This window comes from Heteronotia binoei, chromosome 4 (assembly GCF_032191835.1).
Source record: "Heteronotia binoei isolate CCM8104 ecotype False Entrance Well chromosome 4, APGP_CSIRO_Hbin_v1, whole genome shotgun sequence".
Classification (NCBI taxonomy): Eukaryota; Metazoa; Chordata; class Lepidosauria; order Squamata; family Gekkonidae; genus Heteronotia; species Heteronotia binoei.
This window is the reverse complement of record NC_083226.1, coordinates 40545414-40689592: the sequence shown is the minus strand read 5'-3', so window position 1 is coordinate 40689592 and position 144179 is coordinate 40545414. Positions and strand designations below refer to the sequence as shown.

Here is a 144179-nt window from a genome sequence, read left to right as displayed (position 1 = left end):
CTGGACCTGGGATCATTATTCTTATCTCATACCACCTTGCCACTAAAACCGCAATATTCTGAGAGTGTTACCTCAATTTCAGCAATTTTGCCAAATCTGAAAGAAAGGGGTAGCTGTAAATAAAGGTACTTAACTGACTTCTTGGAACCTCAGACACACATTCCATTTGCCCAATGCATGCTTTTCTCTAATATCTTTAGCAAATTTGTCTGATGAAGTCTGTTTAAGAGCATATGAAAGCTTACATTTTGAATAAAACTTAGTAGGTCTTAAAGGTGCACTTGTCTACAGCTTTGTTCCCCTGAAATAAAGGTTAAGGTTGTCCAGTCAATAGACAGTTAATCCCTTATCTGTGTTACTCTAGCACAAACCTTTAGAATTATTTCGGGATTAAAAGATGTCTCATCATCCTCTTCACTTCTTCCTAAAGCTGAGTTGGAACCCAAAGTTAATAGCAATATTCCTTGGTTGCAATGCCTTCAGCTTTCTCATCTATGTTCACCACTTAATCTTTCGACAATTCTAAAATAACCCTTAACAGAATTTGAAATGGTCATCAGGAACACTAGCATTTCCAATAAACATATTATTCTGAAATTTACAAAGCAATATCCTCATCTAAAGAAGACAAACGATTGCCATAGCAAACTAAATGGTCTAATCTTTACAGTCAATCCTTAACACAGGATTTCTGGGAGCAATTACTGTCATCTTCTCCATTCAGTTCCAAGGTTATGGAAATCAAATTGTAGACATTTAAAACTCTTTCTTTCTGGTATGCTACACCAATGACATTATCCCTCATAGGCTCCTCAATTTCAAAGCTCTGTTGGGAGAGATCTGGTGAGAGAGGAGACTACATTCATTGTTGGATGAGCTGCCCCAAACTTTGGGGTTTTTTTGGGAAAACATTACAATGCATTAAACTGATTGCAAATATAGACATCTTCTTAACAATTGAAAACATTTTCCTAAACAAATGCAATAGCAACCAACTGGAGAGCTGATACTGTACTGTCTCTATCTTTGTGGCACAAAAGAATTACAGAATTATTACATAATGGCCGGAATAACTGATAACTTGCACGGTCTGGAACATCCTACCTCACAATCCAACTTTGCAGCCATATGGTTTCCTATTCTTGAGTACTTAATTGAACAAAATGAGATTCCTAGACAGATAATTTGAATTTATGGCAAAAGTTATTTTCTTAACATTCAGAGTTTCTAAATTTTACTAATAGAACTGTTCATTCTGATGAGTTACTACATAGTTATAAGGATATAAATAGTTTTTGTATCTAATTGTATAAGAAATTATTTATGTAAATCAGCCTTTGTTTTTATACTTTCTTACTTTGTTCTCTGTAAAATAATCTGATTTCCCCTCCTTCTATTTGCAATAAAATAAAAAATATAGTTTGAAAATAAATTATTTAGAGATGCCAGCCTCCAGGATTACAGCTCATCTCTAGATCACAGAGATCAGTCCCCTGGAGAAAATGGATGCTTTGGATGGTAGACTCGATGGGATTGTACCCCACTCAGGTCCCTGTCCTCTGCAGACGCCACCTCCAAATCTCTAGAAGTTTCCCAACCTGGATTTAGCAACTCCAACCTGCCCCCATCCCCCACTGGTGGCCAGGGAGGACATGGCAACCCTATCTCACATTCCATTGCTGGAAAAGGGGCTAGAGGGTGCAGCTAGTAGTGAAAAAACCCTTTTGCAAAATTGTAAAGCAGCTGAGAGCCACATAAGCAGCAAACCAGACTACTGCACAGAACTAGCAACATGAAGGTACAATCTTCTGCAACCGAACAACCAACATGGCTGATATGTGTAAATAGCTCCTGATGTTCAGGTCAACCCAGCCCCAAAGCTCATTAAACAAGGCCATGTCTTGTTCATTTTTTGCATGTTTGTTTGTTTTGGGAGGAATAATGTATTTTCCATCTGCATTTGATGATGTCAAAACCAGCTACTTTGATCCTCTGTTCACCTTTCAAAGTTGAGGAGAGATTGGGAAAGGGCTCTTTTACAGGGAATTTTTAAAGAAATCCTCATTCAGCCATATATTAATATGAAAGAGATGTTTATCAGTCTTGGTGTAGTCATTCTCCTTACATATGCATACTCTGAGGATTTGAGTATAGGCAAAAAGGAGTTCTAAGAAGACAGAGGCTATGTGTGTTTGGAAAGTGCAATGACTGAAATATTAAATGTAATGTTCACATGTGTCTGCTTCCTTTAAGACAAGTCACCTTAAGCCAGTAATATACCAATGGGACATTGCAAGAAAATTGGTACTGAGTCTGAGGGATAAATTAATGAAATGATTAAACATATCTCTAAACCTATGAATCACTTGGTTGCCAATAGCCACCAGGGCTTCCCTAAAGATTTCCCTTGGGAGCTCTCTAACATCACCCAGCCCCAGCCCAACCATCACATGACTTGCTTCTAGTATGATTCATAGGCTAATAGTTGGTTATATACATTGCATCTTTTCCTGTTCACATTTCTATCCCACCCTTCCTCTAGAAAATTCAGGGCACAGTTCATGGTTCCTCCATTTTATTCTCACAACAACCCAGTGAGTTAGGATAGGCAGGGTGATAGTAGCTGTCCCATGGACTTGCATTTATCCTTTCCCACCTCCTTCAATAAACAGATCACTGAATTTATTGCTGTGCACCAAGGGAACTTTATCCCCTAGCTGTTTCCAGGTCATAGTCCCAATTCACTTCTTTCCAACCAACATCTACCACACACAGGTAATTTTGCACCAAGTGTGGCCCATTAACATTCCTGAGACAGAGATGTACCAGATTGGCCCATCCTCTGAGGATCATCTGCACAGAACTAGCAACATGAAGGTACAGGGTTTTCGTTTTTTTTTTGAGCAGGGACACAGTTCCTGCTGGCTTGGCATCAAGGGGTGTGGTCTAATATGCAAATAAGTCCAGCTGGACTTTTTCTACCAAAAAAGCCCGGGTTGCAACTCTGTGAGAGTCACTTCTTCCATGCAGGGAAATTGCATTAAGGGAAGGCATCCTGCGCACTTAAGAATAATTTGGATGCAAATATATTTCCAGTTTTAATTTTTTAAAAGTATGCTTTTACCTGTTAGAAATCTGGATAACAAGAGCTTAATGCTTGATTGTCATCATAGATTGATGGTTTCATTTAATTGATTTTTCCCTTGGGCTGTAATCTAATCCTCTCTGAGCTGTAAATAACCTCAGCTAAACACAGTAGAACTGTTGAACTGACCTCTGAGGAAACATTCTTGGATTGGACTGCATTAAACTTTCTTACATTGTGTTAAGAGCTTCATCTTGTTTTCATGGCAGGTGAAGGAACTGTGTAATATCTGAATATGATTGTAGGACATTCTTTTAAAGTGGCTTTGTCAAACAAAAGTTTCCAAGTAGAAGAAACACTCAATATCCAGCTGTGCTGCTGCTTTAATTTTGATACATATGGATCATTCTTAGATGGAGTTCTCCCAAAATATTCAAGAGGTTATTTTCTAAAAATGACTGTCAATAAACCATTTTCAGTCCGTAGATAGTAGGTTTTGCATCAGCTATACATACTTGAGCTTTTGTACATTAATTAATTTGTAGAATCATAAAATTGCAGAGGGGCCATACAGGCTGTCTAATCCAACCGCCAGCTCAATGCAGGATCAGCCTAGAACACTATAAGATTGTTAGTGCCTGCCCTATTTAACATCAGTTAGGGTATGTCTGGAGAAGGAAGAGGATGCATTTATGACCAGTTTTCTTTTGAAATCCATTTGCTGATCTCATGCTTGTAAATACTTTCTTTTCAATAAATCTTTTTTTATATATATATTGGAGACGGGTTTTCATTCTCTGAACCATCAAGATTCCCCTAGCATCATGGACATGTTGGTGCAGGAGGGGCTCCAGGTTAGGAAGAAAGCAATCATTGTGCACATGGGTATTTCTTCAAGGGAGCCCCAAAGTTATATTTGGTACCCATGGTAACCAGCTGCTGGATAGCGAGAGAGACCATAGCCAAGCCTCAGAACTAGGAAAAGGAATCCTTTTTGGGAGGACCTAGTGGCTCTCAGAAGCCTGGACCCGAAATGTTCATAGGTAATAGTCCAAGTTCTGAGGCAACCATATAAATGATCTCTATTTGGTTGCAGCACTTCATGCTGAAATATTTGCAGTGCAGCAAAACTGACAGCATTGGATGAATTCCCATTCTCCCCTCCCCATGTTGACAAAACATGAACCTTCTTTATATCGAGCTAGACTATCGGTCCATGTACCTCAGGGTTGTCTAGACTGTCTGGCAGCAGCTGTCTGACAGAGAAAGGCCATACCTCAGGCCTGGTCTGTACACGGAGCAGAATTCTCATGCGGCAGAACTGGCTGTACTGTTTCTGACTGCAGGTGAGGTAGGGGGGTCACTTTTAATGGTCCCCCATGGAAACGCTTGCAGCAGAATAAAACATTAGCACATGGGAGGGAAAGGTTGTAGCTTAGACCTTCACATGCTATGCTAGTTTTTCATCTATAGCACATTGCTAATGTAGGGGAACTTTTTTTTAAAAAGTAATCCCTTGCCTGTGGTCCATATAGTCCATTTCAATACCTGAGACATCTACCACCTTATTACCACTTTATTCTGCAATGTATCTTGACCACACCTGTAATTCTTTAGCTGGAGAAAACAGAATGAACATTAAGTCTTCTGCAAGCAAACCATGTGTTGTGCTCTGCCACTAAACCAGAGCCCCTCATGGATTTAGTTTGCTTTTACTGAAGCTATCTATTACATGGTGTTGTAATATCATTATGTTCACAACATGATCCTCAGCTAGCTATCCCCCAAATTCTTACAGGTTTTTTTCCCCAATAGTCCAAAAGAACAACAGAGAGGGGTGAATACAAATTATTGTAGGTGAAATTCAGTAAGTTTCTTTCAAGTAGCAAATAGCAAGCCTTTATGGGCATAAAACAGATTTAGCAGTAAAATAGCAATATAAATAATATAAAATCCTAGATTATAAAGTACATAGGGAGCTAAAATACATAAAATAAGTAAAATATATATGAGTCGAGTTTAGCCAAATTAAATAATTAAAAGATAAAATGTGGTCATTCCAGAACCATTCTCTGTCGTATTTCCATGGCCTGTTGGAGAAATCTAGCCACCTTTTTGTCAGATACTGACCATCATAGTCCAAAACTTGGTGCCAGACATGTTCCCTTACTGTTATTTGCAGACGATACAGTCTTACTATCTTGCTCTACTCCTCTCCTCTGACCTACAGGTCTTGAGTAGTATTAATCCCAACTAGGGGAAAAAGTAAGACAGGAATAAATCAAGGCAGAGACTATACTATAGAAGATGTCTTGTCACAGGCTGACCAAACTCTTATGGCCTGAACCAGAAATGTGGCTAACAAAAGAATATTCGTTGGCCTAGAATCCACTAAAATGAGCAAAATCTCTAATTTAGTTAAATGGTACTATGGGATAACTAATCTAGGGAAAGTGATTAAAGGTATGCAGACCATTTTAAGTAACAGACATTATTTTTATACATTTATGCATATTTAAACAAACACCAAAACATTAATAGATAGAAGATAGATAGATAGATAGATAGATAGATAGATAGATAGATAGATAGATAGATAGACAGACAGACAGACAGACAGACAGACAGACAGACAGACTGATATCCCTGAAATTAATTATCTTATTTCTGTCCATTAAGATAAATTTATTTATTTATTTATTTATTACATTTGATTTATATCCCGCCCTCTCCGCAAGCGGACTCAGTATCTACACAATTAAACCAGTACAATATATAAAACCATAATTTAACATTTTCAGTTTAAAAAACATATTACAATTAAAATTATTAAAACCATTTTAAAGTGCTGAATCCCTACATTATAGCGGCATTAGAATTCCAAACAGTGATCACCGGCGTTCTGTGTGATGTCCGGTGGCAGCCATCTTCGTCAAGCATCGAAGGCCTGCTTGAACAACTCGGTCTTACAGGCCCTGTGGAACGCAGACAGATCCCGCAGGGCCCGTATGGCTTCTGGAAGTGCATTCCAGAGCTCTGGTGCTGCCACCGAAAATGCCCTAGATTTTGTCATGCATAGCCTGGCTTCTTTTGGTCCGGGGACCGAGAGTAGGTTTTTTGCCCCTGAACGCAGTGTTCTCTGGGGGATATGCGGAGAAAGGCGGTCCCGTAGATATGCAGGTCCCTGACCATAAAGGGCTTTAAAGGTCAATACCAACACCTTGAAGCGAACTCGGAACACAACAGGTAGCCAGTGCAGCTCTTTCAGCACTGGCTGAATGTGCTCCCATCGTGGCAGCCTCATCAGCAGCCGTGCCGCAGCATTCTGCACTAGCTGTAGTCTCCGGGTTTGCGTCAAGGGTAGTCCCATGTAGAGAGCATTACAGTAATCTATTCTTGAGGTGACCATAGCATGGATTACCATCGCTAAATCGTTGTGCTCCGGAAAAGGAGCCAGCTGCCGTGCCTGCCGAAGATGAAAAAAGGCAGATCTAACAGTGGCTGCTACCTGGGCCTCCATTGTAAGGGAGGACTCAAGGAGCACGCCTAAACTCCTGGCCTTAGGGACCGGTGTTAATGGCACCCCGTCAAGAGTCGGCAGATGGATCTCTCCCCTTGGACCACCCCGACTCAGGTAGAGAACCTCCGTCTTTGTCAGATTCAATTTCAGTCGACTCAGCCTGAGCCAAGATGCCACGGCTTGTAGAGCCAGGTCTAGATTTTCCGGGGTACAGTCGGACTGGCCACCCATCAATAGATAAAGCTGGGTGTCATCCCTATATTGATGACAACCCAGTCCATACCTCCTGACAATCTGGGCAAAGGGGCGCATATAGATATTAAATAGCATCGGGGATAGAACCGCTCCCTGTGGCACCCCACAACTAAGAGAGTGCCTCTGGGATACTTCCTCCCCGATCACCACCCTTTGTCCCCGATCTTGGAGAAAAGAGGCCAGCCACTGTAAGGCAGATCCCTGAATCCCCGCATCGGCAAGGCGGCTAGTCAGTAGCTGATGGTCAACCATATCGAACGTGGCTGACAGATCTAATAACAACAGCACCGCTGAGCCGCCCTGATCCAGATGTCGCATGAGGTCATCTATGAGGGCGACCAGAACCGTCTCCGTCCCGTGTTACATGCAACTGCTTTTGTTTTTTTTCTTTTCTTTTCTTTTTCTCTTCTAATTAAATATTTTTACTGTTTTGAATGCTGGCAGTCAAACTTTGTATCACATAGATCCCCAACCGCTTTAGACCACGCTGCTTTATGAAGGGGGCCCCGGGGAAAGGGGAAAGGCATGTAGTTGGATAAGGTGCCAATCCTCCATAAGTTCCCCGAAGAAGTGCTGTGGTCTCTGTGATACCCAAGTACAGGGTGGCAGAGGACCTTGAGGCCTGGCCTCAGAGCTGGAGAGGGGGATTGGGAGTCCTGTTCCTCTCAGACCGAACCCCTAGACTGAGCACGTGGTGGCAGCGAGCCAGAGGAGAAATAGCTCCCTCCAAAAAAGGGGAACAGGGTCTGGTAGGCAAACCAGGGCCGTTCCGTCACAGGACCTGTCCTTTTACTCCATGACTCTCGAGCTTTCTAAGGAGCCTTTGATGAGGAACTTTATCAAAAGCTTTCTGGAAGTCAAGGTAAACAACATCTATCGGGTCTCCTTTGTCCACATGTTTGTTCACCCCCTCAAAGAAATGTAACAGGTTAGTGAGGCAAGATCTTACTAGGTAATGAGGTGGGATAGAGATCCAAATAGGCAGCCGTGTTGGTCTGAAGTAGTAGAACAAAATAGGAGTCAATTGCACCTTTAAGACCAACTTAATTTTATTCCAAACGTAAGCTTTCGTGTGCATGCACACTTCTTAAGACGAGGAATGAAGTACAGTAAGCAGAGCCACATATAGCTGGTGGGGTTTGGAGAGTAGGTATGGGGGAGCATCACTAATCAAAAGCAGATGCTTCACCTTTTGCGTAGCCTCTGATTCTGCTCAGAAAGCTCACCTCTGGTTGCTTCCTCTGCTCACTGATTCCCAGTCTCAGAGCCAGCTGAGGCAAAGAGGGCAGGGCATTTGTGGGGAAGAGTCAGTAGGAGTAGGAAAGGGTTAATAATCTGCCAGTTCTCCCCAGAAAACACCCCTTCCAATCAAGGCTTTTTTTGAGCAGGAATGCAGAGGAACACAGTTCCGGCTGGATTGGCATCAGGGGGTGTGGCCTAATATGCGAATAAGTTCCTTCTGGGCTTTTTCTACAAAAAGCCATGGGTGAAACAATTGTGATGCCAGGGGGTGTAGCCTAATATGCAAATGAGGCCCTGCTGGGCTCCTTCTACAAAATAAGCCCTGCTTCCAATTTATAGTTACACCATTAAATAAACTGCAATTGCAGCATAGATATCTTGGAGAAATATGCATATAAACCTTAGCTGCTCTGAGCCTAAAGGAACTTGTGCCTTGGAAAATTAATATATAAGTCACCTGGGTTCAATTTCCTATAGCAAACATTAAGCACTTACACTGGCACTAAACCCATCGGCTTTAGTGAGTGCCCGTAAATGGCTGGCAATGTGCCCTTAAAGTTACATTATTGAAGTTAGGCAAGAAACAGACCTGATCCCCGCCCCGCCCCCCCACTTTAGAAATTATTCTTCCCCTGGGGAATTACATTTCACCTAGAAAGAAATGCTAAAGCATTCACCGTTCAGCTAGTTGAACAGTGGCCTCAGCACTGAAGGGAGACTTTATGGATTACAGCTGTGCTTATTTTATGGTTTCCTGGCCTTTTACAGTTCTGCAGAATGCAGTTTCTGAAACTCCAGTCTGCTTTTGTAGAGAAGAGGGGTGGAGTTTCAGTCAAAAATGTTTCCAAGCTGAGCCATGAAGTTTCAACCCAGGAGACACTTAGAAAACTAATTCAGATTTGATTATATAGCCGTATTTTCCAAAACTTCTCATTTACTATTATATAAGCAGCGCTGATCTCACAGTTTGAGAAATGGAGGCATTTTCAGTGAGTCCTGACAAAAACTTCGTGCAACACTGCACCCTCCAGTTCAGTCTTCTTTGAGTTTTATTGGAGGGGAAAGGTGCAAAGCAGGGACTTCCCTGAGGAAGCTAACACTGTACAAGGGCTGCCCAGTAACAATGGGTGCTTGTCTTGAATAAATGCTGACTCATGTTCTCTCAATTAATGACAAAACTGTTTTGCAATGGATTGAATAGATACTGGCAGAGCTTTTTTTGGTAGAAAAAGCCCAGCAGGAACTCATTTGCATATTAGGCCACACACCCGTGACATCACCATTGCTTCATGCAGGGCTTTTTGGTAGAAAAAGCCCAGCAGGGACTCATTTGCATATTAGGTCACACCCCTGATGCCAAGCCAGCTGGAACTGAATTCCTGTGGCCCTGCTTCTTCCTAGATTCCACTAAGAAGCCCAATGGAAACTCAAGCATTAACTCTTTATTAATGGCATACTCTTTTTGTATTCTCTTTACTACAATATATTCCTTCATGTTCCTCTGCCTTCTTCCTCTCATCACAGACGTAAATGAATAAATTAACTGCAGTCATCGCAATCTGTCTGAAAATGGACTGTCCTTTTTATTCACACATTCCCCATGGTGAAGACAGAGAGCAAGTGATCTTGAAGTCCACTAGAGATGTCTCCATGGACCACGTATCACCTCATGTCCTTTATTGTGAAGATAGGGTCTGAGAGCAATTGACTAGTTTATATATGCATTTCCCTTATTCTGTCCCAGTCTGTGACACTCTTCCCGCCAAGTTCCTGTAAAAAACACTCATCCTTCCTGAAAGACAGGAAATGTTTGTAGGAACAGGGATTTACAGTCCCTTGGTAATGGGACTCATTGCCCAGATGGAATGATCCTCATTTCCTTTCAACAACAAAATGATGGGGCAAGGTTGACTGGCTACATTTAATGGGAAATGCTTTCTTATTTAAATTCTACACATAGTTCAGCTATTTAGTATTGTTTTCCTGACGAGTGGGTGCCTTGTTCTTTCTCACATGCAAGAACATATATGCCTCGTAGAAACAGTGTGTGAAACAATGCTTATTTATTAAATAGAATTGTTGTATCTGGAGTTTAGGCATTTGAAGAGATACTTGTAATGCAACATGTCTCTAGGCATTTGAGATTGTTTCAAAGCATAAGACTCAGAGACAAGCCAAGTATCTAATTTATTCCTAGTGTAAAAGAGATAAACGAAGCTGGATTTCGCTAGTGGAATTTCTGCCAAAGCCACTTGCTACAGCTTGTTGGTTGCAGACCCTGAAGTCTGAGGAACTATTAACACTTCATTGAGCATTTGTCAAGAGAGAAATAGGTAGGAAAAGGTAGTATTCATATCTTCCAAGTCAGCAAGTATCCCCCCATGCCAATCACCCCCACATTCGATATAGTTGATTATGAAATATTAAATTAGAAAGAAAAACTTTCAGCTAGAGAATTTTTCTATAAAAGGTTTCAATATTGTGTTAAATGTCTCTGGTTTTCTTATCCTGAAAACCTTTTATTTTGCTGTTGTTTTATGTGAACCAAAGGGAACCATTTTCAAAGACTCACTGTAGTAAAATGGATAGTAAATAATTAATTGGGATAGTAAAGAGTTAACTGGGACCTGGACTGTTCTCTTTACTTGCTTTCAGTTTCTGTGTTAGTCTGAAATTGGTTGCAATAAAGCAATGGTGTTACAGTCAGTAACTCATGTGAGTACCAAGATGTATTTAATTACCACAATGAGATCACAAAATTGGCAATGAAGGTACAAAGCATGGCCTTGTATGGAAAGACTGAAGAATTTAATCAGGAAGAGGAGGATTGGCAACAGTATATTGAAAGAGTGGGCTAATGATGCAGCTAAACTGTGGCAGCAAAACCTATTATGAGGTCTATTGCATCCTGAGAAGCCTGGAGATAGGTTTGCCAGGTCTGCGTTGGAAAATAACAAACCTTTATACGTGGAAATACATACAGGAGCTTTAGTGACTGTTAAGGAAAAGCCTTATCAACAGAGCTCAAAACCCTGGAAAATGTGAAAGTGAAATTACAGACATACCAGGGTTGCCAAATCCTACCTTGGTCTTGGCAGGGGATTCTGTTCGTGTATGCAAAGCAGGCACCAGCCTCCTGGGTGATTTGAAGGCCCCACCAACCAGTTGATCAGCAGGACCTTTCCCTGGCACAGGAAGGGCAATGGCTGCTCTTGGGTGCCCTCCATGCTTTAAATCACTCAGGAGGGACAGGCAGACCCCACCCTCCCAGTAGGGTTGCCAAGTCCAATTCAAGAAATATCTGGGGACTTTGGGGGTAGAGCCAGGAGACTTTGGGGTGGAGCCAGGAGGCATTGGGGGCGGAGCCAGGAACAAGGGTGTGACAAGCATAATTGAACTCCAAGGGAGTTCTGGCCATCACATTTAAAGGGACAGCACACCTTTTTAAATGTGTTCCTTCCATAGTTCCTTCCAAATAATGAAGGATAGAGGCACCTTCTTTTGTGGCTCATAGAATTGGACCCCCTGGTCCAATCGTTTTGAAACTTGGGGGGTACTTTGGGGAGAGGCACTAGATACTATACTGAAAATCTGGTGCCTCTACCTCAAAAAAACAGCTCCCCCAGAGCCCCCGAAACCTCCAGATTAATTCCCCATTATACCCTATGAGAATCGATCTCCACATAGGGAATAATGAAGTGCTAAGCAGACGTTTCCCTCCCTCTCCCCCCCTTCCCCCGTTTCTGGCGACTGAAGCAAGGGATTGGCCTCTCTACTCACAAGCTGCTGCCAACTTCTTCAAAGCAACACAGACACCCCATCCCAAGAGGAAGCCTTTCAATCGGAGACTGAAGCCTCCGGAGCTGGAAACGCACATGGCCCTCTGGGGGCGGAGCTTCCCCCCTCCCACTGCCAGCTGATTGGGGGTGGGAAGTAGCCTGGGAAAGCGGAAGAACCCCCGCTGGGACCTGGGGATTGGCAAGCCTACCTCTCAGCCTAGGGTAGCTGCAAGCCTGGCACCAGCCCTGATCTTGACAAGATAGAGATCACAGTCTCCATTTGTGTTTGAAAGTCAAAGTCATACATGGTCCCAATTTGTAGTATAAGGAGGGGAAATGGAACTTAATCCTTCTATCCCCCACAATTTACTAATAAAAAACAACATCAAACTGTTACTATGTCATTAATGGGGAAAATGGGGTATTTTTCTCATCTTTTTCTATAAAAAGCTATAACAGTGAAGGGGACACAGTTTTTATTTTTAAAACCACACATAACTGAAGGAGCGAAACCTTTCCTAAATCTACACAGCCCCAATCTGGATAGGGGGAATGCACACAGTCACAATTCAAAGATGCTGAGAAGTTTATTTTGAGCCTCAGTTCACTGAACAATATATGTCTTATTTGTGTTTTTGATCTTAACATTCCAAGAAGTAATCTACAAAGATGCCATGGTTGATAAATTAAAGCCTAGGTTCCATTTAAAAGATATATAAGAGGGGTGCATGGAGTAAATAAGAGCAATGGCCATGAAGGTGAAAGAGCCTTGGTTTAGTGGCTAAGAGTGTGGACTCCAATCTGGAGAACTGGGTTTGATTCCCCACTCCTCCACATGCACCTGCTGGGTGATCTTGGGTCAGCCACACTTCTCTCAGAACTGTTCTCTCAAGAGCAGTTCTCTGAGAGCTTTCTCAGCCTTACCTACCTCACAGGGTGTCTGGTGGGGAGAGGAAGGGAGGGAAATCTGAGGCTGTGAGTGAAAGGCAGAGTATAAATCCAATCTCCTCCTCCTCCTCCTTGGGTTGCCAGGTCCAACTCAGGAAATATCTGGGGACTTTGGGGGTGGAGCCAGGAGCAAGGTTGTGACAAACACAATTAAACTCTGAAGGGAGTTCTGGCAATCATATTTAAAGGGAATTTGGAAATAATGAAGGCACCTTCTTTGGGGTTCATAGAACTGAACCCTCTGGTCCAATATTTTTGAAACTTGGGGCAGGTGTATTGAATTTTCATGTATTGCCATTAATTATTTTCTGACTTTTTGCCATAAAAGCATTTAGGCCAGTCCTGCCAAATGTAAAGTTCCTGAAATGTCAGGTCCCCTTGTATAAAAACTAACCATGCGAAGTTGCTTCATTCTCCATTAATTACAATCAGGACAAATATATTTAGGTGTTAATTTTCCACATTTGTTACCAATCGTGCAGGAGGAATTAAAAATGCAAAGTGCCAGACTGTCAATTTGTCCATTCAGGTTTTTTAAAAAGAAAGATTGGTTAGTTCTTCAAAAAGTGTTAATTCATTTCTGTAATGCATTACATCAAATAAAACTGTATGTGTATATGATGGAGCAGAAGAACCACAAGCTATCACATCCTGGAACTTAAATTATTAAATTTCTTCTTCTGATAGTTTAGAAACTGGCTTTCCGCAATCTCCAAACTTTGATGCCATATGCCCTGCTAAAGTGCCAAGTCATGTTTTGATCTAAATTATAAATGCTTAATTGAGAAGTGGGTGGATCTGCCAAGGAAAACTCCTGAGTTTCAGTGTTTCTCTTTGTTATTTTCATTATGGTAGATCCAGGTGGGCAGCGGTGTTAGTCTGAAAGCAATAGAACAAAGTCAGGAGTCCAGTGGCACCTTTACGACCAACAAAGTTTTATTCAGAATGTAAGCTTTTATGCACATGCACACTTCATCAGACAATGAAATGGGGTACGGTGAGCAATGCTACATATAGCTGGTGGGCAGTGGTTAAGCATGCAAAGTAGTACAAATTTAGAATCCAATGGCAAAATAGCGAAATTAGCAAAGGCAGTAAACATGTCCGAATTGGAGAATGATGAGAGTGTCGCAAGGCAATAAATGCAGGGTCTGTTAATTGCTCTATTGCTCCTCAAGCCTGGGTTAAACTGAGAACATGTTTTTCTCAGAGGTGTTCCTTTCTACCTAATTTACTTTTTACATGTAGCATCATTCCAGTTTGCCAATACAAAAAAGAATGCATAAGAATATAGTGGAAGATGGGTTTAGCATATGTAATGAGATAGACAACCAATATCCCTTATTTAAGTTTATCAGTTCAAAAAATACATTATTCTGATACACTATTCTAAAAGAAATACATAGGAACACTGTGGCTGTATAGTTCTACTTGGTGAGAAGTAGCTGTTTTCCTGCAGAGGAACTTCAAGAACAGAATGGAGAGGGAAATCTAACATGGGGGGCAAATACTTTAGCTCTAGAGAAAAAGGCCCAGCAACGACTATACTACTTAAGACTCTTAAGATCACTACAACTGTCAGGGAGTCTGCTGGTTGCCTTTTATCGTAGTTCCATTGAGAGCATTTTATCTTACTGCCTCTGCGCGTGGTTTGGGAGCTGCACGGAAGCAGAGAGAAGGGTGCTCCAAAGAGTGACGAGAAGAGCACAAAAGATTTGTGGATGTTCTCTCCCCTTATTGGTGGATCTGTATAATATGGCATGTAAAAGGAAGATACAAATGATCCTAAGGGACCATACACATCTGGGCCATTTGCTTTTTGAGATCTTACCGTCAGGTAGACGATATAGAGTGTTGAAGGCTAGGACAAACAGATTTAAGGACAGTTTCTATCCAAGTGCTGTGGTTAGGTTAAATGCAGGGTTATGAAGGATTATCTGTTTTAGATGTATTTAATGGTTTAAATGGTTTTAATGGTTTTATGAATGTTTATTTAATGGTTTTAATGGTTTTAATGGTTTTATGAATGTTTATCCGTTTTAGATGTATTTAAATGGTTTTAATGGTTTAAATGGTTTAATGGTTTCAGATGTATTTAAATGGTTTATGAATATGTGTGTTTGATGTGTTGGTATGTTTGTGGAAGAGCACCTCATTTCGTTGCTCTCTTTTTGTTGAGAACAATGACAATAAATTCATCTATCTATCTATCTATCTAAATTGCTGAATTACAAGTTATTATGAAACTTGGAACAAATACCTCCCTGGAACTGAACAGGGATATTGGCTTCTTATCTCATTACATATGCTAAAACCATTCTCACCAAGTAGAGCATTTCATTGGGTGTAGAGCATTTCACTACAGAAACCATGTGGAAATCAGAGACCACTTGTGGGATCAAGTGTAAGAGCTGCTATCACCAAACCTTGCATAGTTGCACTGATTCTGGGCCAAAATGTAGTCCCTTTTGAGCGATAAGAGACATCTTAGAAAGGATAGCATTAGCATTCTTCTTCTAAACTTAAAGCAACCACAAAGACTATCTGTGCTGAAATGCTGGTATATGAAAAACTCTACAGTCAAGCTTAAAATTCTCTAGTTGGAAGGAATGGTGTCTGCATATTTTGAACAGGGATGTGTGTGTGGGAAGTAAATAAATGGATTCTGAATAACCCTGCACTGAATTCCACACACCCCCTCCCCCCCAAAAAAATGGTTTGGTCTTCTGGTCTTTTTAGCTGTTTGCACTGCAGCACTATTTTAAAAAATGTTTGCTAAGCATGTTGGAAACTTTTGCCTTTGCAGAGCTTACTACCATGGCCTTTCATTCCATCTCATCAATGACTTTCATAAGTGTAGCCATGTGGGGCATTCAGCACATAAGAAATAGTGTGTCACTGGGAGCTGATGCAGAAAGTGCTTAGGTCAGAACAGGAAAACATGGAGTGTGCTGCCCTTGTCATTACATCATAATGTGGTTATGTGATGATGGCAATAGGTTCTAGTGATGATCCAAAGCATTCGAATCATTAATGAAAATGGACAAATATTTCAAAAAGAGAATCAAGAACGTGCTTTTAAAATAGGGTTGCCAAGTCCTCTTCAACCCCCACCGGGGGACGGTCATATGCATGCTGCAAACCTCGCAATGAAATGACGTCACCCGGAAGTGACATCATCAAAATGGCTGTGCCCGTGCGGGGCTGCTCTAGGCATTTCTGGGGAAACTCTATAGTTTTCCTGGATGCTCTAATCATTTGGAAAGTTAAAACTCTATGGCACCTATTGTACCATAGAGTTTTACCTCCCAAATGGCTAGAGCATCCAGGAAAACCATAGAGTTTTCCTGGAAACACCTAGATCAGCCCTGCACAGGCACCGCCATTTTAATGACATCACTTCCAGGTGATGTCATCGCGCCAGCGACGTGGGGGGAGGTTCCCCCCGCCGGCCCAATGTGGGCCAGTGGGTTGAGAACCTCGCGGGCAGGAGATTCCCTGCCTGGATCGGGGGATTGGCAGCCCTATTTTAAAATGTAAACCCAAATTTCACAAAAGTGAAAATGAAAAATAGTAGTTTCAGTTTTAACTCTAATTACATCTCACCCCACCCAACCAAGATATTAATGTGTAAGTATTTTAAAAATTCAGCATACAAACATCTAACATATTTTTTAATCAGGGTTTTCTGTGCTGCTGGGCGATGCCTCCCTTTATAGATAAACTGTTTGGACTGCCTGTTTCTATTCCCCATCTCCAGCCCACATACCTCAGATTGCATCCTACCCAAATGTATTCCAGACCCACTCCCAGCTCTTAGGTCAACCTTCCAGCATTAGCCGATGCACAGCTAACAATCCGATTTAATTATATAAGGATGTCAATGTTTGAAATATTTCTTGCTTTCACATTTGTACAGCAAAGGAAGGAAGATCAGGACAAAATCGCCCTTTATATTCCAGCTAATGGCACTTACAGAATCAGGGTCTCATTACATGATATGTGAAATGCAAATTGGGTTGGGGGAATCCCCAAGCCAATTCACATTTCATATATCATGTAATGAGACCACTCACATTTCACAAATTATGTAAGGAGACCCTCAGAAGTAAGAACAAAAGAATTGGCTTGCTGCAGACCCATGGAAATGGCAAACAGTCCTCTCCCTGACTGCGATCACACATGCTAAATAATGCACTTTCAATCTAATGTCAATGCACTTTCCAACTGGATTTTACTATGTGAACTTACAAAATCTAGTTGGAAAGTGCACTGAAGTTAGATTGAAAGTGCATTATTTAGTGTGTGTGATCACAGTCCTTATGTCCATGTTTTTAATGTCAAAAACAGTACAGGGTAGAAGGAGAGGAAGGATGAAGCCCTCCTGCTGGAGCACCGTGCTTCAGTGCTGATCGCTCCTCCCTATTTGTAATGTAAATACCAGGACAGATGCAAAATGTAAGCAGGGCTGGGCAAATCCCACAACTGGCATTTCACATATTGTGTATGGAGACCCTCAGAAGTAAGAACAGAACAATTGCTTTCCTGAGTCTGACTAAATTCCATCTACAGGATTTAGTCTATGAGACAAGCCAGGCAGATGCCTCTGTGCAGAGAATTGGGGAGGGAGGGGGAATGGTTACCCCATCTTCTTTATCCTAACAATTCACTGGTAGGGTTGCCAACCTCCAGGTGTTGGCTGGAGATCTCCACTATTACAGCTGATTTCCAGGTGACTGAAATCAGTTCACTTGGAGAAAATGCCCACTGTGGAAGGTGGACTCTATGGCATTATAACCCAATGAAGCCCCTCCCCTCCCAAACCTTGCCCTCTCAGGCTCCACCCCCAAACTCTCCAGGTATTTCCCAACCCAGAGTTGGCAACCCTAGGTGTACTACCTCTGTCTTTGGATAATCCAGTTAACTACCCAGCTCTACTGTGCAAGACTAGAGATATTTTCCTGGAAGTAAGCCCCACTCAGTTGAATTAGAAGAAGAAGAAGACGATATTGGATTTATATCCCGCCCTCCACTCCGAAGAGTCTCAGAGCGGCTCACAATCTCCTTTACCTTCCTCCCCCACAACAGACACCCTGTGAGGTGGGTGGGGCTGGAGAGGGCTCTCACAGCAGCTGCCCTTTCAAGGACAACCTCTGCCAGAGCTATGGCTGACCCAAGGCCATGCTAGCAGGTGCAAGTGGAGGAGTGGGGAATCAAACCCGGTTCTCCCAGATAAGAGTCCGCACACTTAACCACTACACCAAACCGGCTCTCCAGAATTAGGATTCTGAGTACCCTTGCATAGGATTGCATTACTGTTCTCCATTAATTCTTTCTAAGAGCAAACTATGTACATAATTGCATGTTGTTATGAAGAAGTTTTTCCTTTTGTGAGTCCTAGACGCACTCCTAATAAGCTTCCATGTTATAAGTGGATGAGATAGAAAGGAAACTTTTCTCTACCTCCCCCCTTCATTCATCCTCTCCCAATGGTTCAGTTATCATTCTTCAGTTAAAATGGCAAGACTATCTCATTTAGTTTTCATATATTTGGAAGCCTGCCCATGTAATAGATATCAAACTCCTGCTTAAGTACATTATGTCATACTTCCCAAGTCACACAAAATGGCATAAAGGACAAAATTAGTTAAGCTTATTTATTGCTGATAGCCAAAGGCTGTTAGAATCTTAATATAATACAGGATAAAATTAAAACATAAACTATAAAATTGTTTGCCCAGGGTCACACAGTAGTCAGTGACGAGACCATTAACAGGCCCCAAGGAGTTCAAATCCCCAGCCTGAAATACTGAAAATCCTTAAATACATGTATACATTGCCATGACTTTTTAAAGTGTGGGTTCATTGCAAATCTCATACACATCTGTAAAACCAATAGAAAACAGGATTGTAGGATAAAGGGGAAATTATTAAAGGGTTTCAAAGTTGCAACTGAATCATTATAAGGGAATAAAAATCCCTCCTCTACAAAATCAAATGCAAAACAATGAAAATATCACTTTGTTAATGGAACAGTTCCAGCCATCTGGCATTCATATGTTCCTTGTCAGAGTTGTTATTGTGCAGGCATAAATGACCCACTCATATCTTCAAGCAAGGGTTTTCACTAACGAAATATATCAAAACACTTTGTAGTTGGCTAATATTACAATCCTCCACACGCTACCCCCTTGCTCTGTTTTTATCTATATAAGGCTGAAGACAACCCTTCTCCCTTCTATACATTTTGATGCCACTGCAATCAGTGGAAAACATTAAGCATTGCATTAAAAGATACCCTGTACTTTCAAATCCAGGAAGGAAGGAAGGAAGGAAGGAAGGAAGGAAGGAAGGAAGGAAGGAAGGAAGGAAGGAAGGAAGAAAGAAAGAAAGAAAGAAAGAAAGAAAGAAAGAAAGAAAGAAAGAAAGAAAGAAAGAAAGAAAGAAAGAAAGAAAGAAAGAAAGAAAGAAAGAAAGAAAGAAAGAAAGAAAGTTAGTTTAGAGCCAGGCAAGATCCTGTTTTCCAAATTCCAAGACAGCAAATCCTGCTCTTAACACATGAAATTTTTATGTGGAAAACAAATATTATCACATGTCCAATGTAAGCCTAGCTTCTCATTCCAGGTCTGTCATTCATTAAAGTTAGAATGAAGCAAAGAATATAAGGAATATAAGTGCATGTGTCTGTATATATGTGCATGACTTACATACATGTGTATATATGGGAGGATTCTCTGATTTCATAGTGCCCCCCTCCAAGATTTACGTGGGCATAAATCATTTACACCCAGACATGGCATCAGTTTTTTGTTTTCTTATCTTTAGTTATATTGTATTTAAATTATCAGTCACCCAGAGGTCCTTGGAGAAAGGATAGGATAAGATTTGATTGAGGATGTTATTTGATAATAAAATGCCAAATGAAATGCAAATATATAAAGAGTTGGTTTTTATATTCCACTTTTCTCTACTAATCTCAAAAGTGATTGACAATTCCCTTTTCTTCATCTCCATACAACAGTCACCTTGTGAGACAGGTGGGGCTGAGGAACTGAGAGACCTGTGACTGGCCCAAGGTTACCCAGCAGGCTTCATGTGGGGGAATGGGGAATCAAACTTGGTTTGTCAGATTAGAGGCCGCCACTATGGATGGGCACGGAACAGGAAAATGGTGGTTTGGGTTGCTTCATGGTTTGTTTGATCACCCAAACCAGAGGTTCATTTTGTTTCATGATTCAGGAGGTATAAAAGTCACCAGAACTTTTCAGCAGGCTCTCCTCCACCCACCCTCCATGTTTGATGAAGACTGGATTTGGAATGTCCAAGTTATGCTCCTCCCCAAGCAGGCACCCTCCAGGACAGCTCAGTTTCAGCTCTCAGAACTAACACCTCTCTCTTCTTCATGCTGCAAAGTGGAAGCAGCAGAGTCAGGGTGTCTGCTTCCATAGAGCAGAATGGGAGCTCTGTGATTGGCTCCCAGAGCTGCCAATCAAGCTAGGGACAACTGCTATGGGTGTTTCTAGGGCTCCCGGAAGTCCACCCCCAGCGTTGCCTAGGAATTTACTGAATCAGTGCCAGGCTGTCTGGGAAAATGAACCGCAAAACTGAACCAAATGAACCACCAAGGGGGAAAGTGCAGTTTAGGGGTCAGAGTACTGGATGGGGCAGGGGGAGAGCATAGATTGAAATTGCAAGCTGCTTTGGAGCTTTCTGGATGACCAGTTTGGTGTAGTGGTTAAGTGTGTGGACTCTTATCTGGGAGAACCGGGTTTGATTCCCCACTCCTCCACTTGCACTTGCTGGAATGGCCTTGGGTCAGCCATAACCCTGGCAGAGGTTGTCCTTGAAAGGGCAGCTGCTGTAAGAGCTCTCTTAGTCCCACCCACCTCACAGGGTGTCTGTTGTGGGGGAGGAAGGTAAAGGAGATTGTGAGCCGCTCTAAGACTCTTCGGAGTGGAGGGCGGGATATAAATCCAATATCTTCTTCTTCTTCTTCTTTGGGGCAGTCACGTTCCCTTGGCCTAATCTACCACTCAGGGTTGCTATGAGGATAAAAATGAGGAAACGAGAACATCAAATGCTGCCTTGTGATTCCAGGGGAGAAGCACAAGAAAACAAAATATTTGGCAGATACATCAGCTAAAGCTGTAATGGCATCCACAGGTATAGATCAGAAGAAAAAACCCACAGCCTACTGTTTTTGTAATTGGCCGCATGTTCCTTAAACTCCCTTCTAGCTCTATCTGCCCAGTAAACAAAGGAAGCTACTCCTACCATAACTGGCAAATTCTGACCATTAGACAGGTTATCTGTTTTTAACTTGATCCAGCCGGAAACAATCTTGTCTAGGATCAGAGAGACAACAGTGTATAGAAATCAAAATAAAGAATTGTGTGGCAGATCTCTAAAACAACCCACATGACATATGCATAGTCGTTCTTCATAAGGAATCTTGGCATAGCATCCTTCAATAACCATAATTTGTAATGTCTGCTCTCAAAGCATAGTAAAGGCATGTCTCACTTTTACAGGAAACAGGACCAGTAGCTGTCTTTCCAGATCCAAGAACAGAATGGGGAAGCACAGATTCTACATACAGTACTTTGTAACATTGATTCTTTATTTGCATTTTAGCATGCTGTAAATTTCTTATGACATCCACTCCATCAGTTGCCCATTAGCTTCTGGTGCTGGCCATTACATACAATGCCCTTCATTGTCTTGGACCTTCATATCTGCAGGACTGCCTCTGCTGCTAGGCTCCACCATGACAACTTTGCTTACAGGTGTGTGGCCTTCTGGAGAAGTTACCCTGTAAATGGGCAAGATCAACAATTGCCCATCCATACGTATGTATTCTCTGTAGCACCCCACCCCCCATGGAATGGCCTGCCAGAAGAGTGAGGAAAGCTCCCATACTTTTGGCTTTCTGCAAACTATATAAAACAGAAGTTTTCAGGAGAGCCAGTTTGGTGTAGTGGTTAAGTATGCGGACTCTTATCTGGGAGATGCACCTGCTGGAATGTCCTTGGGTCAGTCATAGCTCTGGCAGCTGCTGTGAGAGTCCTCTCAGCCCCACCTACCTCACATGGTGTCTGTTGTGGGGGAGGAAGATAAAGGAGATTGTGAGCCGCTCTGAGACTCTGAAATTCGGAGTGGAGAGTGGGATATAAATCCAATATCTTCTTCTTCTTCTGAAGGAATAGGTCTGCATTATAATAGAATCATTGGAGGGCGGATTCAGTGGATAGAGTGGAACTGTGGACTATACTACTACTAAGTATTATCTGTTGCTGTATTTTTTTAATCTTATTCTAAGTGCATTATATTTCTACTTATGTAATACCATTTTTTGCATTTGTTTAACATTTTATGTTTAATACCTATGCATTGTTTCAGATTTCTGCTAGTCCTATGGCATTATTTATTAGATACCTTCTCATACTATTGATTGTATTGACATCTTATGTAAGCCGCATTCAGTCTCAGTCTGCTTTCATTAAGAAATAATATTCAAAGAATGAACATTCCTGAAAGAGGAGGCAGACTAATTAAATGTGATGCAGGAAATGACAAACAGCCCCTCCCATTGCTTGCCAAAATTCTCAAAGGGGAAAAAAGTTGACGTTACTGCTGGGCTTCCTTGCTGAAGGGGATGCCAAGAGCTTATGATGACTCAACACCTTTTTATCCAATTGGGCCACTTTACAAAATTCTCAGCCAATAGTATTCATTGTTCATACAATTCTAGACCTTTCTGGCTTATCCTTCCAGTGTGGGAGAGAACTATTGCCCACATTTTCATTAGATGCAAGATGTGTAATAGATTGGTGTAGGTCTACAACTTGAGTGAAATACTTGTGGTCTGTTGCAATACCTTTATGCTATTTTTATAAGTCACATTACCATACGTGTACACAGAATTTCCTAGTACTGGGCCCACTTGTGTGTATTTTAAAGAGGAGCTAGGCTAAAGAACATGCAGGTGACTTTCAAATTTGACATACAGTCCCATAAAGCCTTGAGAGATTACAGATAGCCTAAGGCCATTTGGGTGAATTTATGGCTATATAGGATTTGAAGGCAGGTTTCCTCCTTTTGAGCTTTCCACATTAGCCTACTATGTGTTATTCCAGAATTGCCTCTAAGTACATTAAAATCCAATTCCAAATGAATATTGTGCTTTTATAGGAAGTCCTGTTTTGTTATCAGATAATTTGTGTGGTAAACTCTGCTGGTTAAGAAAATGAGCAGGGAAATCCTTGGCACAATCCCACCTCTACTGTAAACTCAAAGAGAAACTCCTATTTTTCTGACTCAGTCCTTTCCACCCCAATATGACTACTCCATCTTACAGGGTTTGTTAAAGACTTATGAGATAGTATACATGAAATGCTTTCAGCAGTCAAGGTAAAGTAGGGTAAATATGAGACAGAGTATATACTGGGCATCTCTAGAGGAATATTAAACCCCCTCCCCCTCAAGGCAGCGATAATACAGTATACTCAAACATAGGCAAGAGAGATATCCCCCTATTGGAAGTAAAATCCCCTTATTGGAAGAACACTTACATACATTCCTTTCAAGGAAGGATAATAACCTTGTTTTCTACTACTGCAATTCTTGTTAATTAGGAAATAAACATAAAGCATTCAGCAATTTTTTCTAGGTAGAGACTTTACTTTTTTTTTTGTGAGGGGAAGAAAATAAGTACATTAGATGTGTACAGTTGTGCCTCACATTTATATTAAATAGGATAATGGGAGTGAGTAAATAATTGCGATTGAGTGATAGTTGGGTAGTTATATTAATAAGCTTTAAAGATGCAATTGTAATATTGTATTGATGGTTCATTTTTAAACCAGACCATGATATATTCACAGGGTGCAGCACACCAATCAGAACAGTTGGTTTTGGAAATCAGACCATGACTAGTACTTCTAACACAATGTAAAGAACATCAAGCCTGCCAGTTAAGTGATGTAGAGCGCTTATTTTGTAATCAGATTCAATATTTTGACTCAGTGTATTAGGCAGTGGTAAAAAAGCCAACTCCAGGAGTACAGCAAAAAATATGTCAACTTTGGAACTACAAAGAAGCTGCACTACACACCTTACACATGCCTTGTTATGATGATATGATATATGTTATGATGATAATGTATGAGGCTATATTTAACTTGATGATGTAATATGATGACATCATACGAGGCCATATTTAGCTTGGTGTCCAGGATCCTGCCCCCCCCCCCCCCCCCAATATGAAGAAGCTGAAATCGACAGTTTCTGTTACCATCTATGATGTTCAATACAATATGGAGATTATTCCATACAGGGGTTTTCCATCATCCCATCAGAGATCTGCCAGCAGTTTTTCTGTACAAGGGCTCAAAGATTACTCTTTTCCACTACAAATTTACAGACTACCAGGGCAGTCAGGTGCAAGCATGAGTTATCTGGGAAGCTGACATATGTACCAAGCATTCCATGGAACTTTGCAGCTCTTGGTTGTTCAAGGCTGCCTTCTAGGTCTTCTGCCAGGTCTTATTGGTCTGGATTTTTTTTTTTTTTAGTTACTGGGTATCACACTCACGGGCATCCGCCAAATCAATTACTTTATTTTACAACATTCTGATTAAGTTTAAGGTTGTATTTGCTGAGGGGCTCAGGGAATACAAGGATCCTCCTGTTTCATTGATCCTGGATCCTATTGTGGTTTCTGTGTGGATGAAACCCCATCATGTTGCATTTGCAGTTAAAGCAAAGGCTGCTCCTTCATGGGAAATGCCAGCTATCACTCTAAAGCACATGAACTGCAAAATTTGTATCTACAGTAACTAAAAGTTCCATAAGTAAGGCCCTGAAACAGCACCCTAATCCAGTTCTTATCAAGAGGCACTAACTCAGGCAGGCCTATCAGAAGCCGTTCATGGATAATTTTGCTGCTAATGGCTAAACTATTACCATTCACTGTGGAGCATTCAGAGTAAATTGTCTCCAATTTGGGATTTGTGTGACCCTTGTCATTTTCGATAATGTCTTAGAAGATATCCTTAAGGAAGTTTATGGCATTGTACTGTATTTTAATAGTGCTCTTCTTTTTGGTGGATCGCTCTAAGCAGATTGTGACACAAGTACATTAAGTCCTGGACCAATTTTCTGATGGCAGTCTCAGTGTGAAGCATTTGAATTGCATGTTTTGTTATTCCCTGGACTGAATCCCCAGGTTATCTTGCTAATGTGAATGGTACCACCCTATTCTGGTGAAGGGAAAAGCAATCCATGGTGTACCTGGGCCATAGACCAAGCAGGAATTCCAAATTTATCTGGGGTTCCTAAATGCGCATTATATATGATATTTACTCCAATGCAAGACTAGGTTCCACTCCCACTCCCCCGGTATGCTGTAAAAAAGGGGGGATCATCTTACCTTTGCATACAAGGTAAAGTTGAATCCAATAAACATGGAGGGAGATGTATAGGTGTCATCTTACATTCCAGGTTGCCTTCCTTTTGAGTAAATACGATCCTCTTTCAGCATGGCCTTGGTAATGGAAAATCTGCCTTACTTGCTGGATAAGCAGACCAACATGATAAAGCTTTTGGTGCTGTAAAGGACCTCTTGTCAACTGAGAATATATCAGTCCATTATGATGAGTAAAGCTTCCTAATTCTCATGTCTGATGCATCCCCATATGGTACTAGTGCTGTCCTAGTCACCAAGAGGACTCTCATGAAACCCCATATCACATTCAACACAAGGGAAGGGGAAGTAAGGGGGTGCCCAGCAGTGCCCCCTGGCAGGGTGGCACCCTAGGAGGTCACCTACCCACCTACTCCCATACACTGGCCCTGCAGAAGACACTCTGACTCGTCTTACACTGCTCTCAAGCTCCTCTTCTCAGTAGGGCTTCCCACCAGCCCTAGGGCTGCAGCTAGCTTCGGCTTTTTCGTGCTGCAAATAGAAACCTCTAAAACCCAGTTTCTGTTTGTGGTGCGAATAAGCAGACATTAGCTGCAGCCCCGGGACAGATAGTGTGAAATTGGAGGGAAGCCCTGCTGAGAAGAGGAACTTGAGAGTGCTGTAAGGTGAGTGGGAAATCGGTTGCTGTGTCTGGGGCATTGTGTTTGGCTGAAATTAACAGAAGCAACCACCTGGTAACCAGAGGACTGTAAGAAGCTTGATGCTCTGAAGAAAATCTTGTGAGGAGCAAGCAACAAGTTGAAACTCTTTAGAGAAGTTTCTGTAATTGCTTCAGTGCTTCCACTGTCCTGACTTGAACTGTATTGCTTAGAGAGAAAAGGCAAGCAACCTTGAGAAGCTGCTAGCTATAGCAAGTATTAGCTAGGATAGACTAGTAAGTTTTTTTTGTTTCTGTCTTTTTTCTTTGTCTGTACACCTCTATTTTTTTATTCTTTCTTCTAAATAAACTGCATTCTTCTTATATTTTAATTGGAAGGAGTTCCGGTTCTCATTACTAATCTAATTTGGTGAATTCGCACTAAATAGGAGACAAAAAGGAACCCTCTGTTTTTGTTAATTGGAATTTTCCTCAAAATTAGAAATTCTGGACCCCCCCCCCCCGAAATGTGATGTTTTGACACTTCTCACCCTCTCTTCTCCTTTTCTTCCTTTATGCTACCACCACCCCCTTTTTTTTATTCACCACCACCCCCAATTGTACCCAAGGCTATTACTGCCCCCCCTGGATCATTCCAGCACCCTCCCAGAAGGGCAATATCGCCCACTTTGGGAAACACTGCTCTAGAAGAAGGGCTTCCAAGTCAAGAGACTGTGATTGCCAATTCCACTTGAGCCCTAGGGTGAATATCTCTCATTTGAGCATTGTACTTGAGCTGGAGTGGTAGCATGAATTACACCAGCCAAGAATAAGGTATGGTCTCTATCTCTCTTTCACTCTCTCTCATGTTTTTTTTTTGGGGGGGGGGAATTGCTCCCCTGCTAGCAATTACTTGCTCAGATCTCCATACACATAAGTATTTCTTTCAGTACTTTGAAGTAATTGCTGATAATAAATATTATAGAGCCAGTTTCATCTAGAGAAAAACATTTACAGAAATATACTGCGAATCATCATTACCAATCACTGACATTTTCTGTAATGTGTAGTAATAACAGTAAACAGAAATCATTAAAATATGTTCAGAGTGGTTTCTTCTTCAGAACCATTTATATGACTCAAGTAAACAGTGTCTACTTAATAAATAATACATGTTTTTTTTAACATATTGGAAAGGAATTATGCCTAGATCAGATGTATTTGGGGGGTCTGGATTTTAGTTTTCTGATCATGCACAAAAAAGATTGAACCTAGTTAAAAGCTGAAACCTTTCCCTTAATTAAATTTCTTGTGCCTAAAGGTAGTCTCAAATCATAACTAAAAATCACAGTTAAAAGAACCCTGTAATATTATACAGACATCAACCAAGTGGGCAGAAAGCAGACTTTTCATCTTAATTTTGAACTTCCTGGCTTTTGTAAGCGTAATTCAGACATCCAAACAGAGTATTTTTAAAAAAGGTAATATGGGACAGAGTTAAGTAACAAACCTTAACAGGAAAGGCATGACTTTAACAAGTTTCCACATTAATAGGAAATATGTTTTCTTTTAAGTACGGTTATTTCATAAAGTGAATTTTAATCATAGTAAAAAAATGCCAGTTTGCAATCTTGACTCACCCTGTTTCTAAGACACGGAGCTGTAAAAAGAAGCTTCCATAATTAATCACATAGTATGCATCTGTATACAATTACCTAAATGTAATTCATTTCTTAGAGTTGTATATACTTGACATAAACAGATCTACTCAGAATCCTATTCAGTGGGATCATGCCCTCAAAAATATTCTTAGGATTGTATTGTGTCTTAAAACTGTATAGTTTTTTTCATTCTCAAAATGATACACAAATATTTCAGATTTACAGCCATATGAAACTGCTCTCTCTCTACTCCAAACTCAACTGATCTAACGCCACATCAGAAAAGGTGCTGGATTTCATGGAGTTAATATTTCTTTTTCAATGCAAAAGTCTGAGATTCACAGCTTCTTCCATAACCAGGAAAAAGTTGTTTTATCACACCCTCTTGGGATTCCTCTGGTTATTCAGGCTACTGCAGGCTACTAATTCCTCTGATTATTCAGGCTACATTCAGTCCTTGTTTTCATAACTTATTCTGATGATTGTAGCCTTTTTTTTTAAAAAAAAAATCAGACTTGCAACAGTTGATCATATTTAGTTCACTTCACATGGGATTTCCCTTGGAGTATGTTCATATGCAGCAAAACACAGCAGTAGGATTGGGATGGCAAAACTGATCTGGTAAATATGATCAGTTGAATGCCTATTGTTTGTTCATGGTCAAAAATTGTCACATATGTTGTCATGAAGCTGAGAATGCCCTTTTATAGGTGTTCTAGCTTTTTAATTGTGTCACCTGAGAACAAAGTTATAAAAGTGGATACTTGGCAATATTTGACAATTCTGTCTTCCAACTATGTCTGATATCAAATGCTAACACAAGGAAGTAGGAGTATGTGATGTCAGCAGGGGATATAAGCAGGCTATCGCAATGTTTTCTCTAAGCTGAGTTAGTGTGAGCTAGCTCACAATTTTTTAGCCTCCAACTCACACATTTTTGTCTCATCTCAGGAAAAATGGCCCTAGAGCAAACCAATTTATGCAGTAGCTCACAACTTTAATGCCCATAGCTCACAAAGTAGAATCTTTGCTCACAAGACTCCACAGCTTAGAGGGAACATTGGCTATCAGCCCATCTATTGTGAGTTTTCACGTCCAAACACAACTAAACCATTGTTGTAAGACACCATTGCCACATGTTTTAAGGTACTGGCCTTTTCTGGAAATTTGTCTGAGGCTACACAAAATCATGTGGCTTGAGAAGGTGGCTTAGAAGCCCTGTTTGTAAAAACAGAGGCATTTTGTTGCCCTCTCCCCCATTAGGGGCTTTAACTGTAACTAGAAAAGTGCCTGCTGTTAAATCAGTGTTACCTCTCAATGTAAGTAAAGGGCAAACTTTTTTATTTTACTAACAGCTACCCAGTACTGTTTCATATATTGAGTTATTTTGAGGGCAAACCCAGTCTTGCAAATACTTAAGAACTTAATTACCTTACTGAAATTTGAGGCATTTCACTGTCACAAGGCTTTTTGAGTGTTTATACAGGACAATTAATGTACTCTAAGCATAGCAAACATGCTACTCACATCAAAGGTTTGCTCAATTTGTTAATTTTACTATTCTGTCATTGTACCATTTTACATTCTAAACCACTGCCTACCAGATAATTTTACTTCACTGTCATTGGTTCTTAAATCTATACCAAGTTGCATTCTGGGCCACTGCCTACCAGCTATGTATGGCTCTGCTCAGCTATGTATAGGCTTCCCAACCCTCCTGCCCTGGCGGGGGACCCCAGGATTTCCACCCTCTTCCCCCGCTCCCCAAAAAATGGAAGCGGGGGGAATGGCACCGGGAAGCATGGCGAGCCGCCCGATCCTGGAGCGGGCGAGGCCGCCGCGCCGCTGCCGCCCCCTCCCTGCCCACCGCAGCTGCTCCTCCGAGATGGGCCCAGGCTGAGCCCATCTCGGAGGAGCAGCCAAGAGCAGCGCAGGCAAAACCAGAGAAGGGGAGGGCGAGGCAGGCCAGGAGCATGGCGAGCCACGAATCCGGGCCCTTCTAGGACCCGGACTTGCGGCTCGCCATGCCCCCGGCCCGCCTCCACCCCCCCTCTGCTTCCACCCCAGAGGCGGAGCGGGCGAGGCCGCCGTGCCGCTGCTGCCTCTTCTCCGCTCGCCGTGGCTGCTCCTCTGAGATGGGCTCAGGAGCAGCCACGGCGAGGAGGAGCAGCCACGGCGAGCGGAGAAGAGGCGGCAGCTGCGGGGCGGCTCGCCACGCTCCCTGGCGCCGTTTCCCCCCTCCCCCTAGCTCCACCCCAGTGTCTCCTGGCTCCACCCCCAAAGTCTCCTGGCTCCACCCCCAAAGTCCCCAGATATTTCTGGGGGTGGACTTGGCAACCCTAGCTATGTATGTCTTTGCTCACTGTGCTGGATTCCTCATCTGATGAAGTGTGCTTAAGAGAACACGAAAGCTTACATTCTAAATAAAAATTGGTTGGTCTTAAAGGTGCACCTTGACTCCTGCTTTGTTCAATAGCAGGCAGGAGATCACGAGGACTAGGCCCAGATTTATTTTTATGGGAAAGTGCAGGAAAAAATGGACTGAAAAAGCTATATAATAAAACTTGAGCAGATAAAATATATGGTTCACTATTGTATTATTGTAATGTATACTGTAATACTATTACATATACATTCCCTCAAGTATAGACAACCTCCTGACAACTGCTGTCGTTTGAAACCACCTTTTCCATCTGATTAAGCATTCAAGGAGTTCTTTTGGAGATCATTCACAAACAATATGTATTGAACCTTGTGCTAAATCTGGCTTCCTTTTAATTTTTTTTAAAAAACGAGTTATAGTTTAACGCTTGAATAAGAAATAGAAATACACTAACAATGAAAGAGGATGTAATGAATTGTTCAACCAAATGCACATGCATGCCTCGTTTTCTGAGAGGCTGTGGTTATTTTGGGACAATAATGTACAGCACTTTTTCAGTGTCAGACTAGAGATAACTGAGAAATCCATCAATAAATTTCCACCTTGTCTTAAAGTTATAAATAGCAAGTACAAGGAGTGGCTACCGCACTGCACAGGAGAAGGAAGGTTTAACCCTTTCCCTGTGTTGTTTTCTCAGTTCAAATTGCCCCACTGCCCTTGAAGCTGCTCTTTGCACTGTGGAATTTGATTTTGGAAAACAGCATCTGAAACCACCTCTCCTCAAACTATTTACACTTCTTTTTAAAACCCTGGAGATATTCACATGGATCTCTTGCTGTGACATATAGTTTGACCCTTAGAAAGCAGAATACAGTTTTCATAGGGATAGTTCAATCAAAGTATTTGGAATCTAGCTGATGAACAGCAAAAGTAAACAGTAAGCTTATACACTATACCAACAGCCACCACTGTCCCCGCACATGTAACAGAGCAAAAAAATGAGCTTATACTACAAGTAACTGCCAATGCCATAGGGTTGCCAGGTCTGGGATGGAAAATGTGTGAAGGATCTGGGAGAGGGCAGGGTTTGAGGAAGGGAGGGGCCTCAGCATGGTAGTCCACCCTTCAAAGCAGCCAGGGGAGTTGATCTCTGCCAGCTGGAAATCAGTTGTAAAAGTGGGAGATCTCCAGGCCCCACCTGGAGACTGGCAACTTTACAATGACACTACAGTAATTTTGGCACTGACATTGTTGCCTCATTTTTAGAATATTGTAGCAGGCTTGGGATCCTTATCATTGGGGCCAGGGCTTTTTTTTGTAGAAAAAGACCAGCAGGAGCCATTTTCTTATTAGGCCACATCCCCTGATGCCAAGTCATCCAGAACTGCAATCCTGTGTTCCTGCTCAAAAAAAAGCCCTGACTGAGGCTCAGTCTATCCTACCTCACAAAAGAAATGGTGGTGTTTCTTAATGACTGCAGGGTCTTAAGCAAGCAAGCCCATCAGGGATTTGTGACCTCCCCTCAGATGAAGGGAGTGGGCAGGTGTGTATCTGCATGAAAGGGAAAAGTGGTTCTGATGCTGGAAGAGGCAAAGGCAGGAAAGCAGACAGGTTCTGTTTGAAATGGCTGGAGCACCCTCCGGATGCAGGGTCTTGCTGTCACTGGGAGTCCTATAGAATTTTCTTTGGCAACCTGCGCTGTATGTGTGTTTTAATAAATAAAGCACATTTTACAAAGACACTGTAAGCCTCCAATGCTCTCTCCTCCAAAGGGAACCAATCTGAATATGTGCTAGACCCTGGAACATCTCACAGCTTGGAGAAGCACATCACAGGTAGCAGTGTTTTTAACGTTTGTGTTGCAATTGAAGTAAATTTTTAATGTCTTGGTTGCAATGTATTGTGATATATCTATTATCACTCCAGTGTCAGATTTCTGCTTGTTTTGCATTGTTTATTGGAAGCCCCAGCCAATGATTGTATTGACATACACTGTCTAATCAACCTGCTAGAAAAGCAGATTATAAATAATGTAAATAAACAAACCCATGGACTTGTTGCATAATATGTAAAGAAAACCAGACATTAGCATCAAAAGAGCTACTTAGGTGTGCCCAAAAGCTTGCATTTGTCCAGCAGATTACTTCTCTCCCCCCCACTTTGAATCCAGGGTACATCACTATCTGCCATCTGTCATTGGGAGTGGGAGACAGGATTAATATTAGAACTAAAAATCCAAAATCCAGTTCTTTAGATTCTTTAGATTCTTTAGATCTGAAGAAACATTCCAGGATGTGGCTCTTAAAACTCTCTTGAAGAAGAAACTAATTGCAAAGCAATTGTCCAGGGAAGGTGTCACAAGCAGGGGGGCCAGGGAGGGCATTTTACTGGCTACTATCACTCTGGTAGGGTCTGTCTGGGAGGGCCCAGATTACCCACACAACCCCTGTCTTCCTTCTCAGCAAGCGCCTTTTATCTGTGACTGAAGAGGAGTGCAGACCTAAGTAATATAAGAACAATAAATTTATCCTAAGTGCTCAAGAACAAACAAGTGAGTTGTAACTTTTAGTGCAATAGTGAACATGGAAATGGTAAAGGTGGTACAATGCAAAATAAAAAGCACTAACATAACTAACTATACATTCCCTTCCTCTAATTCTTACTGACTCACCACTCTTTGGATGAGGGAGCTCTCATGATTGCAGCCTTTCTCCTAGGGAATGGGGTTGTGACTTTTGATATAATAATAATGTTAAGAGGAACAACTGAGTCTTTGACAGACAACAATCTGAAAAGGGGAAAGTGTTTTGATATTTGAATTAGAACAAAAGTGAGATGTGGATGAAGAGAAGACCTGTTCTCCTTAATTCCTCCCTCTGCTCTGTCTACATGTGTGTCGGAAGAAAAGAGATAAGGATAGAAGAGGCACCATTTCTGGAGGAAAGGCAGAAAGATTTCAGAGGAGGTAACAAAAGCAACATCAGTTTCCAAACAGTCTGTGTGGACAATAAACCCAGGACTAAGAACATGTGATGGGTCATCATGGGGCACCAAAGTCTGCACGCATGTTACACCGGTTTACAGTCAGTATATGCAGAGAGGGGAGTGGAACTGTACCTCCTGGATCCAATCCTCTCCGTGCTTGGATCTGGTACAACTTCTAAAAGAGCCTCTGAGCATACAAGGGACATATATAGGTTTTGTATGTGCAACTGGGTACCTGCTTTTTACATACACAAGCTCTGCTATTATGCAGCTGATAAAAGGCGCATTGACATTGTATGCATACAGAAGGAAGTGGGATTGCACTTTCCCACCCTGAACACACTCATGTGTTCAACTTAATGTCTGCAGTCATCTCCATACACATATGTGTATGCTCATAAACTTTCCCATGGGACAAGGAAAGCTGCAATAAGCTGTACTGATTGCACCTAGGCCTAAACACAAACCCAGAGGACTTGCTCCAAATATTCAGCTGGATATACAGACATTAGAAGAAAGGCCAGTGAACAAAAGGATGCATCCCTCTATCAACATACTTTTTAACATATATGCAGAATGACAGCTTACATGCATACATGCATACATGCACATATGTGTGCTCTTTAGCATGCCAGATTGAACACCAACATGGTATGTCTACTGTCTGGGGTCACCAGGTTCCCAGCATGCCAAACTCTGAGATCCATGGAGCAAAGCTTAATGATGTCATTGGGTGAGCTCTTTTGATGTCATGGGGCAGAGTCCAGTTATGTCACACTGAACAGCAATTGTAGCATTCTACACACTACAAGGAATTGTACCAAATTATATCTGCGAATGTTTATAAAGTATAAACTCACCATTAAATCCATCTGCAATGCGCCTCTATTATAATCCGCACAACCAATTTCCCGATCAGACAACAGCCAGGCTCCCATTCTATCCCGCGTGGGTCCTGTTGCTGGTCGATCAGAGCGCTCTACCAGACCTCGTTTCATGAGATGTCAATCCATATTAGTGCAGGTGCAGTGATGCCCGCTATCGTGCTTTGCTTTTTAAAAAAGAATTAATCAGCATTTCAGTGCATGCACGTTTGCACTGGTGCGTTCAATGTGCATTTCAAATTTACTTGATCGCTCTGTTTTTGCTAGTCCGTTGGCACTACTTTTCCAGCATGAGCATTATGCCTGCAGAAAAAAAACCAGGAATTCAAATCAGTTCACATCTAGTTTCAAAAGTGAGTTTTGTTTCTGGACATAGAGGCAGGTAAACGATTTATTGAGCCAACATTCGCTCGCTCATTCACTGGCGCAGTGATATCACTTGCAGGGGGTTTTGGGCGGGAAGCGGTGGTGCGCTTCTGAAGAGTCGCCAACAATGGAGCGTTCAAACAGAGAAATTCCACTCAGGAACCGTCAGAAGAATTTTGTTCCGGATTTAAAGCAGTATCAAATTAGTCCGCACTCCAGTCGTCTCAACGCGGGACTCGAACGAGCTAACCACCATTCGCAGATGCTGACGTTTGGACCTTTTAAAATCCAACATGCTTCCGGACTCCACTCATGCCCGTAGCGGGATTTTCTGAACATCTGACCTCACCCCCTGTTGTGTATGTGGACTTTATGCTTCATGTGCGTGGGTAGTTCCTGCCTGGCTCATTGATGCCTTAAGGACTGAGCTTGGGGACTGAGAACAATGGGAAGCAGGATCCAAATCTCTGCTTCCCAGGACCAATCACCAGCCCCCTGCTGGTTCAAATGACCCAATGATGTCCTAGCGCTGAAACTTTGGTGTGTATATAGTTGGCCCCGTTGGCCTAGTACTCCAGTCTTAGTCTGCTTATTACCATGCTGTAATCACAACAAAAGAGCTTTGATTCACCGCTACCAGTCTCCTCATGCATCGAACCCACTATTTAACAATTCCCAATAGTTTTTTTTTAAGAGATGGACTATTTAATTATTTTTTTAAAGCAGAAACTGTGCCAAATACAAAATATCATTAATTAGAGTCATATTACTGCCTCACATCTCCAATGTACATATGCAGTAGTTACCAGAAACAAGCACAAATTTAAATCTTAGCAGTGTAGCGTAGTGCTTGATGTGCTGTACTAGAATGCAGAAGACTCATTTTCAAAACCCCATGAAACTTGCTGGGTGATTTGCACCCTCAGCCTAACCCTCACGGGATTGTTGTGATGATAAAATGAGAGCAGGGGGAATGATGTAGGCTACTGGAGCTCCTCAAAAGATGGGCAGGATAAAAAAAAAATGTACTAGATAGATCACAGAAGCCAACAAGTGTGTGGGCTAGCTTATGGCCCTGAGATTTCAAAATGGCTCTTAAAACAAGCTCCAGTGCCTAAGCCTTTGAACAAAAAATGAACACCAGCAGAGGTGAGAATAACTTGGATTTCTTACCAGTACATTCTCTGTGAGAAGGGCTTGAAGCAGAAGATGGGAGTTACCACTTTGGCTGCTTTCTTACTGGTACCCTATATCAGCTTACTTTCACCCCAAGAAAGTCAGATAAACGCACAAAAATTAGAGGCAGAGCTGGAAATCTCAGTCCCATACCTCACCTTCCATGTCTTAATTCTTTCCAATTTCATCCTAATGGGGCTCATACACAAGATGAGTTTGCAAAATGTATGTATTTTAAAAGCACTGGATCACACAAAGACATGCCTCTTTATGACTAATAATAATAATCACACACACACACATCTGACAGCAGTGCTGATTCTGTGAACTTAGGCAGAACATGAGAGGAAGGGTTGCATCAGAGGTTAGTTCTTATGGTCCTTTCTTATATGCCCAGGGAATTGCCAATTGCCACTTTGGGGTCAAGAAGCAATTTTCTCCAGGCCAGTTTGGCCAGGGTTCCTGGAGTTTTACCATCTTCAGGGCATAAAGCAGGGGTCACTGAAGGTGTGGGGAGTAGTTGTGAATTTCCTGCATTGTGCAGGGAGTTGGACTAGATGACCCTGAAGGTGCCTTCCAAACCTACGATTCTACCTCACATAATTACTGAGTAATAATGGCAAACGGTCTGTAATAGTGAGAACAGAGCTCTCCTTAAGTGTGATATGTATGATCATCTGAGGTGGCTCAGACAGACAGATGTGGGGGGGGGGGGTCGGGGGGGGGAGAATGACAGTATCTCAGATAGTCAACCACCATGACAGAGGTTACTGTCAGACTAGGATCTGGGAAACCCCAATTCAAATCCCCACTTGCCTTACAAGGTTTTTGTGAGAAGGGTGAAGGATGTTGTAAGTCACTTTGGGTCATCATTGGAGATAGATATTGGGTTTAAACACACAAAATATCTGAGAGAGAGAGAGTGTAACATATGAGTCCAGTGGCACCTATAAGCAGGGGTCGTTTTGTAGAAAAGTAGGTGGTGGAACTCATTAGCATATATCAAAACCCCCCCACCAGCCAAAAGCAACCCAATGCAAGAAAGGAGAGCCCCGGGTGAGAGAGGCCTGCCTGGGCTAGCTATAGATCCAGCCAGCCCAAACAGACCTTGCTTACCTAGAGCTCTCCTTGGCCACCCCCCTGCCCCAGTTAAAAGGCCAACAAGCCACCTACCACCAAAAATCACATAAGAAGTGGCAAAAGGGTGGGGTGGGCTTCTCCAGAGGTTAATGAGGGCTGTTGGGGGGCATGTCAAAGCCCCTGGTGGCTGGCTGGCTTCCCACTCTCCTAATCCAGAGATTGTTATGCAGCTGCACTTACTATTCAATGGACAAGGTAGGTGGTGAGGAGGAGGGGGAACCCTCAGAAAGGTTCAGGAGTTGTGCTCCTGTGGGTTCCTGCTGAATTCAAGGCCTGCCTATAAGACCAACAAAGTTTTATTCAAGCTATCGACTTGCATGTTGCAGGCACACTTTTTCAGAGAGAGGGGGAAAGAGAACATAAGATCGATAATGCACTGCGAGGAAACTTGAGGCCATTGTGAGGAAAGGCGGGAAAGGCAGCGGTGCGCGGGGGGGGGGGGGGGCGGGGGGCAGGAGCAGGCAGGTGAGAAAAAGCGCCAACCTAACGGGAGAAGCAGAGCCTGGCTGCTGGTGGGGCAGCCTGGAAGCGGGAAGCAAGGCGCGTGGAAGCAGCGGTGGCCAGAGGCCAGGGGGAGCGGAGGAGGGAGCTCGAAGCAGGCACCCCACCCACCGACCCACACGCAGCCGGCCCAGCGGCGGCGGCAGCAGCAGCAGCAGCAGCGCCCCCAGCACCTTCCCTCCCTTTCTCCCCCTGCCCATGAGCGCGCTTGCCGCCGAGGAGGCTGCTGCAGCCTCATCTCTTCCCCTCAGAGACGCGGCGCTGCCTCCCCCCTTTCTCGCCCTCCCCAAAGCGCCGCCGGGGCAGAGGATGGGGCTTACGCCACCCCCCCGTTGCGGCTGCCCGGCAGCAAAGTGAAGAACCCGCTGGAGAGTCCTTCGGCTCGGGAAGAGAGGCACCACACCAGCCGGCGGCTGGCTGGCTGGCTGGGAGGGAAGGCGCGGCGGCGGGAAGCCCCCTGTGGGTCAAGGCTCGCTGGCTGCTGGACGAGAAGCTCCGTGGGGGCGGCAGGAGGAGCAGCGGCAGCCGCCTAGGGGGACTTCTCCTGGGCCAGGTAATTGGGAAGGGGCTTGGGAAGGAGGCATTGGTAGGAGAGGGGCCATCGCCTCGTCTTTCTGGCCGCTCTGCATTCTCCTTCAGCCCCCCTTTTGGGACGCCTCCCTTCCTTAAGCAAGCAGGGCGAGATTGCTTTTGCAGACATCCGTCCCTTCCCGAACATTTTGTTAAAAATCCAACTCTGCTGAATGCCCAACTCTTATCCTCCTCCCCCCCCCCTCCCCTTCAAGTTTCTTGCACGGTACTGTTTGCCGTGCCGTTTTCTATTAAGTTTTGAACGTGAGAGATGTTTCTCTCTTTAGTTACTTTAAAAAAAAAAAACCTTGCCGGTTGAGCATTTCGTTTTAAGGATGAAACGATTGCAGAGAAGGCAGCTTTTTGGGGGGGGGGGGTGGTTTCCCTCCAAGTCTGAAGTTGCAGACACGTCTCTGGCTTTTAAATCTGCACGACGTTACTGGGAATTTAAAGGCAGACAGGCGGCTTCTGGGTGGCGGCGACTCTGAGGTGCAGCTTTTCGCGATCAGCTAGCTGCAATCTGAGACCCGCGTTTACTTGGGAGTAAGCCCCGTCGAGCCCGATGGGGCTACTAACAAAGCCTGCGTAGGACCTGGGCTTTTATGCCGTTTGCTCTTATCGTCTTGTTTGAATTGCAAGTTAAGATTTGTTGCAAAGTAAACAAGATTCCTGCTAGGTCATTGTGGGAGCTTCTAACCACTGAGAAAAGTAAATGTGAGAGTTCGGAGTTTTGGCTTGAAGTTCCTGCCTTGAATTCTTAGGTATTTCTTCTTCTTCAGGATGTTTCCTTAAAACGTCTGTGTCCTTTATGAAGCCATATGGTCTTTTGATGTTTCAAGAGTGAAGACACGCTGGACTTGCTACTTCCATTCTAAACTGAAGTGTTGGATATGTGAAAGTCTCCAGCTCAGAGCTTAACCCTTTAACTGTCACCTCACTGAAACATTTGTGACTATATCTGCCATTGCCGAATGGGGGATTGACTAGCTTTAGAACAAATTTAAGAGTCCAGTAGCACCTTTAAGACCAACAAAGTTTTATCCAGATTACAATGTACGCTTTCGTATGCATGCATACTTCATCATACAATGAAATGGGGTACCATGAACAGTGCTACATATAGCTGGTGGGCAATGGTTAAGCATGCAAAGTGGTACAAAGTTAGAATCTAATGGCAAAACAGGGAAATTAACAAATTGAAAGAACATTTGGTCTGGATAGCATTTGTATGGGAAAACAACATTATTTCTACTTGCAATTAGGGTAGCTAAAGAGTTGCAAAATGGTTGATGCTCCCTCCTCCCCACTTACTTTCCAATGCATGCCAGATACTGTGAATTCTGTTCTGCATTAGTCACTGTGTGGTAACTATTCTTCAACGCAAAATGTAAAGATATTCTCATATGTGGTATATGGTAAATTTTTAATTTTTACCAGCTTTTTGGTTTATTATACAGTAGACTCTTAAATAATGACTACATCCATTGTTTGTGTGTTGACTTCTGGTTTGCTGAATTCAGTGGAGTGAGTGGGAAGCATTGTCTGCATATCCATAGGCTGCTATTATAGCAACACTTTTGTTTAGTGGACAAAGCATTATAACTGATATTGCTGTCAAAGTAACAAGGTCTATGTGAGCTAAATGGGGCAAGTTTGACTATTTACAATGAATTCTAGCTTGACTAAAGACCTTTTATATAGCTTTACTTTGTTTTCTGTTTGGCCCTTTCTCCCACCCCCTCTATTAATTTTATGAGTTTTTTCCAAGTGGAAGGAACCATACTAGCGTCATTTAGTGAAAGAAAATGGAAGCAAAAATACAAAAAATGTGAAGAATCTAGAACAGCAGTGCATTCTTGTGCTCAGTTTTTCATGTGCTTGTTGACTTGAGGATGCTGAGGTAGCACAACCAGGTATGGGAGGTCAGAAAATAAAAATAAGGGGAAAAAAGAAAAAAGATATGGTAGAACCAGAGTGGACCGGAGGGTACATAATTTTGTATCTCCTCCAAACTGCATCAAATTTGGAATCTAAGTTTAAGCAACATCTCAGGGTGAGGTTGTATTCTCTGATAGTTTTCTGTCTGTAGCATCTTGCTATATTTGTGCACCTGATCACATGTTGATAGGATCTTTTCTCTTTTTCCACAAATCATGGTACCCATGTTTTTAAATGTGACACTCAATAATCATAGGGCCATCCATAATGTCATTTATGATTACCTTGATGGGGGGAACGGATGTGAACTTGTTTTATGTCAACATATGCAAACCTAAAGCATCCACAAAAGCTCACATCCTGAATAAAATTTTGTTGGTTTTAAAGGTGCCATTGGACTCTAACTTTGTTCTTTTGCTTCAGACCAACACAGCTGCTCATCTGGATCTATATGATACCCAGGAATTGATCATACCAGATCTTTTTATAACTTTTGACACCACGCAGGTTGTTTACCTGCTGTTGCTATTTTCTGCAAATCAGCCAATGCTATTCCAGCATTAGTTGCATATGGAATTACAAAAGAGAAGAAGAAGATGATGATATTGGATTTATATCCTGCCCTTCACTCTGAATCTCAGAGCAGTCACAATCTCCTTTACCTTCCCCTCCCTCACAACAAACACCCTGTGAGGTAGGTAAGGCTCAGAGAGCTCTCACAGAAGCTGCCCTTTGAAGGACAACTCCTGTGGACAGTACTTTTTTTGTAGAAAAAGCCCAGAAAGAACTTATTTGCATATTAAGCCACACTCCCTCACACCAAGGCAGCTGGAACTGTGTTCTTGCTCGAAAAAAGCCGTGGCTGCGAGAGCTATGGCTGACCCAAGGCCATTCCAGCAGCTGCAAGTGGAGGAGTGGGGAATCAAATCTGGTTCTCCCAGATAAGAGTTCACACACTAAACCACTACACCAAACTGGCTCACTTCTTGGCACAGAGCACCTCTGTATGTCACTATTTGTGTTGTTGAGGAATTTCCACACTGATTCACATGCCAGTGGATATTGAGCCATGCAAATAATTAACTTCTGTCTGCAAAAGAGGTGTTTCTGTTCTCATCCCCCCCATTGTTCACAAATGTCAGTGGAGACATATTTTTAATTTTTTAGGTGAGCTGGTTTGCACTATTATATATGGAAGCATATCAACACTTCCACCTTCCACACTGCTATTAAGCATCAAATACACTAACTGTGCATCCAGTTCCTACGGAGCAACATATGAATCCACCCAATATATTTATCTAGATACTTATACCCAGAGGGTTTTTTTGTAGAAAAAAACCAGCAGGAACTCATTGTATATTAGGCCACACCCCCTGATGGCAAGCCAGCCAGAACTGCATTCCTGTGCGTTCCTGCTAAAAAAAAAAGTCCTGTTTATAACATATCCACTTCCTGTGGGGACTCAGGGTGGCTTACAATACTATTTTCCCTTCTTCCGCTTTATCTCCACAATAACTTTGTGAGATAGGTTGGGCTGAGAGATAATGACTGACCCAAAGTCACCCTGTGAACTTCATAGCAGAATGAGGATTCAAACCTAGGTCTCCCAGATCCTAGCCTAGCACCTCGGTCACCTCGAGACTGGATTACTGTAATGCCCTCTACATGGGGCTACCTCTGTGCCGAATCCGGAGGCTGCAGCTGGTGCAGAACGCAGCGGCTAGGCTGTTATTGAGGCTCCCCAAATGGGAGCACATACAGCCAGGGCTGCGCGGACTGCACTGGCTGCCAGTTATACACCGGATTCGTTACAAAGTGCTGGTTATTACCTTTAAAGCCCTATATGGCCGAGGACCTGCCTACCTGAGGGACCGTCTTTCCCCATACGAACCCCAGAGAGCACTGAGGTCAGCAGGGAAAGACCTGTTGACTATCCCAGGGCCGAATAGGGTTGCCAAGTCCAATTTAAGAAATATCTGGGGTCTTTGGGGGTGGAGCCAGGAGACTTTGGGGGGTGGAGCCAGGAGACATTAGGGATGGAGCCAAGATCAAGCATAATTGAATTCCAAAGGGAGTTCTGGCCATCACATTTAAAGGGACAGCACACCTTTTCAATTCCTTCCTTCCATAGGAAATAATGAAGGATGGGGCGCCTTCTTTTGGGGCTCATAGAATTGGACCCCCTGGTCCAATCTTTTTGAAACTTGGGAGGTATTTTGGGGAGAGGAACTAGATGCTATACTGAAAATTTGGTGCCTCTACCCCAAAAGACAGCCCCCCCCTCGAGCCCCAGATATCCACAGATCAATTCTCCATGATTTTCTATGGGAATAATAAGAGTTCCCAGCAGACATTTCCCTCCCCTCCCCCCGCTTTCTGACAACCCTGAAGTGGGGGGAGGGTCTCCAGACCGGGGGATCCCCTGCCCCCACCTGGGGATTGGCAACCCTAGGGCCGAAGGATGCAAGACTGCAGAGTACCCGCACTCGGGCCTTCTCTGTTGTGGCCCCACACCTGTGGAACCAGCTCCCAGAGGAAGTACGGGCCCTGCGGGACTTTGACCGTTTCCGCAGGGCCTGCAAGACCTTCCTCTTTAGTGAAGCCTTCACCGACTAAACACTGAGAGACTGCTTAAATGATTTTGTTATCGGTCAGAATAGCACCAAGGTGTTAATTGTATTGTTTTACTACTTTTAGAATTTTAATTAACTTTTATCTACTGTTAAGGTATTGTATCATTTGTTATATTGATTAATGTTGTTAGCTGCCCTGAGCCTGCCTCGGCGGGGAGGGCGGGATATAAATAAAAGGTATTATTATTATTATTAGCACTGCACACACCCACTGAGGCTACATCCCAGTTTAAGCTGGTAAAGATTGTAGGTAGGATGAGAAATACTACTCTTCCTTAATGTTGTTATAATGCCAGTGAATAATTTTTGCAGCTATTGGTGCATTGATCAGAGATAAGTGATAAAAGGGCAATGAACATGAAGGATCAACTGGAATGTGGGAGCATGTATTCATTTAACGTCAAGGTACATCAGAGGAGACATCACTTTAAGTGTGTGGTGAAATAGAAGCACAAAGGCTATCCACACTACAGAAATAGCAGTTCTGTTGAACAGCAGTTGGAAGAAATATTCTGAATTCTGGGGAAATGAAGAGTGTGATAGGGAAAGATTGGGAAAACTTGTAAATTGTTACTGATGATGACTTCTGGAATCAGCTTTATAACTATGACAGTATGGCTGATGGCAGCTGCACAAGACATGACTGGTGTGGAATTACGTACCTCCTATCAAATGCAGCTGTTCTGGTATGGTTCAGGAAGGGACAGAATGCAATGATGGCCAAATCCATACATGCAAACACCTTTCCTGTGTATATTCCTGTAAAGCCAGTGTGGTGTGGTGGTTTGAGCATCAGTCTAGGATCTGGAAGACCTGAATTTGAATCGTTACTCTGCTGTGGATGCTCACTTAGGTCAGTGACTTCCTAACCTACCTCAGTGTTGTTAGGGTAAAACTGAGAAGGGGAGAATGTTGTAAGTCACTCTTGGTCCCCACTGGGGAGAAAATTGCAGCAAATAAATCCAGTTTTGTCCACCCTCTTTTTGATGTGTTCATGAAACCTTACATGGAGGTCTGGAGTCATTTGTATGTTGATGAGACCCACCTCTTGTTCTTTTAAATGTCTGATTATTATGGTTTATATGTAATCTAGCTGAAGTTGAATTTACATAAGACTGAAGTAATTATGGGTGATTACCAGAAGCTCAGGTTATAGTGGAATCCAGATGTACCTTCCACATGCCGGGCAAAATTGATGCAGAGCCATAGTCAGGCCCTTGCCCCAATTCTTCCTAGTTTGAAATAGCAGCAGTTGAAGCTTCTGCTGTATGTGCCACCTTGCGCAGGTTACTCATGTATATTCTGACCTAGAAGTTAATAAAAATCTATTTCTAAACACATTCTAGAATGCTGCAGAACTTTACCTGTTTGGCTAGTATTAAATGGTAGAAGAAGAAGACGACATTGGATTTATATCCCGCCTTCCACTCAAGAGTCTCAGAGTGGCTCACAATCTCCTTTATCTCCCTCCCCCACAACAGACACTCTGTGAGGTGGGTGGGGCTGAGAGGACTCTCACAGCAGCTGCCCATTCAAGGACAACCTCTGCTAGAGCTATGGCTGACCCAAGGCCATGCCAGCAGCTGCAAGTGGAGGAGTGGGGAATCAAACCTGGTTCTCCCAGATAAGAGCCCGCACACTTAACCACTACACCAAACTGGCTCTCAAACTGGTAGCTTGAAACAGGCACAAAATAATTTTTATTTCCTTACAGCATATTTTTAAAACTGGTGTTCTGTTTCTATTTATCTGTCTGGAGCATTTTTATCTCAGTGTTTCTCCAAGGAAACCAGGGTGGTGTGCGAGATTCTTCTTCCACTATTTTATGCTCACAGCCCTGAGGGGTAGGTTGCACTGAGAGGGTGTTCTTGCTGGCCCTGGGCACCCTGTAAGCTTCATGCAGTATATGAATTAGAATTTGCATTTCCTAAGTCCTAGTCCAACTGTCTAACAAACATAATACTCTGGCTTACATATTTGTTTTTAAAAAAATAGAATAGGAGCTATTAGACTTACGTGCATAGTTCTCCAGTCTTACCTGTATTATATTGTGCTTTTAGTGGAATTTATTTATTTATTTATATTTTGACTTATATCCCGCCCTTCCCACCAAAGTGGCTCAGGAATGTTCTCTAAGTTTATTTATAATCACTACAAAATAATTGTTCGTTGTATGGATCATACTGTTAGAATCTCAGTGAAAAGCCATACTATATATGAAGTATATATATATATATATATATATATATATATATATATATATATATATATATATATATATATATATATATATATATATATATATATATATATATATATATAACCCATGATAAGCATTTGTGGAAAGGGCAGAATAGTTAGAAACTGATTAAAATTAATACTTTAACTCTATTCCCTTAGATGTCAGAAATCATCTTGGCAGAGTTAGCTGCTATATAACAAGATGGTCCTTTCTTTAAAATCAAGTTCTAGGAGAAAAGGTAGTTTCACATGGTTTTTAGTATTTCAGATCTTGAGTGCTCCTGAACTGGACTGGTTCCTTAAAAGTTACTGTAAAATGTCAAGAAATCACATCTTTAGAAAGAATCATTAATTGGTGCCAAGATACTTTTGCTGCATTGTGCCTTTTGGTTTGAAATGAATCATTTTTTTTCCAGGTTGGGGACTCTAATTTTAGCTTGGCAGTGAAAATTGTGGGCTCTGTAGTCTGCTGGTATTGTTTTAAGCCCAAATTCTTATATTGCTATCGCAGAGAAATATATACATATAACTGTTTTTAGAATATGATTTTTGGCCCATAGAAACAATGCCATGATTGCTTTTTTTACAACTATCATCTAGGTATCATTTTAGCTGAGCTTCCATTTGTACCTCCATAGGCTTGCCCGTATCTTGATGGTGCCTTAAATTTTGGAAAGAGACAAAACACTCACAGTTCAGGCTTTTGGATGCAGGGTTCATATCAGAAGTATCAAAAGTCAATTGGAATTGTCTTGAAATGAGTGTTTGGATTCTCTGTTAATCAAAATCCAAAAGTCTCCTCATCCTTAGTCATTGTATCTGATAGTAAGAAGACTGTTCCCTGTGCCAATCATTACAACAGCAAAACCTGGCCACCTACATACAAGGAATGGTTCTATAACTACTTCAGGGACTCTTCAGATATGTAGAACAATATAATATAAATTGACAACAGCATCAAAAGTCCCCCCCCCCCCGCCAAGAAAAGAAACCACCCTGATATGAACTGAAATGTTAAGAGCACTGGTGAGTTATTTAAAAGGGGGGAAGGGCTGAAGAAAAATTAGACTGAGAGCTTGAAGAATCATGATAGGAGAAAGTTTGGAATCGTCCCCATGACTTTGTTAAGCTCCAAAACCAGACAGTCCCTTTGAGAAGCCTCTCTAGTAAGCGCAGGAACAGGATAGCAAATCACAAAGCCTCACAGAGAGGGATAGGGTTTCTTCTCCAAAAGGGCTTCAGTGATAGCAGTCTGGGCTTTTTTTGTAGAGAAAGCCCAGCAGGAGCTCATTTGCATATTAGGCCACACCCCTGACACCAAGCCAACCAGAACTGCCTTCCTGCTCAAAAAAAAGCTCTGGGCTTAGTACCAGCCAGAGCTGGAAAAAAATGTTATCCATGCACATGGGCTGATAAAACTGAGGGGAGAGCTATGACTGCCTTTTCCAGGAACAAGCAATGAAAGAGGAGTTCCTTGCAGGATAAAACCATGTCAGGTTGGCAAAATGGCTCAGAATCTGTGAACTGAAAGCCATTAAGCTAGGATACCAGTTTAGTCAGGTTGTATTAGCTTATTGTGTCATTTTCACTCTATTTTGCATTCCCCTGTGTGCCTGAAATTTTCCCTGTTCCCCTTTCCGCATGCAAGTAGGTTTATGCAGCTTACTTCCTTCTGTTTAAAAATAATCTTTAAAAATATATATTATCTTTAAATATATATATTATCTAAGAAAGTCTGTGCTGTCCCCAGTTGGTTTGTCTAAAGGATTGGTTATATAAAGTTTAGTTTTCAAATAAGCCAAGTTCCTCCTGTTTAGTTGGATGAGGAGTCTTTGATTGGCGGGATATGGCAATTTGTGCCTCAGATATTAGACAGGTGGTGGCAGTTATTTGCCCACCTACCCCTCAAATGAAAACCTGGATGTGAGGTTGGTTGAAGCTTTGGAAGTTCTGTTTAATTATCATAGAATCCAGGTGGCCTGGTTGGGGGCCTCTTTGGGGTCAAGGGAGCATATGATCGGCCTTAAGGCTTTGCGGTCATGGGCTGGGGTATGCTCTCTCATCAGCCCTGCAGTGTTAGGTAAGTACTTTAAATATACAAAGTGAAAAGAATTACGGGAAGAGAGAGCAATTCAGGCAGGCTTTCTCCAACTGCATAGTCATCTTATTTCCTCTAGAAAGTACAGGAGGGAAACAAAGTTGGAGGGTCCTATTTCTTTAGCCTCCTGGAGCTATTGTTTGCCCCTGAAACAACAGCCCGCACATTCCCACAAAACCGGTGGAAGCTATTGCACAGCTGCCGGCAATTGCCCGCCTCCCATTCCCTCGGATGAAATCACAAGGGTGGGGGAGAGCCTATTCGGGCTCAGCGCAGGAGAGCTGACCAATCGGGTAGGGGTTGGCCAGCTGGGTCTGGCTGCCACTGCCATCCCTGATCATTCTGGTCCCGAGATATCAGCGATGGGGGGGGGGGTGGTCCTCAGTTGGGCTACCTAAAGGTGTGCAGTGACGGGTAGGGTCCGGAAGCTTCCAGACCCTGCCCTGAGCCGGGGTGGGTTTGCCCTGTTAGGAAGCTTGCTTTGCAAGCTCAATGCAACCTGCGCTTTAAGATGTATATAATGGTGCAGATCAGCTTATGTGTAAATAAAATTCCCAATTTAACCCATAACTTGTGTAGAGTGTTACCTGATGTCACATCCAGTTTTTGTCCTGTGACATCATCACATAAACCTGTCATCATTTCTGCCCCCATTGATTTTCTTGCTGGCCTCAGAGGTGGGGGGGGGGGGGTCAGAGGGAGAAAGCCTGCCTGAAGTGGCACTCGGCATTCCTACACTGTAGTATTTGTCTACATAACTTCCCCCACTGTAACTGGAAACAAGTTGAAAAATACAGTGGGAGTTTGTATTGAGTGTTAACATTGGTTAAAGGCTTTAGTAGGCTTGATATTATTCCACCTACAGAATTTGTGCTGCCTTTTGCTGCTCCCTCATTTTTAACAGAGCTTCTTAATAGTATTGTTATAAGTTTTTTGCATTTTCAAGACAACAAACAGATAATCCATTTTCTGGCATTCTGTTGTAGTTTAAATTAATACAGTTTTGCCATATGGTTAATTGATTTTCACATCTTATGTTAAAAAACAAGATTTTCCCCCATTCAGTTCAGCCATCCAAAATGTGTGATCCAGTTTCAATCAATGTTGTATGTAGGCTAGCATAACTTTTTTGATACATCATATGCTTCCGCTAGCCATATATTAATACAACTACAGCAAAAGCTTTGTCACTAGACTGTTGATATCTAAAATGCTGTCGACTGGCACCACCTGGAAGGCAAGTTCTTCCCCTTCAGCCACCATATCTCTGTGTCTTCAGGCTTGTGTGGACCTCACTTCCATCTCTCCAGGCGGCCAGCTTGATGCCTCCAACCTTTGTTGGCCTTCTGGCAGTTGACACTGCAAGTGGATGTCACCCCAGGATGCTTCCAGCCCCCTCAAGCTCACTGGAGCCAGCTGGCCTGCTTTTCTCTCTGCTGAGTAGGGCGGAAAAGAAAATGTTCTGCCAGGTGTCAAGGTTTTTGCCATTTATTTATATACCGTAAGTGATTACAAAATTTATACCTTTTTGCCCTCATCAGGGTTGCCAAGGTGGCAGACATTAAAAATATACATAATAAAAATATGTCTTAAAACAAATAAACAAAAACATTATTAAAACCAAGCTAAAATGCACCTACAAGAGCATAAAAACAACTGAAATAGGCCAGGAAGGTAGGATTTCCCAAGGGAAAGCTAGATGAAATGATTTGGATGAAGGAAGAGAGGGTATGCTTATTCAATTTGCAGATGATATTATATTGGGAGGGGTTGCAAATACAGTAGAAGACAGAGACAGGATACAGGATGATCTTGACAGGATGGAAAACTAGAATGAATTTTAACAGGGATAAATGCAGGACTCATTTTGGGCAGGAGCTCAAAGGAGCAGAGCTCTGGAACATCTAAATTTTGTGCTCTTTCTTTCTTACCCCCCCCCCCCCCGCCTTAAAAATATTTGCTTCTGGGCTCCATTGTTTAAAAACCCCTGTGAGAATTTTGCTGAGCTCTAAGATTTGATGAAATTTCTAATATTTTTCCCCACAAAAAAGTGGGGGGGGGGAGCAGACAGATGGAAATCTTCATCCATGGCACTGAATTTCCAGAAAATATTAGGAAGAACTTCCTGATAGAGCAGTTCCTCAGTGGAACAGGCTTCCTTGGAAGGTGGTGGGCACTCCTTCCTTGGAGGTTTTTAAGCAGAGGCTAGATAGCCATCTGATAGCAATGATGCTGCTGTGAATTAGGCCGATCATGAGAAGGAGGGCAGGAAGGGTTTGCATCAGTGCATAGTTCTGGTGGCCCTTTCTTGCAAGCCCAGGGAAATGCTGATTGACACTTTGGGGTCGTTTAAATTCTTTTTTTTGCAGACCAGATTGGCAAGGGATCCTGGAGGTTTTAGCCATCTTCTGGGTGTGGAGCAGGGGCCACTGGGGATGTATGTATTTGTAAAGTTCCTGCATTGTGTAGGAGGTTGACAAGATGACCCTGGATGTCCCTTCCAACTCTATGATTCTATGAAAAAAGAGTCTTCACCTACTGATTGAAGACTGGAACAAAAGGAAATAGGTGAGTTTAGGAAGGGATGTTGTGGTGGCTGTGCAAACGTAATATATGGGTTTGTACTGTATTGCCATAGTACAAGCATGAGATTGCCACATTTTACTGTTGTGGATTTTTCCCCATGTAATACAACAGCTTCTTTTCCTGCATATATTTACTGCATTAGAATTACGGTTGCCAACAGGCCTAGGGGGATACGTTATGTGTGAAAATGAGTAGTTCAAGCTTTTTATGACATAGAGGTAAATGACATTATCTGGTAAATAACATCCTATCTAACCATTAAGGAGACAAGGCATTTTTCTCCAGGATTGTTGGCAAACCTACCTGGGAGTCAATAGCTAATTTTACCTGAAGACTACTTTGATAATGGGGTGGAAGGAACCCAATTCCACCTCCTCAAATGTTTTATTTTTGCACTCACTTTATTTGGGAGGTTGGCAATTTGGGAGGGTTCTGCTCCTAACAGATGATCTAACAGTAACTTTGACATAAAATATTACCTAAGAACTGATTATTAGGTATGCTCAGCTACTGTTAGTATGATTTGAAAGTAGAAGGCGCTCAGACTGGAATTCTGTATGGTTAGAAAGCTTATGTCGCTCTGAAATAAATAAGTCCAAGTAAATTCTGGAGAGAAAATATGCTTAGAATCAGTGAGTATGTTCAGAATTCTGAATCTAACTACACTATGTCACTTTCCACAAACATTTTCTAAATAGGATCATATTTAATATTTTTAAATGTCCAATTAAACTTTGAGACATAAACTCTGTACAGGTATCAAAATCTCTTGAGTGCTTTGAGTGGGGATCAGTATTGTGGCAGCAGACCAGTGTGCAGCTTGGAGCTCCTGCTTTTGCATTGCATTATGCTGCAAGCAAGAAGATATGGAACTGTGGTCCACAGAGTCCCATCTTAGGGTAGGACTATGGTTGCTTCAAGTACTGTGACTCAACAAACCATCTGTGTCTCAAGGAGGTTTCAGTATTATCTGTAATTGTGAACACGGAGTACTTCTTGAGAAATAACTGCTGCTCCTGTTTACATTTCTAAGGATTTGGGGTTTTATTTTTCTTGATTTATCTTTTATGGTATAGCTGGGTTAAAAAGAAGAGAAGGGATTGCCAGCTTGTTTGCACTGTTTTAGTGCTATGTCAAAACAAAAAAAAGGGAGCCTTGGAAATAGGTCATAGTATCTTGGTGGGGTTTTTTTTACATGAAGCTATGTGAAGTATCGAAAACATCTGCCCTGATATTTTGCATTTCTCCTTCCTTATCCCCACATTAAAAAGGATAAGCTGCTTAAATAATGATAGTTTTGGAGCAAAAATTATTGACTTGTTTCACTGAAGAATTGTGTTAAATTACTATAGACTTTACGCAGTGTGTTTAATCCTATAATTACTCTATCTTTGAACCAGCATGAAAATGAAACCAGAACTCATGTAGTGTAGTGATTAAGATGATGAGTCAGGAAACCCCCAGTTCAAATTTCACCTCAGCCACAAATGTATTAGGTGGCCTTAGGCAACCCCTTAGTCTTCTGTGCTCAGTCTCTCTTCTGCAGTGTGGGGGCAATAATACTAAACTCCTTGACAGAGCAGTTGTATGGATTACTAGTAATATGTGAAGTACTTTGAACTTTTAAGAAAAGGGTTTTCAATATATATAGTTCTAAATCTGTCTTCTGAATATGGGTGCAACATTTTCCCCAAAAAATATTTAATAGTGGGTCATTACAAACATTTACGCTCTTGGGATTTTGCTTTCCTGTATACTAGAACAGACCCCTTATGCTGTCCAGTCACCTAACCATGGGCAGGAGATTGGCGGTGACCTGCTTTGTGCTTGAGTACTGCTCCAATTCCCTTCCTGTGCCCAATTCTACTTGATTTGCCAGCCTGCATGGAGGTAGGGCATGGAGTTCTCCAAGAGTTACACAGTTCTCCAAACTACAGAGATCAGCTCCCCTGGAGAAAATGGAATTTAGAGGATGGGCTGACTTAAAATCATGGTCTGAAATATTTCTCTTCCTGCCCTTTTAATTCATCTTGATAAAGAGTTCTGGAAAATCAAAAGCTTGCCCAATGTTGTTGTTTCAATTTGTCTCAATTAGCGGATGTCAGGCTCTTTAAGCCATAAAAAGAAGAAAAAGTGAAGGTGTAAATGAAAAGATAACTTGTTAGCATGGCAGACAAAAGCCTTTGCACTGTTGCTTTGTTTTTGAAATTATATAGGTGGTGTGGTTGCTTTACAGATATGTTTGTAACTGAAGGAAGCTGTGTTGAATGTAAAGATAATTGCTTTGATGTGGTAATAAAAACACTAATGCAGGATGTAGATTCCAATTTGGCTCCTTTGCCTGAGGCAATGTTTTACTGATTTAACCTTTGTACCTAGATTATTGCCTAGTTTATTTGGTGGTATTTCACATAATTACTAGATTATAGAGGATTTTGGATGACAGGTTGAAAATAATTTACAGTGCCTATAGAATGAGGCTCAATAATAAAACATTAAGTCTTAATTCCATTGAGAGCTGGCAGGTAGGGTTCCTAATGATTTAACAAGTTAAGGCGCTTCAGTTGAATGCTACCAAAATGCTACTAGCAAAGATACTGTAATGCAGTATATTTTGCATCCCTTACCTGACTCTCAAAATGGGTACAAACTAGAATTTGAACTTCAAACTGAGAATTCTGCTACAAATATGGATAAAAGTTTCACAGTGATATCTCAAAGGGCATATTGTTTAGTGGGGTTATTATACCTCTAAGGTTGCCAGCCTCTAGGTGGAGCACAGAGATCTCCCACAATTACAGCTGATCTTCAGATGATGGAGATCAGTTCCCCTGGAAAACATAGCTGCTCTGGAAGAGGGCCTCTAGGATGTTATACCCCACTGAAGTCCCTCCCCTTCCCAAATCCCAATGCTCCATTCCCAGATCTCCAGGAATTCCCAACCCGGAGCTGAGAACACTATTCCCTGAGAACTGTGTGTCTTGAAGTTAGGGTTGCCAGGTCTGACTCAGGAAATATCTGGGAACTTTGGGGGTGGAGCCAGGAGCATGGTTGTGACGAGCATGATTGAACTAACTCCAAAGAGAGTTCTGGCCATCATATTTAAAGAAACCGTGTTTCTTTTAAATGCCTTTCCTCAATTGGAAATACTGGTGGATGGAACTCATAGAATTGGACCCCCCTGGTCCATTCTTTTTGAAACTTTGGGGGGGAGGGTTAGAAGAGGCACTAGATGCTATGGTGAAAGTATGGTGTTTCTACCTCAAAAAAGAGCCCTCCCCAGATACCCTGAGATCAGTTCTCCATTATACCCTATGGGGACTAGTCTCCATAGGGAATAATGGAGTGCTCTGTGGACATCCCCCCCTCTGCTTTCTGATAACCCTAAAGCAGGGGGAGGGTCTCCAAACCAGGGGATCCCCTGCTCCCACAGAGGGATTTTCAGCCTTACTTGAACTTTTAATGCTGGATTGTATTCTCAATGAACACACCAGTTTTCATTCAGATACCAAAACACTCAACATATTAGAAATGTATTTATAAACAGAATGCCAGCTGGAGACTTAAGTGCCTACTTTGCTGATCCAATTAATTGTTAAACACGCGGCAAAAAGAAACCAGTTTTTAGAGGATCTTGCTTGCCGTGCGAAAGAGGCAGAGCAAGTTGCAGCCCCGGGGCAGCTTGTGCGAAATCAGAAGGAAGCCCCGCAGAGAAGAGGAGCGTGAAACCAGGACAAGGCTAGTGGGCAATCGGTCACAGTGTTTAAAAGATCTCATGGCAGATAGCCCATTAGTCTTTCTTGTATCCCTTACTTTCATGCAGGTGTGGGAATTAAGTTGGGATTTGAACTTGATACTGGAGATTCCAGTAACCTGCAACCCACACATGACAATAGCCTAGCTGATGCATTTTGAATGAACTGAAATATCTGACCATTTGCAAAGGAAACCCCACATAAACTGCATTACAGTAATCAGAGTAGGGCTTTTTTTGAGCAGGAACACAGTTCCAGCTGGCTTGACATCAGAGGGTGTGGCCTAATATGCAAGTAAGTTCCTGCTGGGCTTTTTCTCCAAAAAAAAGCTCTAAATCAGAGCATGAATCACTGTGGCTAGATCATGCTTTTCAAGAAACAGACACAGCTGATGTAGCAGCTGAAGGTAATGTACCACAGAGGAGATCTGAGCCTCCAACAGTAGGTTAGGATCCAGCAATACTCCCAAGCTATGAAGCTGTTTTTTCAAAGGGAGTACAGTTCTACACACATAATTTGAAACTAGAAGTATTTCATCTGGTTGAAGCGGGTTCTTCTTGAGGGTTAAACTCACAGAATTCAGTTTCCTAGAAAAAAATGTGTGTGGGGGTGGAGGAAGGAGAATAGCCCTGCTGCAAAAGGAGAAGCTAGACTTTTGTGGATTTTCTTGGATAGAATTGGCAAGGGGAGCTGGAGACGGAGTTTAAAAGGTGCAAACATTGAGCAGCGTGGGAGCAAGTATATGGGGAGGGATGGGTCAGCTGAGTTCTGATGCATGAGAATTTAGCTATGGAGTGCCAGAGAACATAGAAGCAGACACCATGGTGCCTTATGGATCACTATATTGAAGTTCACTGTATTAAGTGCTTTTTGCTGGAGTACTTCTGTACTCCAGATTCTCCTGTCTTTGAAGCAAGATTTCTTGGATGGAAACAGTCCCCCAGAATCCTGTTAAATGTGTTTGCATATAATATTTAGTTAGATCCTTATAAAAGATTGTAAGCAGAAAAGAAATATGGCAATTATTTGTAGTGCTCCATAAACTTTCATTTTGACTTCTTCCTGTATTTTGCAAAGTCTGAACTCGTAAACGGACATGAGTAGTTGAAACAGCACTGCTGAGTTGAATTGAAATTTATAGATATTACTTTACTATACAGCATGAAAATGCTAGAAACTGTTTCATATTGTAGGCACAAAGGGTCATGGATTTCCATTGGTTTGTAAATGGAAACTCTGTGCACACACAGGCATAGTGTGGATTGCGCTGCATGAGGAGGGGAGAGAGGATTTACTTTTTCAGTGCTTGCTCAATTCCAGTAATAGCAATTAGACTCCCAATGCTGTTATTAGCATTGAAAGGGGGGGGGGGAGAATCCTTTAAAAACCCAACATTCCCCTCTCTCTTTTAAATGCTAATATAGGGATTTTGATTTTGAGTAGTGAAACTTGAGCAGAGGTTGAAGGGTTAAATCCTCTTTTTCATTGCTGCTTGTCCCTGATCTAAATCGCAGATGAGCACCTGGAATTTACGGTACCTTTTAAAGACTGACAGAGATCCATGGTCTGCATCACATATAATTTCTTTCACAGTTTCAGTGGGCTCCTAAGATCATCACTGATGTTTTGTTAGCAGACATAAAATGAATGTTGGTTTTCTAACTGGCAAATTAAACGATGCAAATTGACATTCAAATATTTTTTCTTAATAGTTATATATTCAGCATTCACAAGTGGATTTCATATTTAAGTTCATCTGTTTCCACTCTCTAGTAACTCAAACCTGCAATCCTAACCAAATCTATTAAAAAAGGGAGCTCTGTTGAAATCAGTGCGTTTTGTACAAATGTGTTTAGGATCTGATTATCTTTGTTGTCAATTGAATTGGAGAGGACTAGGAATAGATTATGAAATGAAACTGTTCTCTCAATTCTTATGTCCCCAGTGCAATCACTATGGTATTTTTGAAGTTTATTCTGAAGCCAGAATATTTAGTTTCACTTCAGTTATCTTCTTGGTCATGTAACCTAATTGAGGAAAACACCTTTAAATAACAGCTGTCCATGTGGCAGTAAAAAACACCAACTTAATCTTTGTTTATTTTGACTGTGTACATCATATTTCAGGAAATGCAATGTCTAGATTTAAATTTTGCTATTGAGGATATGGGCTTCTTAGAGATAGAAATCTCTTTTAGTAAAAAAGAAAGTATTCTCTTTTTGCAGTCATCACTTTAATAATAATGAAAAGAAAGTCTATTGTAGTATCTGACCATTTATCTTGCTGAAATCATAGTACGATGTTCTGTGGAGACATTCACTGCGCACTTTTATATCTTCCAACCCATGCCCAACCAGTAGCCAGGGGGGACTTGGCATCCCTGCTTCTAAGGAGTCTGGAGTAGTAGAAGGATTTTTTTCCCTCTCAACTACTCTATGAAATAAATTGCTCTAAGGTAATCCAATGAAGCTAATGGTCTGAACAGACACATTTCTTTACCTGGTACAAGTCCAAGACTTTAGTCCCTTGGTGCCTGATTATTGTCCCATTTGTAATCCAATTCCACTCTCCTTCCATATTCTTTTACAAGTTCACTTCTTCTTTTGGTTCTCTGTCTCTCCATTTACGCTCTCCTACTTTTTCCTTTTCACATTTCACATCCTTTCTCTTCTCTATCCGTTCTCTCTTGAGTCACTCTTTCCTTAGGCCATGCTGCACACTGCTTCTCTAGCCAGCTTCTAGAGGCAAAGTGGGAGGATGGAGAGGTTATGGTGGTCTTGATGGAATTTGGAGGGGGGGCAATGGGACAGGGAGAGTAAAGCTCTAGCTGCTTCCTGAAAAATCTGGGCAGTAGTCACAGGTAATGGGCACATAAGCTTGCTGCTTATGTCAGATTGTCTTTATTAGAGGTGTATATTTTCTTGAAACTGTTTCCCCAAAAGAACAGCAGGAATGTAAGAAGACAGGAACCCTTAATCCAAGAACTGAAAGACCATTGAAGAGCTACAATACTGCAGCCATTTCCACTACTATAAGCATTTTGAATATATTCTGTGTGAATAAGATCATTTTAAAATGGTGTTAAGACTACAAGGCTACATCATTTGATAAATTTTTAAAAAATAAATTTTGGGAGGTGGGTGCAAACTGGAGCTTTTAATGCAGAGATGGAATTTGTACTTTTATAAATTTTCAAGTATGTTCCACATTATTGTCTATATGTTCTTTATGGTAATCCAGTGATGAAACACTTTGTAATTTTTATATCTGAAACAGTAAACTTGTTTCCTATGTCCTGTTTTGTGTTTCTTCTTCTCTATGATATTTCCCATTTAGACTGCTCCTTAAATATATTTTAGACAGCAGAGGAGGTTTGAAGCATTTTGGTAGTACTTGGTGTTATTGACTTGGACCATAACAATGGCCTTTCCTGACCTGTCAACAAAGCAGCTATTCAAGGTTTGACTGAGGTCATATATAGAGCACAAGTGGCTTAGTGAAAACAAATGAGAGTCATGTTATTAAAAAACAAATCATGGAGCAACATTTGAGGGGTACCTTGGGCTGCAGCAGGAAGGGGAGGCGAAGAAGTCACACTCTGTTGACGTAAATTCATCGACCCACTGAAATGCTATGTTGGATCCAAGCCATGTCTCCACTGGTGAGAGGCACCCTTCTCCTCTAGTTTGTTTCCTTCCTGGCAGAGTAGAGAATGTTTTTTGTGTAATCTTGCTGGTCAGAGCCTCCCAAGGATAGGACTTTCTCTTTTTCCATTTCTGTCTTTACTTTCTACTGTTGATTCCTCTTCAACTTCTCTCTTTCCTTCTCTCCCTTTTTTTTCTCTTGCCCTGAGTAAAAATACTGTTATGGAGATAATGATGAAGTGGTGATCCAAACACAAGGTCTCAGGAGAGCCCTTCAGCATAGAAAGAGTTATTATGTGGTTACTATGGCCACAGCAGACAGGAAGCCTCTTAAATTGCTCAGCAAGCAAGACTCATCCAAGTGTTGAACAAGAACCATAAGCTGAATCACCTTTCCCTCCAACTCAGAGATCAAGGATCAGCCTCAGATTGAGCCCAGGGAGGCCCACATCCTGCTCTTTACTATCTCCAGTTATGAGTTCAGTATTTTCATTCCTTACCTGAAATTAGATGGAAAACTGAGACAGAGCTGAATCTCATCAGTATATTGATAGCACTGTACTCCAGGTCTCCATATGGCTTCTCCCAGTGGCTTCATGTGGATATAACACAATATGGGAACCCTATGACACCTGTAAACTGGTGGCTCTCATAGATCACCTTCTGAGACTTGGTCTCCTAAATCATAAAAAGGTAAAGGTAGTCCCCTGTGCAAGCACCGAGTCATTACTGACCCATGGGGTGATGCTTGGCAGACATTTTCTTGGCAGACTTTTTAAGGGGATGTTTTGCCATTGCCTTCCTCAGTTATCTACACTTTACCCCCTAAATCATAGCAAAACATTATTTCTCAATGACAGAAGTATATCATGACTCATTTTGCTGAAAGAAGTTTAGAGGCCCCGGAGAACCAGCAGGGGTGAATTTCCCTCATCAGCTGGCCAGCCTAAGTAAAGCAATTGATGTGGTCTCTGTTCCATACCCAGTCCCCAAATCAGACTGATAGAAATACAGATAACCCATACCATCTAGAAACACTTGCAGGTAAGATGCAACCCCTCTTTTTAGCTCCTTAAGTCAAATGAGAGATTTGCCATCATTATGGCTGGCCATTGTAACTGGCTGGCTACATCCATAGAGGTCCACAAGTCTAAATTAAACCAAATAATAATTAATTACAACAAAATTATTTTAAATTTTCTGTCTCCCTACATTTCTGTATCCCTATATCACCTTTTTTCCTGTTCTGTACAGGACACAAATTGATGACATGATCACCTACATGCATAGTCCTGATATTATTTGAGATCATCCTATGTTAGGGCTTTCTCAAGACTCCTGGAAGCACAAGAGCTACATTCTTCTTCCTGAAGTGCTGCACATATCCTACAATGGTTACTGTATAATGAAAAAAATAATTATGTGGCTTGCTGTGGCATTGGCTTAGGAAGTAGGACTTTTACAATCCAATCCTAAACAGAGTTATACTCTTTGACTTCTGTGGTCTTTGAAGGTGAGGCACTGTTTAGGATAGCACTGTTAGAATTGAAGGAAGGAAGAAGGTAGGGAGATGCTTGAAGAAGTGATTGTCAAAAGGCACTTTCAGTAGTCACTCAAGTAAGAAGTATCATTTGTTTCACTGCTTATCAGAAGATCAGTGTAGATGCTGTTCAGTTAACAAAGGGTTCTTAGTTTATTACTTATTTATTTCCCACACTATTTATTCATTTCTCCATAGTCTTTTTTTTCTACTTCTGAGGGTTGGTATAATTTTTTTTTTTTGTAGCTAGCTAGCCAGCCCATTCTCCCACTCATTTCCCAGCATATGAGACTTTAACTAAAGAAAAGTTATATATATATATATATATATATATATATATATATATATATATATATATATATATATATATGATACAAAAGGGAAACAACACAAGCGTTTTAGGAAAAAATTGTTTTAAAGTATTATTTATGGTATTTTGCTAAGAGTTTTATGAACCAAACTCTTTTGCAAAGTTCAGAATTCTAATATTTTAAGTTATAATATTGCTCTTCACAATGACAACAATCATAGGCATAATTTTCATCTTGGGTTCTGGGATTCTTAGGTAAGACATTCAGTTCCAAATCTAAATCAAGAGTAATAATATATGGTTTTACATTTAAGCAATGTTTATTACAAATTGAGCAACACCTTACAGACTAGATTACTATTTCATGTGGCAATGTAGTCCTTCCTCTTTCTCTGATCATAGATACACTGAAATAATTGTGAGATATGCTAATATGTCTGGAGGTAAACCAGTTCTAAGCTGTGCAAGCACCATGTATGTGTGACTTCAATGTTGGCATAGAATTGAGTGGCATGTATGTGTAACTTCAATAGTGGCATCGAATTGGGTGGCATGGGCTTAGTCAATATCTGAGACTCTCTGGTACTAGTCATGCTCCCTGATTCTGGTCACAGACATTTAAAGTATAATTTATGCTTTTTATTAATCTACATGCCAGTCCCATAGTTTGGAAGAAAAACATAAATTAATTTAAATGCCCAATTAATTTAAATCCTGAATCTTCATATTAAAGGGTTCACTTTTCATTCTGCAGAGCATAGCAGACCATAAGTAATCTACATTTTTATTTTACTCTCCTTGAAACTTGTCAATTCTTGATTCCCCATCTTTTCATGTAGGGAGCTGAATATATTGTTTATCAGTGGCAGATGGCGTTGAAACTCCAGGAGAGATTATTTACAATTGTAGGAGATGAAATTTGCTTGGAGGAAAATACCTGGGCAAAATGAAATGAATACAGATGAATTCCAGAACAGGAGCAATGTCTCTCTGTGATGGCATGAAGATAAAAGAGGTTATGGAACAGACAAGACTTTATTGTTTTGCACTTTTGTAGACCACAGACTACTTTGGGCCATATGCGGCTGCTATTGGTAGCTGGCCAAATGTTTGACAGCATCCCTATTTTTGCAGGTCAGGCAGGTTGCAAAAACACTTTTATTAAGTTCCTGTTAAGCTGCCAGAATAGCTTGTGGACTGTTTGGGGGTTTGGTGTATCACAAGTTGTGCAGAGTTTTGTAAGCCAAATTGCCCTCAAAAGAGGTTGGGGAATTAATAGGTGAACAACTATGGCTCAAAGGGATCTAGAATCTATGTATACAGGATTCTGCTTCCAGAAATTCTTACTAAATCGACCAAGGACACTAATTAAGTAAAATAATTTACAGAAAATTATAGAACACACATACAAGGTAATGGATACATGCAACACACATACAGACTTTATAAAAATAGAGAGACATATACAGAGATAACACAAGGATGGACAAACAGGGTGATAATTACCAATCGTAGTCTTCGAGGAAGGCTCCAGTGGTGACGAATGAGGGAGATGGGGGAAGGGACTCTCAACTGATCAGGTATCAAGGGCGTATCTAAACAGTAGGACTGGGGTACTGTCAGATGTGCACGTGCAGAATGTTCGGTCAGAGGTTATAAAGCCACCTTGAACCCTAAGAGGGTAGGAAGTTCAGGGGTGGATGACAAGTGGTCAGATGGTACATGATGCTGACCCACATGGTACATTACCTCAGAAAAGGGGAGGCTCCAAAGTGACCATAGGTGTGGTGGGCAGTGGCCAGTCTATTTTGGGTACTTGATTGGATGCCCACATCAAGCCAATGAGCAGACCTGGGTCTGGTTACCTGATTGGGTTTCCAGGTAACAATGGGGGAGGCTCCAATGTGACAGTTGAGGGGATTAAAACAAGCTATAAAAATTTATCTATAAGTGACAATAGTGAGCCAATTGATACCTAAGGTGACATAGTTATGGCCTTGAGTGAAGCTGTTCTTCTTCTTTACTTCTCTGCTGGCACCATCCTTTGTCTTGGGTTCCGTTGGACAAAAGCTTAGGTAGTCTGGCAGGATCCTCACCTAAGATAAGCTTGATTGCCTTATGCAGAAGTTGAAGCAGCTGTTGGATACATGAGTCTCTTGCTTTGCTGTAATGGAGTCAGGAAAACAAGATGGATTCTGGTGGTGTTAGCCTTTGGTTCATGGAAACAGGCTGGAAACTGTTTGCCTGTACAGTTCATGGCGGTGTGGCTTCTTCCACTGCAATGGCCAAGATTGTGCACGCAAGGAGCGGCTGGAAGCTCGTCTGTAGTTCTGGTTAACAACCATCCAGAGATGTAGAATGCTGCTGCAAAGCTGAGGCTTATAGTATCCACATAAGCCTTAGAAACCATGGGCAATGTCCACTTCTTAGAGCAGATGTGTGCAAGTGAAAACTCCAGGCACCCTGGCAACCATACTTGTGATAACAATGTCCATATGTATGAAAAGTAGGGGAGGGGGCTTTTTCTTACAGTTAAACGGTTTCAATAAATTTGTGAAGTGGACAGAGGATGTGCTACAGATAGATAAATGGATAGACGGATATTGATGAGCTGGTTTTGAAATGCATTATGGGAACAAACAGAGTGAATGGCTGTTCACTGAGGGTGGTGGGAGTGGTCATTCAGTTTTGATAAATAAGGGGGAGGGAGCAATGTGGGGGAGAGTAAAATGTGAAATAACTAAGAAAAATACAAACTGGGTTTAGGAATGGAAGCACCTTCAAAGTATGTCCTTTTGGTACTTTTTTGCCTCCCCTTGAAAATTGGAGAAGTAGGTAGAATCTTTAGCTGTCCTAATTGGGAAAGAACTCACACTAACTTTAATGTCTGGGAAATAATAATATGGAAATACACAAATAAAAGTATAATGGGAAGTATTTTGGACACTGAAGCAAACTTTTTGTAATGACTCTATTTTAGAATAGGAGTAATAGTTTCTATCTTGGCATGCAAATTTGAGTTTGCTTTTAAGAATAGCATTACTTACTCAAAAGGGCTGCTTTCACTTGATATGATGAGTAATGCCAGTTGTAGAAAAGAAATACTGAAGGGCTAGTTTTGACATTCTGGATTATCAGCAATGCCATGAAAAATTCTAGTTATTTATTTAATGGACTCATGTCTATATTTGTTCAGTAAGGGTTGTTCTCAGCATTTTTATTTCCGGGAAGAAGCATGCTAGGGTAAGGAGCCAATATTGCCTGAGCATTTGATAACTGAGCGGTAGGAACTGAATCTTGACACCTGATATAATTTGCATAAGTATACACTTCTCATTTTCTAGATGCAACACAACTCATATGTTTGTTCAAGAACATTTTTTGTTTTAAAACTGAGTTTAAGTTATTGAAAAACTTGTGGGATGCGTCACCGTCCACTGTTACAGGTGCTGTTGCTATTACATAATCAAAGTAGGTTCCAGGTTCTGGGGGCATTCCATTCTGTGCTGTTGTGGGATAAAATTCCATGTGTTGGTACCTGTGAACATTTTGTAGTTTACAAATGAATCTCTTTACAGTCTCCTAAAATGCTATTGTAGCTAGAGCTAAAGTCTTAATTTGTTTCATTTTATTGCTTTATTGCCATTCATTTGGTGAACTCTGTAACACAAAGATAATCTCAACTGAAAAAAAAGTACAAACTGTTCTAAAACGCAGTACTTGGTGAATGTAAAGCTGCTATATAATATCAAATGGTTTAGGAAATACAGATACAGTTTTCACAGCATGGAACAGCTTGGCAGATCTGAATAGGCTGCTACAGATATGATAAAAGGAGGTTGGCACTTTGTAATACAGAGCTTTAATATTTTGCTTGAATGAAACACAGAAAATGGTAATATGTTGCTTGGTGAAATTAAAGTTGGTTTTGAAACTACTATTATTTTATGCCAATTTTTCCTATTTTGGTGTTGAAAAAAATGTACCCAAGCTTCTTTATCGATACTGATGAGTTAAGTAATGGGCTCAGTCCAGTGATACGTCAGGGAAAGATGTGGACAGTGGACAGTGACGTATCTTCTCTGCTTTCCCTCCTCTGAGAATTGTGGCTGGTGAGGACTATGGTTGGGCAAGACTATGGTTTAATGTCAGAATATCTGGCTTGCATGCAGGAGATCACAGCTGCAATCCCTGTCATCTACAGTTAAAAGGGCCAGTATAAGTAATGTGACAGACTTCTCCTTGAGACACAGGAGAGCCTCTGCTAGTCAGAGCGGATAATACAGACCTTGATAGGCCAACGGTCTGACTCGTATTTTTATTTCTGTCAATTTCTGCAATTGACAGAAATAAATAAATCGACAGGAAAAAAAACTGTAAAAGTTTTATATGTGTACTCCCAGCAGCCATTGGGAACCTGGGAACATTGACTCCTGGGATTGTGGGACATGCATTGACAATAGCCACATGGGTCATTTGGCCCCATTGAGGAGGAGAAATTGTGCTTTCTGCCACTTCAAACTCTTCTGTTGTCAGAGCACTGCAGACCACCAACCTGCTGTAGTCTCTCAACTAACATCTGTTACTCCACTTTCCTGGGGCTGGAAATGGATGGGAAGGGGGGACATGAAAGATCATCCTTGCATAAAAATCTGCAATCCTTGCTTGAGCAGATTGCTGGATCCTGCCCATTGTTTCTTAGAATTTCACAGATATTGTCTTCTAGTTAATTAAGGAAATGTTTTTGATGTTTTAAGGTCCTAAAACACTTATCTTCTTTCTAGGCCTCAATGACACCATGACTGGTAACTGATCAGGAATCCCAAGATTAACCAAAACATTTGAAGTGTGGAAGGCAGAAGAAATATAATATACCACTAACCTCATTGTGTAGCCATGGCAGACCCTTCGGTAGAGGTACCTTTTTCTGTGGTGACTCAAACAGAATTAATTGAGGTAAGTTGAAATAGTTCATAATTTTAATGGCAGAGTTTAATGAAACTTGCATGTCTACACAGTTGTCAGGCTTAGGTTTTTGAGCTTTTGTAGTTAAAAATGTATGCACCATGCTAATGCCAGGTATGCATGGTACTCTTTAAAAAAAAAATTAGTAGGCTTATATTCCACCCTTTCTCATAAATGGGCTCAAGGCGGATCACAACATATAATAATAACAATAAAACTTACAGATCAAAGTTAAAACACCACATTAAAATTAAACAGTAAAAATAATAAATAAAATATTCTGCACATATTCTGACCTGAGCCAGCTTGCAGGGGTGGCGGTGGTGGTGGAGGAGGATATAAGTATAATTACATAAATAAATAAATATTGGGAACTTTCAGGGGGTTTGTTTTAAAGGTTTTAGAAGAGCGGCTTCCGAACAAGAAGCTCATAGCGGCAATGGCAGCAATAGCATTGTCATCGGAGTGGGACGAGCAGCAGCTGCCTCAGCTTGGCTCCCCAATGGCAGGCAGGGAAAGAAGGGAACTTTCAGAGGGTGCTTTGTGTTAACATATGTATAAATAACATGGGGCTTCCCACCAAAACAAATCAACCAACCCAGTACAGTGACTGTTTTGCAATAGTAGGGTATACATATTCTTTTTTTAAGTGTCCTCTCAGTAAACATACTTATGTATCTGGGAAGGTGCAGCACATATGCTAAACCAATAAATTGTTTACCACATAATGGCATAGAAGAATGAAAGATAAATTATTTGCCCAGGCTGGTGATAAAATTGATGGGCAGCTTCTGCCTTGGAGAGGTTGGATCTGGCAATGATGTGTTTTCCTTGAAGACTCAAGCTGAAAAAAAAGGCGGTTATTATATCATAAGTGGATTAGTTTTGCTGAACATACAGGAGTTTTTTTGGGAGATAGCAAATGAAAATCTTTTTGCTGCATATAAAGGAATTATTTGTTTCATCATTGACTGAGATACAGAGGACTTACACATAGAAAAGAGGAGGATAAACTGGGAATTGGAGCAACCTCCACATGTCCTATAACATTTGGAAAAAATGGAGGTGCCTGAGACCAAGATACTGGGGCAGGTTGGACAAGGGTATAAGCATGCCATTGGAATGCTCAATACAAGTAGAATAGGCATAGCTGCACAGATGTTGGTACTAGCACAGGGAAGCTTTGATCACACTAGTCCATATACAAAGATCATACTGTTCCATATACAAAGAACCCAGTTTGGAAAATGCCTGTTTGATTTTCAGGGAATGCAACATCAGATTGCTTAGGGGGCTAGAAGCTGAAAGATTACTTACCTACAATATAGCCTGACTTGTAAAAGCTAAAACACCATTTATTGAAGAGGCAAGCAGAGCCAAATATTATGCTGTGGAGGGTGCAACTGTAGCAACAAGAAAATATATTGAATGGATGGGAGAAGTAGGCTTCACAAAAGATTATCCTATTGAAAAAATATTACACAGTCTACAAGATGGGAATCATATATGAAGGAACTTCAGTTATCCAGTGGAACACAATTGCAGAATACATTGCTGAAGAATACTGAAATTCAAAACATGCATTGGTTATTGAAGATTAGTTCATGGAAAATTAGAAGCCGATCATCTCATTGCTTGAATCCTTTATTATGCCTGGCCCAGTAGTAGACCAAAAGCCAAACAATGGCTACATGACTCATATACAACCCCCTGAACAAGATCAGTGTATCAGTTAGTACGCTGCTATGTCCTACAGGAAGTTGGTGGCACAGGTCCTGCCTCTTATTTGCTGGATTATCTATCTCTCCATGCTGAAGTTGCTAACATCATTTTATTCTGAAGGAAATGCTTGTTTTTCTGCATTACCACATGGTGGGGTCTTTGTTTGTTTTACTCCTTACCATCTGCTTTAATTTGGGATGTTGATTAGATAAAAGTACAAAATGTATTTCTTTTAAGTTGTAAATTGCAGTAAAGTATGTGTCCTGAAATGTCTGAAATTTTATTCACATGACATTAGTAGCCTCAACACATTGGTTAAAAAGCATTAATAAGGTAGTAATACTCAGTAACACTTATTTGCATGTTAGTGGGACAACCTGAGTGTAAGTGGTCAATCATCCAAAAGCTTGAACATGATTAATAAGTAGAATGAGAATGGCCAAAATTTAATCAAATGTCCCTGCTGGTTTTTTAACCCCTTTTCTTGAAGTATGGGATAGGATGAGGTAAATTGTTGCTTAAACGTTGCTGTTGGAGAGCATAGGATTCTGATTCTGAAACACTGGCTTTCAAACTCTTTGCACTGCTATTCTTTAAATTAGGTTTAGGTTTTAGGTTTGATTATGGCATCTTACATAACTTGATGTTAATCTACTTGCTAGGTTTCCTATCTTTTAATTTCCTTTTTATACATAATGTGGCTGTTATGTTCTTGTCTAATACGGTTTACAGCATTTTTTTATACATACTTCTTACTTAGCTATAGTCAGTATTATTTACTGCACTGCAATATTATTTACAATGTTATTTACATCCTTGTTCCTTTGCAATCTTGTTTGTTTTTTGTATTGGAAAACGCCAATAAAATGTTAATTACCAAAAAGGGACAAAATCAACAACTGCCCGTACATCTGTCTTCTCTGTTGTGGTCCCCACCTTATTGAATGACGTGCTTGAAGAGGTGAGGAAGGCTCCCATTCTCTGGGCTTTCCACAAACTATGCAAGATGAAAATATTCAGTTTACACATGTGACAGGGCAATACTGTAACAAAATGGTTCAGAAGAATGCTTTGATAAAAGGGTTAGGGACTACGATGAACTATACTGTCAAGTATAGTTTGTATTGTCTGTTGCTGTAAGTAGGATACTGCTACGTAATTTTTGCTTCATTTGACTTGCCATGGTAATACTCATACTTCATTTTGGTTATGTTCAGATTTTTGTTTGATTCCAGATTTCTGCAATCCAGATCCTATTGCACTGTTTATTGGATGACCCATCATGTTGATTGTAGTGATTTACACATAATCTGCTGTGAGTTTCAGTGAGAAAGGTGGACTGTAAACAAACAAAATGTGGCATTTAGCATGGTGCACAACTGTGGAGATCTGTCTTTAGCTGCCTTCATTTTGAACTGCTGCATTTCTTCTGAAACATTTTGTTCAGATTTAGTCAGGATTTTGCTGCAAGGCTTTTTATATTTATAAAGTTATACCATTACATAACTTGGGTTGCTTCCACACAGGGGGCAAGTCCTCATTTTGTTCTCATTATTGCAGCAAATACAGAGTCATTCTCATCAACAACAGAACTTTTGCGTCATTTCTCCATCCGTTCCTTTCTTACACACCATTTCCCCAACTGACTCCTATGGAGGTTTTGCCTTTTAAGATCAGGAGTAACAATATCAGCCCTGGCCTGGATATCCCAGGACAGGCTGATCTTGTCAGATCTCAGAAGCTAAGCAGGGTCAGCCCTGTTAGTATTCTGATGAGAGACCATCAAGGAATAACAGGGTCACTATGCAGAGGCAGGCAACAGCAAACCACCTCTGAACGTATTGTGCCTTGATAACCCTACAGTTTTGCCATAAGTTGGCTGTGACTTGATGGCAAAACAACAACAAAGTAGCAGTAACAGTATGACAGTAGAATTCTATAGTAATAAATCTAGTTCCAATAACAAAGTAGCAGTTTTTGTGAGGGGAGGACATATGCTAGACACAAGAGGAGATGGTGCCCAGTGTGGCTGGGGAGGTACAGTAGGGTTGCCAAGTCCAATTCAAGAAATATCTGGGGACTTTGGGGGTGGAGCCAGGAGGCATTGGGGTGGAGCCAAGGGTGTGACAAGCATAATTGAACTCCAAGGGAGTTCTGGCCATCACATTTAAAGCGACAACACACCTTTTAAAATGCCTTCCTTCTATAGGAAATAATGAAGGATAGGGGCACCTTCTTTTGGGGCTTATAGAATTGGACCCCCTGGTCCAATCGTTTCAAAACTTGGGGAGTATTTTGGGGAGAGGCACTAGATGCTATACTGAAAGTTTGGTGCCTCTACCTCAAAAAATAGCCCCCCCAGAGCCACTGATACTCGCAGATCAATTCCCCATTATTCCCTATGGGAATCGTTCTCCATAGGGATAATAGAATGCCCAGTAGACATTTCCCTGAGGAACTACATAAGGTCCCACGGAACACAGATGTCATTTGCTGACAGATCTTCCAGGCTGGGGCCAGGGCAGAAAAGGCCCTGGACCTGGTTGAGGACAGCTGGATGTCTTTTGGGCTGGGGATCACAAATAAATTGTTCTCACTGGTGCATAAAACTCTTCGGGGGACTTACCAGAGTCCCAGACCACTTAAAGGCCTTTGAAGATCAGTACCAGAACCTTGGACCTGACCCAGTATTCCACTGGAAGCCAGTTCAGCTGATGCAGCACAGGTTGCATATGTGCTTTCTGAGGCACTCCCATCAGGATTCACTCTGCTGCATTCTGGATCAGCTGGAGCTTCCAGATCAATCTCAAGGGCAGGCCAGTGTTAAATGGATTGCTGTAATCCAATCTGGAGGTGACCCTTGCATGGATTAATTTGGCTAGGTCTGGGCAAGACGGGAAAGGCGCTAGCTGCTGCACTTGATGGAGATGGAAAAACACCAGTTTTGCAGCATTCATGATCTGGGTCTTCATAGATTAATCCAGGACTATACCCAAACTCCTCACCATCTACGTAGATGTCAACAGCACACTCTCAAGGGTGGGTAGTTGCCATCCTATCCCCAACTCTCCCCCTCAGTAACAAAAATCTCCATCTTAGTTAAGCCTCAGAGGAATTTTGTATTAATAAATTGGATATGCTTCATATAATGGTTCTATCTGTTTTCCTTTTGAGATTATTTGAAAAAATGCAATAGCATTTTTTGAAAATCAAACTCTGTGAAACTTCTGAACACTGCTGTTGTGCAAACACTGTGCCCAAACAACTTCTGATTCTATCCACAGTGTAGATTAATGTACGTAGGTGTTCTTAACTTAGAGTGGGTTTAAAAGAACATGGTAAAGTATAAATAAATAAATATGTTTTCTCCCTGACTTTGTTACATTGTATACTGTCACTCCATACTGTGAAAAAAGTTCATGGTAACTTTTATTCTCTTGTGTATGTTGCTCGTATCACTATGCAAATATTTTAACAAAGCATTACTATGTGCCATTTTAAACATACTTACACCCTTCCAAGTCCACTGACTTCACCGGAAAGGGTGTATCAGATTGGAAGTATTATTATAGTAACCAGCTCCATACATGCAAAATTTATTCTATTTATTTCATTTGTTACCCTGCCTTTCTCCCCAATGGAGACCCAAAGCAGCTTCCATTGTTCTCCTCTCCTCCATTTTATCCTTACAACAACTCTCTGAAGTAGGTTAGCCTGAGAGCATGTGACTGATCCAAGGTAATCCAGTCCATGGCACTTGAACCCGAGTCTCCTAGATACTAGTCTAACCACTACACATCACTGTAATCTGACAAATATTTTAAGTGCCAAAATCTGTTAGCCAAATAACTGCTCGCTTTAACAGGTTAAATGAAATAAGAATCCCAGTGTAGATAGTTGTATACCAGAATTACCTGTACTGTTTATACCAGAAAGCAGTGCCAGTGGGTGCCATGGCAGCCACCAATGGTATCCAGTTGCTTTCCCCCCAAAGCACCTGTTTCCCAAAGCTAAGAACTGGCCATGACTTTACTCCACATGACCGGCACAGGAGGTGCTTCAGAAGATCCCAGCAGATACTACCTTTCTGTCTGCAGAGAAAAGCCATTTGGAAACAGCTGTGTTTGTCACAGGAGAATGTTTGGCTGGGAACCCTGTAGTATTGTGTAATTGCTCCCTCCTCCTGTGGCAGCCATTTTGTAGTAGTAGAAAAAGAAGAAATTGGATTTATACCCTGCCCTTTACTCAGACTGGCTTACAATCTCCTTTCCCTTCCTCCTCCCACAACAGATACTGTGCAGGGTAGGTGGGGCTGAGAGAGCTCTCAGTGAACTGCTGGTGAGAGAACAGTTCTGCTGAGAACTTGTGGCTGATCCAAGGTCACCCAGCAGCTGCACATTGAGAAGTGGAGAATCAAACCCGGTTCTCCCAGATTAGAGTCCTCACACTTAACCACTACACCAAATTGACTCTCCCCCCTTCCATGGATACAATTTTGTTGTGGCACCAGCTATGTTTTCTCAAATTTCTAACATGTCCTGAGGTTCAACAAGATGTAGAGTTTCTCATATCCCCTCAAGAGAAATCAAAATAGGAAGTAGAGCTAGATACTAACTGAACTATGGTCATATCCCAATGGCTTAGAAACTGGATGATTGCTTTGATTTTTCTCCCAAATGCATCTGTTTCAGTTGTGTCAAATGTAACATAGGGAAATATGGACAATAGCAGTAAAACTGCAAATTATTAAAACTTTCATTCTTAAGTATAAGTAAAATTAAGCTGTCATTTCAATGGATGGGGGGGGGGGGGTTGCCTTACTAATGTGGGCCAAATTACTTTATACAAGTATGTGGTTTATCTAGATTAAGGCTCCTGTTATCTAGCATATTATGTTGCTGATCTAGCACTTAATTCTCCCTATTTTAAATTCAAACTTGCTTCCACATGCTGCTCCTGTGGAGAGAGTCATTCACTGGGTACTGTCTAAATATATAAATCAGCCTCCAGTGGCTAACCTGTCTCCATACTGCTCTCAAACATTCCTCGTGACAGTTAGCTATTCACAGAACATACTCTATTTTGCCGTATCATATGAAAGCAACAAATGTTAATGCAATTCCAAAGCAGTTGTCATGCAATAACTTATTATGAGAAGGGCCTCTCTGGAATTTACTTCTGGTATTCTTGTTAAAGAACAGCAGAGATTATATAAAATTTACAGTTTAGTATCTACAGTATTGTATATTTTGTTTACAGATTTTCATGCTAAGCTTTAAAACAAAATAAACCGTCAAAGACTTATGTTACGGTACAAGTGTGTGTTTGGTGGGATGATGAATGTGGATAATCACTGCAGTTGTAGCTGTCCATATGCCGTGAAGTGGGTACCACTGCCTCCCCCCCCCTCCATTCAAGGCAAAATCCCTTCTACTGCTAAGTCAACATTGTTTACTGGTAAAGTTCTTTGGTTGAAAGCCCATTATTGTTTGTGACAGCCTTGTTGCATTTTATCCTGAGCAAAGTGAGTTGTATGCATTTCAGCATTAAAATGTATGAATATTAATAAAACGAAAACAATGAATCTAAAAGATGATGTTGATACCACATTTCATGCCTCTGAAATAAGGACCTCTCGCTACCTGGATGATTTAAAAATATACATATAGGGCATAACTGAGAACTGATATCCTCCTTTTTAAAATAACCAATAAGGTGACCTCATCTACATGAAATTTTAATTTACATGAGCAACAAATGCTTTTGCCTTTCATTTTATTTCTTTCAAAAAAATTGGATGTGTTTATACATATTGCATACCCTGCAGACTAAAACACAAGCAAATTGGAGATTGCATACATATGTATGTATACATAGAAACAGATACAGTTTCTGCCATTTTGAGTGCAATCCTTTACATATTAAAACAGTATAATTCTAAAACATCTGGGAACATTGTACATTTTCTCAGGTGATATGTTTTTTACTATTCTGTTAGAAATTAGCTCTAGGTAGAATGGCTAAGATGTGTTACCCAAACTGGACCCAGATAAAAGGAAATTAGGTTTTAAAAGGGTTCCAGAGAGCAATAACACAGGACCTAGATTTAAACTAAATCTTGGGGGGGAAGCCGAGAGGAGATGAAATGTCTCTGGTTCGGGAGGACTCATCTCAAAGAGATGAAGGGTTAGCTGTTACTTTTCGACTGGGTAATGTATCAGAGTTGTCCACTGAGATGGTGACAAACAGTATGGACTGTCTGCCAAAGTCTTGAGGCAGCAGGAGGAAGGTTGCGAGCCTAGCTTGCCTGGGAAATTATAGATGTTTGTATACAAATGCTAGAAGTGTTCGAAGTAAAATTGGTGAGTTGGAATGTTTAGTGTTGGGAGAAAACATAGACATTGTGGGAATTTCAGAAACTTGGTGGAATGAAAAGAATCAGTGGGACACGGTGATTCCTGGATATAAGTTATATCGGAAGGATAGGGAGGGAAGGGTTGGAGGTGGGGTGGCTCTGTATGTCAGAGAGGGTACAGTCCAGTAAGACTGAGGTCAGAGAATTAGATTCCCTTCTAGAAATGCTTTGGGTTGAAATAGAGGGATCAAAAGGAAATTTAACTATGGGAGTTTGTTATCGCCCACCAAATCAAAAGAGAGAGGACGATTATAATATGTTGGAAGGATTAAAGATAGTGGCTAAACATAAAAACTGTGTCGTAATAGGTGATATTAACTACCCGCAGATTGATTGGGTCAATATGTGTTCAGGTCAAGAGAAAGAGATTGAGTTTCTAGATGCTCTCAATGACTGTGCTATGGAGCAGATGGACTCAGAACCTATCAGGGGTGGGGTGATCCTGTATTTGGTCCTAAGTAATGCCCAAGACTTGGTGAGAGATGTAAAAGTGATCACACCACTTGGGAGCAGTGACCATAATGTTATTGATTTCACCATTTGTATAAATAGAGAGTTGCCCCAAAAGACCAACACAACCATGTTTAACTTTAAAAGGGGTAAATTCTCTGAGATGAGGAGGCATGTGAAGAGGAAATTGAAAGGAAAGTCAAAACCCTTGGGGAAGCTTGGAGGCTATTTAAAACTACAATCCTAGAAGCTCAGATAAAATATATACTACAAGTTAGGAAAGGCACAAACAGGTATAAGAAAAGGCCTGCATGGTTAACAAACAAAGTAATGGAAGCTGTAAAAGATAAGAAGGACTCCTTTAAGCGGTGGAAAGCTAGTCCAAGTGAGATTAATAAAAGAGAACACAGGCTGTGGCAAATCAAATGCAAGACTGTGACCAGGCAGGCAAAAAGGGACTATGAGGAGCATATTGCAAAAAACATAAAGAACAACAATAAAAATTTCTTCAAGTATATTAGAAGCAGGAAACCAGCCAGGGAGGCAGTGGGGCCCTTGGACGACCAAGGGGTCAAAGGATTACTGATGAAGGATAAGGAAATGGCTGAGAAGCTGAATGCATTTTTTGCTTCCGTCTTCACTGTGGAAGACGAAAAGTGTTTGCCCGCTCCAGAACCACTTATTTTGGAAGGGGTGTTGAAAGACCTGAGTCAGATTGAGGTGACAAGAGAGGAGGTCCTACAATTGATAGACGAATTAAAATCTAATAAGTCACCAGGTCCAGATGGCATAAACTTCTGAAAGAACTCAAAGTTGAACTTGTGGATCTCCTGACAAAAATATGTAATCTTTCATTGAAATCTGCCTCCGTTCCTGAGGGCTGGAAGGTAGCAAATGTCACCCCCATTTTTTAAAAGTGTTCCAGAGGAGATCCGGGAAACTACAGACCAATTAGTCTGACTTCAATACTGGGGAAGTTGGTAGAAACCGTTATCAAGGACAGAATGAGTAGGCACATTGGTGAACACGAGTTATTGAGGAAGACTCAGCATGGATTCTGTAAGGGAAGATCTTGTCTCATTAACCTGTTACATTTCTTTGAGGGGGTGAACAAACGTGGACAAAGGAGACCCAATAGCTGTTGTTTGACTTCCAGAAAGCTTTTGGTAAAGTTCCTCATCAAAGGCTCCTTAGTAAGCTTGAGAGTCATGGAGTAAAAGGACAAGTCCTCTTGTGGATCAAACACTGGCTAATTAATAGGAAGCAGAGAGTGAGTATAAATGGGCAATCTTCGCAATGGAGGACAGTAAACAGTGGGGTGCCGCAGGGCTCAGTACTGGGTCCCATGCTCTTTAACTTGTTCATAAATGATTTGGAATTGGGAGTAAGCAGTGAAGTGGCCAAGTTTTCAGATGACACTAAATTATTCAGGGTGGTGAGAACCAGAGAGGATTGTGAGGCACTCCAAAGGGATCTGTTGAGGCTGGGTGAGTGGGCGTCAACATGGCAGGTGAGGTTCATTGTGGCCAAGTGCAAAGTAATGCACATTGGGACCAAGAATCCCAGCTACAAATACAAGTTGATGGGGTGTGAACTGGCAGAGACTGACCAAGAGAGAGATCTTGGGGTCATGGTAGATAACTCACTGCAAATGTCAAGACAGTGTGCGATGACAATAAAAAAGGCCAATGCCATGCTGGGAATTATTAGGAAGGGAATTGAAAACAAATCAGCCAGTATCATAATGCCCCTGTATAAATCGATGGTGCGGTCTCATTTGGAATACTGTGTACAATTCTGGTCACCACACCTCAAAAAGGATATTATAGCACTGGAAAAAGTGCAGAAAAGGGCAACTAGAATGATTAAAGGGCTGGAACACTTTCCCTATGAAGAAAGGTTAAAGCGCTTGGGGCTCTTTAGCTTGGAGAAACGTCGACTGCGGGGTGACATGATAGAGGTTTACAAGATTATGCATGGGATGGAGAAAGTCAAGAAAGAAGTACTTTTCTCCCTTTCTCACAATACAAGAACTCGTGGGCATTCAATGAAATTGCTGAGCAGTCAGGTTAAAACGGATAGAAGGAAGTACTTCTTCACACAAAAGGGTTATTAAGATGTGGAATTCACTGCCACAGGAGGTGGTGGCAGCTACAAGCATAGCCAGCTTCAAGAGGGGGTTAGATAAAAATATGGAGCAGAGGTCCATCAGTGGCTACTAGCCACAGTGTGTGTGTGTGTATTTGGCCATTGTGTGATACAGAGTGTTGGACTGGATGGGCCATTGGCCTGATCCAACATGGCTTCTCTTATGTTCTTATGTATACCAGGGTGGATCTTGGTAATGCTACCCAAAATAAGATTACAAAGAAAAAGAGTGAGAGATTTTAAACACAAATAACCTACACTAAGCATGTGAGAACTAGTTCCCTAAGTAATCATATATGCGTGCATCCAAACCCCTCCCTCCCAGCAAGAGGATACATTTAATATAAAAGAAAAGGGAGGAAACTGGGAATTTTAGGGGAAGGGACATACAATCTGAAATCCTGGGCTAGAGGTCCAAGGAGCAGAGTGAAGAACTATCCAAGCAAGGAGAAAAAACCTGCAACATGGGTGTTCAGTGGGAAAGCCTGGCACACCTTCCACTGACCTGGGATGGTCTTATATGGAAGAGTCCCATGGCTAGATATGGGAACCCACTTTCCCTGGAACATGATTGGTCCAATATATGATTCTTGAATTTGACTGGCAGTTTGGATGTAACTGTCAGACCTTGGCAGGGGAAAATACTTCATTTAGACTATTGTAAGCCAAACCTACATGGACACAAAGAGCCTGGGTGAGGCAACATGATTGACATATCTTAATTAGGTTGAAGTGATCCAAATTTGCATTGACACAAAAGTTTGGATGAGTCAAGATAGCTCCTGAAACAAGATGGAGGGGAAATTAATGGAGTGCTGTTCTTGATTGAGTTAAAAAAGAAAAAGAGGAACTGGGCATTGGTTAATGTAATAGCAACTTCCTTGAGCTGGGTGGACACCTCCACTGTTGAAAAGTCTTTATTGATTTATTTACATTTCTAAACTGCCCTCCCCTGTAAATAGGGCTCAGGGCAGTATAAATTATTGAGAATTAAGTGAGAGCCCCAAATTTGGGAGATTACACTTAATCAGTTTGCGATACCAGCATACCCTTCATCTCCTGTCCTTGGGAATTTCCACTGCCATGGAAGAACCCAGCTGCCTTTATGAAACTAGCTTGTTTCAGGTCCCCTTGGCACCTAAGCTGGACAAGGGAGTGCCTCTTAAATCAACTAAATCCAAAATAATATGGTAACCACACTAACCGAGGCAGTCTCTGGAGGAGAGGGCAGGATCCTTACAGGTGGTTTATTTTATATTAGTAGGCTGTTGACCAGATATTCATTAGCAATTGTGGTTGATTTATATAAGGAAAAGAGTAAAAGGACAGCATGTTCAAAGACACCATCGTAGTACATTGCAATTTTCATGGCTGACATGGCTTCAACGAGTTGGGACAGATGCTTGGGAAGTAGTAGTATCACTGCGGAAAAGAAAGGATAATGTAAGATAAGGAGTAGGTAGAGCCGTCTGGTTGAACACAGATTGCTCAACTGAAACCATGGAGCACAGAAAATGCTTTGAGGAGTATTTATTATTTTTATTTAATTCATTTGTAACCCTCCTTCCTCCCCAATGGGAGCCCAAGCAGCTCACATTTCTTCACTATTTTATCCTCACAACAACCCTGTGAGATAGGTTGGGCTGAGAGTATGTAACTAGCCCAAGGTCACCCAGTATTATCTCCATGGTATAAAGTAGAGATTTATACTCAGGTCTCCCAGATACTAGACCAACACTCTTACCCACTATACCACACTGGCGTCTACATGGGTATGCTCACATGGGTATGTGTGTGTCATAACTGTCTTCCCCACAAGTATTTTTGGATGTTGCCATCAGAGTCTATTTAAACACATAGCTTTGAAAGGGCATACTTTACATGATTTTCATGAACTCCAGTAATAAAAGGGAGTACTTTGAGAATCTGGCACTTAAATTTTAGTATTTTGGGGTCCCTCTTAAAATTCTCTGGAAAGCTAAGGACGGCATAGCTTCCTTGAACATAGTCTGTTCAACTCCATCCCCCTCACCCAAAAGCTATTTTCCTTCTGTCATTTCTTTGTAGTAGCTTCACAATGAATAGATAGTAGGAAAGGTCAACACCCTCTTTGTTTTTTGTTTTTTACCGGCAGTTTGTGGAGACTTGTAATCATAGCTTCCAACAGGGTATCTGACTGTTTGTAATCACAGCTTCCAACGAGGTCTTTGACCTTTCTAACATACAGTTGTTTCCATGACCTCCCAGTTGCTGAAGATCCTTTTTTGGTAACACACTTTTCAGAAATCTCCCTTGTCATGCATGCTGTCGGGCTCAGATCACTTTCTCTAACAGTTGCTGCATGTTACATTCTCAGGTTTCCAACTGAAATGCAAAACTGGAGGAATTAGATTATAGAATTTTCTTGAATCTTTATTTTGGTCCTGAACGGTTTTTGGACAATTGTTTTCTACTTGTTGACATTAAAATGCTTATAGGGAACTGGCAGACTGACTCATACAAACCCTGAGATGGTCAGAATGTTTATGGGATTGTAATGGCTGGTTTGCCTTTTCTAAGCAAGTGAATGTAAAGATAGTGTTTGAAAATGACTTCTACCCAGATATCCACCTCACCAGATCAGAGTACAGTAGTCTTGTCTGGATCACACAACTGAAGGTGAAAGAAGCTGATTTGTCTTATCCATTGCTTGTTCAAAACTCCTTTTTTTTCTTTTTCTTTTTCTTTTTTTTGCATTCTGCATATTCATGGTTCACTTTAAAAGACTTTAAAAACTTGGTATTTAAGTATTTAAGATTAAACTTTTAAAACCTTGCCACACTTCATTCTCCTGGACTATAATGGTTGGTTATCATAGAAGCGGAGTATGCTGCTTATAAAATTTTTACATTGAATTTTGGGCTACCAAATATACTCTTCTTACAAGTACAGTATCACTCGTTTGTTTTAAAATTCTTAGTTTTTGTATATCGATTTGTTATGGTAATATGGTTCATCACTGAACCAGCTCAATCATATAATATTTGCATGTATGAAAAGGGGTACAAGACCATGGTCCTATTCATTTATCCTGCCCCTAATAAACCAGAAGTGTAACGTGGAAGTGAAATGTCCTGTAGAAGATGGGTTCTCTCCTCCTCCCTCCCCCAATGCTAGCCAGAAATAGTTAACACATATAGTTAACACATATTAATGTGGACCATATTCTAGGATCAAACTATAGCTTTTAGTTAACATATCTGGGCAGTGTAATGCGCTGTAATTTATCTGAAAACCTCAAACCATCTCCATTGTCTATGGCAGAGAAGCAGTGACGGACTGCACATTCCTGTTTTTGCAGCTATTGACTGTCTGGAAGAGAAATTCTAGCTGCTTGCATTGAATGAAGGAACAACAGTACTTTAAACATCACGCTGTGTTTCTGTGATCAGTGCTGATGATGACAAAGACTTCAATTCACATTTATTTCAGCTAGAAACTGAATTGCATGTGTGTCATTGCTTTAATGCTGTCCGTTAGAAGAAACCACATATAAATTAGTTTCTCCAAATAATTAAAAGTGTGCAGCAACATATATCGCCTGCCTATGCATAGCAACCCTGGACTTCCTGGGTGGTTTCCCATCCAAATACTGAACACAGCTGACCCTGCTTAGATTCCAAGATCTGACAAGATATAGCCAAGGCTATCCAGGTTTTAATAGTAGTTTCCTCTTCCCTGAAAACTTCAGGAACTGTAATTCTGGAGGAAGGGCTAAGAATCTGTAACATAATTCTCAGTTCCCAGGATTCTGGATACTTAATTTTTAAAAAATACAGGTTCATAATGTAGATATGTTTTAAGAGTGTGAAGTGATTTGGCAAGAGAAACACCAAGTTATACATGTGAATCCCTCATTAAGTACATTTTCTCTTACTGTGCCTTGCAGTTGGCATAAAATCTATTCAACTGTTGTTTAGCTTCCAAGAAGGAAGATTGCTAACTTTAAAAGGATTTTGTATCTTATTTGTTCTTTTACAGTTACCCTATAGTCCATTTACTATACGCAAGCAGTATTAAAAATAATAATAATGTAGAACAAATGTTGAAATGGATAACTGTGACAAAGAATTTGACACAAATTATTTTTACTTTGGACAGAATAAGCCTTCCACCAAGATGACCCATGCAGAAGAGCTGCTTTGCCTTAAATTACTGTAAATTGAACAAAAGAAGCCTTCCAGCACCACAAACCATGTAGAAGGACTGCATTGTCTTTTTTTTTAATAGCTATAGCTAAAATTCAGTCCAAAGGTTCTTTTACATAACTGGAAATCAGCAGAAGTTTTCCATAGTTGCCTCTTCTAGATATTTTTTCAGACAGCACCGTTCTTTCAATTCTAACTTGAAGATTCTGCTTTATGTTTTTCTTTTCCAGGAACCACAGTGCTACTACAATGAAACCATTGCCTTCTTTTATAACCGAAGCGGGAAACCTCTAGCCACTGAATGGAACACCGTGAGCAAACTTGTGATGGGACTTGGGATTACAGTATGTGTCTTCATCATGCTAGCCAACCTCTTAGTTATGGTGGCTATCTACGTCAACCGGCGTTTTCACTTTCCTATTTATTACCTAATGGCTAACTTAGCTGCTGCAGACTTCTTTGCAGGACTGGCATACTTCTACCTAATGTTTAACACAGGACCCAACACTAGAAGATTGACTGTCAGCACCTGGCTCCTTCGTCAGGGTCTCATTGATACTAGCCTGACAGCCTCTGTCGCCAACTTGTTAGCGATCGCCATAGAGAGGCACATCACAGTGTTCCGCATGCAGTTGCATACTCGGATGAGTAACCGGCGAGTTGTGGTGGTAATTGTTGTCATCTGGACTATGGCCATCATTATGGGAGCTATACCAAGTGTGGGCTGGAACTGTATCTGTGACCTCGCTCACTGTTCCAACATGGCACCACTCTACAGTGACTCTTACTTGGTCTTCTGGGCTATTTTCAACCTGGTCACCTTTGTAGTCATGGTTGTCTTATATGCTCATATCTTTGGCTATGTCCGCCAGAGGACTATGAGAATGTCCAGACATAGTTCTGGACCACGTAGAAATCGGGACACCATGATGAGTCTTCTGAAGACTGTAGTCATTGTGCTTGGTAAGTCTCTTTAGCAGAATTTTTATCACAACTGTCCCATTGAATTCTGTCCAGGGAGACAGAACCTTGAGTGTTCCCCCACCATCAGTTCTTTAGCAATGTTGTATTTTGCAGACATAGTACATTCTAAAACTACTGGGCACTGTAAATTATTTTTCTAGGGATGTGCAGTTGAGCATTTGTCAAGATATATTCAGATGTAGGAGTGATATTTCCATTATAGGAATTTGAAATTTATTGTGGGAGATATTTCAATAAAGCAAGACATAAGGGTCACATTTTGCTTAGTAGTTAATGCCATGTGTGTGCAACTTAGTATGACTGCTTCATTCTGTTTGCTAGCTATTTCTTAGCACTCTTCTCTTTTCTTCTGGCAGTTCCATAAATATATATGTATTAATAATCTGACAGCTGAGGAGAAAAAAATTCTTCAGCACTTTGCTGAAAATGGGACAAAGGGTCATGCATGTTGACTAGTGTTAGTCATACCTAACATCACTGTGAACCTCACTAGATAACAGCCATGACTTGTTTTTATAATGATTGTTCAGACTGCGGCTAGCACATGCTGTGGCTTTCTATATATTTTAACATACTCATAGCTTTCAACAGTGTCAGTTCTCATTATATACACACACTCTCCTTCTAATGCATGAAAAATGTATGTGGTGAAATTTATCTCATTTCCATTCATTTGTGGGCCCCCCTCCTTTATAATATTATTGCTTTGCTTCTGTACAGGATACAAGGAAGTATCTTTGCATTGCAGTATGTGGAAATCAAAGGGCAATTTATTAAGGTTTAATATATATATGGATAAGTAATATTAGCTAAGCACACCAGCCGGAATGCATTAGTCATCTGTTTATGGATTGGAGTATTCTCCTACATATAGGAAATAAATTTTACTTAGCATATTATAGGGTTAAGTCTGTTTGTAGGTGCTTTGTATGCCTTCCTGGGGTATCTAATATCAAATACTCTAGGTAGGGGTTTCCAAAATCTTGTGGTATGCAGACTTGCTAGAATAAAATGGCTTTGGAAAGATTGCACACTGTGGGTTGGATCCAACCAGCTTTTCCACTGACAAAAAAAGGAGGACAGAGCTCATTTGGCCACTCCCAAAAACTATGCCTTCAATCAGAAGACTTGCATGGACAAAAGCCATGTGGGAGAACAACTGTAGTAAGGAGGGAGAAATAGATGTCATTGAGTGAAAAAAGTTGGCTAGATCCAACCTAGTGATTAGGGATGGGCACGAACCCAACCACAAAGCAAAATTTATTGCAAATTTTGCCCTATTCATGTTTCACAGACAGAAGTTCATGACGAGTCTATCATCATGAACTTCATGAAGTTTTAAAGTGGTGTGTGGCGGTTCATGGTGGTTTGGGGGTAGAACAGAAAGCAGGGGTTTAAAGGGATTCTGGTTTCTTTTCTGCTTTCTATTCCTAGTGAAAACTGGAAAACAGGTGAGTCATGGAGAGGCACTCCCCACGTTTCAGCTGTTTCAGGCTTTCTTGTGCAGTCTCTTTAAAATTTAAACAGACTGCAAAAGACAGCCTGAATGGCAGCAAACTGCTCCCATTGCTCAGCTGTTCTTCAGGCTTTCTGCAAATCTTGTTTGAAGGGACTGCAGCCTTTTTCAGTGGCGTTTGCAGGGCCACAAACTGGTTCAGTTTGCGAACAAACCTCTTGGTTCGGTTTGTGGTTCAGCCATTAAACAAACCACATTTTCCTGGTTTGCGGCCATGTCTTGCCAGTGATTATAAATGTCATTAAAATTTGGGCTATTTTGTCTCCAATACCCATTTCCAGCAGCCTGCCAATGTCCTCTGTAAAACAGTACACTGAGCAAGTCCTTTATATAAGTCCACTAGATAAGGGGTCAGATTTGACAAAGTTGAATGATTTGTGAAGGGACCTCCCATCCTGTTTTTATTACTAAATAGTGGCCACAAAGATCTGTGATTCAAACTGAAGTTGCCTTATTTCCCCTAGTGGGACATATAGCACTCCAAGGGCTGATCATAAAAATGGCACCAGCATTTGGTGTTTTACTTACAACAGCATCAAGGATATATTTCAAAAGGAAATGATGTTTTGAAAATCTAGTGGTTTTTTTGAAAACCTAGTGGCTTGCCAGCTTATTCCTTTATTCTATTTGAGTTGCACTTTTTTATCTCTGGTGTTCTGCAAAATAATTATTTAGTTTCAGAAATTTCATTGTATAATTCTCAGAGCAGAAGACTTACAGCACAATCTGGGGGGGGAGCGGAAAGTCTTTCGGGGACCGATGAGCTGCTACGTGGGTGCAGGATGTGTTTGCGCCGATGTATGACCGATGTATAACTCCCCTCACAGTGGAGGGGAGTTACGTGGGCAGGGGGCTGCCCGACCGCTGCTCCGCCCGAAGGCAGCGGCGCCTGAGGGCTATGCGAGAGTGTGGGCAGAAGTGAGGTGGAGCGCAGCATTCAGATGGAGGAGCGGGTGGAGTTAAGGGTGCGACTAGGCTTAGGCGGCTTCCTGAGCAGTTTGGGTCATGACATGCCCCCCCAAGAGGTGCAACATTAAGCCTGCAAAAACAGCGGCGTGTCCCATAGGCACTCGTTGAAAGCAAAAACAAAGGTCGCCTCTGCCACTGTGGAAGCTCACAAACCCCTTAGGGAGCGCCGTGATTGCCTCACCAATCCCCTCGCGCCTCAGCCTGGCGAGCCCCCTCCCCGGCACCCAATCGCACCCCCCCTCTTAGAAATACTTCCTGCCTCGCACAACTCAGTTGTTAGGGACAGGTTCGCATGGTGGGAAGATATGCCAGCGAGCTCCCAGCCATACAGACTTAGAGTGAGGGACAGGCACGGTGGTCACTGGTTTTACACCACGCGGTTGCTTTGACAGTATCTTTGACTTGCGAGGGGGAGAGACTGGGGCTAACTGCTCTTGTTTCCAGGTCTCCACAGGTTCCAGGCTCCCAGAGGCTCTGCATGTGAGGACTGTTGCCCATGACTGGGTAAGTTCCACTGCCCCCCGTCCTCCCCCTCCCCTCGCTCTTGACCACTCAGTGTGCGAGCGTCTCTGGCACTTGAACCCAGCAGTGGGCTCCAGCAGGGGGCGTTTGCTGAGCCCACTCCCCTGTGCTGCTGCCTGCTCCTTTCCCTTGGTCTGCCCTCTGCCACATTCCCAACCCCTGGAAGGAAAGGGTGTGTGTGTGGCAGCTGCCCTGATGCAGGGAGGTGGGTCAGAGACTGTCCCTTAAAGAGAGCACCTGGCTGAAATGCAGCCTGCTCTTCCAGCCACTGCCCCTGCAGGTGCTCTTGATCTCTGTCTCTGTTTTGCAGGTGGGACTCCAACACAGAGGCTTCTGCATGTGTTGCTCCACCGCCCCCCCCCAGCTGCTTCTGCCTGCCGCTCGGAATGGAGCCCCACCCATGGCGAGACTGCCCAGCGCACTCCAGGAAGACTGTTGCACTCTGTCCTGGAAAAATAAAGTCTGAGCTGTGCCCTCTGTTGTCTCTCCTGCTTGGTATCTGCTGCACATTCCCAGGGCAACCCCTCCCCCCCAGTCAGTGGCCTCTCCGAGGGAATGCCTGGGAGGGTGGGCAGACTTGGTTCTTGGGGGGGATGGGCTATGAGCTGCCACACTGCCCCCCACGTGGCTGGACAGGAGAGGGGGTGCCGCCCATCAGCTTGCCTCGGCTGACAGCCTACCCGACTTCACAGGCACTTAGGGGAGGGCCGCTCAAGTGGATGCATGCCCAGCGGCTCGCATTCTGAGTTCTACAGCCCCCAGGGGAGGTGTTCCTTGCACATAGCTGGGGGCGGCAGCAGGGCAACACCAGGGAGGGCTCCAGAGGGTGTCTTTTGGACTTGGTCTGGCCGCTCCCAGACACATATTCCAGCCACTGTCTAGGACAGCAAACTCCTGCAACTGCTTGTCCGCGCATGCCTCTGCTCGCCTGCCTGCCATTGGCAGAGTCTCTGACAGTGGGAGGGAGTGGGGGGATTGACGACCTCTCAGGCGCGGACTTTCCACCCCCTTGTCTGGTCACGTGCAGTGGTCACGTGTAATCCTGTGGTCCCATGCGAGCCTCCCCACCCCACCTCAGCAGCGGGCCAGTGGTGTGCTCCTGGGCAGAATCACCATGGTGATGGGTTATCTCTCGCTCATCGGGCCACTCCTCCCCCTCCAAGTGTGGCATAACGTCTCCCTTTTGGAAGTCAAAGGGCGCCATAGATCCGCTCAAGCGGCTGGCTCCCACATATGTCTGGATTGGGCTGCCCATGAACTGGGTACAACCCTGTCTGAACTTTCAAATTTTGACATTCAAAGCGCAACTCTACCACAGATTGCAGTTCTTTCAAATCTAGTTGTTTAATAGGGTTTCTCAAATAAAAGCTTAACCTCCAATTATCCTTCAGATTTAGAGGGCTGCCATCAAACCTTATTTTAAAAGAGCAAATGAATGGAAAATTCAACATTCTACCTCAGGCTACGGGTGTGCATTCGGTTCGGCTGAACTGAATCAACCGCCGAATCACCCCTGATTCAGCTGTATACGGAATCGCATACAGCCGAATCCAATTGGGGCCCATTATGCGGGAGCCGAGTATGGCTCCCCGTATATTTCTGCATAGATATTCGGAAGTATACGGAAATCCATGGAAAAGGCGGGAAAGGGGCTTCTGCAGCCTCAGGGAAGCTGCTTGCCTCCTTTCCCGTCTTTGGTAGCCTTTTCCCGCCTCTCCCATAACCTCCCTGGGATCAGGGAGGGGGGGAGGAAGAAGAGGAGCCCCAGCAGCCAATCCAAAGCATGCATTTGCAAAATGCATTGCAAATGCATGTTTTGCAGGGCTGTTGTGTAGCTGATCCCCCAGCCATTAGCAACATTGTTGTTCTTTTGATCTTTTGCTTACTTGGGTATCCAAGTAAGCACAGTTGTCTGGCCAATCACAGAGCAGTGCTATTTTTTGAAGCTGCTCTCTGTAGGGCCAGAGAACCTTTTTAAGGAGTCTGCCTGGCTGCACTCCTCCATTGCTGCTGTGTTGGTGTGTGTTGGTGTGAGAGAGAGATTGTGCTGTGCTGGCCCTTGGCCTCAGCTGCTGCTGCTCTCTCTCAGCCTTACCAGACTTGCCTGGAGTAGAGAAGACGTCTAAGGTAAGATAGTATTGGGGTTCTTGTTTTTATTTTAGTTGGTAAAAGGACTTTTTAAGACTCAGCATCCCTTTACTTATCCAGATTTGGGTGGTGGGTAGCTTATTTGGGGTTAGGGGGTTCTGCTGGGGGAGGGGGCCTGGGGTGGGGGTTTTTTTGCCAAGTTGCCCATATCTTACTTTTATGAGAGGACTTTTAAAAGTGCAGTGTCCTTTTACTTTTCCTGATTTGGGTGGCTTGGATTTCTTGGGGTTAGGGTGAAGGGGTATTTTTGGGGGGGAGGGGTTGGTAAAGTTCCTGTATTGTTAAAAGTTAAGTTTTTTACTATTTTAAAAGGATTCTGTGTTTGATTTGTTGCTGCTGTGTTGTGCTGCTGTTGTTCCTTTTCTCTTCTGGTTCTTGGGGGGGGGCTGTTTGGCCTAATTTTCATTGTTTAAAAGGCCACTTTTTAACAGTTGAGTTTCTTGGCCTTCTCCTGTTGTCCCTTTTCCTGGTTCTGTTTTTGGGGGGTGGGGAGCTCCCACCTGGATGAGAGACCCAGAACCAGCAGGCTTGTTGTGCTTGGCCAGCTCTCCCTGTGTTGTTTGGGGCAGGGCTGGAGAGCTGGCATCTGTAGATTGTGTGTTCTGTGACAGGGAAGCTGGCACCTGGGTGAGAGACCCAGAGCCAGCATGCTTGTTGTGCTTGGCCAGCTCTCCCCGTGTTCTTTGGGGCAGGGCTGGAGAGTTGGCATCTGGGTTTGCTGCAGCCAGGTCTGCAGAGCAGACCTTGAGCAGATTGTGTTTTGTGTGGCAGGGTTCATAGAATAGATAGATGTATATATAGTGCATTTGGGTCCCATAGAGATTCTCTGGTGTGAAGTTAGGTTTGGCTTTGGGTACCCCAGGAATTGGACCCCCTGGCCCAATCTTTTTGGTACTTGGGGGGGTTGTAGGGGAGAGTCCCCTGCAGGTCCCCTGCAAATTTGGGGGCTCTCCTTCAAACCCCCTCCCCTCCAGGCGGCTTCAAATATACCCTATTTGCCATTAATTTCAATGGTCCATAGGGTATAATGGGGCCGTATATTCGGAAATAGCTGCGCATCTACAGTATATGCGGCTATTCCGACTACGGAATTCAGAAATATACGAGATTCTGTAATTTTTTCCCCCGTATATTTCCGAATCCGTGTACTACCGATTTTTTTTATTTTTTTTGCACATCCCTACCTCAGGCATTTATTTCTGTACAGCATGAATGGCAATGCTAGTGCTCTATCTCTGCCAAGACTGAATTTCCTGATCTTGGAAAAGCTAATATATGTTCTCAGACATGAGTGTGGAAAACATTACTGAATGTTTATCCGTATGTTGCACAGATTTTTCCAAATAAACGTTTGGCTTTATGCATCAGTAAACCATGTATACAGCGCCATGTGGAAAAGGAGGACACAGGCTTCTCCAGTGGCCTAACACCAGATTATTGCATCAGCATTAGACAGACACAAATGAAGTCTCTCACTGTGAGAGAGGGGAAGAGGAAAGAAAATATTTGCATTCTTTTTTAAAGAAGAGTTCCTACAGCTAGCTCAACGTCAGAGTTTGAGGTGCTCTAGTTCTTTCACCTTGGAGAACACATAGGATGAGAAGGATTGAAAGCCTGCATTTATGAGGCCTAGACATCACTGGCTAGACATCACTGGTTCATTGGCTTGGGGGGGGGGGTTAGAAATATTAAAAAAGCAACCTCTAAGTACGACTACTCAGAATTAAGCCTCAATTTATTCAGGAAAGTAATCTCAGGACTGCACTGTAAAATGCTTCTCTAGCAGAAAGCTCAAATATTCAATGATATTCTGAGTGCTAAAAAAAATCTAAGCAGGGAATTTTTTATTAACATTTCTGTTTCATGAACCTGTTCCAAAGTCTACCCCAGAATAGTGACCAGCATTTCATCAAACCATCCTATACATATGACAGAATTTTCATGTCATACAGCCAAGAATATTAATTAAAATACTACAGACCACCCATGTATAAGACTTGCCCTTTTACATCCTTCAACAATTGAGGGAGAGAAAGAGGCCCAGTGGCAGCCAGAAACATATTCATGTTTGCAGTATACTTGCTAGATTTACTAGTGTAAAGTTAGGCTGTCTATACTTTTGAATGCTTTTCCTCCCATTTAATTGTATCGGAAGAAGTGTGTGTGTAAACAAGAAAGTTATACTTTAAATAAAGCTAACTTTTTATTATGTTGCTTCAGACCAATACGGCTACCCACCTGGATCTAGATTTACTAATATAAAATATGGTGACTCTAAAGAATTCCTCAGATAAAATTAGAGATACGTATAGAGATAACTTCCCCTCATTGCTGTACTTCTAGGCAATGTGTTTAAAATCAAAGAGCCATCATTTTCAAAAGGCTTGTAAGTTCATTTAAACCCACATCATAATTCAAGCAACCTCTTTCTCTCTCTCTCTCTGAAGTTCTAGCCTTCCTAGTGTAGGCGGTGGGGGGGGGGGGAATCTTTCCAATGAACAGAAAAGTATTTCCATCCATCCACTTTGCACTTGTACAAGGCCAAACAAGAGAATCTTGTTTGTCTGCCTCAATAAATAGCTAACATTGTGTCTGCAGTCTCCTTACAGCCTTGGTTTGCTCCAATAGGATAGCTACCCTTTCTCCAGAGAGGGGAGGGAAATCTCCCTCTGATGGCATGAATGATGTGGGATCTAGTTGAGTTTCACAAGAGCATTCATTGTTTTGACATGACTAAGATGACTTGAACCTCTGGCTGGAGCAGTTGGGAGCTGGCACACTGCATCATCCCACAATTGCCGAAATGCTGAATCTTAGGGCAGAGTCAAAACAGAAAATATCTTCCCCTCTATTTTCATGCTCTTTTGTTTTTTCCCCCCTCCTCATAGTAAAATATTTTAAACTGAAGGAAATGATTTCATAGATGGAGTCCTTTCTCTTTTTAACAAGACTGCTTTTGAAATTCTGAAGTAATAGAGAACATAAAACTCTTTCTCCATAGTATGCCTTTTTACTCTGGAACTTACAGAAAATTGATTTATAAAGCATGCATAGGCATGAAAAAGGACTTTGGTCAGGCAGCAGTTCATATTATAAAAAGAAAAAAATATATTTGAAGTATGCTGCAGAAGAGAGACTTTGTGGGAAAACAGTTGGTGCAGAGTACTTGAGCTTTGAGCTTCTATGGAGCAAAATCCCTCTGAAAGCCTACTAAGTAAATATATTTAGGATTAATATTTTAATGTCAAATTCTGCCAGCATGCATTATTGAATATCCTAGATGAATTAAATCAGATTCATACATTGCCTATGCACCATAGGAGCCCTCTTATGCAGGAGTCTGTCTTGTGCCACCGTGGTGCATGAAATAACTGGGTTGCTATTCCTGTTCCAACTGATTTTTCATATATTAACTGGTATCTCATCAAATCTCAGAAGCTAAGCAGGGTCAGCACTGGTAATACTTGGATGGGTGACCACCAAGGAAGTCCAGGGCTGATACACAGAGGCAGGCAATGGCAAACCACTTGTGTTCATTTTCTTGCCTTGAAAACTGTATGGGGTTGCCATTTGTTGACTGTGACTTGATTGTACTTTCCACCACCACCATGAGTTGCCAGGTGTGTGCTGGAAAATACCTAGAGACTTTGGAGCTGGAAGGGGGTGGGGGGTGGGGAGGGGGGCCTCCGCATGGTACAGTGCCATAAAGTCCATCCTTCAAAGCAGCTATTTTCTCCAGGGAAGCTGATCTATGCCAGCTGGAGACCAGTTGTAAAAGCAGGAGATCTCCAGATCCCACCTGGAGGCTGGCAACCCTACCACCACCACATGGGACTAACCGTACAGAAGTAGCTTCCATACTACCAGGGCAGAATTATCTTGTTGAATTTATGACTTGTGGAAGAGAGAGCTTGAGGCTATGTCACTACTGAATTGGCTTGGATTGGCCCACCCTGTGCATGGTAGGGAGTACATCTACCCACTTACCTAGGGTGGCGGCTCTACTTTCTACACTAGTGGACATTCATGCATTGCCGTATCAGCTGATTTACATTTAATTTGCATTGGTGAAAAATTATTATTATTATTTTTTAGGCAATTTATATTCCACCTTTTCCCAAAAATGGGCCCAGGGCAGATAACAACATTCTAAACATTCTAAAACAACATAACATTCTAAAAACAGTATAAACAACAGTTAAAACCAAGTCAATAGGAACAACACAATACTAGATTAATGTGTACAGTCTTGTGCAGTTATTACAATCAGTGTCCATTGATTTCAGAGGACAGACTGGACTAACTACAGAGGACTGCACTTAGTATTTGACCATGTGCATCAAATCCAGTCATTGAAAGCATGAGTCTTAAAAGTGCTTCATTTTGGCTGGTTAGTGGCCACTATCATTAGTATGATATCCACCCCCTGCCAGTATTGAATTCCTGTTTGTATACCTCAAGGTGTTTCTCGAAACAGTAAAAAGACATGTCTCCATGTGGGTGGCCTTTCTGTATCATATACCACTGACTTCATCATCTTATGAATTATACCCTTTAATTTCTGAGTGCCTTCTGTGCAGCCTAATCCTATGCAAACGTACTTACAAGTCAGTTCTGCTATGTTAAGCAGAATTTAACTTCCTGGTAAATTGGCATAGGATTGAAGTCAAACAGTAGGATCTTATGCAGAGTTACTCTAGTTGAAACTCATTAGAAACTCTGTTTAGAATTGCACTGCTAGTGCTCTCTATATGACTAAGCAGGCACCAGCAAGACTTGCAGAGGAGACAAATCCCACGCCTCCTATTAGCACTGTTCCCTTTTTTCTGTACTTTCTTTTAAGCAGTGCCTTACCACTAGGCAACTGAACAATCAACTGTGATCTCATGAGATTTTGCTCAATATTCTCTGTTGGGAGATTTAACCCCCACCCCAGCTTCTTGTAATGCTTCCAGATATTTCTGCAAACCTGGGAATTCCTCCAAGTTTGCAGAAACACCTCCCCTGTCTGTCCCTGGCCCCACTATGCAGATTTTTAAATCTTCATTCTGGAGCCAACTTCAGAATTAGGTATATAGATACCTAACAAAACAGAATTTTATAGAAATCCTAATTTGCCTTCTATTTAGTAATAGTAAAAAAGGCAGAGGTGGGATAGCTATCCAATAGTGACCCTTTGTGTATTATAGTGTGATTTTATGTTTAGTTTATGATAGCCCAAATCCTTTCCCTGTGCAACATCATGAAATCTCCAGTGTGACCAGAGGTTTCACAATGTTTAGAACCAAGCCAAATGATAAAGCCAGGAGGTTGCTAAGAACCCATTAAACTAGTACTGAGGACCCTCAGAAAACCTCTGGCCACTAAAGCTGATGCACCTCAAGAAGGTTAAAAAAAAAAAAAGAGCTGGATTTTAACAGGGCTTTAATGGCCAACAGAGCAGACCTCTGTTTACACAGCTGTTGTTAAAATGGCCTCTTAGAATAGGTATGTCCAAGTACTTTGATCTCCCTTGCTCTGTATGTGTTGGGGAGGGGTGTTCTTTGCACAAAACCTTCATTTTAACCTGTATCCATAGCCTGTTCATATATTTTGGATTCTCTGCTTTTATGGTTGGTTTAATTTTGTTGTTGTTGGTTCAGTGCAAGATTTTCAGACCATCTTAGTGTGGCTCACAAATGCTTACATTTCCAGCAGCCACATTTCAACAGCTTTTGATGAAATGACTGGCATATGGCATGAACGCAGCTTGTTTGTAGCTTTCTTAAACTTTGGCAGACCTCCTCTGCTAATAGCTTTAATTTTGATGATCCAGTAATCTAGTGACACATCAGTTAAAGTATGTTGCAGAAGAGGAAAAAAAGACTGGGTATCCTATAGTTTGAAACCCCAGGAATCTTCCTTTACTTCCTGTCCCTAGATGGATGCTGACATAAAGAACAACAGATTTTACTATTTGTTTTCTCTTAGTCTCAGGGAGGAGTGTTGTAGCTTCCTGGTTTTAGTGGCAACTGGAGATATAAGTGGAAGGTAGTATTTTTATTTTGATAGAACAGGTATAAGTTTATGGAAATCAGTTCAGTAACTCAGTCTGAAAATACACTTAGAAGTTTCACAATGTAATGCTTCAGTGATGGGAAAGCACCACAGCATCTTCAAATGTGGTTGCGTTCTCATATTTTGCCAACCCTACCTGACCCCTGAGTTGCAGTAATGACGCTTGTATATTGATTCAGTACTAACAGGGAAAAAACAAGGCTGTAAACTAAGGAACTGGCTTTTGCAGCATGACTCTTTCCATCAATGACTTTCTGTTCACAAACAAGAAGAGCAGTATTTTACTCTTCTGGTGTATAGACTGTAAACTTTAACCAGTATTTGAGTAAAGGTGGGTTACTGATCTAAGTCCCACTAAATTAGCAATCTTTTATAATTGAGGTTGGTCATCTTTTAGAATTGAGTTACTTCAGCACTTTTCAATAGACAGCTGATGTACACAATAAGTAATTCTAAGAGTCACTTTTATACTTTCATTCAAACTCAAGAGAGCCACACAGCTACACAGACCAAAGGCATTTTTGTCTCATTTTACCCTGACTACATATATATGCTTAGAGTATATATGCACCTTTTTTGGTAAGATGTAAAAACCCCTGATGTTAGGAAAATCCTTTTTATACAGAACGTCTATGCAACAGCACTGATTGGCTTGTTACAGTAATGTAACCACTTTTCTCTCCTCATGCTCTTCCATGTTTTTTTAAAAAGAAAACTGATACTTTTAAATGACAAGCATTTAACTGGATATGCTTGCAAAGTACTGGTGTTGGTGGGGGAGCCTATCTGAAGTTGCTAGTGTTGAGAAGCGGAGAGCTGAATTCATCCTGCAGAACATCAGCTCCTCTGTGAAGTATGCCACTGTACTCACTCTTAATTAGTTAATGTGTCTGTAAGAAGGAATATATTGAAGTAAAACAACTGATGAACCTGAAGTGAAGCATAGAATGAATGATGAACCTGAAGTGATTTTCCTTCTGTTAAGTTCTTTCTTCAGCATTTATTTTGAAAAACAAAACTTGAACGTTTATCTCTCAGGTTAAAACAAGGGTTTTTTCCCCTGGCTTTCTGTATTTAAAAGAGATATTTAAAGTAGACAAAGTACATACTTTAGGATCCATTACTCCCAAAGGGAACAAATGCAGGGAGTTAGTATTAATGTTTTCTACCAAAGACAAAAGAATTCAGCCATGCAAGTAGCAGTGCATGTGGAAAAACAATAGAGGCCCTTAGTTCTGGGCTGGATTGAAATAACAAGCACTGATGATGAAAAAGCCAGCTAAAAAGAAATTAAATAGTTTTGAGCAAGCTGTTCTTGTCATTCAGCATTCAGCTACCACCCAAAAATTGCTTTCGTGCAGTGGAAGCATCTTCAGGCATTCTTCTAGAAAGAATTGGGTTATCACCCCACACCATTTTTAAAACGGAATCTGGTGGAGATGATGCTAAGAAAAGTTCAATTATGTAATTTTCGGGGATGGGGATGGTGAGCAAAAACCCAACAACCCCAAAACCTGATGCCTTCAACATTCTTCAGAGATGGAGAGGAAGCCACGATCTCTGAAAATCAATCTGCTTTGAGAAGAAGTTTGGTTTCTCAGTAGCGATTATCTTATGGGCCCTGCTGCACATATTTGCAGTGTTTTCTTTACCTTGCCAATAGATTAGTAGTGCATTCCTAAAGCAAGTTACACCCCTTCCAAGCCCGTTGACCTTAACAGCCTTAGAAGGGTGTAATTCTGTTTAGGATTGCACTATAAATCCCTTATCCAATTTGTTTTATTATTATGTATGAAGAAATGCACCCTTGTCCTTTGGAATCAATCCAGTGTATTTCAGCATGGTGTGTATCTATTATCATAATTTTACCACAGTATCAGGTTGTTTAATGCCAATATTGAATTCCTAGTATCTAAAGTCCTTGTTAATTAAAACCAGATTGTACATGCCTCAGTATTTACAGATCTAATTATTTACAGATCTAATTGCACTGCTCAATTTATAATAGCACTCTAGGACAGTTCATGGGGTTGCTAGGTCTGTGTTGGAAAATACCTGGAGACTTTTGCGGGGGGGGGGTGGATCTCGGAGAAGATGGGGTTTGGTGAGGGGAGGAGCCTCTGCATGGTTTAGTGCCATAGAGTCCACCCCTCAAAGCAGCCATTTTATCCTGGAGAGCTGATCTGGAGATCCATTGTAAAAGCAGGAGATCTCCAGGCCCCGCCTAGAGGCTGGCAACCCAAGCAACTAAGTAATCTGGCAGCCATGTATTCAGTATAGTAACAAAGTAGGAATATTTGAGATTTTAGGGTTTTAGGCAGACTCTTTTTCCCTACTTGCAGCAGCTTCTAATGGCAGACAGAAGAGGGTTGCATGCTGATCACCTCGCACTTAGGTAGCATTGCCAGTCAACTGGCAGGAGGCTTGAGGGCGGGGAAATTGGGAGGTTGTGATGTCATGTGCATCTGGAAGTATGTCACTTTCAGAGAAAACCCAGAAGAAATGTAGGGTCATTCTAGGAATTGCCAGAATGCTTTCCAGTGATTCCTAGAGTTACCCTACACCATTTCCAGGTTTTCCCCAGAAGTGATGCAACAGCACCAGGACTTCTTTTGTAGCAAGAACTCCTTGCATATTAGACCACACACCCCTGATGTAGCCAATCCTCCAAGAGTTTACAGGGCTCTTATTACAGATTTTAGTGCAGAGGTGTCAAACATGCAGCGTGGAGGGCTCCTATCAGGCCCCTGAGCAACTAGCTGTTATCTGTTTCCTTCTCCTTCTCTCTTGCTTCCTTCTGCATAACGGCTTGCTTTGCCAGGCTTGCTTAATTGCTACAGAGCAAAACCTCTGTTTTCTCCATTGACTGAGGCTCCTCCCTTGGGGAGGAAGGGGGGGAGGGATAGCTTGCTTTGCTAGGCTTTCTCAGTCGTATAGCAGAGCTACTGAGCCAAGCCTCTTCCTTCTATTGGCTGAGGCTCCTTCCCGTTCTGGTTCCCTGGGGAAGGAAGGAAAGAGAGAGAGCTTCCTTTGTCCAGTTCCCTGGATCCTGTGGGAGAAATACAATGAAAGCACCTTTCAGACCAATCAGTGCTAATGTTTTAAAGATGTTTTAAGGGTTTTTTTTTTAAAAAAAAAATTGTGTTTGTCTGTGCCTATTATATGTCTGCTACCTAATCATAAATAGATACACACATCATCCGGCCCAACCCAACATGGCTCGATCTGACCAGGTCTCATTCATGTCAGATTCGGCCCTCATAACAAATGAGTTCGACACCCCTGGTTTCGTGTGTTCAATGTTACAGAGTTTAACTTGGGATCCGAGTGTGCTGGTAGTCCTAATTATACTCTTTTTAAACTATAGAATTTATTTTCTGTCCTCAGTTTTTGTTTGTAGTTCTTGTATGGTAAAAATGTAGATACATGTGCTAAGGAATCATAGGAAACAGCAACTTGTAACACTCTCTAGGTACTGGGGGCTGTAACCCATTTGTTCAAGGAAACCAATTATAATAAATACAAAGTAGCTAGCTGCACAGCCTCCAGCACAGATCTTTGAACAGTCAACATCCCCCAGAATACAGAAGAATAACTAGAAACAATAGAGAACTTAACCCAGATACTCAGATTTGTTATAATACCAACTGATAGGGGGTGCCTGTATAACCATTACAGTATATTTACAGTTCATTTTTTACAGAAAACTCAAAACAATTATTTTAAATTCTATAAATATGCCAAATAGTGTGATTTTATATGCGAAGTTATAAAGGATACATCTTAAGTTGTGAGATATGTAAAATATGCTTAGGTTTAATAAGAATGCAGTAATACTGGTAAAATTTATTGCGTACAGCCATTGGCCATTACAGCAACTTGATAAGAATGTAAGTATTGCCTATTTCAATTCCCCCCTCCCGCATTTGTTTTAAAAAAAACTGTCCCCCCCCCCCCCGAGCTTTCAACGTTTCCAAAAATTTTACATCTCTAGAGGGTTTTGTTTGTTTGTTTTTCCCCTCAGCAATTTATTGTTGATTCCTTTAACTTCCCAGCAAGGTTGTCAAAGTGCTTGTTAAACTGGGAATAGAGTCATAAGCATGATGCGCTATTTGACAGCATGGTGCTTTGTCAGCTTTAAAAACAGTGATAACACTGAGTGCTAATCTCAGCACAAAAAGGCAAGTATCCTGCTGCAGTGATGAAGAGCAAAGGGGGGTGGGAAATGTGTCAACTCTTTTAGAAGAAAATAGGATGTGGCGACAAGCCCTGAAACAAAATAAAACCAAAAGGCCAACAAAGTGATCCAGTAATCTTTGAATGTTCACACTAGCTCATTTTCACATGATTGATGGTTGGAAGTCATGCAAAAAATCAGTACAGTCAACACCTTGTCCTGTGATCTGTCACAGTTCCTACTCCTTTCAAAGGGGAGGACCCTTCCTGCTATCAGTCTGGAAGCTTCAAGATTTCATTTTGTCTGTCCATTGTTCCTTGTATATTCAGATCCTTCTAGGGCTGCCAACTCCGTGTTGGAAGATTCCTGGAGGTATGGGGCTGAGTGTGGGAAAGTCAGGATTTGGGGAGGGAAGGGAACTCAGCAAAGAAGTGATACCATAGAATCCATCTTCTGATGCTGCCATTTTCTTCAGGACAACTGTAGTCCGGATATCAGTTGTGATCTTGGGATAACCCTAAGCCCCTTCTAGAGGAATACAGACCTCTCTCTCTCTCCCCCTCCCCTTTCCATTCTTTGGAAGCTGATTGCACACAATGATATATAAACATCAGATAGGAAACCCATTTGGTGAATATTTGACTGCACTTGTATATTGTTTTTAAAAGTTTAATTTAAAAAAGAGAATGCAAAAAAGATAGAGAACCCATTTTGCCACAGAACATTGTTTAAAATAGAAGCTGTAGAATCCTTTTTATTAGGATCAACCAAAATGCTGCAACTTATCATGCAAGCTTTTGAATTCCCCAGAATTCTTCATTGAGCTAAATGCTGAGTTAAGGAAGGGGGTTGAGAGCAAGGCTGGCACTGCCACTAGGCAAACTAAGTGATTGCCTAGGGCACCGGCCTTTTGGAGGCACCGAATTGGGCATCCCCCCCCATGTGACTCGGTGCCAGAAGTTAGCCTTGCCTAGGGTGCAGATAATCTAGAGCCGGCCCTGGTTGAGAGAAGGTTATTATTATTATTATTATTATTATTATTATTATTATTATTATTATTATGTTAAGAGAGATGTCTGCAAATCTTGAAAAGGTGTATATAGTAGCCATGCTGACTGTTCACATTTTTATACCCACATCCAGGGCTTTTTTTGAGCAGGAATGCAGTTCTGGCTGGCTTGGCATCAAGGGGTGTGGCCTAATATGCAAATGAGCTTCTGCTGGACTTTTGCTGCAAAAAAGCCCTATGCTAAACAATGGTGATGTCAGGGGGTGTGGCCTAATATGAAAATGAGTTCCTGCGGGGCTTTTTCTACAAAAAAGGCCCTGCCCACATCCATTTTTGACCCTTCAGTTCCAGGCTAGTCTTTGCCTCTTTTCTTACTGTGACTCCTTTGGTTGCTATGCATACAGATAGTTTTGAGATGAGAATAAGGACTGCTTTAATAGATACTGTTTTTACAAAGACATTGATGGCTCCCTAAAGCACAGGAAACAATCAAGGTATGCTTATCTCATGAAGTCTGCCAAGGACTTAGGGAGTAAGACTCCCTATAAATTGATACATTGCAAAGGATTCTGAGGCTTGTTTATTTATTTCATTTTTTTAATTATAAGTATTTTCCAAATATTTCTTCAAAGTTGCTATAAAACATAACACAATTAAAACAGTGAAACTGAAATTATGCTAAAACATATGGGACAGAAGCAGCTGCCATTAGAGGTTCAAAGTCATTTTTGAGAAAGCAAAAATGTTTCAAGGTTCATTGTGAAAGTATGCCCTAGAATCATAAAGTTGGAAGGGACCCCCAGGGTCCTCTAATCCAACCCTCTGCACAATGCAAGAATTTCACAAATACTTCCCCTAAACTCACAGGATCAGCATTGCTGTCAGATGGCCATCTGTTTAAAAACCTCCAAGGAAGAAGAGCTCGCCACCTCCCGAGGAAGCCTGTTCCATTGAGGAACTGTATTCAACACTACCTGGGAGCTGCACATTGCAAGAGGAAAATAAGGTTCAGACATCAGTTAAGGGTTGAGTAGCATCTCTGCCACTGTTCATCTTTAGAAATCCATGTGAAGCCTCAGAAGAACCCTGGTGGAGTTCCTAGAAACCCAGTTTGAAAACGTCTTATGTATGTGAATGAATGCAGCACTGGAAATTAGGCAGTTTTTTAAAAAATTAAGAAATTCCACCTGCAGCATTCGAAAATCAGTCACAGAGAACTATGCAAAACTTAATTAACAACAAAAATGTGATAAAATGTAGTTAATTGAAAAAAGTGAAATGAGAAAGGTGCCATTGAGATGTATTCTAGGAAACCAGGAGAACAAATCTGGGTAACTCTTCTGCACTGGTTTTGCATGAGATGCTACTGTAGCTACTGCAAGCCTGTCATGCATCTTTGAATATACAGAGCATTTCTGCATGGCACTATTGCATTGATTCTGGCTTCAAACTCTCAAGTATTAGGGGGTTTTTTAATGCTTTCCTAACACAGATATATTGCTTTAAGAAGGCACAGAAACAATAATTGCTTTTCCCACAAACTTGCAGCAATTGTACTTTTTTCTTTCTCTGCCTACCCCCATTTATTTTATTTTATTTTCCCATGGCCATTTGCTTTCTTGCACTTTCAGAAGGGAGATGAGTGCTCATTGCTCTTTCTGGCCACTCAACCTTTACTCTTTGCCTTTGTGCCCAGCTCTCTTGACATGCCCCTTTCACCCTCTCCATGGAAAGAAGAATTTTTTTCCTTGCATAGGCAATTCTTTCATTTTGATTTGTTATCCCTTTTTTATTCTGCTGGGGACTGTCACAGAGCAGTTGCATTGGCCCACCATTGTTTTCAACCTTCTACAGACATTTACATGCCTAAATATTAGTACTAGCTACTTGAAAGCAATTGACTGGATGAGTGAGTGATCTGTTTGCCTGCTATCTGTTGACAGTTCTTTATCTTTAATTCCTGCTAATCAATTGAAATGTTTTTAAAAGTCATAGTGAGGCAACCTAATTTGGAGATGCAAGATTCTCAAGTTCTCACTGCAACATACATATATTTGCACACTAAGACAGATTCCCCACTTGCCTTGTTCCGGTCTCATTGCTCCTTTTCCCACGGCGCTTCTGCTGGATTTTACAAGAGCTGCCCCAGGGTGGTGAGTTGCCCCATCTCTTTTCAAGTTCCCTCCACAGCAGGCAGAAACCGGTTTTCAGATGATCCTATCTGCTGCAGAAGGAACTTGAAGAGAAGTGGAGCAACTTGCTGCCTTGGGGCAGCTTGTGTGAAATCCAGCAGAAGCACCACAGGAAAAAAAGCAACAAGACTGGAACAAGGCGAGCGGGAAATTGGTCTTTCTCTAGGTCTCTTTCTCAAGGGAACAGATTTCTATCTGTCTGCAAAAGCTAAATTATACAGATATTTGCTCCCAATTCACATGAGGACAAGGAAAGTCCCAATAATAGTGATAGAACCCTGGTTCCAATTCATAAAACTCCTCTGGGCTTAAACCTCCTCTCACCTCCCTGATGGTCCAAATCTGCCTCAGGGCCAAGCACGCCCATATTTTTGTCAGACTTGTCTCATTGGACTCCTCTAACATGTTTGCCTTTAATAGTATTCTTCAGTACACAACTTTCAGGTATAAAAATGCTACATCCTCTTCTTCCAACACTATCAGAACAATGTGGTCACACTTTCACTGGAATCAGGTGTTGGGTTACTATGCTAATGTTAACAGTGCTGAAATCAATAGCTGCCACCTTGTTCTATCTATGTCCTTAATCTGATAATATCTTTATCATTAATAGACTGTCACTTCCAAGTATGCCATAAATCAGCTCTGTAATATATGGGATGGGCACGAATCAGCTCGTGACCTAGAATTCGACACAGACTTTTGGGATTCTGGTTTGGCTTTTGGGGCCATTTAAACCCAACAGCTGAGTGATGCAGGTTTAAATAGGGTGGGTTTTGCTTCCCCTCACATCTAAGTGGGGGGAACTGAAACAGACCATTCAAATGGCTGCCAGCCATTTCACTGGTGGATTTCGCTTTATCAAGCAGCTGTTAGATTTAAATGGCTGCCAGATATTTAACCTTCCTGAGTGAATACTCAGGAACTGAACTCACCAGTTTGGTTTGGGGGCTGCCAGAAACGTAATCCACCCACAACTTGGAGAAGCTATAGAGGAGCCAGTCCTAACATTCACTATGGAAGCAACCCTAGAGGCACAACTATTACTTAGGAAAATATTTTAAATAGTTACTATGCATTATTTCCAGGTGTGAACATACATCAACATTTCAACCATAAACCTTGGTTGGGCAAGAAAGTGCAATATTTTGTCATTATGCAAGACAGTTTGCATTACTGATCACTTTAAATGGAAAACTCTGATTTCCACTGGTCTGGTGGGGCTGGGGCCAAGCTATTGTTGGATAACTTTGGGGAATCCCTGTCAGAAGTCTTGTTATGTTTACCTTTCTGTCCTCCCAAATATGTCTTTGGAGAACTTGGGTTGCTGAGCCAGCCTGACACCAACATGTGTTTCTTTGCCACAAGTTGTGTCAGCTCTTGGCAGGAGGGGCGGTGAAAGTTGTAGGCACTGGGCATACTTCCCTTGGTTCTCTGGTGGGGCTGAGGTGCCAACCAAGTTGACATCACAGGATAATTTTGGGGACCCCCCCCCTGTTAGACATCTCTGGTCATGACTGCATTTCTGTCATTGCATCACTTTAAATTGAAAACTGATTTCCACTGGTCTAGTGGGACTGGGGTGCCCATCAAGCCATTGTGGAGTAACTTTGGAGAGCCCCCGTTGAAACTTTGGGGATGTATGCCTTTCTGTCCTTAGAGCCTGCCTTTAGAGACTTGGCAGTGGGCTGTGAGTGTAGGGGGGATGCTTGCCTTGCTTTGAGCATGTGGCTGGGAGGGAGCTGCCCAAGTGAAGTTTCCCTGTGAGTTTGGTGTCACTGGCTTGTTTCTGAGCCATTCCATGGACTCCTGACAGTAACTGCATCTGTCTTTTCCAGACTGGGGAGACCTTTTTTGGTGGGTGTCCATAACTGGAAACCCACAAATGTAATCTGCCTCCAACTTGAAGAGGTTGCTGAGGAACAGGCAGCAGAGCAAGGTTCCCTATGTGTTTGTAGCTTGTAGGCAATGTTCCCTCTAAGCTGCAGAGTTTTGTGAGCAAAAATTCTACTTTGTGAGCTACTGGCATTATAGTTGTGAGCTACTGCATAAATTATTATGCTCTGGGTCCATCCTTCCTGAGCTAAGACAAAAAAATGTATGATCTGAAGGCTAAAAATCTGTGCGCTAGCTCACGCTAACTCAGCTTAGAGGGAGCACTGCTTGTAGGGGGTCCATTCTATACACTGGGGCAGCCAAACTGCAGCTTGGGAGCCACGTGGCTCTTTCGCACCTATTGTGTGGCTCTTGAAGCCCCCACCCCCATTGGTCAGTTTGGAGAAGGCATTTCTCTCTAAATCACTTCTCCAAGCCAAGCCAGCCTGGTGGCTTGAAGAATGCATTTAAAGTTAAAGTTGCTTGCTTTCCACCTCACCCCCTCCCCATCTATTTTCTTTCCTTCCTGTCTTGCAGCTCTCAAACATCTGACATTTATTCTTTGTGGCTCTTAAATTAAGCAAGTTTGGACAACCCTGCTATATCTGTCCCTAACATTTTGTACCTGTCCCCAACATTTCCCCTAAAAGCACTTTCCTGGCTTGACCTTAAGTCCTGTTGGGCTTGCAGTTCTACAGTGGTTCTGCTGCGCTTCTGTTTCTACTGCAGAGATTCTCTGGGAGTTTGATTCTGTTCTGTGGGGCTTCTATTGCCTTTTGTTTGTTTGTTTTATTCTGTTACATTACTTTTTTGTGGTTTCTTTTTCCACCATTGGAAACAATGGAGGATGGGGGCTCCTTTTGGGGGGGCATAACTCAGATCCAGTAAATCCAATCCTTATCAGACTTGATGTCCTGCATGACTGGTGTCTCTAGATTTCACAGGATCCATTCTACACACACCTGATCCTGTGCCAGTCATTTCCCCAGAAAGTGCTTTCCTGGGGGCACCTGCTTTGGGGGCTGTAACTCAGACCTCATCAACCCAGTCCTCTCCAAACCTGGAGGGCAGGTAGAGGAGAGTCAGCTGGAGATCCCCTGTGAGTTTGGTGTCTCTATCATGCCAGGTGGGGGCATGCTACCATGTCACAATCTTCACGAAGTGAACAGGTTGTCTAGTGTCAGAAAGTTTGTGATAGTCTGGGGTTCGCAAACCATATGAACTGAGCAACATTTGCTTTGTTTGTGCCCACCCATAATTGCGTTCTTAGTCATCTATGTGGTAAATATAAAGGATTTTAAATTAACAAGTAATATTATTGTTCTTCTAGTTGCATCTAATTAATCAGTAATACAATGGAGATTGTCTTATTTCAGTATTAAAGGATTTTTTGTTATTAGAAAGCTGTTAAGTAAGCATCTGCTGATAAGTCAATCCTGAAGGCACTCTGTTTTGTGACTACTTGTTTTTGATTTGTGCTTGCTGTCCATTTCATGCTTCAGGTGACCTCTAGTGGTGAATCTAATATTTTACATAAACCTTCTTGAGTTATTCCTTTGCATGAAAAAATGAGCTTTATTGCCAAATGAATTCTTTTTTGCTCAGACCTTGTTTTCAAAATACCTTTAGGCCTTAACAGGCATTCAGTGAATTAACTTTGTTTTAAAAGCCAATTTGGCAAACATTTATTTTTAGTTTGAACATATTTGGGCAACGTCTTAAGTGGTGACTAGCAATTTGGCTACACCTGAGTTTGTCAGTGTAGGTAACTTGCCTACATTTGAATTTTCCCATCTGTGCACTTCTTAAAGAGGGGATGTTCTCAAAGGAGCATTGCTCAGTATTTTCTAAAATAACAAGCCCTTTTAGACAGTCATTGTTTGCTGTGGGAAAATCTCAGCTCTGTTAGTGTGTTAAGGAATAGCTTTAGATGGCAAATGTTGAGATATTGTGCTCTTGTACAGACATGGCGCTTCCCAAAACAATGCCCAGAGTGTGGGAGCCATTGAAAATCAACCTGCTTCATTCAGCTATTAGTAAATAATGAGCTTAATTCATCCTTGACATTTTAAGCTGGGAGAGAGTGAATAGGCCCTAAATTCATTCTCCAGTTCCCTATCCTTTTTAAAAAAATCTGGATCCTTTAATTAGCCAGCCTTTATGCTGCCTGTGCCTGCACAGTGACAATATGTTGTTTGGTTCCTGCCAATGGCACAAAGCGCTGTACAGATTTGCTTATGCTGGTCCTTTTATCAACTGCATTTTAAAGAACAGTGCCAGCTAAGAATGATAGAGTTGGAAGGTCATACAGGACACCTCCTTGAACTCAGGCAAAATGCCACCTATGCAAATAAGCAAAGACCAATCCAGATCTATCGTTTGCCTCAAGTAATCTTGAAAGACCCAGAACAGTGTTAGTAAAATGCATACATATCTAACGTATCTTCTCTGGAAAAATAAAACCTTAGACTAGCCAACCTACCCTGACCTGCACCTTCTTATTTGCTTAAAAAAGGTCTCAAAGGTGGAGAAAGGTTGGACAGGCAAAGTAATTTCCCCCCTTCCTGAAGGCCAGAACTACTGAGTCAGTGATTAAAACATTTCATACAGCAGGTATTGCCCATTCTTAAACTTGTTTACCAAGAAGAAAACACCACTGAGTTCAGTGTGTCCAACTTGTTAGAAATTTCAGGATTCAATCCTTTTCATGGCTGTTTGCACCCACTGTGTTGTCCATCTCCATCTCTCCCAACACTATGAGTTCTTAAAAAAAAAAATAGCCCTAGCCAATCAGGGGTCACATTGTGAATCTGATGACATGTAGCCAGTCTAGCCTGGCTGTGTGACATTGTCACTGAGGGCAAATAAAACACTCAGAATCAAAGAGAAAGAAGGGCTGCATTGACCTGATCGTCAGCAGTGTCATTTCCTGTTTCCTTGCCTTTGCATTCAGAATGAAAGGTTTTATCTGCCCATTCTCTGAACTGAAGGTGGAAAAGGAAATCTACTGGGCCATTGCCTCAGCTAGCTCACTGCTATAATATTTCATAGAATCATAGAGTTGGAAGAGACCTCTAGGGTCACCTAGTCCAACCCCCTGCACAATGCAGGAAAGTCACAAACACCTCCCCCTAAATTCACAGGATCTTCATTGCTGTCAGATGGCCATCTAGCCTTTGTTTAAAAGCCTCCAAGGAAGGAGAGCCCACCACCTCCTGAGGAAGCCTGTTCCACTGAGGAATCGCTCTAACTGTCAGGAAGTTCATCCTTATGTTGAGCCGGAAACTCTTTTGATTTAATTTCAACCCATTGGTTCTGGTCCTACCTTCCGGGGCCACAGAAAACAATTCCATATCATCCTCTATATGACAGCCCTTCAAGTACTTGAAGATGGTGATCATATCACCTCTCAGCCTCCTCTTCTCCAGCTCCTTCAACCTTTCCTCATAGGACTTGGTCTCCAGACCCCTCACCATCTTGGTCACCCTCCTCTGGACTCGTTCCAGTTTGTCTATATCCTTCTTAAAATGTGGTGCCCAAAACTGAACACAATACTCCAGGTGAGGTCTTACCAGAGCAGAATAAAGCGATACCATCACATCACGTGATCTGGGCACAATACATCTGTTGGTACAGCCCAAAATTGCATTTGCCTTTTTAGCCACTTCATCACACTATTGACTCATGTTCAGTGTATTATCTACTAAGACCCCTAGATCCTTTTCGCACATACTACTGCTAAGACAAGTCTCCCCCATCCTATAACCATGTATTGGATTTTTCCTACCTAAATGCAGAACTATTTATTTATTATTTATTGTGTTTCCATGCTGCCTGGCAGGCAAATCACCAATGAAACACAGAAGGTCAAGGACAACGGACCAGTTATGGCAATAGGCCAAAATATTTCCTCCCCATTGGTGGGGCTGTTTTCTAGGGAGTACTGGTGGGGAAGAGGAAATGTTCATGACATTCACTTTTCACATTTTCTCAACTCAACTGCACTCTTTAAATGCTTTGAAAATGGTGACTGTATAAGAACATAAGAGAAGCCATGTTGGATCAGGCCAGTGGCCCATCCAGTCCAACATTCTGTCACACAGTGGCCAAAAAAGGAGATAGTCTTCCTCTTTAAAGCAATTAAAGAAGAGGGCAGGGCTTTTTTTCCTGAGGAAACACGGTGGAATAGAGTTCCAGAAACTCTTAGTGCAGGGATGTCAAATGCATTTGTTATGAGGGCCAGATTTGACATAAATGAGACCTTGTCGGGCCAGACCATAAAATGTAATGCCAGGTAGCAGAGATATAAACTTTATAAAATACACAAATACAAAGGTTTTTTAAACAAAAATTTAAAACATGCTTAAACCATTAAGCAATCTTGAATATGCTGTTCAGATGTTGTTCAGGTGTGTATCCGTAAGTTGCAAACCTACTTTTTATTTATTGACATTAATTATAGCAGGGTCAATGCTTTTAGCCTAAGACACAGAGGAAAACGTGAAATGGCTGGGCATTGCAAGCTTTTATACATAAGTTGCTTCATGTGCTGGTCAAGAACTTGTGAAGGCACAATGAGCAGACTGAGGGCTATGTGTTTGACTACAAAACTATAGTCTTCCTCAGAGAATAACTACAACTCCTATTTAGCAGTGCAAGAATAGAGAGACAACAATGTATAGTGGTCAGTATCAGCCTACAATCTGGGAAGTCTTAAATTCAAAACCCCCAGTTAACAAAGGAAATGTGCTGGGTGAACTTGGTCTGGACACACACTCCTAGCCTAATCCACCTCACTGGCTTGTTGTCATTCCTCATTTAAATAATTCACATTGCTTTCCTACTGAGAGACTGGATCATGAGGGCATGAATACAGTGATAAAGGGCAGGTAAAACCAGTTGGACCCAGAGAACCACAACATATTGAGCCCAACAACACAAACACACTCTCTGTAGCAAGGCAAAAAACTCATACCTTGAATAAAACTTCATTGGTCTTAAATGTGCTTTCTTTGTATCTCTCCCATGCAATTGAGGAAACTGGACAAAGTAAGCTCTCGCTCTTTCCCTCCCTTCTCAGGGGATGAGGAGGTGGAGGAGCCTCAGCCAATGAAGGGTAGAGAGGCTTGGCTCAGTAGCTCTGCTGTGCGATTGAGAGAACCTGGCTCTTGTTCTTTCCCTCCCTCCCCAAGGGAGAAGCCTCAGACAATGGAGGGAAGAGAGGCTTTGCTACTAGCTCCTGTGTGTGTCACAGAAGAGTGCAAGACAGAAGGAGAAGGAGGCGGACAACAGCCAGTTGCTTGTGGGCCGTGTATCTTAGTGGAAACAGAATTCTCAAAAAAATGTTTTAAAGTTCATGAGGGGCAACCATGTGTGTCCCCCTTCATTTCCCTCTTGAGAGTTCTAGCACTACTTTTTCCAGAAAAAAGAACAGGGTAATATCCCAATCAGAAAAGAAAACAAAGCATCAACAAAAATAAATAGTTCCTAATAATCAAGTTAAAACTTACTGCATAATGCTGTAGTCCATAATTTTCGAGTTCCTTTTTTAGGCACCAACACTGGCCAAATTACTCTTATGGTTCAGTGCCGTATCCCTTGCATTTTTAATAGTCTCTTCACTGAACCCAAGTAGCGAAGTCATTGTATAATTGATACAATATGATAAAGACACAAACACTTCCTGTTAGAGTCTGGCCTTTGGCAAGGATAAAATTCCACAGGGACTGCCATGTCTTTTGTTAGTGGATAAATATTTCAGATTGTCCCAGCAACAGCTGGGATTCATTCATAACATTAATTTCACATTTCTCTCTGGATTTAGATACCATTGAAAACCCTGACTGTTCCCATTTAAAGATTTTCCTGTTATCATTAAAGCTCTGTTTAAGCAATTCAAGTTGCTAACATAAGAAAGAAAACTTAAGGGGAGGTTGTATGTTTGTATTTTTTTAATGTGTGTGTGCAGCTGGAAGTCATGGTGACCTTTGGTGACTGACCCCTACTGCGGACACAGAGGATATTCAGAGAGGTGACTGAATGAAGTCTTCCCTCATCTCTGGTGTTTCAGGAAGATCTCCCATCCAAGTTCTTGTCAGAATCGACCCTGCTTAGCTTTCGTGATCAGAGCTGGCTCATGGGAGTCAGTGAACTAGGCGGCGGCCTGGGGCGCTGGCTCCCACAGAGGCATGGGTGGGGGCAGGCACCCTCTCCCTGTCCCTGAGCCTTTCTTGGTTCTGAGGGGTCGGAGGAGCTCCCCCGATCCCTCAGAGCCGAGAAAGAACGTGGCTTCCCCTGCCTAGCATGCTCTGAACCCGGAGCACGCTGGGCAGGGGAAGGCGCCCAGTGTTCTTTATGGGGTTCTCAACCACCGCCGCCCCCTCCCTTCCCTTCCTGTCCCTTCCACTCTGCCTCCCCACTGCATGATCAGAGCCTGCCGTGTGTCTGCCCCACCAGCTGCAAAGTGGCATGCATCTTATCCTTCTTCTAAGAATGCGCTGGAGGAGGCTTGGCTACCCCTCCCTTCCAGTTCCAGAAAGGAGAGAGGAGAAGCATCCCCCAGCACTCTTAGAAGAAGGATAAGAGGCATGCCACGTTGCAACTGGTGAGGCCGAGGCACGGCATGCTGTGATCGCATTGGGTGGAGGCAAAGACATGGGTTCGGATCCGAGGCACATCACAGTCGGGGGGAGGCTGGACAGGGCTACTGGGCAGGGGGCATGCCATGCACCGTCGCGATGACATCACTTCCGAGTGATGTCATCACAGCGCACGCACACTTTGTGTGCATAAATGGACACTGGTGAGCGCCAGCGCAGTTCACATTCCTTTTTGCTGAGCCTTAAACCAAACTCAATATAAATTACTTTTAGTGGAGGAAGAAGGACGTCTCTGATTGCTTCACCATATGTTTACAATGAGGCAGACCCAGTTGTCAGGCAATCCCCACCATGTGAATCACAATACATATTTTATTTTTATCACTTACATTTAATAATTTGGGTTCTAATGAGATCAGGCTTGCCTGGGTTAGGAGGTGTTTTTGGAACACTGTATGGCGATGCAAACATCACACAATGACCTTCCTTTGCTGCTTGCTGGGTTCTTGGCCTTACCTTATCTCTTATGCTGTTAAGCATGCTAAGATGCTTCATTCAACAGTAGCAAAGGATGTAAGATACATAAATAAATGATGGTTTGCAACATGCAGAAACTCCAAATGAGATTCCTGGAAGAACTTCTGGCACTTTTTCTCCCACACTAGAAGTCAGTTCACATTCCTTTTTGCTGAGCCTTGAACCAAATTCAATATAAATTACTTTTAGTGGAGGAAGAAAGATGTCTCTGATTGCTTCACCGTATGTTCACAACGAGACAGATCCAGTTGTCAGGCAATCCCCACCATGTGATTCACAATACATATTTTATTTTTGTCACTAACATTTAATAATTTCCACCCTTCCTCTGAGGAATGTAGTGTGGCTTTCTCTCATTTTATCTTTTCAACAAGACTGAAAGAAAGTGACTTAACTGAGACCAAATGTTTAGCATCATGGCTGAATGAAGATTTGAACCTGGCTATCTTCCATCCTAATTCAGTGTAACTCCAAGGGTGTTTTCGCACTCACCTTCAGCCGGCGCCGCGACCCTCTTGACGACGGAGGATCTGTGCTGATTTCCCACACGAAGCGCTGGAGCAACCAGAAGAGCCGCCAATTTCCGGCGCGAAGCCCGCTCAAGCGTTTTCCTGCTTCCTGGCGATTTACGTTTGAGCGGGCTTCGCGCCGGAAATTGGCGGCTCTTCTGGTTGCTCCAGCGCTTCGTGTGGGAAATCAGCACAGATCCTCCGTCGTCAAGAGGGTCGCGGCGCCGGCTGAAGGTGAGTGCGAAAACACCCCAAGACACCTCACTGCTTCACCACGTGCCCACACCAGTACATGTCAGTAATACAGCAATTCAGTTGATGATGGGTGTGTGCAAAGAATCATATAACATACCTTGACCTTTATTCCCTCCACAAATGGGGGGGCTCATTTCCCATTCCCTGCTTTATTCCCCTCTAAAAGATGTGGAAACAGAGATGAGGAATGAACAGGAATTTCAATGTTAGTGGAGACTGAGAATCCAGGAGTTATCAAATATTATTCAGCAATAAATGAGGCCTTTTGATTGCTTCATCCCTTATTGAAGCCTTAAAACAACTTCCTTTTCCTTCTGCCAAGCTCACCTTTGGATTATTACTGCCTTGGCATCCTCTCTTCATTCCTTCTAGCTTTCCCTTGTTGATTCCTTGTCCAAGTGAAACAAACATTTCCCATCCTTATTCATGAAAAGCGCCGATCCTGTTTTCAGGTCTAGAAGGATGGGAGGAAATATTCTGGAACACAGGGAAGCTTAGAAGAATAGACTCCTAGAGGAGGGCAATTTGAAAGAGGTAAGTAATGCATTCCTGTCCCCCCCCCCCCCAAAAAAATATTCATTTAATTTAGAAGAAGAAGAATTGCAGATTTATACCCCGCCCTTCTCTCTGAATCAAAGAGAGCGGCTTACAATCTCCTTTATCTTCTTCCCCCGCAACAGACACCCTGTGAGGGGCTGGGTGGGGCTGAGTGAGCTTTCACAGAAGCTGCCCTTTCAAGGACAACCTCTGCCAGAGCTATGGCTGACCCAAGGCCATTCCAGCAGCTGCAAGTGGAGAAGTGAGGAATCAAACCCGGTTCTCCCAGATAGGAATCCGCACACTTTAACCACTGCACCAAACTTCATTTACCTTAGTGTTTTATAATTTTTATTGATTTTAACTACAAAGAGAAGAGGCACAAGCATAGATACATTAAAGAGGGGAAGGGATGGATACAAAGTGGGAAAACAGAAAAAAGAAAAATGCAAATATGTCAGTTACAATTCTACCTCCAAATGAAATACCCAATTCTTTCTACCTGCAAGTATGAGGTTCTCCCCATATATTATACCATCTTTATCTTTCATTATAGATTTTTTTTATTAAACTATTACTAAGTCTAAACAATTCTTCAGCACATATAAGTATAAAAGAGTCAGAGCAGTCTCAACACAGAACTGGCAGGCTAAGCTTAACCATATTGAAAGCACAGACTAACTTGTTAGTTTAACAATATATCATCATTAAAATAATCATATGAAACAAATATCTTTATCCTTCTAAATAACTTAATTCAAGCAGAAAGAAAGAAAGAAAAACAGATTTCATAGAACATAGGGAGAAAAAAAAATAAGCTAAAGATAAAACATAATAGTTTATCTGTCTCAGTATAGACAGTTTCTCCAAACAAACATACTAAGAGCAGATCTACCATATTACTAAATAATTGTGCTGTCTGCCTTCTTAACAATTGATCCAAATTAACTATTTATTTATATAACGTTTTTGCAAAACTTTTCAATCCTTAAGATCTCACATGACCTTTTAAAATCGCATATCAGTTCTTATTAAAAATTCCATATCTAATTACCCACAGAGGGAACAACTGTTCAAAGACCCTTCTTCCTGAAAGCTTTCCACATTTTGATTTTTTGCTGCTTAACCCTACCATATTGAAAATACAGACTAGCTTATTAGTTTAACAATATTGTCATTAAAATAAGCCTAAGAAACAAATATCTTTATCTGTTAAGAGCAAATCTACCAAATTACAAGATAATTATGTTGTCTACTTTTTTAAAAGTTAATCCAAGTTAACTATTTATTTACATAAAATTCTTTTCAAAACTTTTCAATCCTTTAACTCTTATAGCCATATTACTCTAGAAGAAACAACTTAATATAACCCAAAAATCTCACCTAACCTTTTAAGGTCGCATATCAGTTCTTATTGAGAGTTCCATATCCAACTACCCACAGAGAGAGAGACAATTCAAAAAACCTTCTTCCTGAAAAATTTCCATATCTTGATTTTTTGGCTGTGCACCTTCTCTCTCCTTAATGCAGTCATCCCTCTTGGTAAAAGTAGGAAGGATTCCATGCCATTTGTTCCTCTCGAAAAAACTTCAATCAGTCTTGATTTCCAGTCCTTCTTTTTAACTGTGCCATAAGGTTCTATTTTGGTTTTCTGTTGTTAGTTTCCCAGCGGATCACTCTCCTTTTTGAATTCCACAGACGTCACCAGGATCTCTTTAACACTCTGCTCATGTAGATTTGAGATTTCGCTAGCTTTCAGCATAAAAGCTCCCATTTGTTTTTTAATCAATTCTGTTAATGAACCAAGATCCTGCTTCAGAGAAATTATGCTACATAATATGTCTTTTTTTTATAAAACATTTCGCTTGGTAATGCCATTTTTCTCTGTCAACAAACTCAGACTATTAATCCAAGTTGAAAAGTAGCTCAGAAACCCAGTTAGTCTGCCTCTCCAAATCTCCTCCAGCTGTGATTTTGGATGTTACCATTTCAGTTGCAATCAGACGACAAAGACAGATCTTTCTAGAATATATCTCATTTTTGTTCAGACCATATTGCAGCCAGATAATAGCCTCTTTAACACATATCCAATTATAATCCGGGTTGATTTAGGTATCTGTATTCAGTTGCCAATGCTCAGAGTTGTTCTGTAACTTTTTGAAGCCTTGTTCACAGGGAAAGTGGGGGTGGAATCCACCTCTTTCCTTTCCTTGGAACTGACCCGCTTGTTATGTAAAATGACCCATTAGCCAGTGGTATTGAAAGCACACTTACTTGCCTAGTACAATTGCCATGCTTGAGGTAGGGAAGTGATACATCAGAAGCTTATTGAGAGAAAAGAAAGCAAAGGTTGGGTGTTCACCTCTTACTGCTATGTTAGCTATCATGGCGGTGGAGCTTTGGGGCCTACAAGAAGGACAAGAACAGCCACCGCTATGCCCCTGGCTTCTTGCAAAAGTCCCATGCCAAAAGAAAACCCCTTCAGGGTCTCCTTGGGGGTGCCACATCTGTGGCACCCCTCCAACTGGCTGATTCAGAGGGGCCACTGGAGAGACGATCCGTGGACCCCTGGTGAGCTCAAGGTGACATGATCCGGAAGCAAGAGCCAACTTCATTTATTTTATATATGTATATCTTGCTGTTACTTGTGTCGCTTTCTTTTTTGGTGATTCTTTTTTGCATTGTTTATGACATCATATCATTACTGATACTTTTTTGTATTGTTTCTGATTTTTGTGATCCTAGTCCTGTTGCATTGCTTATTGGATGTCTCACAGTATTTGATTGCATTGTTTCACAGTGTATATTATTTATTTATTTATTTATAATGGTCATAGACCAGCAAACATTTCATAAAAGTCCAATTCATAACCAATAAAAGGTGATATAAATATACAATAATTATTATACACTAAAATATGATACCACCTAAAATATATATAAAATACTAATACAGACTTTAAGACACTGATGATGTAAAATTAGTGTTAAAACCAAGAATGAACTAAAAACCCTGTCTAGACTCTCTGTTTCTTCCTTTAATAAATAAATTATTTATTCACTGCCTAAGCCAGCATTTAAAGCAGTAAAATCATACAAAATTAAAACTGATTGTCCATAAAATCATAGATAAAAGGCATAAAATACTGTTATAAAACTACAAATATAACAAAACATGGCAGTTACAGCCAACAGATTGGCAAAGATGTTTAGCCATTTCCTGATTGAATCATTAGAGTTTTCCTTATTCTTGTGGCAAGCCAGCCAAATTTTGCTAATTAGTATGTAACCTCAGGGTTCCTATCGCTAAGAAGATTCTTAAAGAGTTGCAATTTTTGGCTACTGGTAAAAGGTATGGCCGTGGAAAATGGAAGTACTTCTCGATGATCATTATAAGCCTCACAGTCAAATATGACATGGACTAGAGATTTGATACCATCATTGCAGCAGCAGGGACATAATCGTTCTTGGAACGGCACCTTTATGTATCTCCCCTCCACCACCACTGAAGGGAGAATGTCCCACCTCATAAGAGTAAACATTCTCCTGTATTCATTGTTTGTTAAGTGGTATAGGTAGGACATCACAATGTGTAATTCTCCTTGAGTCTCAACAAAAAAAGTGGGCTACAAATAAAGTAAATAAAATAAAAATAATTTATATTCCACCTTTTTCCCTATTGGGGACCCAAAGAGCATTACATTATTTTCTTCCATTTTATCCTCACCAGGGCTTTTTTTTTGGGGGGGGGGTGGTTAAAAAAGCCCAGCAGGAATTCATTCGCATATTAGACCACACCCCCTGACAACAAGCCAGCCGGAACTGTGTTCCTGTGCATTCCTGCTCAAAAAAAGTCCTGATCTTCACCACAACAGCCCCGTGAGGACAGTTAGGCAGAGAGTGTGTGACTGGCTCAAGGTCTTCAGCAAGCTTCCATGAAACAGTGGCAATGGGAACCTGAACATCCTAGTTCCTAGTCTGACACTAACCATGCTACTGCACTGGCTGTCAGTATTAGATCATAAGCAAATGTGTGCTGCTTCAGAAGATGTTTCATCTGTTTGGATAACTTTTCAGATAGACCTCCACAAGGATTCCTATCAGATGTTCTAAGCATATACAATGAATGTATGCCCAATGAAACAACTTAGCGGAATTGGATCATCTCTATCCTGAAAAAGCAGAATACCCAGGCACATAGAGAGAGAGAGCTTTATATGCAGGGCTTTTTTTGTAGAAAATGCTCAGCAGGGACTCATTTGCATATTATTGCACACCCATGTCATCACTATTGTTTCACACGGGAAGGTGTAGGAAACGTCCAGCAGGAACTTATTTGCATATTAGGCCACACCCCCTGATGCCAAGCCTGCTGGAACTGCATTCCTGTGCGTTCCTGCTAAAAAAAAAATGTCCTGTGTATATATCAGTACATCTGTATGCTCATAGGCTGTATGTATGCACTCCACCAAACAATGGTAGGTCCAAGACAAGGCTTGCCACTGTGATGGCGCTTTTCTCTACCACCACACATTCACTTTGTGCTATTCAAACATCCACTGTTCAGGCATGTTGGGCCCCCACCTATCACCTGGAATGCCTATCTGTGTTATTATTTTGATGCTAAACATTAGTGCTCTTGTTTACGTTATAACAACTTGTTTAAGGATGCTTTTACTCTCCAGTCTCATTTTTGTTATTTAACCATTTCTAAATTCAGACAAGCATAGATGTTAGGGCAATGTAATGCTTTTAACTTAACCAAAATGATGGGCCGATTTTAAAATATTATTTCATAAAACCACACATGTGTTTTTTGTTCTCACCTACTGGATTGCATATTTCACACTTTTTAATATTGTTGCTATTTTTAAAAAGTCCTGTGATAAATATATTACTTCCTGGATTGGACACTCGGCAAGCATTCCAGCTGTTCAGAAATTGAAATTTTTATTTTCCTTCAAACTAAAAAATTGCATGGTGGGTGTTGCTCTATTTTGCTACATAATTTCTGTATATCTGGCAAACTGAGTTTATTTTAAGGATGCATGGCGTCTCGGCTGCTAAATCCAGGAAAAGGAATTATGGATTGCAAGGGAAGATTTGTAATGGTGGCCAGTGTGTCTCTTGTGCAGTAATGCTGATCAGTTCTTTCCTAGGAACCCAGAATTCCTAAGAATATAACTTGGAAACAACCTTATCTGCTATTTTAAGAGAATTTGCAAGATATAAAAAAGAAAACAGGATAACACGGATTGGAAAAGAAAAATGCATTACAATGTTCTGTTTGCTGAGAAATATGTTAAAAAATACAGCTCTTGCCAATCCCTTGATTTTTCTTTCACACACTTGTACAGATATGGACCATTTAAATGAATAACCCTTATGAAGAACTGACTGTATAAGATTTTGAGCAGATGGCATCATCATCATCATCCCAGCCTTCCTAAAACGGGCTCAGGACGGATAACAACAAACTGCATTACATTAAAAACCAGTTAGTATATTATCATTAAAAGCAGATTAAAATAGCTGAACAATTGAAAGATGGCAACAGGATTTTAAAAATTCAAATAAAACAAGTCAGTTCTAAATATAAGTAAGCAAAAATTATCCTGCTGATCTGTTTGGCCTGTGATATTTGTTTTCTCTTCAAAATAATTATTAGTATTTCTAGAACACAGCTTCTCAAACTGCTGGCTTTCATTGCTTGCTTACTTGTTTAAGGGAGCAATCTTAAGGTAGGCTGTGAACAGCTTAATGCCAGTCTACATGTTACAAAGTCCTTATGCTTGTTGCTGGATGAGAGGAGGACTTGGTATCAAATGGTCAACTGGAGTTCTGTGTCTCCTGGATTCAGATGTCTTTGCAAACACAGCATGCAAGTAGAAGCAGCGTCAACCTTCTTACCCATGCTATTTTCAACTCTGCAAACCACCTTATGGAGCAGTTGTTGGCTTTGTTGGTAAATTTACATGCAACCTTCTAAATAATGTGGTTTCACAAACAGAACCAGTAGCTATTCCACAGAGCAGTTTGGGGAAGTGAAACCGGTGTGTGTGCATCTATGTGTGTGTGATGACACTGGTACCTGTAATGTGCAGCTGCAAGGATCAAATGGGATGCGTGGATCTGGCCATCATCCATTATGTCACCCACCTCAGCAAACACGCGGGCTTTGTAATACGTACATTGACCTTAAGGGCCAACTGCAGCAATCCGTGTACATCTAATTGCTCTGCTGTCAAGAAGCCAACTCTCTTGGTCTACTCAGACTTGTGTACCACCGCAAGGTGCTGAACAGTTGTTTGATCAGTGTCATTGTTATCATGGGCAGACAGAGTGCTGCCTATGATCCTTCACTCTGTCAGTGCACCTTTCAGGGGGGCAGTGGCCTTGGAACAGAAGAGCCATTCTGAAAGAGTTGCTTTCAAAACTTTTCTTCCTGATACTGGCCAATAAACTCATGGATTATTTCACAGCTATGACTTTGCTTGATTGGGGTTTGATAGGTGTTGTGGGCGGCCACAGAGAACAAGAGATTTATTCATCAGTCTCAGGCCCTAGGATAAGACCCGTGTGAGAAGCTCACCCCTCCAGTTTTATCCCACTCAATATTCTCTTTCACAAAATAGAGTTTGCTCTCTACTGCCATGATGTTCCACTAATAGAAGTTCAGTCTGTCTGCCTGCAGTCAGACTCTCTATACAGATTCACTTGTTGGAGAGATTCTCAGCTAGTCAGGCTCTTTCCACATGAGCCAGAGCATGTGGTTTTTTCTGTGGTTGCAAATAACTCTAATTACAGAAAAGGAAGTGTTTATCTTTTAAGTATATGAGTCTATGAATGCAACAAATAAAAGCATACTGTTTAACAGTTAACTAAGAACTTATATTATACTATACTGCACTTTAACAACTTCCTACCTCCGCACTTAGGAACTACTAGTGTAATATTGAAACTGATTTTAATTAACTCATGGGATTATTTATTATATTTATTGGGTTTGAAATTATATGAATATAATGGCAAATTAAATTGAAGATGTTTAATAGGGTGGGATTTATAATTTAATTATGCCATTAGATTTAGATTATTTATTTGTCCAATTAATATATGAGAGAAATTGAGGGGTGGGTTTTATTGAGTGATTTGACTGTTGGGACCTAGTAGGGCGGCGTGGGTCGGAGGGTATTAGGTATTGGTGACTGCTGTGCATTGGTGGCGGTCAAGACAGTGGCTACTACCAGTGGGGAATGGCTGGTCTAGGGATTCCAGTGCTCCTGGGGAGGGGGAGGTATGGCGGTGGGAGCAGACGATACAAGGGAGGGAGACCAAGACAAGTCAGTGCTCGCTCACCCTACAATCTGCGTCCCATCCCAACGGTGGCAGGTAGTAGGGTCAGGTTAAATAACTTGCCTCCGTCATTGGTGTTATGCAATGCCAGGTCCATTAACAATAAGACCTCTGTCCTTCGAGAGTTTTTACTCGAGCAGGACATGGACCTGGCTTGCGTGACTGAGACCTGGGTACGAGAGGGTGACATAGTGGCCCTCTCACAAACAGCTCCCCCGGGTTACTCGGTTTTTCACCAATCGCAGACTAGCTGGCGGGGGGAGGAGTGGCGTTGTTCATACAGGAGGCTTACTCCTTTAGGGCGCTCCCAGCCCCAAGGATCGAGGGTATCGAATGTGCCGGTTTGGCGTGGGAGGCTGGAGAGGGGTTGGCAGTCTGGCTGGTATACCGTACGCCTAATCGCCCCGTCCCTACTCGAGGCGGCGACAGGCTGGGCCTTCGAGCACCCAAGGTTGATAGTCCTGGGTGACTTCAACGTCCATGCTGACGACCCGGCCTCTAGTCAGGCGACGGATCTAGTGTCATGCATAGCGGCACTAGGACTCTCTCAACTGGTTACAGCCCCCACTCACCAGGCCGGACACATGTTAGACTTGATCTTTGTGGCCGGGGTTATGGTGGACGATATAGCCACTGAAGTGGTGCCATGGTCGGACCACCTTGCCCTTAAGGCTCGTGTAGACACGCCACCCCAAACCCGTTTAGGCGACGAGCCTATTATGGCTTGCCCGCGGAGCCAGATGGACCCGGAACAGTTTCAAACAGCACTGCAGGATCCCTGGCCCTCTGGCGACCCCCTTGATGGCCTGGTTGAGACCTGGAATAGCCGGCTCTCTAGGGCCATTGATGAGATCACACCACGACGCCCTCTGTGACCTTGGACTAGGCTGGCTCTGTGGTACACCCCGGAGTTACGCCAGCTGAAACAAGGTCTTAGACGGCTAGAGAGGCAATGGCGGCGTACTTGCGATGAAGCGACTAGAACATCTTATAGGGAGTTTATGAGGTCCTATGAGATGGCAGACAAGGCCACAAAGAAAAGATACTTTGCGGCTAAGATTGCGTCTGCAAATTCGCGCCTGGCACAATTATTTAGGGTAATTCGGAACCTTACTACATTGCCACAGGGCAAACCAAATGTTAAGAAATTGGAGATAGGCTGTGAGACTTTTGCGAAATTTTTTGCGGACAAGGTCCAGTCGCTCCGCCACGACTGCCCTGCCATATTAGATACAGTAAGTGAACTCGAGGCCCCGTGCGTGTCTTCTGGTTTGATCCTGGACCACTTCAGCCCACTCACCTTGGAGGAAGTTGACAGGATCCTTGTCACTGCACGCCCAACTACTTGTGATCTGGACCCATGCCCCTCCTGGCTAATTAAGGCCTGCCAGGAGGAGCTAAGATGTCCTATACGGGACATCGTAAATAGATCTCTTTCGGAGGGCTCTTTTCCAACACCCCTGAAGGAGGCAATGGTCCGCCCTCTCCTGAGAAAGGCTAGATCTGACCCGGCCGAATTGGCTCACTACCAGCTGGTGTCAAATTTGCCCTTTCTGGGTAAAATTATCAAGAGGGCTGTGGCGTTGCAGTTACAGGGCTTCTTGGATGACACTTCCACCTTAGATCCATTCCAGTCCGGCTTCCGCTTGGGCCATGGGACAGAGACAGTGTTGGTCGCCCTCATGGATGACCTCCAGCAGCATCAGGACTGAGGCGGCTCAGCGGTATTGCTGTTGTTAGACCTATCGATGGCGTTCGATATGGTCAACCATCAGCTATTGACCCACTGCCTCACCGACGTAGGAATTCGGGGGCTAGCCTTACAGTGGCTCTCCTCCTTCCTTGAAGGTCGGGGACAAAGGGTGGTAATTGGGGGAGAGGTGTCCCAGAGGCGCTTACTCACTGTGGGGTGCCCCAGGGGGCAGTTCTCTCCCCAATGCTGTTTAACATCTTTATGCGCCCCCTTGCCCAGATTGCCCGAAGGTACGGGCTGGGTTGTCACCAGTATGCTGATGACACCCAGCTCTATCTATTGACGGGCGGCCGGACTGGAGAGGTCACCTGAAAACCTGGACCGAGCGTTGCAAGCCGTGGCAGGGTGGATCAAGTCGAGTGGGCTGAAGTTGAATCCAGCGAAGACAGAGGTCCTTTGCGTGGGCCACAGCGGGCCAGGGGAGGAGATCTCCCTACCAGCCTTTGACGGTGCATCGCTGATACCAGTGCGTAGGGTCAAGAGCCTGGGAGTGCTTCTGGAGCCTTCCTTGTCAATGGAGGCACAGATAGCAGCCACTGCTAAAGCCACCTTTTTGCATCTTAGGAGGGCGAAGCAGCTGGCCACTTTCCTGGAACGTGGCGACCTAGCAACAGTGATCCATGCAACAGTCACCTCGAGGTTGGACTACTGTAATGCCCTCTACATGGGGCTGCCCTTGTACCAAACTCGTAACTGCAGCGGGTGCAGAATGCGGCGGCCAGGCTGTTAGTGGGACTACCTCGGTGGGAGCACGTGCAGCCTAGGTTGCGGGAGCTGCACTGGCTGCCAATTGTGTTCCGAGTTCGTTACAAGGTGCTGGTTATTACCTTTAAAGCCCTATATGGCCGAGGACCTGTCTACCTTAGGGACCGCCTCTCTCCATATATCCCCCAGAGAGCACTGAGGTCTAGCTCCCAAAATCTCTTTAAAATCCCTGGACCAAGGGAAGCCAAACTGAAAACAACCCGAGAGCAGGCCTTCTCAGTAACGGCTCCCCATTGGTGGAACCAATTACCAGCGGAGGTTCGAGCCCTGCGGGACTATAATCAGTTCCGCAGGGCCTGCAAAACTATCCTTTTTCAAATGGCCTACAAGATTGAATCCTGAAGTGACACCTAGCCATCTGACATACACTGCCTTGTATTATAGCACCTTAACTGTAGTGGTTTTAATTTATTTATTTATTTATTTAATGTATTTTATTGTATTTTATCGTATAATGTATTTACTGTAATCATGGCACTTCCATGTCTGTGAGCCGCCCTGAGCCTGCCTCGGCGGGGAGGGCGGGGTATAAATAAAAATTATTATTATTATTATTATTATTATTAAACAGCAAAAAATTACAGTATCTGAGCACAAATATGTCCCTTTCACAGAAAATACCTTAATTTTCTTTAATTGATGTGCAAGTCCTTCTGCCTGTCTTCTGGTTTTATTCTGGATTGCTTCAATACACTCAGCCTAGAGGAAGTTGACAGGATCCTCTCTGCTGTGATCTGGACCCTTGCCCCTCCTGGCTTATTAAAGCTTGCCAGAGGGAGCTCAGATAAGAACATAAGAGAAGCCATGATGGATCAGGCCAGTGGCCCATCCAGTCCAACATTCTGTGTCACACAGTGGCCAATATATGTGTGTGTGTGTGTGTATATATATATATATATACACACACACACACACACATATATATACACACATATATATAAATATATATATATACACACACACACTGTGGCTAATAGCCACTGATGGACCTCTGTTCCATATTTTTATCTAACCCCCTCTTGAAGCCAGCCATGCTTGTAGCCACCACCTCCTGTGGCAGTGAATTCCACATGTTAATCATCCTTTGGGTAAAGAAGTACTTCCTTTTATCCGTTTTAACCTGACTGCTCAGCAATTTCATTGCATGCCCATGAGTTCTTGTATTGTGAGAAAGGGAGAAAAGTACTTCTTTCTCTACTTTCTCCATCCCATGCATAATCTTGTAAACCTCTATCATGTCACCCCGCAGTCAACGTTTCTCCAAGCTAAAAGCCCCAAGCATTTTAACCTTTCTTCATAGGGAAAGTGTTCCAAACCTTAAACATTCTAGTTGCCCTTTTCTGCACTTTTTCCAATGCTATAATATCCTTTTTGAGGTGTGGTGATCAGAATTGTACACAGTACTCCAAATGAGACCGCACCATCGATTTATACAGGGGCATTATGATACTGGCTGATTTGTTTTCAATTCCCTTCCTAATAATTCCCAGCATGGCATTGGCCTTTTTTATTGTCATCCCACACTGTCTTGACATTTTCAGTGAGATCTACCATGACCCCAAGATCTCTCTCTTGGTCAGTCTCTACCAGTTCACATCCCATCAACTTGTATTTGTAGCTGGGATTCTTGGCCCCAATGTGCATTACTTTGCACTTGGGCACATTGAACCTCATCTGCCACATTGACGCCCACTCACCCAGCCTCAACACATCCCTTTGGAGTGCCTCACAATCCTCTCTGGTTCTCACCATGCTGAACAATTTAGTGTCATCGGCAAACTTGGCCACTTCACTGCTTACTCCCAACTCCAGATAATTAATGAACAAGTTAAAGAGTATGGGACCCAGTACTGAGCCCTGCGGCACCCCACTGCTTACCATCCTCCACTGTAAAGACTGCCCATTCTTTGCTTCCTATTAATTAGCCAGTTTTTGATCCACAAGAGGACCTGTCCTTTTACTCCATGACTCTTGAGCTTACTAAGGAGCCTTTGATGAGGAATTTTATCAAAAGCTTTCTGGAAGTCAAGGTATACAATATCTATCGGGTCTCCTTTGTCTACATTTTGTTCACACCCTCAAAGAAATGTAACAGGTTAGTGAGGCAAGATCTTCCCTTACAGAACTCATGCTGAGTATTCCTCAATAACTTGTGTTCATCAATGTGCCTACTCATTCTGTCCTTGATAATGCTTTCTACCAACTTTCCCGGTATTGAAGTCAGACTGACTGGCCTGTATATCCTATAAGGGATATCTTGAATAGATCCTTTATGGAAGGGCGTTTTCCAACACCCCTTAAAGAGGCTGTGGTCCGCCCTCTCCTGAAAAAATCGACATTAGACCTGGCCAAATTGGCACATTACTGGCCGGTCTCGAATTTACCCTTTTTGGGTAAAATTATTGAGAGGGCAGTGGTGCTGCAGTTACAGAGCTTTCTGGATGACGCTTCCGTTCTAGACCCCCACCAATCCAGCTTTCGCCCAGGCCATGGGATGGAGACAGTGCTGGTCGCCCTAGTGGATGACCTCCAGCGGCATCTGGATCGAGGCAGCTCGGCGGTACTGATGTTGTTGGACCTATCGGCAGCATTTGATACAATCGACCATCGGTTGCTGACCTGCCATCTCGCCAACGCAAGGATTCAGGGGCTGGCCTTGCAATGGCTTTCCTCTTTGCTTGATGGTCGGGGACAAAGGGTGGCGATTGGAGGTGAACTGTCCTGGAGACATGCATTTGATTCCGGGGTGCCTCAGGGGGCAGTGCTCTCCCCAATGTTGTTCAACATCTACATGCACCCCCTTGCCCAGATCGCCCGGAGGTATGGGTTGGGTTGTCACTAGTACGCTGATGACAATTTGCTGGTTATTACCTTTAAAGCCCTATATGGCCTAGGACCTGCCTACCTTAGGGACCATCTATCCTCACATGTTCCCAAGAGAGTACTTAGATCGGGATCATAAAATCTGTTAGTAATCCCCGGGTTGAAGGAGGCCCGATTGAAATCAACTAGAGACAGGGCCTTCTCAATCATAGCCCGCTGCTGGTGGAACCAACTACCAGATGAAGTGAGGGTCTTGCAGAACCTGGTGCAGTTCTGCAAGGCCTGCAAGACTGTCCTCTTCCGGCTGGCATACAATTGACTGGCGCCGGTATTTAAGAGCTGTGAAAAAAGACCGTCGCCATCAGAATAGCACCAATTTAATAGTCTGTTTTTCTGTTTTAACTGTTTTAATCATTGTTATTTATTACTGAATATGTATTTTTAATACTTATTAATTTTGTTGTTTCTGGGATTTTATGCTGTAAACTGCCCTGAGCCTGCTTTGGCAGGGAGGGCGAGGTATAAATCAGGTAGACAGACAGACAGACAGACAGACAGACAGACAGACAGACAGACAGACAGACAGACAGACAGACAGACAGACAGACAGACAGACAGACAGATAGATAGATAGATAGATAGATAGATAGATAGATAGATAGATAGATAGATAGATAGATAGATAGATAGATAGATAGATAGATACTGGTTCCAAAATATCCTTTTATAATTCACAATTTCATGTCAGCATCTGATTTATATTTTAACCCATCACTTTACAAACAAGGAAGCAGATATAATGCACTTGAATTAGGACTATATTCCCAATCTATGTTCAAAAAGCTTCTCAATTACTATTCAACAGATCTTTCAAGAAAGAAATGCAGCTATAGAATGGCATATTGCTACATTAAAGTGCGATTCCTGTATTTTGTTTTTATGAATGTATTACTGAAAGGTCTGTTGACTGCATAATAAAGCTGTCTGACTGTTATTGTTACTACAGTACACTAATAGTGCATTTGTGTCCACAATTTTTTGCTTAAACTAGAAAACTAAAATGGATTAGCAAAACCCAGACAAGCTATTGTCCTTCCTGATCTTAACTCGTATAAGTCTAGGGGGAGGAGACACAGTTTGCTCTGGTAGGGTAATACAGTATTTACTAGTTTTAATGTAAATATACAAAAATGTGTTAAAGAAGAGAAAATGTGGTATAGTGGTTGCAATGGACCAGAGACCAGGGTTCAAATCCCTGCTTACCATGAAATTTATGGTATGACTTTGGACTAGAATAAGAGTCCCATATAATAGAACAAGAGGGATCTTTTTAGCCTGCTGTATACACAGGTCCCAGTTTGGCACAATAAATCCTTGATGAGGAAAGGATGGAAGGCCACAGTATTTAACCAGAAAGTAACCACTATCCTGTCCAAGCTGCAGAGCAGTAAGAGGGAAATCATGACAAAATTACAAGACAGTGAGACTGACCTGTTAATAGAACTGTGGCAATTTGTATATGGCAGTCCAGTAACAGTCATTCACGTTCATATAATTCTAGTGTGTAGCTGTGTTACTTCTAGCCAAATGTTCACTTATTCCAAAATCTGTTCCTCCAACATGTCTAGTCCAGAACAAACCAACCCAATAAGGGACTAGAAGATGTGCGGTAAACAGGGAAGGAGTTTGGGACAGGAAGGAAGAAGTCTGTAACCCCAGCTCCAGATACAGCAGTACTTGCAGACCATAGGAAAAATGATGGATCAAACAAACTAAATAAAGTGTTCTCTTCCTTTCCAGGTGCTTTTATAATCTGCTGGACTCCTGGCTTAGTCTTGCTTCTCCTTGATGTTTGCTGCCCACAGTGCAATGTCCTGGCTTATGAAAAATTCTTCTTGTTACTTGCGGAATTCAACTCTGCCATGAACCCCATCATCTACTCCTACCGGGACAAGGAAATGAGTGCCACCTTCAAACAAATTCTTTGCTGCCAGCGCAGTGAGAGTGCCAATGGCCCAACGGAAGGCTCTGACAGGTCTGCCTCTTCGCTCAATCACACCATCTTGGCTGGAGTTCACAGTAATGACCATTCTGTGGTTTGAAAAGGAACTGAACACACAAGAATTTAATGCTGGGCAGACTGTTACTAGTTATGAAACTATGAAGGGGGTGGGAGAGGTCTTCAAAACGAAGAAAATAACCAACTGATGAACTATTTTCTTAATCACTAATGGATGATAGTACTTAAGCACCAGTGCCCTGTCTCCACAACTGTCCATACTAGAATCTTCTGATAATGAATTCTTCTGATAATGAAAGTAGAGAAGGAGCTGCTCACATTGGAAAGTTGAAATACTTTTGGGAAAGCCATTTTAAAACTATTCTAACCTTCATCAGATGACACCTTTGTGATGGTCCTAACTGAAAACATCTCCAATTAATTAAGGTTCAGAACTGCTTTACCACCTTCTCATTTAGATATTTAGACTTGATCCTTGGTTGTTGTTGGGTTTGTTTTTTTAAAAAAAAATACATTTCATTTAATAATTATCCTCAACAGCATGCTTTGTGATGGACATTTTTCCGGGCATGGGGCAAAAATATAATTAGCCTTCATTTTTTATTTACACAGCCAGTAACTATGGAAAGATATTTTTACTAGTACAGGTGTCACAATGTTAAATGAGAAATGATTGTCTTTGCCTTGGTTAACCAGTGTCCAGATACATGCATGTTGCATGTATGCAAATGTACTTAATCATTTATATTGGACTCAGCGGGACTTCAAAGAGCCTAATTTCTGGCTGTTCACAAGGGAAATCTATTTTCAAGGCTCTGAAAGAGCCACTTTCAAACTGGTTATGGTGAAGCGCAATGATACATGTGTTCTGAAATGTGTTTGTGGTGTTGAGTCTTATGCTTAATTATGGAATGCCAAAGGGATGTTGCTTTTTTTGGGAAGGTGTGCTTTTTTAAAGGGAAAAAACAAACTTTTAAATGATTTTTAATAGAATCTAGTCCACTGTTTTGCACTGAATGGGAGAGATTTTTTAAAAAATATATCTTTCCCTTCATTTCAACAGAATTCAGCTATTTTCTTGTCCCAGTAACTGTCCCCCACCCCTCCCCACACAGGCAATCTCATGAATAATTACTACCATTAAAAATGCCACTCCTAGAAACTAAACATTTAAGAAAAGTGGCTGCTGTAAAGTGAAGCTTTTTCTTTGCAACTGAAGACAGAGGATAATTCCACCCACCTCAGATCTTGGGACCATTGTAGTCAATGTGTAGTGCACCACATCAGCAACAAATTTGCAACTATTCTATGCTGAAAATATGCCTGTGAGTGAAAAAAACACCAGCTTGAATTTGACCTGTCATTCTACCACTCGGGAACAATAACAGATCTGAGACAGTACCGTGTTTGTGTGGATAGCATATGTAGATTTCTGAGAACCGTGTATAGCAATGTCAGAAAGGTAAAGCGTATGTATAAAGATAAGATATTTAGTGATATGCAAAGTGATAAATGAAAGCAAAGAGAAGCATGGCTGATCCTTAAAGAACGTATCCAGGAGACTTCCTGCCAGTTAACTCAAAGTCAATGTATCTGTTCACTTTTTGGGATGACAAATTTTGTAATTTGTTACTGAAACTTAAAGCAATGAACCCTTTTTTTTTTTTACTTGTGTAACTTGCCTCATGAACAGAATTCAGGCTGTTAGAACTTTTTTAAAAGTACCCTCTGTGCTAAGCCACTAATAAAGTTTTCTCAATGAGTATTTACTGCTTGGTGCTTCTGTGCCTGCAAGCTTTCAGCATATCTGCACCAACACAGGAGTGGGTAGGGCTGCACTTCCTGTATTTTGAGCTTCCTGATGTCTTTCCTTCTTCTTCCTCTATTCTACATGGTGCTCACAGGTGCCAAACAGGGACGTCACATCCTCATGTGACATCCTTGACATGGTGATGCCATTTGGAAGTGATGCTGGGAATGTCACACAATGATGCTCTGTTTTTTTGGAAAAACTCTATGGTTTCATAGCAAAAAACCCAAAGTTTTTGCCCCAAAACTAGAGCATCACATGCAACATCGGAGACACAATGATGTCACTTGTGAATGATATCATCATACGACATGTGCTTTGTGCATGCATCAGAAGACTCGAGGAGCAGCTCCAGGATCTCCCTGCCAGCAGTGAGATAGGACCTGGCAACCCTACCACCAGCACATTTTCTGGACCCAACCAGACATGTTTAGAAAGTGGGTGGAGCTAGGTGAAGCAAGGGTTCTGATAGAGCATTAGAGAATTGATTGGCTGTGCAGATGTTTTAAAATTTTGCTTTGGATGCAGCTACCACAACAGCACAAGAATCTTTACTGTGTGACTGAAGGCAAGCTGTGGAAGCCAATTTGCGGTGGACTTCACCTCTTGCAGCAGCCATTTTGTGACTACACCCACCACACTATGATAGAATCCAAAGGTGCCCGAGCACTCAAAAAGGTCAAGGATCCCTGTTCTATTGGTTCCTCAATGAATGAAAGCATCTCTCTCAGCAGACAAGTTAGGTTTTGCCCAATCCAGAATAAACAGTAGCCTAATACATTTGCAGCGAATAGTTGCTAATTTTGGCATATGTATATGTGCCTCCTCTTGATGGAAGAAAGAAACCAAAAACATTGAAGACTGTGTTGGGTTCCTGTGCTTCCAGCTGCCTGTTGCCTATTCTCCTGCTGTCTTCCTTCTTTGTGATGATGGCAAATTGATAGTCATGTTAGGCTATTATAGCAAAATAAAGCAAAAGTCCAGGAACACCTTAAACAACATTTATTTCCTTATGAGCTTTGATAAGTCACAGCTCCAGTCAGTCATAATTCATGAAAGCGCATACTGGAATAACTGTGGGTAGTCTTTAACGTGGCACTGGACTTTGGTTGCCTTTCTTCACCCTGTCCATTGCCACCTCCTCAAAACTTCTCCACCAAATGCTGCAAAAATTCAAGCTGTACGTTGGGGATTCTTTTGTTAGAGTTTACAGAGTCTGGGAATTCTTTTGTGTGAGTTTACAGAATCTGCCCCTGTGCAATGCACATATAACTCTGCTGGACAAAAATTATCAATTGTCAAAGCAAAGACAAATATTTTGTGACCAAATATGAGTGAAAGAATTGCAGACAAATAGCTGATAAAATCTTGTGAGTTAAGAGCCACTGAGCAGGCTTTTAAAATACCGACACATTAAAAAGGGGATGCGTACAAACAATTTCTGCATGTTTAGAACTACATACAACAAACAGTAGCATCCCATGACCCAGGATGCTGGGATTGCCTGTGGCTTGCTGTCACGTTTTGATAAAAGTATCATTTTATGCCATTTAATGTGTAAGGGGGCCTTGAAATGAAGGTCCCCAGTCCAGCAAGAATTTTGTGGCGCATCTAATGCAAACTGTATGAGTACTACCAATGAATTCAAAGCAATCCCAACAATACACCAGGTATCACAGGCTGAAATTGTGTCCCTTCACAAGAAAAGAAATGCAGTTGAAAATGGAGAGGGGCACTGTTTGAAATTTGTCTGCATGTATACAGCTGGGGAAACTAAGAAATTTTCTAGATTATTATTACTTTAGAATGTCCCTCAACAAAAAAGTGAAATTACAATTACTTCCAGCTTTCTTTAGAAATTCCATTTAAAACAAGCAATCAAGGGCATATGTTTTCTAGGTCAACATTAAAGATTTATTCACAGACCAAAACATGCCAGATTTGGTATAAAAATGGCACCGTAAAGCCAATTGAGGAAGCCAAAATACACAGCTCCTATATAAATCACACCTCATAAAAATGTATAGTGATACGTCTGGAGTTTCCTGAAAACCTGAACCACCATTTGCCATGGAAGCTCAATTATTTATTCTGTAAGGTTAATATTAAGCAAACAATGCCTGCAGCCATGCAGAGCATATGCTTGTGAATACTGGGCTGCAAACACAAATACAAATTTAGAAAAAGCAGATGCTCAGATTGGAGGCACAGTTTAATCAGGTTCCAGAGCTTTGGCAGTTTTTAGAACTAGGCCTTTTCTGCCCCCACAGGAGACTGAAAGAATTCTGAATTGGTAGAATGAACCACATCATGTTATAGGTTATGTAGGTCTGCCAATTTCTTAATGATCCCCCATGTTTTAAAATCCCCTGCAAGCAGAAAGCTAGCACAGCAAGGAAAGAACTAGCGTTTCGTCCCTCAAACAAGCTTAATTTCTGCTTGCAAAGAGTTTATTATGTGCAACAAACATTCAAAAATGGTATTTTGAAGCAGTATCACCTACCCTATCTCAGGACGCTTCCAACTTCCAACTCAGTGGCTAAGTCCAGACAGATCTACAAACTGGTATCAGAGAAGAGGGGTGTGTCTCCTCTTTCCCTGCATTCCTGATGAGGTCCCTCATTTTCTATTGCAGCAGACTTGGCATATTCACCATTTCTTTAAAACAGAATTATACTCTTTTCTTCATGGAGCATCTTCCATAGCTCGCACACACACACCTGCAGCTAGAAGGTATTGTTATTTTAGGTGTTACTTTATTTTATCAGATGCTCAGCTTTCCAGATGCAAACAATTCAGAAGATCAAAAATCCATGCTGACTTGCAAAGTTCTTTCCTTTGCAGCAAATATTTCCAAATTGTTGAATACATTTTAAAAATATGTTCAGAAGAATATATGCCTCCTCTTCAGAGACTTGCTCCAGAAACCTACACCCTAGCACTCTTGTCTCCTAATTTACAACCATTCTGTAAACACTGCTGATCATTCTTGGACCATAACAAAAAGAATGATCAGCAAGCTGAGGTCAGGTCAGAAGTAAAATTGTTTCATCCACAAATCCAGAACATTAATATTGTCTGTTTTTTCTGCCAAACTTGCCTGTAAGTTGAACGTGTTTAACAGCTGCAAAGCTTCAAAGGCTGTGTTATACCAGTAAAAATTCTTTGATACCCCTAAGATGATTGTGTTCAGTCCCTGGATCGGGAGACCACAGTAGAACTATATTATAGATCAAGATGGGTAGCTGTGTTTGTCTGTCTGTAGCAGTAGTCGGCAACCCCCACTGTATCTGAAGAAGTGAGCAGTGACTCACAAAAGCTCCTACCCTGCCACAAATTTTGTTAGTCTTTAAGGTGCTTCTGGACTCTCACTCTTTTCTATTATTATGGTATTAAATATTAAATCAAATTCTTCCTTTAAAAAGAAAAAAAAAAGCTTGTCCTCCCAAAAGCTCTGCTGGTCAATCAGCAGATACAAAGGTAATTGATGAGAATAATGCAGATCTGGCAGCCTAAATTGAATATAGTAGTTATGATTGAGAAGGGTGTCATTCTAACTTTCCCAGTCATCCCCAGTGTAGGACTGGATAAGGTGTTGACAATGCAAAGGTTAATTGGTTCAGATCCAGGCAATCCCATCAGGCATAGATCAACACTGCAGCAGCTTTTGCAGGTTAGATGTTGGTGATACACCTGATACAGCTCAGCCAGAGCTGGGGAAGATCAGCTGACCTCAGTCATCTTAGAAGCCTAGGAAGAGGCTGTTCTGCATATCGTGGCTCATGTTATTTCCAAGGGTGGTGCTGTCTTTAGAATGAGCAGGTTGAGGCTGATGAAAGTATACTGTGAGGGCTGGTTAGAGTAAATTTCTGCATTAAAGTAGAGTGGCATTTGTTTTAAATCAGGACTAGAAAAGTGCTTTAAATTATACTGATGTTGTACATTATAAATTCTCAGCAGCGATACTGTGTTCCTCAGCCAGGAGCTCCTATATAGGGTTGGATGAGATTTTTTTTTCTTTTTGTAATTTCCACAGAAATGCAACATATTTCCTAACCTGCAGATGTGAGTAGGGGAGGAAAGCTTTGCCCTCTGATTAGGTGCAATAAACTTTTGGAGGGTACAGGAGCACTGCTAGGAAAATAGTTGGTGAGCTGACATAGAACTATCAGGCAGGATACTGAGGGCTTAAGTGATGTCAAGCTGAAGAAGCCCCGCGTGTGTAAAGTGCTATCAAATTGCAGGTGACTTATGGCAACCCCAGCAAGGGGCTTTCAAGGCAAGTGCAAAACAGAGGTGGTTTGCCATTGCCTTCCTCTGCAGACTGTGTTCTTTGGTGATCTCCATTCCGAGCACTGACCCTGCTTAGCTTCCAAGATCTGATCAGGCTATACTGGTGTGGCCAAACTTGCAAGAGCCACATAGAATTAAGCATCAGATGTTTGACAGCTGCAAGACATGAAAGTCAGATGTTTGAGAGCTGGAAGGAAAGAAGTCAAATAGATGGAGGGAGGAAGAGGTGGAAAGAAAGCAACTTTAAATGCATTCTCCAAGCCGCTGACTTAGTTTGGCAAGGTGATTTAAAGAGACAAAAGCCTTATCTAAACTAACCCACAGGGCAGTGGGAGCTTTGAGAGCCACACAATACGTGTGAAAGAGCGACATGCGGCTCCTGATCTGCAGTTTGACCACCCCTGGGGTATACTGTGCCACCTTCCTTCCCATGAAGCCCCATAAGAAGTGTGCTTCAACCAGTTATTTGAACTATGAAATTCACTTATCCCCCCCCTTACCTCATAAGGTATTGAGCTGTAATTTCCTTAGTATATGTGTAAATCCAGCTCTGCTATTAGATTGCCACCTGGGTGGGTAAGGCCAGCAGTAGTGGTGAAGACTGTTTTCCAAAGCTTCAGAGCAAATGCCTACACTGAGGCTTGTGGCACTGCTCTAACTGGGCCTCCTCCCCTTCAAATATTCACACCATACCCGACTAGTTCTTGTTTTTATTTGACTAGGCAAGCAATCCCACCCTGGTTTTGGAAAGCTGCCCCCAAACCTCCAATGTAGTCTGCTTGGCCTGGCTGGTGACTGGAGTCATGTTTTAAGGAAGGCCCCCTCTTTCCATGAACTCCACCTGCAAGCCCATGGCCCTTTTGGACTGTAGACACTGTGAATATCACTGGTGTGTCCTCTGGCACCCTTGGCTCTTAAAGGAGCACATCCTGACCTTGGCACTTTCTCTCAAGATCCATGTATTTATTTAAACCCCACTTTTGTCTCCAATGGGGTCCAAAAGCAGCTTACACTATCATTCTTTCCTCCTCTGTTTTATCCTTGCAACAAAGTACCCTATGAAGTAGGTTAAGCTGAGAGAGAGGGAGGGATTGGCCCAAGGTCACCCAGCAAGATTCCATGGAAAAGTCAAGATCTGAACCTGTCTCTCAAATCATAGTCTGACATTATAGCCACTGTGCCACATTGGCTCCCATTTAATCTAAAGGATCCTTGAAACTCAAGTGACTATCATGCCGGGATTTCTTTCTTGCTCTTATTTACATACATGCCCTTTACTGTTCCCAGAGATGAGACTTTAGGATTAAATTTTCCCCAGTGCAAGACAACTGTTCTATCTAGCCTGTGGGGGCCATGCCACATGTGTCATTCTGCCCTTTTATGCGCTGCTGGGATTTCGCTAGAGTTTGCTCAGCTGTTAGGAGGCACATTTGTGCATCTTCTCACTTGCTCATCCACCAAGCATCCTCTACCATGTTGCAAACACAGAGAAGTTAAAAGCACAGAACAATTGGGCAACCATAAAGAATGTTCTTCCCATCACTTATTTACCAAGGTGAATGAGTGAGGAAGAATGTTTGGGGCTGGTGTTTTGCTAGGCGAGCATGAATGACTTGGGGATTTTCTACATTCCATTCCCAAAAGTGGACCTGGCTTTGGAAAACAGATCAGGTTGTTGAGCAAGAATGGGCGTCACAGGAGAAGGTCCACCCTGGGGACCACTTCTTCGTTGGATGGAGACTCATCTATCACGCTAGCCAAAGTGCAGATTCCAAAGCTGCTCTTTGATCTTTCACCCAGCAAGCCCTTTGAAGAAATAAACAACCTCACAAGCTGGATCAAAATAGAATGGTCAAGTGTAGCCGGGCCTTCAGCAAAAGGTTTCTCAAATGTCAAGATTAAAATCCAGTTGACTGCAACCATCACACAAAAGAATCTAATTAAAAATGCCTTTGCATTTAATGATGATGATATTTTTGATATTGGATTTATATCCTGCCCTCCACTCCAAATCTCAGAGTGGCTCATAATCTCCTTTATTTTTTCCCTTCACAAAGAATTTAATATGACTGTTTCTTAGAACTGAGAGACACAGGGTGGGCATCACTATACCCTGAAGTGGGCTGTCGGCTAGGGTGCATGGATGCTAGATGGGCCCACTGCTGCTGACTCCCTAAGAACACATTTCCTCAGATGCCTGCACTCACGCCCTTCCACTGCCTGCTTGTGAGGGCTTTGTCACTTGTGCTCCTCATTGCATATGTTGCCTAGTGCTGCTGGAGAAGAGCACGTGGGCGATGCCCAAAGCATTGGCATTCCTAGTGACCATGGCAGTGGCACTCTAGGTGACCATGGCAGTGGCACCATTAGGGCAAGGTTGTGCAGGCAGAGTAGGAAGTTGTGACTGCAAATAGTGGGAGAGCTTGTGAGTGGATAGAGGTAGGATGCACAGGCAAGTAGGTGCACGTGGGTTGCTGGGCAAGACGGAGGACATAGTAGTGGGCAGGGGGCCTATCAGGTCTAACTGACCTTGGAGTTCGCTTCAGTGGGTAATCTTATAACTCCGTAGTAAAAGGAAAACTCAGCACACAAATAAAAATAATAATTAACTGGAGGTACTCTTAACATCTATGGGGGTGCGTAGTATCCACCGTCCCACAGCATTAACATAAATTATTTTGAACCAGACAGAACGCCATCTGAAATCGTATTTAAAATTGTTTTTAATATTTTAATAATGCTTTATTGTAGTAATGTAAATCTGTTATCGAATTGTTAACTGTTGTTAGCCGCCCTGAGCCCAATAGGGAAGGGCAGGATATAAATATAATTAATTAAATAAATAATTAAAAATGCCTTTGCATTTAATGATGATGATATTTTTTATACTGGATTTATATCCTGCCCTCCACTCCAAATCTCAGAGTGCCTCACAATCTCCTTTATTTTCTCCCTTCACAATGGACACTCTGTGAGGTGGGTGGGGCTGAGAGGACTCTCACAGAAGCTGCTCTTAAGGACAGCCTCTGCCAGAACTATAGCTGACCCAAGGCCATTTCAGCAGGTGTAAGTGGAGGAGTGGGGAATCAAACCCGGTTCCTCCCAGATAAGAGTCCGCACACTTAACCACTACACCAAACTGGCTCTCTTGAGCAACACCAACACTACTTTGATTAGGACTATCTATAGAGAAAAGTGTGCTGAAAACTGCTGTGTGGGTGCTTCAGCTTTCCCTCAGCTTCCCTTGTCAGCAGCTGCTGCTTGGCACAGTGTAGTGCAATGGTTAGAGTGTCAGACTAGGATCTGGGAGACCCAAGTCAGCATCCCCTATCTGACATGGAAGCTCGCTGAGGGACCTTGGGTCAGTCACACTCTCATCCAAAGTGAGACACTATACCTCAGAGGTATAGTGTCCAGATGACGTGAAGTGATGGTATCACTTTATTCTGTTGTGGTTAGGCCTCACCTAGAGTATTGTGTTCAGTTTGGGGCACCACAATTCAAGAAGGATATAGACAAACTGAAATGTGTCCAGAGGAGGGCAACAAAGATGGTGAGGGGTCTGGAGACTAAGTCCTATGATGAAAGGTTGAAGAAGCTGGGTATGTTTAGCCTGGAGAGGAGATTACTGAGAGGTGATATGATCACCATCTATAAGTAATTGAAGGGCTGTCATATAGAGGATGGTGTGGAGTTTTTTTCTGTTGCCCCAGAAGGTTGGACCAGAACCAGCGGGTTGAAATTAAATCAAAGAGTTTTCGGCTAAACATTAGGAAGAATTTCCTGACAGACCAGTTCCACAGTGGAACAGGCTTCCTTGGGATGTGGTAGGCTCTCCTTCTTTGGAGATTTTTAAACAGACGCTAGATTGACAGCAGTGCTGATTCTACTTAGGGGGAGGTATTTGTGAATTCGCTGCACTGTGCAGGGGGCTGGACTAGATGACTCTGGAGGTGCCTTTGAACTCTATGTTTCTATCATTCTAGGTTTGTTATGAAGCTAAAGTGGAGGAGAGGAGGATGTAGTCTCCTTTGAGTTCTCACTGGGCGTTTTTGCACTCACCTTCAGCCGGCGCGACCCCCCTCTTCACCGCGCAGGATCTGCGCGGATTTCGCACTAAACGCCGTGGAGCAGCCGGAAGAGCCGGAAAGTCCCGGCGCTTCTGCCGCGCAAACGGAAACTGCTTTTTGGCGGTTTCCGTTTGTGCCGCAAAAGCGCCGGGACTTTCCAGCTCTTCCAGCTGCTCCGCAGCGTTTAGTGCGAAATTCGCGCAGATCCTGCGCGGTGAAGAGGGGGGTCGCGCCGGCTGAAGGTGAGTGCAAAAACGCTCACTGTAAATGAGGTTAAGTTCACAAACATGAACAATTCACAGTCAGTTATTGCTTTATCTCTCACTGCTGCCTGACCTAGTGGCTAATAATGACAAAGGCAAATTGTCTGGATCTGAATTGGTTTGCAAATGCACATTCTTTCACACTGCCTCACAGGAACTGTAGTTTTTTCAACACCACCCTCTTGAGTCTTGACCTATGCCTGCCAAATTCTTGTTGTAAGCATTTGATTGACTAAAGAAAGCAGTGTTTCAAGATTATGCGGCTTGTTTTTTTCAGTGTATTCTTAGTTCATCATGCCTGCATGACCAATGTTCATCTACAGAAAAGGCAGGTGAACTGTTCAGGTCAGCCATAATTCATGAAGCACATTCTCATGTGGCTTATAGGAGCTGGAGTTCATTTTTAAAAAAAAAATTAAAAAATCTATGGGAAAGAGCATGTGAGCAATTTTCTGGTCCCTGGTGCATTACAGATGTCCTCAGTTTTCTGACATAGCCTTTAACAAATCAGCTGCATGACAGACAGGAAAAGAGATGGGAAGGAAAGCTGTAACTGTTGAACTTTTGCCTGGCACTCAGCAATTATGCAGAGCTTCTGCCAGAAAAAAAATAGTGTTGATTTCACTGGGCTCTTTCCCTTGTTTTCAAAACTGGCTTTGAAGAATTTAGAGTACTTAACTAGGGAATGGGTGAAACTGGAGAGGGAGGAATGTATGGATAGAATTAGGCTGAGCAGAAAGTAATTGTCCTTTTCCCAAATCTTGTCAGGAGCCCCATGCTGGTCCCCATGATCCTCCTGTTTCTAATTAAGCTTTAAAACTAGGCTGTCCCTCCAGGCAGGGTCTCTAGTCAGAGGAGGAACAGGACAGCAAATCACAAAGCCTCAGAGAGAAGGACAGTTTCTTCTCCAAAAGGAATCAACTGATTGGCTGAGTGCCAGCCAGAGTGGAAACGGAGCCACCTATCCATGCAAGGGGAAGTGATTATAACACAATTGAGAAAAGCCTGAGGGGAGAGTTACCAGGAGCAACCAGGGGAAGAGGAGACTCTTGTAGGGTAGGCACAGATTGGCAACCCTAGTGGCAGGGCAAGCAGTACCCAAAAAACTTCAGGGAGGCAGGGGCCTTCATCTCTGATTTCCCCTGCCCTCCTCCCTGACCACTGTCACATCCCCATTTTCACAGAAGTTATTATTTCTTAATGTTAGTGCCATTAGTGTACATGGCGACTTATAGAATCCACTGGGAGCTGCTTTTGCATGCACATCTTCCCTCCCAGATGTTTGCCTGTAATTGGTTGTTGTGATCCAATTTTGACCTGTTTAAATTACAAGCAAACAATTGCTTCATTCTGTGGTGCTAAAGTCTCCATAGGGTATAATGGAGAATCAAACAGTGAGTATCTGGGACTCTGGAGGGGCTATTTTTTGAGGTAGAGGCACCAAAAGTTCAGCATAGTATCTGGTGGCTCTCTTCAAAAAAGCATCCAAGTTTCAAAATGATTGGACCAGGGGGTCCAATTCTATGAGCCCCCCTCCCCAAAAAAGGTGCCCCTATCCTTCATTATTTCCAAATGGAGGAAAGGCATGCAGCCCCTTTAAATATGATGGCCAGAATTCCCATGAGTTCAACCTTGCTCCTGGCTCCACCCCCAAAGTCTCCTAGCTCCACCCCCAAAGTCCCCAGATATTTCCTGAGTTGGTCCTGGCAACCCTATCTGTTTCTCCTGTAATGAGAAGTATAGGTGGAATTAGCCTGACAACCAGTGGGAGATATGAGCTCTCACGGAGATTCCTAGAGAGGACTGATATCACTTCTGTTTTTTCCCTGGAAGTGATGTTATGACATCAGGCCAATGCCCATTTATGTATTTATTTTTCTCCCTTCATTGGCAGCCCTAGCTGGGAGGGACCTTCAAGGGGGTTGTCTGCCCTTCAAAACTGCCATTTCCTCCAGAGAAATTAACGTCTTTAATCTGGAGATTCGTTGTAATTTTGGAAGAATTACAGACTCCATCTTGAGGCTGGTGACCCTATTTGAGACCTGTGTGTTCCATGACTCATTCGCTTGACTAGCATCACATTATCTTTTTTATTTATTTATTTGAGCAATTCTTTCCAACTTTTCTCTCCATTGGGGCTCAAATAAAGAAACACAAAAATATAATTAGGCAAACGATCGACAGCAAATAGACAGTACCGCTCTAATGCCTGGGCTGGTCCTGGACACACTGAGTCAGCTCACTCATGCTCATAGCCTGTGCACTGTGGAGAAGGCCTCTTTGATTCTTGCCCTTTGGTTCATGCCAAAAGTGTCTCACTTCTGGCTTCACCCAGACTTAAGTGCCTGCAGCTGGAGGGAAACAGAAGTTCAGCTGGCAGACATGTTGTCAAGATTACCTCCACTTTCTTGGTTGCAGAGTACCACATGATTTTGTCAATTTAATTGACAAGTGGTGGTGGGTGGCAGCAAATATTAGCAGCAGCAGAACCTGTGGGACAATAGTTGCGGTTCCTATTTCAGCAATACCATTTCCTCCTCTGCCTCACATTTATGACCTTTCAGATACATTAAAATGTGTCAAATTAGGAAACTTTTTTTTCAAAAATGGAGGACACAGCAACAACAAAAATCTCTGAAATAGGCTTTTGTCAGATCAGAAATTAAAACCATGTGACGATTTGGCTCAGCCATAAGTAAAATGCTATATGCAAATCACACATATGATTTGCTCCATATGTGTTTTGAACACTACCTTATAGATTCAAATCATACCTGAAATGAGACAGAAAAAAATTGCTCTAATAAAATGTAAATATGGGGCGTCACGTTCTGGAGCTAAGCGTTTTGGTGCTTTGGAATGGTGTGGGTTTCCTCTTTCTCCCGTTGGCTTTAAAACAGCTATCTCTTAAGACCCTTTGAACATTCCGGAGTGAATTCCTCACTCTCTTTGCTTTGCTATTTTACATGATCCATTTTACACAAACGCTTGGGGTTTATAAATAGGGATGAGAGATGTTATGATACAAGAAAATTCCTTGGAAGTTCAAATTGAAACCATGAAGTGATGGTATCCTGGGAATGTCTTCTATTTTAATATGCCCAGGCTTTTTCAATTTAAGCTAGTACAATAACACCCAGAGTAGGCGGATATGCATTCACTGAACATCACAGACACATTCATGGAGGATTCTATCAAAGGGTCTTAATCAAGTGAACTAATTACAATGTATCTCCAGATAGATACCAGAGAGGCAGCAGCAGAGTAGGCTATTGCTTTCTCTCTCTGTTTCCGAGCTTCACAGGGGTATCTGCTTGGCCTCTGTGGGAAACAGGATGCTGGACTAATTGACCTTTGGTCTGATTCAACAAGGCCCTTCTTACAATCTATATATCTATTTCTCAAGAATGGACAAATCTGGGCCCTAAATCCCTGTATTGTACCCACTGAGGGAAAGGAGAATATTCTCCAAACATGGGGGACTCCACCCCAGGTTTGCAGAAAAAAATCTGATATCTGTAAAAAAATTACATGGGAGGGTTAACTTCCCCTCAAACAATATTCTTGTCTACTCATGTGCAGACAATGGACTTACCTCCTCTGTCCATGACAGCAGCTTCTGAGAGCCTCTCTAAACCCAACATTGGCAGCAATCTCTCAGATCCGCTCTGGAAGTGGCAACATATGAGAGCCAACAACAGACAAGGGGTAGATCCATGTGCAATGTATTTCTGTGGCTCCGAATGAGTTCTATGTAACATAAAACGTTGAGGAAGTAGCCTCACAACTGCCTGTCTATAACTGGAAGACATTTCCATTTCTTTGTTGAATGAATGTTATTAGTACCTATGGGACCGTTCAGTTGTTGAGGCTACTTGAATTGTGGGAGCAACCAAGCATTTTTTTTTTTCAGTAACATCATCAACAGTATTGTTTAGCAGAAAAAGCAACTTGTGTGAGTCAGGTAAGTCTAAAATACTAACAAGAACTGGTGATAAAATTCTATGAGGTGATAAGTTTCCACAAATGTCTATTTCACACCCTGCAGGCTTTAGATCTTGTGTATTTGTGCAGTAGAAAGATTAAAAGGTTTTTTAAAAAAAAAATGCAATCAAACCAAGAGTTTGGATTTTGTGGTGAGTTTTGTGATTGCAGTTTGGCCTTCTGCTGCATTAGAAATCTGCTGATTGCAGTCAATAAAGCCACTCGTGTGTGGTCTGGGAGGCCACACAGGGATTGTGGGATGTCGACTACTTTTAGAGGAGATCTTTTGAACTCTGAGCATCTTTAAAATGGAGAACTCCATTTAGACTCTTCTGCACGTGCGAAAGAATGAAATAATAGTGGATGAACTGTGTGGAATGTTTCTCTTAAAGAGAATAAAATGATAAATCATTGCTATCTTCTTAGAAATCATTTTGATTCAATATTGGGTCACCCCATCCTGAGGTGCTGCTGTGACTCTCCCGCTGGGAAGCCACTCTTAATTTTGTTTTCTTTTGATCACAGCTGGAACTGACTTCCTTAAAACAAAGTTACAGAAATGCAGTGTGATTAAAAAATTTCAGCCACCAGAGCAAAAGGTACATTTCATTTAGTTCTTTTTTAAAAAAAAACCCAACAGGAAATAACAAGGTCTGTGAATACTGGAGAACTGGAGAATATCTATCTGGAGAATATCTATCTCTTAATCTTGTGTACCTGACTAATATAAAGGATGTGCTATTTCAGTTTGATGTAGTGGTTAGGTGCGTGGACTCTTATCTGGGAGAACCAGGTTTGATTCCCCACTCCTCCACTTGCACCTGCTGGAATGGCCTTGGGTCAGCCATAGCTCTGGCAGAGGTTGTCCTTGAAAGGGCAGCTGCTGTGAGAGGCCTCTCATCCCCACCCACCTCACAGGGTGTCTGTTGTGGGGGGAGAAGATAAAGGAGATTGTAAACCGCTCTGAGTCTCTGATTCAGAGAGAAGGGCGGGTATAAATCTGCAATTCTTCTTCTTCTCATGCACATTCATCATGTGTTGATTGTGATCAAGTGACAACATGCCTGGATGAATAAACTGTTGCATCTTTCCATGCTTTTTAGCAGTATGTTTTTATGGCACAATTTCCTTTTCAGTGTAATTTTGCAGCCCTGCAGTCTAGTGGTATGCACGCAGGTTTTAGGCAGTTACTGTTGCTGCTTTCATCAGGTGGACGCAGGAGGAGCTAGGTTCAAAATGCAAGGTGAACTGAGAAAAGCATTTGTTATTTGACTGCAATGCTTGAAGATTTGTTCAAGATCTTCCAGACACTTTCTGAAAACCAATAGTGTGTGAGTGTGTGTGTGTGGGGGGGGGGGTGTTTAGCAGAGATGCTTCAGATTGTGTTGCTTGTTCCTGAAAATGTAGTATGAGCCAACCAAGTTTTATTCACAATGTAAGCTTTTTTGTGCTAAAAGCACACTTTATCAGACAACAGTTATGAAGTTTGCTTTTCACACACAAAAGCTTACATTGTGAATAAAACTTTGTTGGTCCTAAAGGTGCTACTGGACTCCAACTTTGTTCTATTGCTTCAGACCAACACAGCTGCCCACCTGGATCTATGGTATGAGCCATCACAGATATAACACCATGTCTGGAGGTGGCACCTCTAGTTCCAGCTGTGGCCACATGCACCCCAGACCCAATGATGCTGCCATCAAATAGCTGAACTTTGCTGCCACACCCCCAGGGAAGTCAGCATGCTAAAAGTCAAAGAGCTAGAAGGAGAGTGCAAGACTTGGCTCTTGAAGAACTCAAACAATGAGGTGAGCTGAAATTCCATGAGGAGGGAGCTTGAAACAACACAAGCAAAGTGCAGAGATAATGCAGAGATAACACAAGGATGGACAAACAGGGTGATAATTACCGATCGTAGTCTTCAAGGAAGGCTCCAATGGCGACGAACGAGGACTAGGGGGAGGGGACCCTCAACTGGCCAAGAATCGGGGATGTATCTAGACAGCGGAACTGGGGTACTGCTAGATGCACACCTGTGTGGAGCTGGGTCACAGGTTATAAGGACTACCTTGAGCCCTTAGGAGATGGGAGGTATAAGGGTGGATGACAGTGGTCAGCTGGTACATGACCTCAGAAAAAGGGGAGACTCTGCAATGACCATAAGGGCTGGACTTATGCAGTAGCCAATAGCCAGTTAATTGGCGGTCCCTGATTGGATGCTCATAGCTAGCCAATGAGCAGACCTGGCCTTAGTTACCTGATTGGACTTCCAGGTAACAATGGGCCAAAGGGGAGTCTCCAGGATAACCATTAAGGGAAATAATGGAAAAAATTATTAAGGTGGGGGGCACATAAGTCTATCAAACTTATCTAAAAAGGTGACAATAGATGACCAAATTGCTACCTAGGTAACACCCAGTCTATACAAAGAAACTTGGCTCTGGGTGAAGATGTTCTTCCTCCTCTTCGATCTTCTATTGGCACCAGTCTTTATCTTGAGTTCCATTGGACAAAGGCTTAGGTGGTCTTATAGGATCCATGCCTAAGGTAAGCTTGATGGCTTTATGCATAGGTGACATCTGTTGAGTACGTGAGCCTCCCGCTTCGCTGTTATGGAGTCTGGCACTGCAGGAAGATAGCTGCTGGTGGTGTTAGCCTCCCAAGATGGATTCTATGGTTAAGGCTGGAAACCGCTTGCCTGGACAGTTCCTGGCAGTGCACCTTCTTCCGCTACAAAGGCCAAGATGGGGATCGCACGGAGCGACTGGAAGCCATCTGTTCTCCTGGTTAGCCCTCCTTGAGAGACACAGAGAGCTGCTGCAACATTGTGGCTGTTAGTACACATATGTCCCTTCCAGTTTGGTAGACAAAACCCACGTTATCCTGGCAGATGTGTGTGAGTTGAGTCTCCAGGCACCCTGGCAACCAAGCGGGTGACTACAATGTTCTGGAATTAGGGGTATTTTTCTCACCCTCCCCGTCCTATCTGTATCTCCAGAGGGAAGTATCCTTCTACATCAATTGGCTCAGAGGAAGATGAGGGCTGGGAACAGCCACTACTAGAACCTCACACACCAAACCTACATTTCCATATAGTCTGGTATTACCTTGAATACAGTGCTTTTCAGTACTGTCTGTCATAGCATGCATCAACAAGTCAGCTTTTGCTGATGGGTGGTTCAATATGTGTGACCTAACTGCATTGAAAAACACTGCATTTAGGATTATGTGAAAAGATGTGACAATTCTATCTGTTGTCATTATATCCATAAGGGCTCATTCAGGTGACAATCAACCCAGCACTTTCAGGCCTGTGGGTGTGTGACTCCAGCTACCACTGATAAGGAGTTCTATGCTACTACACACAGATGAGGACAGATTTTCACTTTACTCCTTGTATCTGGTTCCACATCCCTAACACAGGATTAAATGTCATCAAAAATAATGAGTGGGAGCAGATACAATTGCATTGGATTTTTAAAATACTTAATTCTATGCTCATGCATGTTTCTTGTTTGAAAGAGTAGCATGTGGATAATCATTACATTTGCTGGGTATGTGCCTGAGCTGGAAAATCCCAGTTTAACAGTGCAATCCTAAACTCAGTTTCACCCTTCTAAACTAATTTATTCCAATTAATTTAGATGGGCATAATTCCATTTAGGACTTCATTGCAAATTTCACATTTCCCATGAACTCAGATGAATTTAGGTGCACCGCTATTATCTGGACCCCCTCCCCGCCCCTAATCTGTAACATGAGAATAATAACCCTGCCCTTACAGATTTGTTGTAAAAAAATACAAAAAGTGTTTTGGAAGCTCTAAAATGTTTTTTGAGTGGGGTTTGCTTTGTCCACTTGACACTGTGCAAATTCTAGAAATTCCATCCTGTTTTCTTATTTTCTTGAACAGTTTACTAGAAACCAGTAAAGTGCATGGAAATTAATCCCAGATGGAAAGAGGGTGTGTTTCCCCCTCCTCTTTCTAAAGGCCCACTTCTTCCACGCATCTGCCAGTGAAAGCATGCAGCCCTCAAGAGGAGAGATTCTAAAGAGAAGAGATTCAGAGTGTTAAAATAGCCAGCTTGCTGGAAATGAATGTGTAGAATCAGTCAAATGGTTTGGGTCCCCAAATATTTTTGTAATGAGCAGCTCTCGGTGTCGCAAATCCGGGAAACTGCCAAGGAAGGTCAGCCGCAGGGCACATTTATGTAACTTTAGCAGCCTCCTGAAACAATTCATAAATCTGCATTAATGGTCTGCAAGCACATGGGAAAAAGCTTCCTCTTCCCCTTGCCTTTAGAGCCATAAATTTTAGACTTGCAGAACTGCTGATGTTAAAGAAACCTCAGTTTGGAGTCTCAGGTGGGATTTTTTAAAAATTCTGTGTTGAGCTCTTTCTGGTTTAAATGGAGTCAATAATCTTGAACAGTTCCGCAGGGCCTGTAAAACAGCCCTCTTCCGGTTGGCATACAACTGACTGATACCTGGATGCCGAATACCCAAACTTATGAACATCAGAATATTTGAATACTGGAATACTTGAAGAACCAACTTAAGGAAGAGGTAGCATAGTATATGTCAAGGATAGCGTCATAAAATGTTTTAGTTAATTGTTTTAATTCAGGCTTTTAAGGTTAGTTTAATGTTAATTTAATGTTTCTAGTGTAACTGTTTTATTGTTGGTGCACCATTGGTCACCGTATTGTTAGCCGCCCTGAGCCTGCTTCGGCGGGGGAGGGCGGGGTACAAATAAAATTTATTATTATTATTATTATTATTATTATTATTATTATTATTATTATTATTATTATTATTATTATTATTATTATATTGATGTGTGTTTTATCTATTTTTATGTATTTTACTGTATAAATTATTAATGTATTTTAAATTGACCTATTGTTAGCATTCTGTGTTGTAAGCCGCCCTGAGCCCGCTTTGGTGGGGTAGGGCGGGATATAAATCGAACAAAATAAATAAATAAATAAATAAATAACACAATGGAGAATCATCACTGTGAAGTTGAAAGTTTTGAAAACTCAGTTCTTGGGGCACATACAGTGTGTCACCTAACTATTTTGAATGGGAAATGTGAAACAGGCAAGAATACCAGTTCAAAATGTCAATCTTAAGGGTAAAACTCTGGAACAGTCAGCTGGTCTGATCTGAAATAGGGCTAACTCATCTGTCCTCCTAAGAACAAATTTGATAGTTGAGTGCCTATCAGGAGGTGCAGGAAACAGGGCTGTCCTCAAATGAGGTAGAAGTTTATACATATTTGGGGGACTTCCCAAGTATGCAACCCCCCCCCAAAAAAAAAACCCCACCCCTTTGGATTTTTTTTCCAAATAGCCTGATTACAACTGTGCATGCTTATTGTTATCTTTTGGCCATGGAATGCAAGGGAGAGAGGATGGAAAACAAGAGGAAATTGGTCTGCTCAGGCCCTAAAGAGTTAATTGTTTCCCCCACTAAGTAACCCTCCAAAATCTCATTAATCCATACAGATTAGTGAAGGGGAAATAAAAAAGTACTGCTGCCTATACTATACCTCTCAGGGCTAGATGGTTGCTCCCTGCTCACCCACTCCTGAACCTCTGCAGCAGTCAGAGCAATAGATAGATAGATAGATAGATAGATAGATAGATAGATAGATAGATAGATAGATAGATAGATAGATAGATAGATAGATAGATAGATAGATAGATAGATAGATAGATAGATAATTTTATTTGTATCCCGCCCTCCCCGCCGGAGCAGGCTCAGGGCGGCTAACAGCATTATATAAAAACAAAGTTACATCCAGCATTCAAAATTCTGACAAGTTTAAAATCAATCAATCAATTAAATTAAATTAATAAAAGTGCTATTGCTATTCGTTCTTTTGTGGTGGCGGTTATCCTTAGCAGCTTCTTTCTTCAGCGAAGGCCAGTCGGAAGAGGAAGGTCTTGCAGGCCCTGCGGAATTGTTCAAGGTCCCGCAGGGCCCGCATTTCCTCTGGGAGTTGGTTCCATAGGCTCGGGGCTACAGAGGAGAAGGCCCGGTTGCGGGTGCATTGCAGCTTCACCTCTCTCGGTCCAGGGGTGGTCAGCAAGTTTTTTCCAGTTGACCTCAGTGCTCTCTGGGGTTCATATAGGGAGAGACGGTCCCTAAGGTAGACAGGTCCTCGACCATATAGGGCTTTAAAGGTAATGACCAGCACTTTGTAACGAACCCGGTATATAACTGGCAGCCAGTGCAGCTCGCGCAGCCCAGGCTGTATGTGCTCCCATTTAGGGAGCCCCAGCAACAGTCTGGCCGCTGCGTTCTGCACCAGCTGCAGCTTCCGGGTTCGGTACAGAGGCAGCCCCATGTAGAGGGCATTACAGTAATCCAGCCTCGAGGTGACCATTGCGTGAAGTACCGTTGCCAGATCTTGGCGCTCTAGGAAGGGAGCCAACTGCCTTGCCCGCCTTAGATGGAAAAAGGCTGACTTGGCAGTGGCTGCAATCTGAGCCTCCATAGATAATGAAGGCTCCAGTAAGACTCCCAGACTCCTAACCCGGTGCGCCGCTTTCAACGGCACCCCATCGAAGACCGGAAGAGGTATTTCCCCTTTCCGGGCACCCCGACCCAGGCAAAGGACTTCTGTCTTCGCTGGATTCAATTTCAGCCCGCTCCCCCTCAACCATGTTGCCATATCCTGCAAGGCCCGGTCTAAATTCTCAGGGACGCAGTCAGGCCGGCCGTCCATCAGTAAGTAGAGTTGGGTGTCATCCGCATATTGATGGCACCCAAGTCCGTATCTCCTGGCAATCTGGGCAAGGGGGCGCATATAGATATTAAATAACATTGGTGAGAGAACTGCCCCCTGAGGCACTCCACAATCCAGTGTGCGCCTCCGGGACCGCTAGCCACCAATTGCCACCCTTTGTCCCCGATCCTCGAGGAAGGAGGAGAGCCATTGTAAGGCAGACCCCCTC

At 42.2% G+C, this 144179-nt stretch overlaps 1 protein-coding gene and 1 pseudogene across 2 annotated transcripts; both read left to right on the top strand.

The window, feature by feature from the left end:
- Positions 1 to 40574: 40574 nt before the first annotated feature.
- Positions 40575 to 122883, top strand: LPAR1 (lysophosphatidic acid receptor 1). Of its 2 annotated transcripts, none has more exons than XM_060237168.1 (4): positions 40575 to 40595; positions 63089 to 63260; positions 78422 to 79154; positions 122575 to 122883. In XM_060237168.1, the coding sequence occupies exons 2-4, from the start codon at positions 63201 to 63203 to the stop codon at positions 122874 to 122876; spliced, it is 1095 nt and encodes a 364-aa protein (XP_060093151.1). In that variant the 5' UTR covers positions 40575 to 40595; positions 63089 to 63200; the 3' UTR covers positions 122877 to 122883. The 2 variants fall into 2 exon arrangements, with proteins under 2 accessions (XP_060093151.1, XP_060093150.1); XM_060237167.1 differs by lacking the exon at positions 40575 to 40595 and adding an exon at positions 43934 to 43974.
- On the top strand, positions 64003 to 64837 carry LOC132569946 (short/branched chain specific acyl-CoA dehydrogenase, mitochondrial-like; annotated as a pseudogene).
- Positions 122884 to 144179: the final 21296 nt, after the last annotated feature.

Excerpts from the sequence above, each read along its gene's own strand:
- LPAR1 (XM_060237168.1), top strand. The coding sequence starts at position 63,201 with ATGGCAGACCCTTCGGTAGAGGTACCTTTTTCTGTGGTGACTCAAACA. Across the intron at positions 63,261-78,421 it reads CTCAAACAGAATTAATTGAG|GAACCACAGTGCTACTACAA; the intron begins GTAAGTTGAAAT and ends TTTCTTTTCCAG. Across the intron at positions 79,155-122,574 it reads GACTGTAGTCATTGTGCTTG|GTGCTTTTATAATCTGCTGG; the intron begins GTAAGTCTCTTT and ends CTTCCTTTCCAG.